Source organism: Rissa tridactyla, chromosome 5 (assembly GCF_028500815.1).
Source record: "Rissa tridactyla isolate bRisTri1 chromosome 5, bRisTri1.patW.cur.20221130, whole genome shotgun sequence".
NCBI lineage: Eukaryota > Metazoa > Chordata > Aves > Charadriiformes > Laridae > Rissa > Rissa tridactyla.
The window spans coordinates 35,515,856-35,658,800 of record NC_071470.1 but is presented as its reverse complement, the minus strand read 5'-3'; the positions used below and the strand labels follow the sequence as shown (position 1 = coordinate 35,658,800).

At 43.7% G+C, this 142,945-nt stretch overlaps 4 protein-coding genes and 1 long non-coding RNA gene across 7 annotated transcripts in view; 1 reads left to right on the top strand and 4 right to left on the bottom strand.

The window, feature by feature from the left end:
- Positions 1-12,786, bottom strand: part of SUCLG1 (succinate-CoA ligase GDP/ADP-forming subunit alpha) — a 16,816-nt gene extending 4,030 nt beyond the window's left edge. Inside the window, exons 1-5 of the mRNA XM_054203155.1 lie at positions 12,630-12,786; positions 3,809-3,912; positions 2,810-2,926; positions 2,072-2,284; positions 1,926-1,983 (exon numbers count right to left, since the gene is read on the bottom strand). Of these exons, the coding sequence (XP_054059130.1) occupies positions 1,926-1,983; positions 2,072-2,284; positions 2,810-2,926; positions 3,809-3,912; positions 12,630-12,681 (544 nt within the window). The 5' untranslated portion in view covers positions 12,682-12,786. The remainder of the gene's footprint in view (positions 1-1,925; positions 1,984-2,071; positions 2,285-2,809; positions 2,927-3,808; positions 3,913-12,629) is intronic.
- A 19,448-nt stretch (positions 12,787-32,234) lies between these two features.
- On the bottom strand, positions 32,235-49,417 carry RPIA (ribose 5-phosphate isomerase A). 3 transcript variants are annotated; one of them, XM_054202900.1, is made up of 9 exons: positions 49,145-49,417; positions 44,389-44,449; positions 42,476-42,531; positions 39,268-39,327; positions 38,641-38,705; positions 38,235-38,303; positions 37,560-37,701; positions 36,235-36,334; positions 32,235-34,122 (listed from the first exon to the last, which is right to left on the bottom strand). In XM_054202900.1, exons 1-9 carry the CDS (start codon positions 49,325-49,327, stop codon positions 34,025-34,027), a joined length of 834 nt encoding a protein of 277 aa, XP_054058875.1. In that variant the 5' UTR covers positions 49,328-49,417; the 3' UTR covers positions 32,235-34,024. The 3 variants fall into 3 exon arrangements, with proteins under 3 accessions (XP_054058875.1, XP_054058876.1, XP_054058877.1); XM_054202901.1 differs by lacking the exon at positions 49,145-49,417 and adding an exon at positions 45,021-45,821; XM_054202902.1 differs by lacking the exon at positions 49,145-49,417 and having other exon boundaries at positions 39,268-39,753; positions 44,389-44,455.
- A 4,481-nt stretch (positions 49,418-53,898) lies between these two features.
- On the bottom strand, positions 53,899-56,065 carry LOC128910229 (uncharacterized). Its single transcript, XR_008466654.1, has 2 exons — positions 55,893-56,065; positions 53,899-55,799 (listed from the first exon to the last, which is right to left on the bottom strand). It is a non-coding gene; the product is annotated as an uncharacterized LOC128910229 (long non-coding RNA).
- A 440-nt stretch (positions 56,066-56,505) lies between these two features.
- On the top strand, positions 56,506-102,070 carry EIF2AK3 (eukaryotic translation initiation factor 2 alpha kinase 3). The gene is made up of 17 exons (XM_054203259.1): positions 56,506-56,871; positions 63,423-63,552; positions 79,374-79,568; positions 81,546-81,676; positions 83,743-83,977; positions 84,244-84,406; positions 85,731-85,868; positions 86,381-86,503; positions 87,088-87,308; positions 87,656-87,768; positions 88,806-88,928; positions 90,177-90,326; positions 91,349-92,117; positions 96,516-96,683; positions 97,228-97,329; positions 99,670-99,732; positions 100,811-102,070. The coding sequence occupies exons 1-17, from the start codon at positions 56,594-56,596 to the stop codon at positions 100,985-100,987; spliced, it is 3,279 nt and encodes a 1,092-aa protein (XP_054059234.1). The 5' UTR covers positions 56,506-56,593; the 3' UTR covers positions 100,988-102,070.
- A 3,541-nt stretch (positions 102,071-105,611) lies between these two features.
- LOC128910399 (octopamine receptor-like) lies at positions 105,612-113,080 on the bottom strand. Its single transcript, XM_054203537.1, has 4 exons — positions 113,062-113,080; positions 112,646-112,934; positions 107,361-107,537; positions 105,612-106,287 (listed from the first exon to the last, which is right to left on the bottom strand). The coding sequence occupies exons 1-4, from the start codon at positions 113,078-113,080 to the stop codon at positions 105,612-105,614; spliced, it is 1,161 nt and encodes a 386-aa protein (XP_054059512.1).
- Positions 113,081-142,945: the final 29,865 nt, after the last annotated feature.

Sequence of the window (142,945 nt, the reverse complement as noted above, 5' to 3'; positions counted from 1 at the left end):
GGCCAGGGACACAAGAGATCCTCCAGAACACAAATATGCTGCACAAAGGCAAATTATCACTATTAAGGTATTTGTAGCTGCAGCTCACTGCTCTACAATACGCATTCAGCATTTACATTACAATATTACAAGAGACCACAACCCTAGTTTTAAATTCAGGATGGAAGGTAATACAGAGCCTAGATCAGGGGCAAAACATTTGCATGGGTTTTTTTGGTCATTTTTTCTAAGTCAAGATTTCTGTTAGTACTACAAGAGGGAAGGTTTCCAGGAAAAACAGACATCATCTTCCGTCTACTTCAAGCCATCTAACAAGGAATATAATAAGTATATTGAATGAACAGAGGAAAAAATACACCACTAGACTAACAACTTTAGTTTTATCAACTCTTTATACTGTTGGACAGCACAGGCATCTGCTGGCAAAGGTTTTTTGCTTGATATGTTTGCAAAGGACTTCCTGTTTACTATTAAGATCAGGTTGCCTCAGAGAAGCTATAGATAAAGGTCCAAAGACCATGGCTATTTTTATAGCTTGCATCCCAAAATGATCAAATGATTCTTGGACACCTCACGGTAATAGAAAGCTGGGGAGCATATCACCAAAGGTCACAGTGCTAGATGAAGCTGGGAGGATGGCAAAGTTACATTTTTATTCCCTGATCCTTGGATCACCACTGAAAATGTTTCCAGGAATGGTGGGGCAACTGGATTCAGGATTTAAAATATTCTTTTGCACTTGATGTGCCTTGCATTCGGATTCTAATATATTGTGACTACAAGACATTTCTTGTAGATACTCAGAAAATCTTAACAGAACTTTGATTCTGAAGGGAGCTCAGGGCAATGTCAGCTGACGTTATCTTTTACAGTCACAGAGTAATGTGTTGATGGTATCTGCAAAGGATATGATTGCAGTCATCTGATTTTTCAATTCCACGTTCATAGGTACTTCTGAAAGCCAGAGGTGTTAACACACCTTCCATCATTCACTAGGTACAGCTTATTCACAACTCGGAAGTGGTTAAGTAGTAAGAGTGTTTTTCATGTTAGAAAAACTGCACCAAGTCCATGTAGTTAACAGCACTGAACAGATCTTCCCTCTTCAGTAAAAACACTTTTCATAAAAAAAAAAAAAAAAAAAGTGTTACAAAGGGTACTGTGCTCAAGTTAAACTGGTTACCCCACTGACAGGTAACAGCAAATGTGCCGTCTACAACGTTTCTGAAGCTCTATTTAAGTACAAATGCATATTCTGGAAGAATTTTCTTTATAGCTCCCGAATGGCATTATTTTAAAAACAACCAAGTTGTAATTTCTATAGGTTAGAACAAAGAACCAATAGAAGTCAGGACACTAGACTTGCGTGCGATAGGGTGTCTAACCAATACATGATTATGAACAAGCCACTGCCTTTCTGAACTTAAATCTGCTGTCTGAGAGGTGTGTATATTTGTCACTTACACTCGCCATGGAATAGTTGTCTAAATTATCGTGTTTTAAACTTGCCTGTAATCTCTTCTCTCTGCTATAATACTGAGCTCACTATAGGTGTAGGATCCTAGTCCTCAGGAGTTGAGCTTTTGGAAGGAATAGCGTTGGAGAGCTTAGTGGTCTGAAATCCGAAGATAAATGCAGGTATCCTCAAAGGACAGTGTTAAGGAAACCAAGTCAATCACATTACCTAAGGAAACTTCTAATTATTTTGCCTCTACCAACAGTACTTAGTATGTGCTATGGTAGACTGACTGATTTTGGCCTTCAGGATTGATAATAGCAAAGTTCACTTACAAACTGAAGGACAGACAAGCTGTTTATACAGCATGTCAATTGCCTCCAGGGCAGGATGCGACTAGCCTCATTAATACAAACAGTAGAGTACCAAACTTTCGTTTTAGATGATGCATAAACATTCAGGAACTCACCAATTCTTCCCTTCTTGTGAATGTGACCAGGCATGATACCAATTTTACATTCTCCAGGCTAAGGAAAGAGTGGGAGAAGTCAGATGGAACATTCAAACCATCACTAAGACTGGTTCAGCCTTGGAGCAAATCCAGAAGTCACTTACATTGATGACTCCAGGGCAGTTCGGGCCCACTAGTCGAGTCTTATCCTGCCGAAGCAGTCTATGTTTAACCCGAACCATGTCCTGCTGGGGAATACCTTCAGTAATGCATACAACTAAGGGCATCTCTGCATCGATTGCTTCATTGATCGCAGCAGCAGCAAACGGAGGAGGTACATATATAACAGTGGCAGAAGCACCGGTTTGTTCTTTGGCCTATAATGGACACAGTAAAAAAGATATTGAGCATTTACTGGGGCCAAAGAGAACATTTGTCAACTAGTCGTTTAAAATATGTCCATTCACAGGCATAAACTAAGTAAATGGATATGTACTAATTTACTGTAATCAATGCAAGTGCTAAATTCATTGAAGATAGGACACATACAGCGCAACTAGGGAACTGAGAACTAACCACTGTCTGGAAAGGATCTACCCCTTGAACACCCATTATAAATACCCTTAGATAATAGTTTGCTAAAAATTCATCATACACACCAGAATCAATCACAAACTAGTTGCATGCATAAAGTAAGTGTATCCAGACTCTGTGAACTTCACAGTGGAAGCCAAACTCATGCTTGATCACACTGAACGCTTCCTCTTTTACAAGGCTTCTATTTCGCTCCTTGCACAGTGACATCCATGGCTCAAACGTTTGTCTCTCCAGTGTGAGCAATGAAATAGGGAGCCCTTCAGCAGCATTAAACTGTCTGCCCTCCAGTCATTGCTGCAAATTACCTCCTTCACAGAATTAAACACAGGCAGACCCAGATGAGTTTTTCCCCCTTTCCCTGGAGAAATTCCTCCAACTAGATTGGTGCCATAGTCCAATGCCTGCTGGCTGTGAAAGGTGCCCTATGAGAGAAAAAATAAGTTAAAAGGCATGTAATAGCCAATTGAATGAACCAAAAAAAAATTTGTTCTCTATAATTCTGAAGGCAATTTATGTCACGTAAATTTACAATGAGAAGGGAAATTTTCATTACATATATACAATTAGTTACTTTGAAGAGCACATCAACATATTTTAAGTGGATTCATCATATGCTATGCTTTTTATTTTAAATCAGAGCACTGTGGTTGCACACTAAAGTATATTTTGTTGTGTGTTGCTAATACACCTGCAGACATGGCAGCCACATTTTATTTTCCACATCAAATCTGGCAGATGACAAACACTATAATGAAATAGAAGACATTAGCATTCTCATCCATGACTAGCTGATAGTTTTAGCAAAAGCAGTCTTCTCTCCTTCCAAATGTGTAAAAGAGTGAATGTGAGAAAATTATTAAGTATCCTGAAATAAAAACAGAAATTTAATTCATAGGCATTGACATTCAAAGGCATTTGTGAAAGACGTACTTTAAAACGGTAAGGTTTTTGTATTTTTTTGCAATTTTCCCTTTACAAAGAAACCCTTTCAGTTGTATACAATAACAAGGCTTAAGACCAAAATCAACAAAAGAAATCAAGAGTAATATAATAGAGATAACTCAAACCCAAGTTTTAAGCTTATGTACAAATAGGAAAAAAAAAATATCTAGTCTACTGAATTTAAGGAAAAAAAAAAGTCTATTTGGACCAAAGAAAGTAAACTACAGTGCTGAAGGGACATTCCTGATCATGAAGTCCAGCAAAGCCAGTATATAATCCCTTTTTATAGGTTATTATGGTTTTTTTGGCCAACTAACTCTCTGAACTGAAAGGGTGATAGAAGGAACAGTTCATATACATACCTGTTTGCCTGTAAAACCCTGACAGATAACCTTTGTATTTTTGTTAACATACAGATTTTTCCTTGATGCTGAGTAGGAACAGTGTCGTACTCCATTCTGTTGCACTAGATAAAGAAAGAAGAGAGAGCAAGCCATTAATCCACTGCTTTGTTACACTCTAAGTCACAAAACGTTCTATCAAATAAGCATATACATAGAATCATAGGGTTGGAAGGGACCTCTGGAGATCATCTAGTCCAACCCCCCTGCCAGAGCAGGGTCACCTAGAGCAGGTTACACAGGAACGCGTCCAGGTGGGTTTTGAATGTCTCCAGAGTCGGAGACTCCACCACCTCTCTGGGCAGCCTGTTCCAGTGCTCTGCCACCCTCAAAGTAAAGAGGTTCCTCCTCCTGTTTAGGTGGAACTTCCTATGCTCAAGTTTGTGACCATTACCTCTTGTCCTGTTGCTGGGCACCACTGAAAAGAGCCTGGCCCCATCCTCCTGACAGCCACCCTTTTATAAGCGTTGATAAGGTCCCCCCTCAGCAGTCTTTTTTCCAGACTGAAGAGAACCAAATCCCTCAGCCTTTCTTCAAGAGAGAGATGTTCCAGTCCCCTAATCATCTTGGTAGCCCTTTGCTGCACCCTCTCCAGCAGTTCCCTGTCCCTCTTGAACCGGGGAGCCCAGGACTGGACACAGTAATATTAATACATATTAATGCTTACATCAAAACATTAATTGATCCAGTAGTTAATGTTTCAAAAGTAGCTCTGAAGGTTTTAAGTATTTAAGATTGTTTAATCTAAGATATTAAACACCCGTAGTTCACTCTACCTATCACTGCAATTACTGGGGTTTGCTAGGAATCAAGTTATGTATTTCTCATAGCGAGTACTTTAATGTCAGAACTCCAGTCACAACAAACAGCAAATCTTAACCACTATTTTCATTTGCAAATGAATACATCTCTGTCCTCTAAGAACTTTTGCAAAGCGACAAAGCCAAACAAAAATCCCAATATCCCAGAGGCTGTTACAACATAGGTACATCACACCTTCTGCGAACATTGCACATACTAGACACAGTAGCCATATTGTCCACACTAGACAATGAGAGATACTGAAGAGGTCAAGGGTCCCTCAGCCCAGGTGAAACCTAATGCCAAGACATACAGCAAGGGACCTTTTTCCAACAGATGCCCAGCTACGGGAGCTTAGACATCACTGCTTGAAATGCACTTGGGCTTGTAGGGAAATGTAGCTCTCCAGAAACTCCACTAGAACCATTTTCAATTTAGTTCTCACCACTCTGGTTCTGAAAAAGACAAAACAACACAGCTACAGAAAAACAGCACAGTGAATGTTGGTATAAAAAGAGACAAGGAGAATGACTGCATCTCTGCTGAAGGGAAAGGTACGTTGACATAAAATGATTAAAAAAAATAAAAAATGCACAGAACATTACCATGCAAGAAAGCTGGAGATGAGGAGGAAAAAGAGGTCTTTAGTAAAAGAAGGATGCAAGCATTGCCTATATTATTCATTGCTATACGCTTTTTCAAACACCATAGTTTTGAGGAGATCAGAACCAATTTAATCCCTGCAAGTGCTTTAGATAAAAAGCTTACTTTGTGCCTAGAATGAACATTGGAGGGTGCAATCCTAATACAGAAAATTACACCAGTATGTTACTATATATACCTCCTTAGCTCTTTTAAAGCTTTACCACATAAGATATGAGGAAGTAAAAAGTGAAGTTAAAATAAAATTAAAAGATTCTGTATCATTGTCCCTGGACTGTTCATGCCTGAACAAGGGAGGGATTTTTTTTTTCCCTATTTCTAGGAAGGAAGCAAAAGCTATTAAGTTGGAAAAAAGAAAAAGATATTCTTCAATATAAACTGCTAACGTACAGAATTTACTAAGATGCATTATTAACATCTTGTAATAACACAATTTCTATGTGGTAGAAAAAAAGCCCAGAAAATTTAAGATCCATGTATATATACATTTCTATCCCAGAGCTACACAGGACTCTTCCACAAGTATTTTTGCCAACTAAATTTTAATGATACACTGCTTTTATGCTTTATTTCTATTCAATAAAAGTGAGAAGAAAAATAAAACCATGCCAGAAGCAGCCTACAGACATCAGTGATATTGGTAAATCTAAAGTCCTTACTATGTTCTTTAAAAGTGCTGACAGGAACACAGGACTTTAAGCACCTCCTGCCATTCTCTAAGGAGCAGTGGCAACACCACCACAAAGTAAAATTCAGCTAGATTTTGAAGAGAAACGTAGACTAGCATGAAGCAAACTTGTAAGAAAAGTTGTAAAAGTGCATGTCAGCTTACTGACCTGCAGGGTTTTAACCTAAATCACATCTTTATCAACACGCACCATTACAGAACTTGTTACACTAAGGAGAAATACAAGGCAGTAATGGACAAAATACATCTGAAGCTAAGATTTAATGAACAGGGTTACAAGGCTGTCTGTGGAAGGATAGAGAAAGAATCTTGCTGTTCAGTGCCACAGCTACAGAAGACAGCACAATATGGTCTTTGCACCTGGCCAACAGCTTGGCCTTCCGAGGCAAGGCTGCAACACCCTGCAGGCTGCACCTGCGCTGCTGCAACACCACATCAGTCACACGCACAACTGGCAAACAGCAGCCTGTCTCCAGCAAAGGAGAGACAAAATAAGCAAAGAAACAGCTGGCCTGCTGGTTAGGAGAGTGAGGCATCGGCCTACCTGATCTCAGACATTTGGGCAATCCCTCACGGGCATGGGATACGACTGGGTGAAACCCAACCCTGAGAAAAGCAGAGGATGACCCTCCCTGTGAAGAAGCTGTTACAGGCATGACCTACCACTAGCGATGCCTTGTGGAGAATGCTCAGGGCTGTGACAAGTACAGGAGCGCAAGTTTTGAAAGCCCTCTGATGGGCCTGCAAGGGTAAAGAATAAACAGGCAACACTAAACTAATTCAAATCTAAGTTTTACACCTATTGTTTGTGCTACAACACTGACAAGTCCACCTGCAAAATAAGAGAGGGCTGCTTGGCAGGCACACAGTGCGCACTCAGTAATTTCAGTATTTTGGAAAAAAAAAAAAAAAAAAAAAGAGATAAATAGTCACTCCTTTCTCTATATCATGAAAGCAATTCTACAGTCCCAGTTCAGCTGTCTGTTCGATACCCATTTTCAGATATTTATCACCTTGCACAAAAACGTTTTTGAAAGCTTAAGTTTGTCAATTCTCTGTTTTGAGAAGATTATATAGATATATTTTTCAAGGATAAGAAGCTTTTGAGCATTTTCCAACCTATCAAGGTACCAAAAAAACAAGTTTTGGGCACTGGTAACTTAAGAGACAGCTTCAACTCCAAGCTTTGTACGGATTTACTCTTGAAAACTGCATGTGCTTCTTACATTACTGAAGAGCCCTGGTTCAGAGAAAATACGTCTGGTTCAAAAAAGCCTGGCTATAGGCTTGAGCCATTTGCTGTCTTCAGAGAGGCAGCTTAGCATGGGCACATGTCTAGGGAATGATAAGTTTTGGATGAAATAAATAAATAAATCGATCACCTTGCACTTTCTGGGCTGGATGTTTATGGGTTTTGGGGGGTTTTAAAACTGACACGATAGAGCTTCGTATTTCTCCCCATGGCTTTGTCTAAAGCAGAAAATTTTGCCCCCGCTTTCCAGCACATTAGAAGCAGCATGACATCGATCAAGATGAGGTTCTGCTATACGTGGCACAAACAGCAAGTCCCGGGTGCAAACAGCTGGCAATTTAAATAGATATTGATATAGATAGATTGAAATAGCTGATATAAGATGAGAAGGTAACAGGTGGAAAATCGAAATGGCACGCCTAAGTTCACAGCAGGTAAGAGTCAGAAATAGAATCGAAGTCTCAGTTTCCACCCAGGACCTTCACTCACTAGCTCACACTGCTTCACAACTTACAATGCCTGTTCAGCCAATTGCTTTTACTAGCACAAATCAGGGTGCCAGAGTGTAAATGCATGTTCCTTCAAGACGACAGGGAGGGGGGCGAGGGTAAGAAAAAAAAATTTGCTCTTCCCATTACCGGGATACAGCTGCGACCCAGTAAAAGCTGGACTCATTGGTGATGCTATTTTAATGCACATGGCTAAATTACAGGCCAAGTTACAAAGGTGCAGGCTTCAGATGAAGACCTAGAGCATAAGAACAAGCCTTACCAAATCCAAATCTTGCAAAAGCACAGCAGAAATGCTGTATTTTGCTAAATCAGAGTTCTAGCATAACATTACTGTTTCCAACAAAGGCCTGTAATAGACCCTTAGAAAAGAGTATTAAAAATAATAAGAAACCGGATAGTCTTTCCCAGGCAATCCCTTTCACTTCTGCCCCATCTCTGTTCTGTTTTGCATAGTTTGTGGTTTAAAAAAAGGTTATGCAAATAACAACATGCATTTATTTTGGCTTTCCAGTAGTTTAGCTTCTACATAGCTGAAAAGAGACGTACTGTGGCAAAAAGCTATTTTAGTCCATTGTACAAGACAATCAAGTAGCTATGAAAAGTAATCAAATACCAAAACCCTGCTGTCCCAGGACAGATTTGAAAAGAAAGATCTAAATTTTAGCAGAGGGGTATAAGCCTGTATGTAAAACAGCAGTAAAGAAATATTCATAGAAACTAAGGGACAGAATTACCTCCAACATAGATACTGCTGGTAGCTCCCGTAGGAAGAAGACCCCAGCCAAGCCCACAACTCACTGCAGTCCAAGTTCACAGGAAAATCCATCTACACTTACTTCTTAAAAGAAAACTTACAATTTGTAGCCTTGATCAGGGCTTTAAGCTCACTTGTGTATTACAACTAAAAAGCCTTTCTAGAAAAATACACTATTATTTATCATTAAGTCACATATTAAAAAGAAAACGGAATCCTTTGCATGGTATTTTAAAGCCCACATCAAATGTAAGTATTGTTTACACTGAGCTTTCAGGCAGTCAAAGAGCAGCAACACTCCCAGCACACTGGGACACACCAGGACACTCCCAAGCACAAATCTCATTTAAAATGATAAAACCCAAGCTACATTTGTCCAGCTTAATTGTGTTGTGTGAACCAGCCCAGCTGAGAGTACAGATACTATGGGCTAAATCTCTTCCTCACTCAAACTTTAGAAAGCTGAATACTTGTTATTTTCAGGACTTCTTGCAAGACTCCCTCCCTTGCTACGGACAAGAATTTAAGTCAGTATGCCACTGTCTTGCCCACATTTATCCTAGACAAAAAGAAAAGAAAGCTTGGAAGCTGAGGCAGCACTCAGGCTGCTCACAAAATGAGTACAATACAAGAACATGGTAAAACAGCAGAGATTCCTTTCTAGAAGAACACAAGCAGATATCTATATTGCCAGAAGACTGGTAAGTAATAAATTAAATTCTCCCTCTGAACAGCCAGAGAACATGGAAATGAAGGAAGATATTTCTTTTCCTTTCTATCATCTAAATAAGGAAAGAGGAAAGCCTTAGAAATCACACGGGCTCCAATACGAATGAGCAAATTGGAGGTCAGTACAAGGGGAAGAAGTGAGGTGCAAGAAAACATCAGGGAAGGACTGAGGTACAAAGAGGACTAGTCAAAATACTAAAAAGTTGGGTTTCTTCTTTCTCTCTCACACACACACTCTTACTTTCAATCAGTTACAGTATTTCATTTTGTTACTGAGAAATCCTTCCAATATTCTGTACATGTTGTTTAATTTGTATTTTTATGACCATCTCCCTTCTCTCTTCTCTGCCTACAAATGCATGGCCTGAAGAGAACAGGTCAGAAACAGTTCTGGACTGCTTCTTACATTACCGAAGAGTATAGACACTAAAAAAAGCGGCAAAGACTAGTATTGCAGCAAATTTCAGAGTTTACTGACTAGAAGCTTGATATTAACAAGAATATTCCACATGCAGTTTCCCATCACAGTCCTTTGTTAGGTTTTAGTCTTCATTATCAGGCCATATGTATATATTCACACTATTACATTTGGACAATTCTCTCCTCTTCCCAAACCCATCTACAAAATTCACCCTTAAAGGTATCAGTTGCATTAGAAGATAATCCTTATTGACAGAGAAGTTTTCATGCTATTGAAGGACTGCTCAAAATATCTTACTCCCAGTTTTAAGGAGGATTATGTGCTCAGAGACAGATTTGTAGGTATCGCTTCCCAGCCTCTTTTGTCTCACTCTTCCTTTGCTAAATTCCTGTTAATTATGGAAACCCCAATCTATGAACATGGACTTGAGGAATTAAATAAACTAATCAGCCTGTAAAGGACAGATGCAATGACTATGCTATACTTACCACATTAAAACAAAACTAGGACTAATGAGGAAGTGACATTCAGAAAATTTCAATCCTTTCAACACACCTCTTTCCTAATCAAAAATCCCCGCTCATTGCGACAGACATTACTGGCTACAGGGGGTCACGGGAGATGTGATGGCATTTGAAAGAAAAGCTTTCTCCTGAATTTATGAATCTGAAACAGAGTGAAGCATCTCAGTGAATCTGCAAGCCTGCGGGGAAACAAGCATGTTCTTCTCAGCACAAATCAACTTTCTTGGAAGGCAACAAACTGTTTTACCCCATGTATACTCCATTAAGAACATTGTTTGTGAGGTTTCCTCCCCCCACAGTGCTTACATAAAAACAACTAGCAAATTCTTCAGTTTGGATTGTTATTTCTGCAACAGTTCTTTGCCAGGGTTATTCACAGTATTTACTGTAATCCTCTAATCTAAGAGCTCTACAAAGCCTTATAACATGCCCCGCACATAAAATCCCTTACCCTGATTCGCAGTTAAGGTGCCTACAAAGACTTTCTTCAAAGTGTGGTAAAGGCCAGCACAGGTGGTTCTCAGTGTTCTCAGCCAACCTTTGAGCAAGCACTTACCATTCATTGACATATTTCATACTATGTTTTCACAGCTTCCTAACCGCACCTCACAGATACACACCTTGCATGTTACTTCAGCAATACACCAATAAATATAGATATTGCATCTCTTTTGCAACAGAACACACTAGCAACTTATGATTTTAAATCACCAAGAGAAGCAGATGTTAATTATTTCTTAGTGAAAATGTACGTACAAAGTCCAAATTTAAAGTTTCACCAGTCTCTTAACATTCTGTAAAGAGTATCTAACCAAACAAAGAAAGGTTGCCGATGAAGGACTACTTCATCTGCAGGAGGTTTTTTTGTTTGTTTGGGGTTTTTTTTTTTTGTGTTTTTTTTTTTTTTTTTACAAAGCCTTCATGGATTGTTGCAAACAGAACACTTCTTAAGCTTCTTAGACCACTTCTTCCCATCTACCCCCAAAAATCATTCTAGGCATTCTTCCCCAAATCTCTTACTGCTATCTGTAAAGAGAAGAACGCAAGGTTTTAACACATAAAACTGCATCCAAGAGTAGCTTTTCTGGGAGTATAAATTAAGCTAAATTCGAGGTGCTACATTCCCATCTGTTCCACTCCATCAGAACCAATTCTCATCAGACTCAGGGGAGCCAAATCAAAGAGCTGAACTGACAAAAATTAACAGTACAGTAAGAAAATACAGTTTTCTGCTTCTGCTCATGGAGGACAAGGAGTAGGAATGGATAATTGAGGGGGTGGTAGGTGTGCCACAGGAACAACTCAGACCAGCTTAAAATGTTGTGTCATCATGTCATGAGACCCTAACCTGCAAGTTACCACCTCACCAAGACAAAACACTTTGCGTGCAGTGAAAGAAGGTCGGTTTAAGTCTGTCCATTTATTTTTCAGCTGCAAGAGCTAAGATTAACGCACCGATTCCTTAGTCTAGATTCCAAGAAACAGGTCTTATGCCTAGGCATACCCATACTGATTTCAGTAGAGGATGTAGCATTAACCACACAAAAAAACATACTGAAAAGAAAAAAAAGGCACTTTATTTTTTATTGTGATCTTCAGAACAACACATATAAAAACTTTCAAGCTGAAGCATTAGTCTCAGACTGCTCATGTTCTCCATAATTAAAGGCTAATGTTCTTACTCTTGACAATAAAGAACAACTTTGCTAACTCGTGTTGAAATCACAGGACAATCTGGGGACCTCAAGAGGTCTCTAGTCCAAACCACCAGTAGAAGTGACTAAATCCAACTCCACCAGCTTCCTCAAGGCCTTGTCGAGTTTTTAGTATGTCTGGAAAGAACAGAGAGAACAACCTTTTTGGGTCCCCATACCTGCGGCTGACATCCCTCAATGCAAAAACTTTTCCTAACTTTTAAAAATAGCTTTCCTTGGAGCCACGTGTGCCCGCTGCCCTATACTACTGAGCACCCCCGAGAAGAGCCAGCCTCTGCCTTCCCTCCACCTAATGCTCTGGAAGAGCGACAGACGGCTCTGGGGAACAGCCCTCAGACCCCACCTCGGGCCGCCCTCACTGAGGATGAGGAGGCCCAACTCCGCCAACACACCGATGCCCGGGAAAGAGGGTTGTTGGCCGCCCCCCGGCGCCCACAGGCCTAGCGACGCCCCGGTGGACAGACAGGACGCTACCCTTCCGCCGGGTGACCTTGCCCCGCCGCAGGCCCGGCCCCTTCTTCCCCTCCCGCGGCGGGCGGAGGCTGCCGGGCCGCGCCGGGGGCTGCCCCACGCTCGCCCCCGCCTCAGGCCCCGCGGCCTAGCGCGGAGGGCCGCCGCGGGGGGAGCAGGCCGCGGCAGAGAGCGGTTGCCAGGCAGCGAGGAGGGCCCCGCGGCCCGGTGCGGCGGTGCAGGGGGCGGTTGTGCCGGCGGCTCGGTACTCACGGCGGAGGAAGCGGCCCAGGAGGCGGGCGGCGGCGCGGCTGCAGTGAGACATCGTCCCCTTCGGCAATGACACCGGCCCGGCGGATCGCGGCGGGCGGGCGGCCCTGCGCGGCGCCTGAGCACTGCTTTCCCCGGCGCGGCAGCGGGCAGCCCCGCGCGCGGATTGGCTCAGCACAGATGGCCCCCCCAGCGGCAGCAGCCAATCAAGGACTAGCTAGCGGGGCGGGGCCGGAAGTGGCCCCGCGGAGCATTGTGGGTGTGGTAGTCCGCGGAGGACTCGGGGGAAAGGCGGGGTGACAGGGCCGCGCTGACAGACCTGGTGCCACCGCCGCAGGACGGTGATAGCCAGCCCTCATCGCTCCTAACTTGAGCTAGATTCAGGCCAAAACCAGTTTTTGATGGGTGCGCGCTGGGAGTGCTCCTTAAAAGCCACCCTGGTAGGTGAATAGGTGGTCAGTGAAGGTGAGGAGAAGCATTTGCAAACAAGCCAAAGGGGGTTTGCAAATGGGGAGGCCTCAGCGCGTGCTGTGGCTGTGGGGGCATGCAGATGCCAAAAACAGTCACCTTTCTTCAGGGAAAGGTGGTATCTTCTAATTGAGCAACTGATCTATAAACCCACAAACAAGTTAATTGGTCAATCAAATATTACTTCTCTCTAAATACCTGCCCTTGTTTGTTAGTAATTTGCTTGAAGCACTGCAGAAGGAGAGCAAAACCCCTGTCCAGTGTGTGTGCCCGGCACACATTAAATAAACACTGCGAGACACAAGGACGAGACAAGGAGGACACAGGCGATGGTCCTGGGAAGAGCGACTCAGCTGTAAGGGTCAGTCCGATAAGCGGCAGTCCTGAGCGCCCACCTCTTTCTTGGGGCTACATGGTTTGAGAGCAAATAATTTTTAAAAACAGAGGAGAACTGACGATCCCCTTTCTTATTCACCAGAGGCAGTTTACTCATCTGGCTGATCCTGGGGCAGGAAAAAGAGCATATTTGAATAAATCAAACAACACAGTTCTGAAACAATAGTTTTTTATTTCCTCCCTACAGTGATTCTTAACAACAGCATTTTCTTTCTGCTAAACTTCAGGGGGCATTTGTTCCGGAAGAGAAAATGGTTAATGAAGCACAAGAAAGGCTCAGCTTCTATTTTTTGATGAGCGAGTTTAGGCAAACATTCACAAGAAAAGCATGCGTCAGGCACAGTGTTTATGGGAGAGGCATTTCCAGGGCAAACACAGGATATGTCTGTACTTGGGACTTGTTGGAAAGTTAGAAAAATCAGGGAAAGCTGTGAAGTCATCTCGTTTATTTAAAAAACGTGCAGTTCTTGCAGCCACAAGTGATCGGTGTCAGAAGAAACCACTGAACTCTACCACGAGGCTTCCCACAAAGGGGTTTGAAAGTGCTTTAACTTCTACACAGCGGAGTGAGACAAAGTATTCCTTTAGGACAAAAGTAAACATACAAAGTCATACTATGATTTCATCCTGGTAATTTAATTCACTTCATGACCATAAAAGTGAGGCCACAATAAATAAATGAAGCATCCAAATGTTCAGCATCCTGTGAGATACATGTGGTCCCCTTAGGAGGACATACACACTGATTTTATAAGGAACACACTCACTGCTAAAAGAGTTATACCAGGATCTATTTCCAAATCAATTTTTCCTTGACTTGAGGCTTTCACTAAGACTCTTCTGGGGTTAATAGAATTTGAGTTAGATGCCACTGTATTATCATTCTGTATACATTAAGATTTTGGTTTTAGCAGTTTCTCTACAAAACCCTATTTTCAGGAGGGGGAGAGGGAGAAGCTGATCTAGAAAATAACACACAAAAGAAATGAGTGAGACTGGATAGCAGAAAACCAAAGGGAACAATAAGAACCCCAGCTGTTTCTAAGTGATCCCCCTCGGCTTGGTTCATAGGTGGCAGCCACAGGCAGGATTATGCCTCTGCCAAGGGTCAGAGAAGAGTCCCAGTCCTGTCAACGGGGGGATCTGGAACTTTTGACCCCAGCTAAATCGTACAGTGGGTTATTCTTTCTCTCCTTTTTATGTTGAGCTATGCAGTATCAGAAGTCTCTCTGTTGGAGTTCAAATGCACTGAAAATAACTCAGGCATGAAGTCAACCAACATGACAAAATAAGGACAACTGTAATTTTTTAGTGTTTTTAATAGCATTGTGTAAGATGGGGGTTTGGTTTGTTGATGGGGTTTTTTTTCAAATCTCAGTAACAGAAATATCTCTTTAGTCATTTGCATTCAAAACCTGAATGCATATGGAGTCTTTTGAATCTTAATTAATGAGGCAAGTTATTAACACCCTAACGGTAAAAGTTTCAGGGTATAGAAACCAGCTGTACAATATATAATTGGCCAGGCATACATGGAATTGATCAGCAATAAGCCTATTTTCATTTGTTTTAGCACAGTGGTTTGGTTCTTGTCAGAGAACACTCTGTCCCACCAAGGTTAATTTAGTTGATTTAATCAACTGCCTAGAAAGAAACCATTCAGCCCAGGGAGGGACAATACAGCAATTAGCAATGTTCAGGTACTCATGACAGAGTCTGCCTTACAAAGTTCAAGGCAGAGCCAGTTCTAATGAGATAGCCAAAGGATTAAGAAAGATTTGGGGATTTAATCTAAGAACAATACTTTTCAACCACTGCAGAAAGCCCAAAGGTCAGATAAGGGGTGGAGTCTCTCCCTAATGCATTTTTAAATAAGCACCTTCGTTTTAAGAGCAACATAGGTCCAGGAGCTGAACCTTATGAAAATCACACAGCCAGGGACAAACTGAATTCTAGTGAAAACATTTTTCTTGCTTGCTTACTTGCAGTTGGGCTTTAATCCTGTTGGAAAGCGGATCTTCCTGATATTAAACATAGGACTTTCTGCTTAGTATCCCTCTGCGGAGGACTCGACCTTCAGCTAGTAAAAAGCCCGAAGGAACATGATGTTAATGTTTACCTACCCGGGAGTTCCAGCCACAGAAGAAGACAAAAACACCCTGTCTGCTAATATTTTCCCTTTTCTAGACCTTTAGATGAAGCAGAGGTGTGCTGCATGCACAAAATTCAACTTCTTTTGGTACTTCCTTAAAACTTTCTTGTCTTCTTTTAGATACTGGTGGGGCACTTGATGGACCCGGGTGTGGTGCTTGGCCAGCTCCACGCTTTCTCTAGGTCATCACTGAAATCACTCAATCTCTCCCAGCCTTGTTTTCTTCTCCGTAAGAGAAGTCATTGCTAACGCTTTGTTTACTTGCATCATCAGCCAAAAATGCGCAGTGCAGATAAATCACCAGCCCCTTAACTGTCTGGATTTACTACCACTAAGAGCAGCAAAAACACTTTAGACATCCAGGTTTTTTGGAGTGTCCTGTTTAAACCCCGGACCCCAGGTTTGATATTATACCGCAGAACAAAAACTGATTGTGCTCCAGGCACTGGCAAATAGAAACACCAAGGCATAGTTGTCACCTGCACGAACCCCCTGTGCCTCTCTTCTGCATGAGGCCTTGATGGATACAGCAGGTACCTGCCAGTCTCGGTCTTCTTCATCCACACAAGGAACTCACCCCGTAACTCACACAGTATCCTCTCTTCCATATGCACATTTCCAGGTATGAATCCATGTATCTCCACTTCTGGGTTTCATAGTGACCTTGGTCTTGCTGCAGATAACATAGGAGACACGTTTGAACTGCAGCTCAGTTCACTTCACTTGCATGTCAGCTGGCATCTAGTGCAGCGTGAGCCGCCCGACTCAAGCTTTGAGCAGCACTTTGTCCTTCTGCCTTTCCAGGAAAGCCTGGGTTTCCTGTAAGTCCTGTATCCCATTAGCCAGCCCTCCGCAGAGGTCTCAGATGCCCTAGGGCATGCCACATGGCACTAGACACCTGTATTTAGACACCTAATATTTGCCGTCTGAACAGTATGCAGCTAAGGCTGAAATTCAAGTCCAGATTCAACCACCTGAAGGTGCCTCATGGCAGGTGTATACGTGCCATCCCTGTTGTGCCAATGCAAACCGACTCAGAGCAGTCGGCGAAGATGAGAAAGCAGTTCACGTGATGTCTACAGGTGTCTGCTGCAAGGAGAAGGCTGAATTACTCTCTTGGTGCAATGACGTTGGATGTCCCCACTGGTTACAACAAGGGCTTAGAAACTCACCCCCGTGGAGGCAGCCCACAGTGGGTATGTCTGCAGGAGGTGTTGGAAGCTGGACCTGACTCCCACCCAAAAGTGTTTGGAACCCAGTGAAATGTGTTGCTAAAAAAGGGAGGCAGGGGCAGGCAGGTTAATTCGGTGGCTGGGGAAAGGTTCAGTTCCAAGCTTGTGAAATAATGGTACCTGCAGCCCACACGGAGCGGTCTGTTATAGCATGAGACTGAAAATATGGTTGCCTTGCTTGAAAAAAGGCCTTTAATGCTTTTTTCTACTCAGAGTCATGATAAATGACTTGGAGCCCTGTTACTGCTTTGCCAGAGAGTGACAATGTGAAATGATTGCAAGGGGGATCCCACTGCCAGCATGTATCAAAGGGTATTTGCTGTTCGCTATTGTATTTGCACAGCCACGGGTTAAATGCTGCCACCAGTCTCTTAGGGATTTGAGCCTTGCGTTTGACTGACAGCTTCAGTAGACGCTGTTTCCGTACCTGGCCCATCCATACATTCACGTCTCCATTAAACGTTATCATAAGAGAGCATTAGAAAGCAGGATGCCTTCTTTGGAGCGGTCCAGTAGTTCCTCCTGCCATCTTTTCCTGTAACATAGATTTGTGTGGGTGCTTGTGGGACTCCGTCGACTTCTTGATGCTTCCCGAAAAGGAAGCTCAAAACTGAAACAAGCTTCTTGCACCCCAAGGTCTTCAGCATTCACTACAGCACATCTTCCCGGGAATATGAAGTGCCTGGACTGGCAGCACTTACCTCTGAGGTGAAGAAAGTGCAGGTTGGGAACACCATGCTCCCGCAGACCTCTCCGTAACAGGACACCCACCCTGATCATGGCATAAAGACAGCAAACCTCAAAGTTTTCCAAATAGTGATTGGATATTAAATGGGAAATAAGAAGTGGCATTTGCTTTCTGTGTAGCCAGGATCAAAGGTCTGTTTGGGGCTCTGTTTAAGAGCATTTTGGTGCGAGCAAGAGACCTGCTCCATCGTTTCCCTCACAGCTGCTTACTGCCCTAGGACTGCAGCCCCTTACACCACAAGCTTTGTGGTGAACTTAACGCCAGGCAGAAATCTTTTGGGGTGATGGCAGGAGTCATGCGCTTGATCCATATAGTAAACTCAGACACATTAAAAAATGTACGGTTGTATTCATCCTAGCAGCTGTACAAACAACACAGTTGCTAGGGCCACAAAACGGACTTTGTGGGCAGATATTTAATGGCATAAAATACGCCCCAGACTTCCTACTCAGAATCAGAAACAAGTTTGTCTCCTGGTGCTGGCCAGAGCTAGAAGACATCCCTTTGACAAACACAGGTTCCAGCAGGAAGGGTTTAGCAGGAAGGCCACCCTTTGAGGGAAAGCCCGTATTTAGGAGATTGCTAAACCAGGGTTCAAGCTCTTCAGACAGTTTAGCCCTTGCTCACATCAGCGATGACTCCAGCGATGACTACACTTCTTGCACCAGCTGATGTTTGGTCACTGTCTCCCATCCCCTTGACAAAACAGCCCCGCAGCCTGAAATCCTTATGCATCTCATTAGCTGTGGCAGCAGCATCACGTCCTATGACTGGAAGTTAAGAATGTGCAAACAAATTGGTCCGTCCTCCCATCGATCGAGGGCAGGGCCCCAAGCATGAAGCCTGTATCCAGCCTCCATCAACTAAGGGTGCTGACCCTTCTAAAAACAGAGTCACCTGTGGTTTTCTGTACTTCAGTTTACAGGTTGCAAGCAAAAAATAGCCCCAGCATCTCAGCCCTGGGAGAGTCACCAAGAAGAGCTGGACCACTGGTCTCCTTTTCTTTGCAAAGAGCACAGAGAAAATCAGAGGTGAGGATTCCATCTGAAGGGATTAGCCACACTTGTGCTTTAACCCGCTTTATTTTTTCCCTGCAGCTTGTGATTTTGCAGTAACAGAGCTATGTCTGAGAGCCATCTGCTAAGGAATTAGTTACAAATGGGCTTATTGGGACTTCTGGTGTAACTACAGATAGCAAAGATAAAGACCAGTTGAGGGTTTACAGCAGGGAGGGAAAGGCGAGTGTTGGTGGTGTTGCCTCACTTGCTCCTTTTCCGTGCAATCCCCACACTGCTTTCAGCAAATAAATTTTATATTCTGTTCTCTGCTTCTGAAACATCATGCAAACTTTTGTGGTATTGCTATTAGTATAGTTATTTTAAATATTTTTCTTCACTATTAGTAGTACCAAATGAAAATAAATAAGCACACAAACACTACCCTCTTCTTCCCTAAGCAGTGCCATGGCTTGATATTTCTAAAGAGCCTGACATTTCTATGGTGCTTCACAAACAGGGGGTCACATTTCAGCTTGGCACCAATCAGGGTCACAACATCAACATCAGAAGCACTTTAGGGGGAAGTCCCCAAGGATGGACACCAAACCCATACCCGCAGCCCGCCAGCCCCAGACTGACCCTTTCAGGTCCATCAGGGCTTGGATTTCTCCAGGAAGGAAGATGCTGCTGGAAACCTGTGGTCATCTTCATCTAAATACCTTTTTCCCCCCTTTGCTGTGTGATCGGAAGCAAGTCTGGCTCTGTCATGTATCAGAGGCTTATCAGAGCGTGCTCATTTTATTCAGTAAATTTTGCCAGAAATGCTTCTGCAATTTTGGGTCTTAAAGAAAAGCTTGACATTTGATGGGCTTTGGTAGCAGTTCACTGGGCTGCAGCCAGAGCAGCCGTACACGTCCCACTGCCTTTCTCCCTCCTGGAGACAGGGCAGCCGAGCACAACTTTCCGGTTTATTAGAAGCACAGGTGTCAGACCCGGGGCTGCCCCGTGGTTCTGGGAAATGTTCACGTCTTGGAGACCTGCCTTTCCAGATGATCAGGCTGCCCTGCTGGTCACGAGGAATGGAGCAGATCTGAAGATGGGAGGGGTTCACAAAAGGAAAACAGCAGTTTGGGGCAAATTCTGCTTTCAGCAACTCTGCGTGGGGTTGTCCTGGTGTTGGAGCAGGATAACTCTCCTTCCCTGGAGGCCAAGCTGCTATTTAAGACTTCAGGATCATGGGGTGCAGCTCAGCATGAGCTGAGCTGAAAGCTGACGCAACCCTGATGTCTAAGGGCCAGAGCTGCAGAGGTTGAAACCGGCACCTCCCCTTTGACCTCAGCAGCCCTGAAACACTTTGGTTCTTCTGTCTCAGCATAATTAGGCATGGAGCAATTTGATGTATTTCTTTTTATCCCTGTGAGGTTTTAGAAAGCCGGACTTCTGAAAATCAGCATCAGAAAACAAGAGAGTGGTAAGGAGTGGGAACAACCTCCCTCTGCACACCCAAAAGCCACATCAAAGAAGCAGGTCTCAACCTAGTTAAATCTATCACAGCCTGTAACAGAACGGGTCTGGTCCTGTGTCCCCAGAGGCTGCAAGACACATGGAACAAGCTTCTTCACCGTGCAAAGCAGCAGATCCAGCTACTTCCATCTTCTCTTGTTGCTCCGTCATTTTCATCATCTGGTATTTCATGGGGAAATTGCTGGGACACCTTCAGTGTGACCACTTGGTGGGGCTGGGCTGTGTGGTCCTGGAGCAGGAACTGGTGGCTTTTATTACCCCAGCTGATAAACCTCTCCTGCTGCCAGTCTCATGGGGATATTCCCTACCTACCTTCCCTAGGGACGCACATATGAAAGCACAAAGCAAAGCTCAGTTGCAACTCTTATTTAATTCTGAATATAAGTTGAAGCCTTAAGAAATGCTGAGCTGACAAATTACATCTTTTCACTATCTTTTATTGGATGCCATCTGTTGAACTTTTTTGTACTAATGGAAAAAATTAATATAACTATGAATTGCGGTGGGAGTCTTTTAAAATACTAAAAGGAAACTATTTTGTACTAAAATTGCTTTTGTTTTCAGGCATTGTGGAATAGATGAAGAATAGAAGTTCTGTCCACCATTTTTCTGGAGGCTTAAGAACCCCGGAATAAAATACAAATACAGATTTATCCCATAGCAGGATTTGTTTTGCACCTAAAGAAAAACGTATTTTGCTCAAACTGGAAGTTTTTTGTGTGTCACCTTTGTCCTTGCAAAAAAATAACTGACAACATAAAAAGTACCCAGCTTCTTTGTAAAGTAGAGATTTTTCTTTGAGTTTTTTTTCCTTTGCTGAAATCTTGCTGACTTGGTAATGTCGCTGTGCAGGACCAAGTTAATGTTCCACTGAAATTCTTTGCTTCAGGATTAGTTCTTAAAATTGAATATCTAAAAAACGTAGACCAATGTCTAAACTACATACAGAGGGGCTAATCGCCGTTTCACATACTTGCAGTTAAATTTAGGGCACCAGCAGTGAAGTTACTCCAGTTGCAGCATTTGAGACCCTGTGGTCTCTGTGGGATCCCCCCCGGCTCTGTATCCTTAAAAGCTGCTGTCACATCTTCATCTATTATATCACACACACAAACACACACGCTCAGCTTTTGCTAAATATACCAATTCTTACATTTTTAACACTGTTTATTATGTGTTTTTCTGTTCATCCCTAAAGTTGCCTTGGCACTGGTGAAAACCCACAGAATTAATGACATTCAAATCTCTCTTTTAAAGCAATTCCTTCTATTCTTAGATTCTGGGAAACCTTTCAAACTCTGTTGCAGCAGAGAAAAGCCATAGATGGCTGACCATGCCTACTTCTCCGTGGGAAGTATGGTCACCACATGACTAAAATGATGAAAATTTTTTTTCCTGCAGCCCCATCGTAGAGGAAAAGTGCAGGTCATGAAGGCTTCTCCTTTTGGTGATAGGGTGGTCATGTATACATGGTTGTAGTGTATCTTTTTCTCTGTTCTGAAATAACCGCAAGTACCACTAGATGTCACGACTGCTTCGCTGTTTGACTTTTCTCCCAGCACTGTTGGACTGAAAGCCTTGGCTGGAAGGATCTTTACAGCTTTAGCTTAAGAGCAAAAGCAAGGACCATGCCACTAAGCAAAACCAGGTTTTTGTCCTCAGGAAGAGAAAGATGCTTCAGGATAAACCTTTCCTGAGCAAAGAATTCATACACCTCTGCAATCCTCCAGCCGGACCAGGCAGGCACAAAAAGACTCTGCAGCTGTTCAGCCTGAAGGAAACTATCAAACCTGCAGGGCCTCCCCGGCTCTGAAGCTACAGCAGAAAGTCAGGGAGGAGAAGAGGTTTGAAGAGGGACACAAAAAACTTGTGGCAGGAAAGAAAAGCAACTACAAGGATATTATTTTCTCCTCTGTTGTGATAATTTTGGTGTTGGAAGTAACTTTTCTATCTCTTTCTCTAGAGTAAACATGGCATTTTTGTTGTTGTGGTTATTGATGCTTGCTGGTCGCGGAACTCATGAACACCCGCCTCCTCCTACTGAAATAGTTAAGAAATAGCAAAAACATCAAGCAAACATAATTAGGCCAAACTCAGGCATTTTCTGTCAAGAGGAGCTAATTATAGTGCCAAACTGCTACAGAGTTTGGCTGTATCTCCGCCCTATTTTAGCAACTTGTGGCAGAGAAGCAAATAATTGCAATGCAAAGTAGCGAGCATGTGAAGGTCGGGAGAAGAATATTTTTCTCAGGATATCCTGATTTCTGTCTTCTCTGGTGTCATCCGTAGGAACCTGTTCATCCTCAGGACTTAGCACTAAGGTTACCACATTAGAAAAATACGCCTTTTTCAGACGGAGATTCAAACTAATTGTCTCCCACAGGCCTTCAGAGAATTTTTCCTCCTCCTCTAAAGATACTGTAGTCAGTGCACCAGCTTGTGTCATCATTATGCACATGAAAATAATAACAAAGCTGGAGATAATTAATTCATTTATTCACTCTGTTGTGACCAGTAATTGCTCCTGCAGATTCCTTTTTCACTCCGATGACAACATTTATCACAAACAAAACCAAAACTGAATTCCTGTGAAATTGCTATTAAAGCGTTCCCTGAAGGGGAAAAAAAAAAAGACTAAAAACAATTTAAAAAGTTAAAAGAAAAAAAAAAAGAAGACAAACGGGATCATCAGAACAGATCTCAAGCCCTCCAACATAAGAAGGACATGGACCTGTTGGAGCGGGTCCAGAGGAGGGACACCAAGATGATCAGAGGGCTGGAGCACCTCTCCTATGAAGACAAGCTGAGAGAGTTGGGGTTGTTCAGCCTGGAGAAGAGAAGGCTCCAGGGAGACTTTATAGCAGCTTTCCAGTACCTGAAAGGTGCCTACAAGAAAGCTGGAGAGGGACTTTTTACAAGGGCATGTAGGGATAGGACAAGGGATAATGGCTTCAAACTGGAAGAGGGTCGATTTAGATTAGATATCAGGAAGACATTTTTCTCTATGAGCAGTGGACATGTTTGGTGGGGGTGTTCTCGCTGTGCTGAATTTGTACAACATACACCAGCCCTGTACAGCTTCAACTTCCCGTCATTCCCACAGCATCACATCTGCATTCTTGACAAATGCCAACCGGAGCCTCGCATCCCTGCCCAGCACTGGTGCACATGTTCCTTCCAGCACCAACCAGCTGCTTTTTCTTGAGTTCATTTTAGACAACCTGTGGCTGAGGAGTGTTAATTCCCCTTGCTGTTTCCACACAGAGCAGGGAGACTATCCACTGGGATAACTTGCAGGCATCTTCTCGCAGCCCGGTGCTGGTGAATTTTCGTGCAAACCAGACGTGCAGAGCTGGCACCTGCACAGTGCCACACTGCCACCCATATAGACCTGCTATGAGCTTTCCATGTTGCTTCTCACACACCATCTGTCAGCATCCAGCCTAGTTTACACACCAGAATGGTCTTTCAGGCTTGACTCGTCTGGCTGCTCCTACTCTGCATCCAAGACAAGGATTAAACCAAGGAAAAAACCGGTTTAACTTCATCCCTAAAATGGACATGAAAGGGAAAAGTCCAGGAACTTTGTGTCCCACTACTTAAATTCTTCAGCTAAATTCATTCATTTCCTAAGCATCCTTTCCTAAAAGCTGAGTGCATTTAACAAGAAAAAGATTTAAAAGCCCCAAAAAATAAATGGCACTTTTACCTTCAATGAGCTTTGGATCAGACCTCCAGTGGGTAACAGAGGAAACCCAGTGGAGACTCTCCCACCCACAGCTCTCCCACCTCCCTGAGAGATGACCCACCATTGGAAGCACGCAGGCACAGAGTGTTTTTCCTGGGCAAGGATCATTTTTCGGTTCAGTGGAGTTTCTGCTTGGTTCCACCACTTCAGTGCAAACCGCAGAGGATTATTAGCTGTCTGCTCTCACACTCCACTGAAACACCCAGGGACATATACCGTCAAACAGAAATATTTGCAATATTGAAAACCACTGGGATTATTCACAGGTTTAGAATTAGACAAGCCCAAATCCTGAAGAATGCCACAGCAAAACACTGCTCGTCATACATCTGCAGGTGACAAAATATGATTTTGATTGGATATACTTGTGCAGTAATAAGAAAATCATACCTTCTGCGGTAATACACACAAAGACATTCAGAAGATAAGTTTTAAAGTGGCCAATTTCTTAGTTATTTACATCAACCTTATGACCAAACAAATTAGGGAAATATTGTATAAAGGTGAGCTAGGGTTCTAATCTGATCTCACTCATCATCTTAGAAGTCTTAATGAGTCAAAGAAAGATGACAAGTAAATTATAACATGTGAAAAGGCATGTGTAGCCATGGAAGAAACCTTGAACGCATCATCTGAGAGTGCAGGAGGGCAAAGACACCAAGGGTCCTAGCTGCAGGGACCAAGTCGTCTGCTCACTAGATATCCATCCAACACTTTTATTCCCTGGATATTATTGCTGGACCAATGCCCTTATATCCCCTTTGTCTCTAGTTCCCCATGTCCATCTCCTGTGCACTTGCCTGTTGCCTTTGAGGTCACCCTGGTGTCCCCTTCTTATCCACACTGGTCTTCCACACTGGCCTTCTGCCATGCTGGCTCTGCTTCCTCCATGTTGGGGTGGATTGCAGAGGAGAAGGTGGACCACAGAGGAGGAGGTGGACCATGGGTTAGGAGATGGATCATGGGGGAGGAGGTGGGCCATGTCTCTCCACTGATGGATGGTAACATGAACCCAGAGTGGCATGAAGGTGTCTGAACTGCCTCACCCATCTCAAAGCTTGGCCAGGTGGTTCCCATCCTGTTTGTCTACATCCACCTGATTTGCACAATTTGCCTGTCACGAGATTATTTGTTACAGCGGTTTTAGTCAAATTCCTCTTCTGCACTTTAAAGCAACACTTTTTTTGTCTGTCTGACTTCAGATGCACACTAAAACCAACTGAGGCCAATAGATCTACTCATGCTTACACACTTTGCTAAATGAGCATTTTTGTTAGGCTCAGTGACACTTTCCTTTGAGGTAATACCAAATCGCAGCTCACCCACGCCTGGTGCCAGCTGCCCTTCGTGTCCAGAGGGAAAAGAAACTCAGCCCATAATTTGTCCCAGCTGGGATATATAAAAAACAGCCAACCTTTTTTTTTCCTTCGTGTCCTCAATATATAACCCAGCTCTTCCTAAGTCAATCTAACAATTCCTAGAGGAAAACACTAATACTCATAGCTATAGATACCTCCTGCCTCCTGTCAACCTGGAGACGCATTGTGTGAGACCCAGGCAAGCTTCTCCCCTTCCTTGTACACCCCAAGCCGTGCCACTTGGACCAGCTCCTCCTCAGGACATGAAGAGATGGAGCTGTATCAGAGATGCCCTAGGTGACCATCTTCAAGACACGCAAGGTGTATTGTGTATTTTTCCTCCACTGTGTGGACTGACCTCTCCAAGCATTGCATATATTTGTCTGGAGAGTCCTTGCCCATTTCTAGAAAACCAGGATGGTTTCAAACCATCTGTTTATCAACAGGGGTGACAACTAGTATTGCCAGGTGAAAATTGAGAGCTCTCGACTCTTTCATCTTCTTGGAACTATATCGCAAAAAACGAACCCTATGGCCGGCCAGGTTTGGTCGCAACCCAGAAATGCTCTTTAGCAACCTGGCTGCTGGCATCTGAGTGCATTAAATCAGACCTTCACAGCTGGTGAAGGCAATGGCAGAACTGATACAGTGGCTAGTGCTGGATGCAGGGAGTGACCAGCTGCCTGGCAAGCACCGCCTCCCCAGCGCAGCCACATTCACCATCCATCTGACAGGGAAGTAAACAACGTAAATTTGAGTGCATTGCTCTCCGTCTTACTCTGCAAAAATCAGCTGTTGCATTTCTGCCATGCCGGCTGATTCCCAGAAAGCATCGCCCACTCCCACCCAGGTTTTGTGGGACCTTTTCAGCTCATGAAATTCCACCTCCTCCCTTGAGCACACCTCACTGTAGAATAAGCCCAGTAAATGTGTCGTGTCAGGGGTTTTTCTGTGAATCACCTAGGTTTTTAAAAACCACATCTCACTCAAAATTTCGAAGCATCTTCCTTCTCCATCTTTGTATCCATCTGCAGCTAACACTGATTTCTTGTTCGTTAGCTTCACCCGTCTAACTGGAGTTGTTCCTGCTGTGCGTGGAGGTGAGGAACTGTGGGTCATCACCCTCTGATCAGTATAAGCTTTTTACTAGATCACACTTTCCTAGCAAGTAAGCAACATCTTGGACTGACATGAAGTACTCTCTATGTTCTCTGGAGTAGATCTGAAAAAAATCTTTCTGCAACCTCCATTGAATATTCTGAATTTGGGAAAAAGTTTTTATCCATCCTTTTCCCTTTGACCCATCTCTACTAAAATTGCATTTTCTGTGTTAAGTAATGCAATACTCTGCTACAGCGTTATCAGGGTTCTCTGATGTTGAGAGATTGGGAGGCAGGAGGGGATGCGGATTGCGTTTATCTCCCAGGAGGTAACGGGTCCTGCCTAAAATGGATGGGTTGAATCCATTTGGCTCTTTCCATAGGGCTCCGCGTTTGCTCAAGCTAACTGCTCACGCAGCTTTTGAGCAGGAAGTTATGTGAGACAAATCCTATTACTGGTGCAGTAAAACTAGGAATAAGATGCTCCTGGTCCTGCTATAGCTGTCTGTTTGATCAGCAAAACGGCTGCAGAGATAGATCGATAGGTGGATAAATGTATTATAGCAGACAATATTTGTCCGTGCTTGGCCAGCCGTCTGGCTAAATAACAATATTGATCCTGTAAATAATGACATCCCTAAAATATCTAACTTACTCCTCAAGCAGTAAATACAGGCCTTGGGGCATGAATTTCTCCACTGAATGTTTCTTGGGAAACGCAGCCATCCACCGCAGAGTAACTGCATAATGTGCACTCTCTCTCTCTCACACTGGTTCTATCTTATGTATTTCTCTTAAATTAGTGAAATGAAAACTAGAAACGTATCAGGTTTCTTTTCCCTCTCATTTGCTGAATATTCAGTTTGGAGCTTCGAGTGTTATTTAATCCAGAAGTGTTCAAGTTTTCTAAGTGGTCATTGACCCAATGAAGCTTACTTGTTGCTTTATAACCAAAATGTTCCCAGTCTGGAACAAGAGCTCACATTATGCACTTAGTGACTGCACCACTTCTATGAGTGTAAGAGCTGTGTTAAAACACAGAATGCATATAGAAATGGCATTTGATCCCTCACGTGAACTGCTGCCTGCCTGGGAGCTTAAAAACTTGTCCATCTGACTTCCAGAAAAGAAAAGTCGTATCAGCAAAGACACGCAGTGCAGACCTCAAAACCCTGGCAGGAGTCAAAATGGGTCGCTTGAGCTCTCAAACAAGGATGGAATAAACTTCCTCATAAATGATAAACCACAACCACGGTCATACAGTGGATCGTATCCTGAAGCCACCTGACTATCTCAGTAGAGAGAAATGATAAATAGCTGTTTGCCCTCCAATTATACAAGATTTTTGTACGTTAGTTGCGAGCTGTTGGATTTGACTCCTCGCTGGTCTGGTCCAGCCCTCACTATATATAGTGAGGCTATATATATATACATATATAAAAGTAAGGAAGAGAATGATAATCTCCCCTTCAAAAAACAACTCACGTAAGGATTAAAGGAAGGCAAGACTGTCTTTTTTTCAGCAAGGGGCTAAGGTAGTGAGAAAAGCATGACAGTGTACCATCTAGATTTACAGCGGAGTTTTTCAATGTGATTTGTCATTGCCAAATCCATTACATTGGGATTAAATTGTACAGGTTATTAAATACTGATTACAAGAAGACGGTGCACCGTGGCAGGCAAATAACTTACAAGTTACTGACATTAAGGCTTTGAAAACGTTTTAAGGGAATTAATGTTTAATTAATGATTTTGATCTATAAGGCATTCCAGTAATAGCTTCAGTAAGAGATTACACAAACCTGTGAGACATTCGTTAAGTACAAAGGATATTTGATGCTAGCAGTTTTTTAAATTAACCCTGCATTGGAAGGCCACCACGAGGGATTTGGTGTACAATTAAAGGACCATTCCAGTTAGCAGGCCCTTCACCTTCTGTGATTTTTTTTGCATCATCAAATTTATGTGCACATATTTTTAACAATACAGCATGAGATGAATGTGATTTAGAATATTGCTAATTCAACACCCCAGGTTAACTTGGATATTAAACTGCAGGGAGATTTACGGATATGAAGTGGTTGGCTTAATAGTCACTTTTTTTCTTCCACTGAATTTCATCTTTCTGATATTGACTTCCAGAAACAGCATAAATCACCAGCAGCATTTAACTTTCCAACATGATTGATGATCTATGTTAGAAAACTTATCTTACACTAAGACATTCTTGTAAAATGTCTTCTCTTTTTTCATTAAAAAAAGTTTATGTGATTTCTTATAGTCAAAGCCAAGTCGCTGATCCTTCTCTGTTTTGCTCACTAAATTTACCTCAATGATCTGACATTATTTTCAGAAGGCTGTAAGTGTAATTAAGGGGGTTTAAAAGATGTTTGTGTCAGTAGCTGTAAAAATACAAACAGGGAAGTCTACTGAACTGGAAACAATAAATAGCTGGTATCAGTTTTCCTACAGATATGATGTTACAAAGACTCTTCTACAGGGAAATTTTCATTAGGGAATTTCATGGTAATTTATAGTGCCCTGTCAGGAGATAAATCCCACACGAGATTCAAGACATCTAAATAGCTGATCTGTCGAGTTCTGTAATTATATAGGTGCTTTTTAACAGTTCAAATCCTGATGAGATACAGGGATGACACAACTCTCATTAAAGTTGAAATTAATAAACTTTAGAAGTTCTAGTACAAAAAAAAATGGCAGTTTAGTCATCTTTAACTTCATCTTCAAGCTGAAATGCGTAATCTTTTTGATAACGTACTGAGGAAAATAAAATTGCGAAGAAGTTTTGGAGGCTTCACAAGGCTTGATAAATTTGAAAGACCACTTTGAAAATGAGGACTTCTTTCCTTTTCCTCCTGTTTTCCTGGTGCAGCTGGACCAAAGCCAATGTCACTATGCGATTTTTTGGTTAAAACCACCTGAATTAAAAGTTTGTCCAGACTTAACTAACTTTATCTGGAAAAGTAATGGGAAGGTTTTTCCCTGGTTACAAGATAGATCTGGCTTTATATCTAAAAGATATTAATACTTGTTACAGCTTACTAATATTCATTACAGCTAATTTTTCTCACTGGTTATAATGTGCTCATTTTCTCCCTATCACTGGTTATAATCGTTTAGTTTGGTCTATGCTGCCTGCTTAATTATTTTCTTTTTTTTTATGTCACATTTCTCAGAATAATTATTATGTCAGATCATAAATCCCATCCTACAGTGACAATAATAAAAACCTGATAGACAGTAATACTTGCTTTATAAGGTGGAACAAGGTGATTCAGTTTAACTAAACACTTAATTTCTTTCTACTTAGTTTAATTAATTCAGCTTAATTATTTAACCTATTAACCAAAGATTAATTAAATTGAATCTGAAGCACTCTCGTTATATTTATATTGCTTATTTTTTTCGGAATGGGACTAGCGTTTCATTACCTCACTTGCTCATTAATTTTAGTGCTGCTGTTGCTCTTTCTTGAAACGTTCCGTTTTCTCCAGGGCCGAGTTAATCCATAATTCAGCACTAATGGTAAATCAGTTGTGCGTTACCCGCGGCACACAGTCCACCAGGCGACGCCAGGGTTTGGGTGCAGGGTCTGGCCTGCATCATTTCACAGTGGTTCACAGCGGGGAACAGGACCTGCTGCGGGAACGCACCCTGAATAGCCACAACCATCCTGCCTTGGGCTTTAAAAGGACACCTCCTTCCACTCGCTGTTGGTATTTTATCTTTTTTCTGTAATGCCATCTTCTAAAAATATCTCCCTGCTGTTCTTCAGTGCTGCAAGGGAGCAGGGTGGGATGGAGGTGGCAGCCCCGTTTCTAAAGGCTTCTTAAGGCTCTTTTGAAGAGCACCTTGAAAAATGGAAGTCCAAAGCAAATGCCACAGTGCAAACCAGACAAGGTGTTAAAATCAAAGTCAACAAACTCAAGCCCAAGAGCTGTTGGGAGCCATCCACCAGTGTGGGCACAGCTGAACTGCCCCTATCCAGGAAAGTCGTGGGTGCCTGTAGTGCCTGCCCTTATCTGAAGGTCTACCATGGTGTATTGGGTTTGCGTAGCAAAGTTCTGGTAGCAGGGGCGATGGGAGGAGGGGATTACAGGGGTGGCTTCTGTGAGAAGCTGCTAGAAGCTTCCCCCATGTCCGATGCAGCCAATGCCAGCCAGCTCTAAGAGGGACCCGCTGCTGGCCAAGACTGAGCCCATCAGTGACAGTGGTGGCATCTCTTTAACAACCTATTTAAGAAGGGGAAAAAAACCCTGTGCAACAGCATATTGCAGCGGGAGAGGGGAGTGAGAATATGAGAGCAACAACTCCGCAGACACTGAGGTCAGTGAAGAAGGAGGGGGAGGAGGTGCTCCAGGAGCTGGAGCAGATTCCCCATGGTGAAGACCATGGTGAGGCAGACCATCTCCGTGCAGACCATGGAGGTCCACGGTGGAGCAGACATCCACCTGCAGCCTGTGGACAACCCCACACGAGAGCAGAAGACTGTGATCCCATGGGAAGCCCACACTGGAGCAGGCTCCTGGCAAGATCTGTGGAGCCATGGAGAGAGGAGCCCACGCTGGAGCAGGTTTTCTGGCAGGACTTGTGAGCCCACAGGGGACACACGCTGGAGCAGTCTGTTTCCGAAAGACTGCACACCGTGGAAGGGACCCATGCTGGAGCAGTTTGTGAAGAACTGCAGCCTGTGGGAAGGGACACACATTGGAGAAGTTCATGGAGAACTGTTTCCCATGGGAGAGCCCCCACTCTGGAGCAGGGGAAGAGTGTGAGGAGTCCTCCACCTGAGGATAAGGAGCGGCAGAGACAACATGTGATGAACTGACGGGAACCCCCATTCCCCATCCCCCTGTGACAGAGGAGGTAGAGAAATTGGGAGTGAAGTTGAGCCTGGGAGGAAGGGGCCGGGGGGGAGAAGGCATTTTAAGATTTGGGTTTATTTCTCGTTATCCTACTCTGATTTGATTGGTAATAAATTAAAGTTGTTTTTTTTCCCCCAAGTCGAGCCTGTTTTGCCCATGACGGTAATTGGTGAGTAATCTCCCTGTCCTTATCTCAACGCATGAGCCTTCCATTATATTTTCTCTTCCCCTGTCCTGCTGAGGAAGGGGAGTGATAGAGCAGCTTTGGTGGGCACCTGGCGTCCAGCCAGGGTCAACCCACCACATATGACATGCTCACCTATAAATCATTATCTCTCCAAAAAAACATACATAATGATAATGGTGATAGTCTGGAAAAGCAAGGACCAGGGACTAGAAATACCTCTGCTGCCTGTACACTTCATTTTCATCAAACATGCTCGTGGCCAGGCAGCTACACAGCAGTGTAGGCAGGCTGTGTTGTCGGTGACAGAGCAGAACCATGGTCCACCAAAGCCACGCCAGGAGGGGACAGACTCCTTGCACTAAATGTGCCCCACACATGCTGGCAGATGAAGATGTGGATGGTCACGACAGGTCAGGGAGCATGGCAACCTCTGAGGGAAAGGACCAGACCTTTCTTAAGAGACCCTTAACTCAAAAATCCATCTACTCACTCTGAAAATAGGAGCTGGGGGAGTATACACAAAGGAAATCTGCACAAAGCCTCCAGAACTGGTCAGATGCCAATTTTTTTCCAGAACTTCAGAGATTTTAATTCCATTTCTGTAGTAAACTCTGCACCCACAGCCCAAGACCCACTCAAAGTCCCACCCCAAGCAGGAACATCTATTGCAAAAGCACCCGCCAGTGCTACCTGCACCCCAAGCACCCGGAGATACTTAAAGAGTCAGACCCGCCACCTTCACGCTTAGATTTAACAAGCCCCTGCTAAGCACAAAGCTGAATGAGATCACGTCTGGTCCAGGGCCAGAAAGTAATGGTGCGGTAATGGTTTTATTGGCTTTTTGAGAAGGAGCTGTTTGATTTCAGAGAGAGAGGAGAGTCAACAGCAACACTCGCTCCTGCTAATCTCATTTCCAGAAGCATGCTGAGTGAGAAGGCGCTTGGGCACAAAGCTTTGCTGGATTGCTCTCTGTTTATCTAGGATTACATTAGGAGCCCAAGACGCATCTGAAAACAGCCCGTGGCAAGAGCGAGGGTTTTTGCAAAGGGTTCCTGCAGCATCAGGTTTGGGGGAAGAGATATTCCAGTGTTTCCAACAAGTTGTTGGCTGGATGGCAGCCAGTACAAAATGCTTCAAAACTAACAGAATAGATGTGCAGGAAGGGGAAGATTTAGAGACATAAAAATAGCTCCTTTTTGTTGAAAATTAAAAAAAAAAAAAAAAAAAAAAAGAGCTGTATTTAGATGCACAGGTTTTAGACATGCAAATTTAAGACAGTCTCAAGGCAAGTACTGCAGCTAACAAGCGTTGATTAAATAGTCTGGTTAATTTAAAATAATATAATGCATTTACCTTAAGCAAAAACAAATCAAATGCAGAAGGGGGAATTAGGGCCCTTGTAAGGGGAGAACTACAGCACAAGTTAGTCTGACAGTGATCTGCCCCATTGTCCATGAAATAGTTACTTTAAAAACCAAATTACCACCAAATCTGGTATAACAACTCTTTATTTCAGTGCCTACAACACAGAGAGGGCTTGCATTTTGAAACCAGAACCATGCAAAGCACCTATACACCAAGAACAAGAACTGAACAAGTGTCTCTCTCCTGCTACATGTGGAATATTTAGGCAGGAAGACTTAGTTTTCCTGTGCGTTCTGCTCTATCCTTCCACAAATCAACCAGCTGCGAGGGGTGATAATTAACCTTCATTCCAAATCAAATAATTTGCCACTGAACAGTATTCCACGCTGCCCGAAGCTGCTCAAATATGCTTCTGTAAACTTCAGCAAGGACCCAGTTCTGCTCTCGGTTTACAAGGACAAAGTCCCAAACATCTCCAGCTACAGGAACAGACTTTAATCAGAGGTACTGAATTAACGGAGAGCAGAATTTGGCTCAAAGGATGAGAATCTCCTCCATACAGAGTCCCAGAAAAGGCCCTTATTAATGTCCCAGACAGAGGGATGTAGAGACCACTCTAGGCTCAGAGAATTGCCATGTGCACAGAGGACAACTAGACATCCTGAACTATTAAAAACAGTGGTATAGAAAAATAAAAGGCATAAAATACTGAACCAAAAAGGTTCCAAATAAGGCATCAGCAGGTCCCGACTGGACGTGCTCCCGTTATGTGCTTCACCCTCCCAGCCAGGGTGGTTAGGAACAATGCATTAGGATTGTATTTCTGGCCTCAATCACTAAGCACTATGAGCAACCAGAAGGGTTCAAGTTCTCTTCAAAAAAAAAAAACAAAAAACAAACAAACAAAAAAAACCCACCCACAAATTAAAGAGTATTCTTTTTGGTAAGTATTTCTTATAAAATAAAATAAAAATGTTAAAGCAATTTGTTTAAATGGTTCTTTAAAAAAAGACAACATTCCTGTAAAGTAAAAATATATATATATAGAAATAGAATACAATTTTTTTGTTTGTTTTTAAAAAAAGACATTCAGTATCACATCAGCGGATTCTGATCAACTTCCCATCCGTCTTCTTTGATAACCGCTGCTCGTTAAGGCAAAACATCAGGTTGGCACCGTTATAACAGCTGAATCAAACCGGCCGAAGGTGAAACAGAGCAGGCAGCATGCTGGCATCAGCGAGGCTGCTTCTCCCGCACGCTGACCGAGCCGTCCTCCATGCCAAAGTACACCACCTCTGCCATGTCGATGAAGAGCCCTGTCTCCACCACACCTGGGGAACAAGAGTTCATGTGGCAGTTAATGCCAGAGTCACCCCATTGCTCAAACCCTCCGCTCTGACCATGTTTTTGTTCGTTAAGAGGCACTAGTGCCTCCATCAGAGGTTTGGAGAGAGGCATCCAACCTGGATGATGTTGCATCAGCTGCACAGGGAGCCTCCGGGAAGCCTTCTTCACGTGGTCACCCAAAGAGAAAGCTCTCTCCAGAGTGAGAAACAACTCTGAAAGATCCCCCGATGCTCACACTGCCCCAGCCACACCATTACGCTAACACAATCACAAGCATGGCATTTTCAGCCATGACCCACAGGAGCAAGAGGAAGCCACATGCAGCCACAGGCTTAGTCACTTTGCCTTCAAGCACACCTAAAAAGCCTATCCTGTTAGAGAACACCTCTATAACACTTGTTCAAACGTTAAGACACAGCAGATCTGATCCTACCTCTGCAATTTGTAGCCCGTTTGCAAATGTACTTTTGGTTGCATTAAATTATGGGGTGCTCCTAACTTCACAGCGATCACTGAGCCGGAGGCCAGAAAGGTAGAAAGAAATGAAGGACGAGGGCTACCACAAGCCAGAGCCCTACTGTCCCACTGTATTTAGGCTTTAACAGTGCTGCTTATCCACTTCTGGGTAGGGAAGATGCTTTTCTACCCATAGCAGGTCCATTTCTGAGCAGCAAACAGTGCTGAGACCATCTCCACACCAACACGATGGAACGGGTCCCATCATTTACCATTCATCTCTCAAACAAAAGAGATGCAAGGAAGAAGTCCTTGCAGAGAGGCTGTTTTGTTTGCAAACAGTGTGACCGGACGCTGTTTCTCTCTTGCACAGAAACAGCTCTAATGATACAGGGATTCGTACGGCCATAGGCAGCAACCACATTAGGATACAGAGCGCTGCACCAGGGACAGCCCAGAACAGCTGTGGTCACCGGTTCATTTAGAAGTGCTCCCGCTGAAGATCCAAACCTGCCACCTACTGCTGACTGTGAGCAAGTGACAGGTAATTATTCAGACAGCAAAGACACCAGGACAAGCCAAGGCAGAGGTAGCACCCTAGCAGTTTGCTCCTAGAGCAGGAAGAGAAACCTCAGAAGCAGCACTGAAGGAAGCAAAGCCACTGGAAAGAGGCAACTAGAAGTTACTGGCAGCTCTTCACCCAGCCTACACCCATGGCCTCTGCCTGCTCTTGTGTTTTAACTGTGATGCCAGGACAATAGATTGCTGCTTTGTTGGGACACTGAGGTTTGCGCAACAGGATCCCATCCTGTTCCTGCATGCTCTGACAATGCACGAACAGTCAGTGAAGGCAGTTGTGTTACGGACTTCAGGGGCAGGCAGGTATCTGGGACAAACTCAAAGATAAAAGATACAAAATATGTATTCAAAAGCCAACCAGATTCAAGAGCAGACTTTGACAAGGTAACCAGACAAGATATCTAGATGTGGCCAGCCTATCTGCTGCTTTCCTCAAGTCCAGCGAGTGCCACTGCCCCTGGGCAGACCTGGGTTGTCCAGAAGCAGCTCTGGCCTGGGCAGCAGGTCTCATGCAAAGCAGAAGCCCTTGCAGAGGGGCTGTTGTGTTTGCAAACAGTGAGACCAGCCACTGCTTCTCTCTTGCACAACAATAGCTGCAGCAACAGCGAGGATACGCTGTGCCCTCACAGCAAGGTGAGCCTGTAGGACCACACAATGGTAAAGGGATGCAGAGCTGTAAGGAGCTTCTGGAAAATACCGTAACTCAGTGCAAACCCTTGCTCCAGAGTCCACCAGTGCTTCCATTAAAAGCCTCTTTCTAACTAGGCACGAGGAGAGTAAGGAAGAGCACAGGACTGGCATGCCTAGTAGAAAACAGTCTCACAAGTCAACCTGGTATCACCCCACGTTTTCACCACCATACAGGAACGCCACTTGGGTACAGTTGTACTAATTCAGATGCTAACTGCCCCTACATTTGTTTCTACTTCAGAGACCTAAGAGAGGCACTAAGCACACACACACACTTCCTCTTATCCACAGGAGACCTCCCACAGTCAGGGTTATCTAGCAGGGGCCAAGCCTCAGACAGCTTTTGGATTTTTTTAAATCGCAGACATTACCTGGTATCATTTTTATAGCTGTGTTCACTTCACTCCATTCATGAACCTTGTCAAATTTCCAGTCCAGGATGAAGTTCCCATTGTCTGTCACCACGGGTCCCTGGGAAGCAAACACATTTGTCAGCACTGTGAGATCCTTGTCTACCAAGCACAGCCAGGGATTGTCACAGCCCTCACCCAGACCAGCCATCCCCACTGCAACGGTTTACAGAGTCATCATTCAAGTAAATCAGGGCAGTCTACAATAAGCCTGTAAGTAAAACCATCGCCCAAGGCAACTGCTTGTTCCTCGTTCTCCTGCGTACTGATAATCATGCAGAAGCTGGAAACAACAGTGTAACTTCATCACTGGAACAGGGGATCTGTTGTCTTAAAATGGCCATTACAGGCAATTCAAGCCAAAAGAAGCACCCCGTCCGCCCAAATAAGAGTGTGCTCCTGGATGCCATGGGGAGGTTTTGGAGTTGAAGAATATCTGGCCTTCAGCGTCCCAGATGTGCTCAGCACTCTCTCAAGCCCAACAAAAGGAGCAATTGGGTCCTTTCACAGCACAGAGACAGCTGGGGCTGAGGACTAGGTGTTTCAGTGGCACTAAGCAGGATGCGCAACCACATGTGCCAGCAGGGACCAGCATCTTTCGGGAAAACGGCTCATGCTGGAGCAGCACCAATGTGCATTCCCTGAGTGAGGCTGGTCTCAACTTTGCAGAGAATGACTGGTTTGCTCTTCTCACGCACCCAAATGCAGTCCCTAAAGCCTCTTGGGATTAGACACATTAAAAACAAGTATTCAGCCTTCGGGCATTAACTCCAACCATTACCGCAGAAGGTTCTCCTTCTCCCCTGTCAGACAACACGGGCTGGCAAAGCCCCACTGCCCAAGTCAGGATACGACAGTGGTAGTGGAGACAAAGTGTCTCCAGTTTTAATTCAGTCCAGCGCTGGCTCCCTGTGGCACAGAGAAGCCTGGAATGGAGCATGAGCTGCCCACCCGACTCGAGACCTCCTTTGAGAGCCCAGACTGCCCTCCGGCCCCCAAACGTCCCCACAGAGCAGCAGGTCAGACCCGGGCTGGCAATCCCTCCTTCTCCCTGCCCAGGGATGCTTGCTTTAGGAGACATAAACCAGAGAGGCTTTCCACGAGCAGCACCGACCCTGAAACACATAGTTCATTAACCAAAGTATAATTAGTGGGAATTACACAAGATACCACTCGTGGGAGTGAAAGCCCAGATTTAATTAGATGAAAGGCCAGACCTCAGGTCCTCTGTTTGCCCACATTGAAGTGGCTCCTCTGGGGAAGCAGGGCCGATCAGCGACACGTACCGCTTTGCTAACAGCCATCCGCAGCTCTGCAGCACCTCCGAAGTTTTTGGTCAGGGCTCTGGTGACAGGGACGTAAGCCATGGGGATGACTTCAATAGGAATTCCCTTCTTCCACTGCTCACCGAGGCTCTCCGATTTTTTCCTGAGGGCACAGTTTGAGGTGGGATTAGCATCAGATGTTGCATTGCTAACACCATTAACATAACACACTTATCACATTACCTCTTGCTAACCCCTCAGGCATAAGGCCCTGGAGGGCACAGCGGTCAGTTCACATGTGCACGCATGTAGGAAGAACCAGTTTAATGCACGATGCTCCATTCACTCCTAAGCCTTGTTTTGACACGTTTTGGACAAGCAGGACACGAGTTGTTTTTTTCCATAGCCCTGAGGCTGTATGTACAGAAGGGGAAATTTATTCTGCGCTGACAATCACTGAGCTCAAAGAGCAGGGCAGCCATTTCCCCAAAAGCTCTGCTGACTCCTAAGCAGGCCTGCTGAGTTGAAAATTAAGAAAAAAGCTAAACTGAATTGCTGAAGCACTGGGAGTCATGCTCATTTCCACCTATTCCTGCTCACTTCCCTGACCCACTGGAAGGGCAATGTGGGCCTAACACAGGACCATCCAAATCCTCCCACTGGACACAGAGGTATCATGAATAGTACTATTTTTACCTGTAATCAGCAATAACGATGAAGCATTTTGCATATCCTGCAACTATCTTTTCCTGCGTCAAGCAACCACTGCAAGGGGGAAAAAAATAACATAAATATCAGAAAACAGACTGCTCCTCAGGCCTGATGGTCTTAAAGTCCAGTCCCCTCCATCATATTCTTGCTGGTTTTGGTGCTGCCTTTGTCCTACATCAGGGCTCTTTCCCCTGTCCCATCCGTTGATCCTCCTTGTCCCTTGCACACACTCTCAGTCAGGAGCTATGTCCCACTGCAGGTATACACACAGCCCTGCACAGGATCCCATCAGCCTCTCCAGCCCACCCCAGAGACATCCACAGCCAGAAAAGGATGCTCAGAGGCCACTGCCACCAGCGTCGCACACAGAGAGATGGACAGCAAGGCTCACCCGCCACCTTTGATAAGGTTGAGATGAGAGTCCACTTCATCCGCTCCATCGATGGCAACGTCAAGCTGTAGGAAGAGGAGAAACTTGGTGTGGTAACTTCTCCCATGCAGCATCCAGGAGCTGCTCTTGGTGCAGCTTGGGAGGGTGTCAGGTCCCAAGCGGCCAGATGCCAGCCTGACCGGAGACGAGCATCTGATCAGCCACCCAAGGATACCAGCCCCTGCCAAACCACAGGCATGTGAGAGCAGGAGAAAGAAAAACCAAAACCAACTGCTGCTCTGCAAGACACATCACTTTAGCACACAAGCAGGGAGCTCCCAGGGAAAATTTCAGTGACACTTCAGCAACACAACATCCCTGCCTCAGGCCAGCAAGTCTCAGCCTGGAAGAGGTGCCAAACACCTGGAGGAAACACAACTCTGCAGGCTACTTGCCATCTAAAGGGACAAGCACCAAGACAAGAATAAGGCTTGGGGGAAAAAAAATAAACTAAGCTAATTCCCGCTCATGTTGTACAGCATGGCTGCCTAAACTCATCCTCAGGGGAGGATAAAGGAGCCTGATGCTTTATGAAGAACCAGGTTAAAGGAAGGTCAGGTGAGGTCTTACCTCTGCAGTCCCACTTACCTCTGGATGTCGGTCCAAGTCACTTAGTGTTAAGCCGTTCTGCAGGATCAGCTGACGGGCCTGTGCACCAAGAACACAGCAAACACCATTTACTGGTGGCAGGAAAGGAAGACAGACTCGTGGTGGCATTCCACTGGCTGCAGCAAGGATGGAATCTCCCTGGGAGAGCTCCACTGCCCCACTCTGAGCTGGCAGAGGCTGCAGCCAGCAGCAAGAGCACATGGCAAGGAGAAAATGGTGCCTCCAGACCAGATTGTTTTAACCAAAAGAAAACCCTGCTGCTGATTTGAGCTAAAATGCTCAGATGGTGCAACAGGACTCCTCGGTTCAGGTCTCTCCATACTAAATAGCCAAAAGCCCCATCAGCTTGGTGGGAATCACTTGTATCTAAGCGTTAGAGGAGATATGGGATTTTTGAGTCCTGTGTTGTTTCAGCTTGGACATCATTCTCCCTCGCACCCTTCCAGCCCCTCTGATTTCCTTCAGCTGAAAAACAGGAGCAAGAAAATGAAATATTTACACCATAGCAATGCGGGACTAACAATGAAGATATTTTTCATATTGGAAAGAAACAAACTAACAAAAAAAGAAAAGGCAAAAAAAGAAAAGCACAACTCATGGAGAAAGTGTGGGAAGCCTCCTGAAACAGCTGTTTGGTGGCTCCGATCTACTTTTACTGATGTGGCTGTGTATTTCCCTCTAGTGGCAATACAACACAGAACACCCAGAGTTACCCACCACTCGGTCTGTCAGTTTAAACAGGAGTTCAAACTTAGAGAACCATGAACTGGTTGAATTTTCTGGGTTACAAATCATTGTCTGAGTGAGACTCCCTCCTTGCACACACTCTGCTCGAGTCTGAAACCTCCTACCATGCTGTAGCTAGACCAACAAGCCCCAGTGCTATAGCCCAGATCAACTGATTCCCCTGAATTTTACCCACTAATGCTAACACAGTGCATAAGTCGCATGTATTGGCAACCCAGAAACATTAAAAAGAGTTAGCAAGTGGTACTCCTGGCAATGAGATATGATTTGAATCATTTATCGTGGCATTTCATAGCATGCAGTTTTAACACCCATGGGCTGTGGGCTCTTGATCTGTGCACTAAGATTGCCCTAAGGACTCACAAAATAAAAAGAATAAAAATCAGTGGGTTTACATTCATTACATGGTGTCCACATAAAGAGATTTCAGGGATCTGGGAACTGAAAGCATTGAAAAACACTGTGCTGCACATGCAGGCCAGATCCTGAACAGGCTTAGAGGCAGCAGCGTGGAAACGAGGTGTCTCTCTCGAGGCTCTCTGCTTGCAAGGCGATGGGAGCAGACCAACAGGAATCAAAAGCAGAGCTCCCACAACCGGGGGAAAAGTGGCAGTAACTGCGCGGCACTTGCCAAGAACGGTCTCACTCTGTGCTGTCAGTACACGTCCAGGTGAAAAGAAGGAACAACGCAAAAGCCAAGGGACAGATACTTACCCTGGCTCTAGCTTTACTGATGGTGATGGAATAACCCAACCTGACAAAAGGGAAGGGAGGAGAATAAAAGCCCACTGAAACCAACTCTTCCTTGCCAGTAATCTCAGGCAGCCATTTACACCTGTACGTAGTGAAAATAAGATGCTGGTTTGCTGACCTGGGAATGCTTCACTCGGAACTGGTTGAATTCTAAGAGACTGCAAAAGATACAAGGCAGCCTCATGTCTGGGGGATTTGGGCTCCTGCAGGTGTACGATCTATCTCTTCCCTTTAACAGCAACCTTTTTGTTTTACTGGTAAGAAACTGTGTAGTGTTACACAAACTATTCCAATATTTCAAGGCAGGACAGGCTCCAGCCCACCTTCACTATAACAGCTTTATCAATGTTTTCCGTAAGACCTAACAAGTCAACCCAGAGCACTTCTCCTAGGTTGAAATGGGACACGGTATCTCAGGATGAGGATCATTTTAGACAGATCCAAGACAGACTCTCACCACAGAAGTACTGATAGAGGTTAAAAAAAAAAAAAAAAAAGACAAAAAAGAAGAAGAAAAATCTAGTTTTTCCTTTTTGCCCTTTGCAGTAGTTTGTATTATATCTCAGATGGCCACTGGTTGTTTGCAACAGCTGGGAAAAGAGAGCTGTTGCATCACCCCATCACCCCACACTCACACTTTAAGAACATCTGCAGGGTAAGAGGATATTAAGTTTTCATAAGATTTCAGGATAATTCAGGTTGGTCTCTATCAACCTCCAGGTCAAAGCAGGGTAAGCTACCAGGTTGCTCAGGGTTTTACCCCATTCCGGTCTTAAAAACCCCAACGGACAGTTGCTGCACAGCCTGCCTCACTGCTTGGTTGTCCTCACGGTGAAAAAGTTGTGACAAAAGTACAATCCCGAGGTCTACAACAGGACTTTGAGGACACATGCCCAATTCCTAGACTGGAGCATTGCCACAGCCTCAAAAACCCCATGGGTGATCCCCATCATGTCACCTCTCCCTGCCCAAAGGGGACAAGGTGTCAGCTGCTCCTCTGCAGGACATTCCCACCTCAAGGAATAGAGGCGGAGAGAACAAAGCCAGTTGCCTGAAGGCATGGAAGCTGAGAAGCTTCCCCAGCAGCTCTGTGTTTCACCACCAAGCCACTTCTCCCTCTCCCTGCAAACCTCTCAGTGCTAGCTTGGTGTGAACCGATCCCTGCAAAAGCTGCACAGCAAAGGAAAGATTAAGCCAATTTCTATTCTGCAATTTCTTATAAAAGCCAGTTGGTGCATTTCAAGTTCCTCCTAAGCTTGCTATTATTGCTTGCAGCATGATTTTTACAGCTTAAGAGCTTGATACAGAATCAAAGGAGGCTAAAGTGTCTCCCAAGAGTTTTGCATTATGAGTCTGGTTCACCACTCTCAACAGCATTTTCTGTAAGTGGGATCCAGAGCAAGCCACACACCAACAGACATAACCAGCGTTACCACACTGGTTCAAAACACACCTCCTAGCACTATGGCATCCCTGCAGTTCATGTCAGGGTAACACAGCACCATCACCGCCAGCTTCATGAGGTCCATCTGCAGGCTGCATGTCGGCTGCTCTCACCAGTGCTTTCAGCTAACTCACACGGCAAGGAGACAGTCCAGAGAGCAGGGTGGTTGCCTCCCACAGCCAAAGGGAAGATGCCCTTCGTGAGTGTTTGGACTAGCAGAAAGCAAAGGAGTAAAGTGCTTACCTGAAAAGATGTAGGGATGCAGACAATTGTTAGGTTCTCCTCTTTAACCCGCTCAGCTGTAGGATAAAAAGCAGAAGCCTCGGTTTGTTCGTTGCAGTAGGGAAAAAACACATTAACTTTCACTTTAAGAAATCTCAGTTCAGAGCAGTCCCTTTGAATCACTGCAATTACTTGCTTGGCTTGCAAATAACTCAGTCACGCTCAAACGCAAACAGGTGCCACCCCGCATAGGCTACGGCTCAGTTTCTACGGTCAGAGAGGTTCGAACACCCACCCTGGCTCAGACCGAGACACCATGAGCCATTAACCTTTGTGTCTCCAGCAGCAGAAGAGCCTCGTCAGCAAATAGTCACCTGGGAAATTAGCCCCACTTCCCTCTCTCACTCCATTAGACAGGTTTTGCTTGTAAACAGAAAGCCTCGGCAGCTGTCTGAAAGGTTTTCTGGCTTGTTGCCTCGGGGACATCACATTCATTTATTATAGAACATTTAAATATATGGCAGGGAAAGGACTAATAAAATTCAGTATTCCATTAAATGGAAGGAAGTATTTCCTCCCACAGGTTAACCTCAAATGACTAAAATCTATTACTAAGATATCGTTATGGACAAAATGTTATTTTAGTAATTACAATACTTAAGCGTAAGCCAACAGCCTGAGAGTCAGTAACAGCTCTTGCACCAGAGCAAGCACACGGGCTACATGCTTCAAGGAAACCCACATCCCAGTGCAAATGTATTCAGTAGACATGAAAACTCGGACTTTGCAGCCTGGAACAGGCAATACACTTTAAGTAGTATACCTATTTATTTAGAGACTGATTCTGTCTTAGAGTCAGGAGTAGCTGCAATACCGAGCCAAGCCCAGAAAGCTGACCTGCAGGTCCCAAACCATCTCCCAGACAATTAAGTGTATTGCACACAGCATGGGGTGACGTGGGTGCCAAGAGGCAGGCACAGCACCATCTCTGATGTTCCTCTGGGAAGCGAAGCACTGCGCCATGCTCAGACTTCAGACCCGCTTGCCCATGGTGGGCCGGGGGACAGCTAGTCACAAGGGGACTTCCCAGCCACACAGAGCCACCCAGGTGGGACACACCGAACTCTGCTTCCGAACAAGAGTCCCCCTCTGGGTCGAGCAAGACCCCCATGAACGACAGGGCTGATGCTGCACTCCTGACCCGTCACACATAGCTGCTCTGTTTTGCATCCCAGGACAGCAAAGCAGGACGAGGCACAGCACGTCCACAAGCAGATCTGCCCTAGGGCTCACTGCAAGCCAATCTCTGCACCCTCTGTAAGGAGGCACGATGATAATTACCCTCACATTCACTTTGCAAAAATGCCTTTGCCTCACTTGAATGCTTGGCTGAAATTTTCTGAATCACACCTTGAGTAAACTTGCACCTGGGGCAAGCAGATAAACCTAGCTGTAGGGTATATGAAAAAGGGCAGCAGGATTTCACATTCCTCATTTTCATTACGCCTCAGCAGGACCCTCAATGTGAATAAAGTGGACGTGAGCGAGCAGCATCAGCCGCATACAAATGGGTTAACGGAAGCAAAGCAGCTGCGTGGCCCAAAGCCACAAAGCAAGTCAGGACTGGGCAGAGCTGGAACGCAACGGAGGGGTTTAGATCTGGTTTGTGGTGGGTGCCACTAAAGCACTTTTTCTGGCTGTACGGGGAGAACAGGTGGCAAATCATTACTTCCTCAGGACTCTCTGCAATAACTTCGGAGCACAAGACCCAGTTTTAACCTTCAGCTTCAAGGAGGACACAGCAGTCGGTGATCAGACCCAAGGCATTAGCTCTAAGTCAGCATCCAGAAGATTTAGCATGTTTTTCAAGTAGTTGGGGCAGCCGGACAAGGGTACTTTCTGCAGCGGGAGGAACACGAAGGGGAGCATCCTACCTAATCGATGCACCGCATGGACAATTGTAGAACCGCTTCCAATCCCAAGAACTTGATTGTTCTGCAAATTAAGAGAGACAGGAGATCTGTTACTGGGGCCTTGACACAAGGGCTGTCTGCTTTTCCTGGTAGATTCAACATTATAAACACATGCAAGAGGAACCTTGCCCAGAGATGCACTGCCAATACACAACGTCTCAGCTCGCTGCAGGCAAGGAAGGAAACACACTGTGCCAGCGAGGGCACGAGCACTGTCTGTGGCTAACGGATTTTAAGCAACTGGCCTTCTCATTAAAGGACATGGGCTTGCTAAATACCACCACGGTCTGAATCTCAGGGTGTTCAATGCACACTCACTGCTAGTTGCTGGCACACCGTGCACCCTCTCCTGCTGGAAAGCTGGGAGTTTCAGACAATACCACAGAGGAAGAAGCTGAAACAACCTCAAGATAACATCTCCCAAGGAAGCCGCACAGTAAAAGCATGGGTTTGCTGCCAACGGTATTGTTAGTAAACAGTACGGATGCACCAGCGGCCAAAGCAAAGAGCACAGCAGCAGTTCCTAGAATATAATAAAAACCACCCTCCAAAACAGAGCATACAACTGCCTATTACAGAGTCCAGCAACACACCTGAAAGACAGATGAGCCTGGCAGCGTATGCTGAAGAGGATCACACTTTAACCACAGCTCAGCCCTGGACTTCCTCTGATTATGGTCTGGTTTAAGAAGGATCTCTACCATCTCATCCATAACACAGATATGCCTCTAACAGGTGCTGCAGGCTGAGGGTGGATGGGTGCAATTGTGTTACCTCCGCAAGAGAATGCTCTGTGATGTAAGTCTCTGTTTATTATCAGAACAATCTCCCTCCCACCCACTGAGAGCTACCTGTAGCCTCTTGCACACTTCCAATTTTCAATGTACTTCCCCTTCTTTGGATGGGATCCAAAGTCTAAATTGACTTAAGGAGGCCCAATATCACCACAGAGACTCCAGATGAGAAAGACTTCAAGCCAGCCAGAGATGCAGGCACAGAGCTGTTGTGCATTATGTCTTGGACATTATACAGGTCTGGAGCTCTTTCTCCATGTGCAACAAATCCAGAGTTCAGCAGGTGTGGAAAAGCCACACCTGCAGCATTTCAACCAGCTAAAGTCTTACTGGCATGCAAGCTTGCGTTGGAGAGGTGGAGGTCAAGGCAGGTCACATTCCCCTAGGATTAATGATTTCCCTTGCTTAAAAAGCTTAAGAAAACCAAAAGTTTTCCAAAACCCAGCACAAAACCAGAGACTCGGCTTATATCCCAGCCCTCACTGATCACCGTGACCCTGCAAAACACACAGAAAGCAACAGATCGCAGCTGCACGCCTGCAACGTTGCCAGCAGAAACCCAATAGCTCCCGAGGTTTCCCAGTTTCTCCTGCCCAGCAGGCAGAGCCAAGCGTGGCCAGCCAAGGAAGGGGCAAGCAAAGCTGCACGGAGGCCGGCAGGACACAGGCAGTACCAGTGCTCCCAAGAGACTTGTTTTGACCTGGGAAGAGGCAGTTTCTTCTCTTTGCCCTCATTTCTATAGGGTGGGACAGCTTCTTGGAGCAGCTGGATGCCCTAAAGCGGTGGGGAAAGCCTCAGCATCAGCCACTCCACTGTAATGCGGTGGGAAGAGCTCGCAAGGATCCCAGCCCATCGCTGGCAACAAACCTGAAGGAATTTATCAGTGAGGAGGGGAGAAGCATCCTCCCTTAGGTGGTGGCAAGACCTTGGGCTAAGTGGTTTTCCCAGAAAGACAGTTTAAGCCAGCCTAAACTGGTGCTGTCACAACCCCCGCCTTACCGCAGCTCCCACCTCTCCCTCCTCAGCTCCCACCCCAGCCAGACAAGGGGCAAACCAGCCAAAAAACAGGGGCAGGGTGAATGTCAGCAAGAAGCAGAGCACAAGGTCGGTGTGCAAGGTCCTGCTCACAGCACCAAAGAGCAGCACCTCATGCAAAAAAATGACATTTCAGGTTGTTTACTAAAACCCCAGCAAACGAAACCAAAGCACTGAGCCACAGCACAGTTGAGGATCCACGTAGGGACTCCATGAGTGGAGTCAGCAGGGATCACAGCATTTTCGCAGGTAACCCAAGGGCCTAGAGATGCTGCCCTAGAATACAGATGCTGACAAGGCAACGCACATCGAGTGGGTATCAGCAGCACCACACTGGCTGGCCGGTCCAACATAATTTTCTAAGACTAGGATTTATACAGCCAAAGATCAGGAGATAAATACATTGCAAAGCCCAAAGTTTCCCCTTAATAATGCTCAGCTCTCTGGGGCAGCAGGACCTACGGCTCTCGCCTGTCTTTTCATTTCTAATGGAGACTCCATCAGGGCCAACAGAGAGGTGTTGTATAAACGCAAAGCCAGCCCTCCCCAAGCAGCTTACAGCTCTAAAGCCCCAAGCCCCGTGCCAGCCCCATTCCTCCGAGCGGTCACAGCACCACAGCCTGCAGCTTCTGAGGCTGGTCATCTCTGTGTCTACTCCGGTACTGGGGGGGTCTGCTCCTATAGCTGCCTGAGGACAAGCACTGTGGGTAAACACACCAATCTGTCTTTAATTAAAAAAAAGAAAAAAAAAGAGAGAGAGAGAAGAAAGTTCTTCTCTCCTAATCCCCCCACCCACAGGTTTTATATCTGCTACAGGCAGCACGAGGGGCTGCTGTGCTGGCACAGATAGGGATGGGTGTGAAGCAGGATGCCAAGCGAGGGCCCTGATCTAGTACCGGTACCAAACCCCCCGGTGCCACAGATTTATGGCACAGTTAAACGGGAGAGATTTGTCCAGCATAATTGAACCGTGAAGTCAGTGGTGTCTCCCACGCGTCCCTGCCGTGCAAGGAAGGAAGTCTGCAGCTTTGCTTTCAGAGATTACTTTGCTCCCTCTGTTAACAGCAATAGCTCTAACAGTCAAACACAAAGTTATCAGTTACAAACAGCAGCTGCACCCTGACAGTGCAAACTGAAGGGGAGACGGGTTTTATCTGACAGCTAAGATCATCTAACTCCATGGTGGTGACTCTACCCTGCTTCTCCATCATCGCTTCAAACCAGCTTGCACAGCAAGCATTGCAATATTACTCCGGACGCTGCCTATTTTACTTCTTCAGTATCGCTAGCTGGGCACTGAACTTTAATCAGCTGGGACACAGCCAGAAACATCGTCCTAAGTTCGCTTGACCATAAAACAACACAAAGGCCAGCTATTTCACTAGGAAAAGTCCAAAATTAAGAGTCACGTTTTAGCCCAAACCAAAGGCAGACCCAGCTCGCGATAACCCACAGCAGCCACCATGCCTTGGCTCCACGCTTTGCTACACAAAGTCCTTCCTCCAGCAACCCCTCAGTGTGCAACTTTAGGGCTTGCTTTGGGTAAGAAAGGCGGGTTTTATGCAACTGCCAGTCCATCCCCCACCCCACAGACAGCTTTTGAACACATTGGCCTGGCAGGGCGTAGGTCTCAGATGGCATGCAGTGTGCTCTCTGCAGGCAGGTACAGACTGCTCAGAGCAAGGAGAGGCTGTAAAACAAGTGAAACATTTACAGGACACCAGGGAAGCCACTGGCAAGTGAACCTCAAAATGCCAACCCAGTGGCGAGGAGCAGGAAGGAAAAGGGAATTTCCCCCCCACCAAGTTCTAACATCTACCTCTTTGGCAGTGACTCTATGCCCGTTTCATCACTGCTGTTGCAAAAGGACTTGTACAGCAAACATTGCGATAAACCACTGCGTGACTTTAACCGTTGATCTCCAAGTGTTCACAATCAGCCTGTGCCAAACCTCAAGCAGCTCCAGTCCTATTTAACCTTCAAGGGGTCGATGAAAGCCCCTTGCTGCAGTTCCCTCCCTGCAGCGGACAGGACATGGCCCCCTGGCTAGGGGCTGTTGCTCCTTTCTCGGGTGCTCGGGCACAGGGTACAACAGCAGAGCACCCTGGACTCAGAGAAAGAAGCAGGACTCGGCGTGAGCCTGAACTCCCACTACAGCCCACCTTGCAGGCAGGTGCATGGTGAAAGTTTGGAGGTGCAAGACGTTACCCCAAACTCAGGGTGTACCCTGCTGCGCCAAGCAAGGCACTGAGCTGCTGCCGGGAGGCGTGCGTTGAGCGCAGAGACAGGAGGGGAAGAGTAGCTTTCTCCCTTCTCCAGGCTAAAGCAGCACAGCCCAAAGCAAAGAAGGAAGAGGATCAGCAGGGCCCACCCGTGCGGCCCAAGGTCCCTCATTGCACCCCAGGACCATCCATGCTTTGTGGGGAGCAAGGGGTCCCTGCACCCCAGGCTTCCCCGTGCACTGGAGGGGCGCGGGCAACCCACAGACCCTCCGTCCACTGCGAGGCTCCGTGCCCCCCACGGCCACTCCGTGCATTGGGGGTCCCTGAGCCGCGGGGACACTCCATGCACCCCGGGGTCCGTCCCTGCACCCCGGGGCCGCTCCGTGCACTGGAGGGGTCCGTGCACCCCGGAGAGCCTCCATGCCCTGGGAAGCTCCGTGCACTTCATTGCCACTTTGTGCACTGGGGGCTCCCCGCACCCCGCGGCCACGCCGTGTACTGGGGGGGTCCCTGCACCCCGGAGCACCCCCGTGCACCGGGAGGCTCCGTGCAACCCACGGCCACTCCGTGCACTGGGAGGTTCCCTGCCTCTCGTGGCCGCTCCGCGCACCGGGGGTCTCCGTGCCGCCGGTACCCCGAACAAGGCAGGGCTCCGGGACGTCTCACCTGGACGTGCTTGTCCACCGCCGCGCAGGCGGCCAGCCTCTTGGCCTCCTCTGCCATGGTGCCGCCGAGCCGCCCGCGGGCGAAGGCGCGCCTCCCCGCCGCCGGCCCCGCTCTGACCCTCCCCGGCGGCCGGGCAGCCAGGGGCGTGCTGCGGAACGGGCCGGGCCGGCCGAGGAGCCGCATGCCGCCGCGGCCCGCCCCCGGGGGGCTCTCCCGCACGGGCTGGAGGCCTGGGCCGAGCCGGTTCCCTTCCTCCTCCTCCTCCTCCTCCTCCTTCTCCTCCTGCTCCGGGAGGCTGGGACTTGTAGTGCTGCCAGCCGCGAACTACAGCTCCCACAATGCACGACAAGGCTCGGGGTGTCCGCTCCGCCCGCCCGAGCCGCAATGCCGGAGGAACTTTTTTCATCGATGTATATACATGTATATATCGGGTTTTCCAGGGACAGAGGGGTTGAGGCTTTCCCGTACAGTGCAGAGGAATGGGCAGTGCTGGGGGAGGAGAGCGGGTGGCGGGGGGAGCCCCGCACGGCGCCAGGCAATGCAACAAGCTCAGGGCGTTACTTAACTCTACCCGGGCTTCCAGAGGTGCTAATGCAGAGCCTCTCTTGGACTTTTACTCAAAGTTTGTAGCATGATCTCGCTGGGAAGTTCTTCTGTATGGCAGGGGGTGAAGGACTGGCGAGCCATGGCCTGCCCCAGCTGGGAGCGTGTCGCAGGACTCACAAGGAGGAACATGGATGTGACAGAAAACACTGGTCCTCTGACCACGCCAGCACTTAGTCGTCCTCATCCCACCCTGCATGAAGGTCAGGATAAAACTCGATGGAGGTGTTTCTGTCAGGGAGCACACAGAGCCTCTTTTTTTGCCATATTTTTTTCTCCTCTATTCTGGGTTGGCATCTGCTGAAACCCTTTGTGAAGAATACCAAGAGAGGCAGACGAACCTCCAAGTACCTGTGCACCTGGGGGACACGTTAGGACCACGCAGAGGCATCTCAGTTTCTCTCCAGGTTGCAGTCCCACCAAGATGAATAAGCATTACAAGTATTTATCACTCACTATTCACTCCAAGGCCAGACCACAATGTGTAGAGAATAATACATATTTCATTATTATTATTTGCACAACAGAAGAGCTGCTGTTGGCTTTTTCTTTTTTTAAATTCTGTGCATGACCGACTTGTTCTGTTGCCAACCTCTGCGATTCTGATGTGATTTTTAAGGGCTAGAAACGTTTCCTTTTGTTTTCCCTGGGCCGGCACAGCAGTCTTTGAACAATGGGGTGGTATTTCAACAAAGACTCCATTATTGCTGCCCAGGCTTATCTCAGCGCGGTATGGCCTCACCTTTCTGTGCAGAGCAGGTGACTTGCTATTAAGAGCAGCGCGTGATTGCTGTACAGTCGTTCGGTGTTTTCTGATAGCTGGCAACGATCTTTCCTGCAAGTTACACATCTTAGAGTGTAAATGCGCCCATCCAGTGGGATATATACTTCAGAAAGAATCAGACCTAAGTACTGTGTTCTTCCACAATGCATTAATGGTAAAACTGAAGGAGCAGCTGACTGGGTTTGGGGTTTCTCCTTTCAGTATGCTGAATGTTTGACTGCTGCCTGAAACGAAAAACAGTCACGAGGGTCTTACACTGATTCAGGAAGCCCATCCTTACATGCGGGCATCTCTCAAATCCCACCAGAATGGGGAGTGTTAGCCCAGAAGTTAAGTGTGGGGCGATAAACCTGTTTGTACTCTAACAGCAACGGCTGATGGCTTTGGCTTGAAACACATTGTGCAGTGCACATGCCCGGAGGAAAGCAAACATTTCCACTTACAGATAATGGGTCTTTCTGTTGGCAATTTATCTGAATCTGCTGGTGAGTTACAGTTCCAGCAAATGCAGGAAAATCTCTCATTTACGGTGTGCTGAGCCTTGCCTATGCACAAAAAGAAGGCGTTGGACATTTTAGAAATGGATTTTCTTTCAAGATTCAGCAACAACCAGCACTGTTTGCAAACAGCTCAAAGTCCTTTTGTACAAGCCTGGTTTTGCCCCGTGTCAAAGCCTCTCTAGGAGCCAACTCTCATTCTCTCTGCTTCAGTAGGGAGGGAGGTGTTTGAATCTGCTTTGTTTGAACAGACATTTTGCTTGTCGAACAGGGTGGTAACTGCGAGGTGTTAACCCTAGCGAAATGCCACGCTGATGAAGAGAGTAGCTTGGACCATCAGGGTGGCAAAGGGTGGCTGCATGATTCTGGGTGCTGAATTCTGTGTCTGAGCCTGGAATTACATGTTAGGAAATTACACAGTAGCTGAGATAACAGCTTGCTGTTGACAAAATGGGAAGATCCCGCTCTTTACTCCCTTCACCCACCATCCACTCTCAACGTGGGTGCAGAGTTTATGTTGGCTCTGGCATTCCTCTGACCCTGTGCTGACTCACCTTGCCACACAGGCAGAAAGAACAGTTTCTTCTTGCCAGGTAAGTGAGGATGAACTGGGTCTGCCCAACTTAACATGTATCTCTGAAGGGGAGTTTTGTAACTGGCTTAAGCTGCTCTGGTCTAAGACAGCTGTGTCCCCAAAAAGGAGCATTCCCACCCTCCAGTCCATCACTTGCCAAGTTTTCCTGCTGCTTCCATGTGTTGGCAGAGAGCTGTTTTTTCTGAAAGGTAATGCAACCTACAAAATCAGTTTTTCTTGACCTTGCCGGAGGAAGGCAGCGAGATCAACCAGTTGGGACCACCTTCTGCAGCAGACATAGCCCAGCTTAAACCTGTTGCAAAAGTGCATGATAACCTGTGTGAAATCCTAGCAAAGGCATAGCAGTCTCTGGGCGTCAGACGTGTTTATTCGATTAACAGTATATCTCACTTCATAAGACATGAAAGAGATAAAAAACAACCAAATCTACGAAGGTAAAACTTCACAAACTCACTAGAGAAACCAAGTGGAAGATCGAGCATTTCTAACTCATCTTTCCAGATAAGCTCCCTTTCTGGTTGGCAGTGGGTCTCCAAGCCTGTCATGTCCCAGCAATTGCATTCTTGCTACCTTATTTTCTATCCTGCAAACTGCAGTTCAGTGACATTTCCTCTGAATAACACCAACTTCACCGCTTGTCTCCGGTTTGATCTGTTGGATGAAGAATTGCTTGGTTTTATTCTGCTTGTGAAAAGACATCAGCAGGGGCGCTGCTACACTAATTAAAATATATGCAGCTTTTTGACAGTCTGAATTTTCCTGAGGGAAAAGGCAGGCTATAAATTGTAATTTTGCAGGGGACTACGAATGGCCCTTGGTACAGGGCAGCCACGAGGTGGCATGCTGGGCTTTCGCTGCTGCACCTCGCTAGTCTGAGAGCAAGTTATTCAAGAAAATCCGGCAGATCTTTAGTGGAGTTACGTAAAACACCATTCCTATTAACATCCATCCCTCCTGCAAGAACAAGCTTTGATTTCCACATAAATGGCTGGTCAGATTTAAAGTTATTGTCATATGATTGAAATAGATCTCTTATGTCAGTCAGTCAAAACAGAATGGAGAATGTGAGTCATGCTTTGCAAAAAAGCAGGAAGTTTGTTTTTGTTGGCACAAATTTTTAATACAGAGAGAAAATTATATGGCTGTATTGCAGTGTTTTTCTAAGGAATTTGTGAATAACACTGCCCATGCCTCAGAGAAATGTTTCCAAAAGAGAAAATCAAGGACTTGTAGATTACAATTGTTAATTCCTTACGCCTCAGTGGTAAGGAATCTAGGAGGAGTCTAGAAGAAAACATGGACTCCCTTGAAAACTGTTAGAGCCCTCGTAAGATCAAAGGCTGCAATGGGAAGACTGCTGATCTGGGACAGGGAGGTGGGAGGAAGTACAAGAGAATGAGGTAATACTCATGGGTGTGATAGGGACACTTGCACAAGGCTGTTATTGTTTTGCCTTAAGCATAATAAACCTTCATGAACCAGCACAAAGGTAGAAGTGCAAGTCTATTTGTAAAGTATTCTGATATTCTGAAACTCGCTGGGGTCTGTGGTTACTGCGTATCTGTCTCTAAGCCCCTTGAATAACTAGTAGGAAAATAGATAAGTTACTATAGAGGGCACGACGCAGAACTAGTTTTTCTGCACAATCTATAAATATAATGGAGTTTAAAATTTAAATATATTAGTTACCCTTCAATGTGACTGTTCAAAACACCACTATGCAAGAAAGATTAATTTAAATGGGAGCAGGTGCAGGGGAGGGCTAGTGAGATGAACGGGGGAGCAGAGAGCCAAAAGTGTAAGGGAAGAATAAAAGCCCTTTGGCTTGGTTTGCATAGCAAAACAGAAGGAATTTAATTACTCTTTATAAACATATGAACGGGTAGACAGTGAAGAGAGAGGAGTTATCTAGATAAAATAATAGCACAAGACCATATGGGTACAATAATAAAATGTCATTTAAGTTACTAAAAATGGCATGAGCAGTTTGGCATGCGGCACAAGGTAAACTCTTTCGGACTTCGTTATAATGAAGTAAGTAAAAAAAAAAAATCTCTGGATTGCAGTTCAGTGGTTGTCTGGGGAGCAGTGTTCATGAGCTGACTTTGCATACATCTGGTGTTTTAAAAGAGCTGTATTTCCAACTCATCAGAAAGTACGAGTGCAAGCAGAAAGAAAAATTTAGGTAGAAGGACAATTTAGGACAATTACAAGCTCTTCAAAAAGAGTTCACTGAGCATTCAAAGAGACACAATTTCAAAATCAAGAGAGAAAGTACACTGACAATTTGTGTTTTATTAGTGGACTGGAGAGAGTGATTAAAAATGAAAAATAAATAGCCAAAAATGGGGAAAGCAGGAAATAAACACATGTTGGTATAAATGACCACATAAGTTATGAGAAGCAGATTAGTTATTGAAAGTGAAGCACATAAAAGGAAATCCATAGCTGGTGAGGCTAAATCCCAGAAAACCTTAGTACAGGCCCATTACTACATGGACATGATTAAAATGTCAATAATGAGGCAGATGTGTTCATTGAACATTTATGATCTATGTTTGTAAAGAAGCAGGAAGATACGCGGGTGGATTACTTAACAGTGATGTGATAAATATGAGTCCATTAGTAACCAATGAAGCTCTTGTCTTCTAGGGATAACTGTGGTCCAGTAGCTCTGAAACAGCTGTCTGCGGAGACCCCTTTTCTGTTGATGTTCATCTTTGGTAAACCTTGATATGCTAGGGAAATTCTGGAAAGCTAAAAGCATACCAGGTTGGTATCTGTCTTCAGAAAGGACAGTTGTATGATCTGTAGTAAATGTAGATGTAAGAACAGTTCCTGGCTAAATACCAAAATAAAACGGTATGTGACTCATTAAAAAATTAGTAATGCCAGTCAAAGGTCTAATAGAAATCTCATTTCATGCTTCAAGAAGACAACAAAAAATTAAATTTTCTCTGGAAGCTGTAATAAACTCTTTAAAGGATTTTTACTTAGAACTGCACAATATTTTAATGAAAAATAAAGGGTAATAAAGCATCAGTTAAGCATATATTAAACACTGGCCACATAGAATTATTTTTTCTAGAACTGATTATAACTCAATAATGTAACGGTATCCCTCCGGGATCATGTATACTGTACTACACATGTAAGCAATATTTTCATTAGTCATTTGGAAGTTAATACAAAATCACTCCTAATACAATTTGCAGATGACAACCGCATCAGCAGGGTGGTACCATCAGGATGACAAGGGCCGTTGTTCAAAACACAGTCTGGGTAAAGGGACTGACTGCCTCATAAGACAATCAAATGGAAAGCCACGCATCTCAGGTAAGCACATGTACACACCCACAGGGACCAGCTGGGTGAGACATGGGGGTTAGAGGCATTGCGCTGTGTGCTCACATACGGCCTACAGTCAGCCTTTGCCCCTCTGCAAAGGAGAGGCACACCTAGGGATATACTAGAGCTTTTTCTACCCGTGGATACAGATAAAGACAGCACCCGCATCTCCATATTCTAAAATGCAATGCTGAAAAAACTGGAAAAGGGGAGGGACAGAAAACTGTAATAAGGGCTAGAGGAAATGTCTTACGGTGAGAACAGAGGAGTTTGTAACTAATTTGGTTTGTAACAAAGAAGATAAAGGTGTGGCTTAATAAACTACATACCTATCTCTATAGGGATGAACACTGACACAAAAAAACCTCATGGTTGCAGCACTAGGCATGGCATGATCCATTGCAGGCCACAGGCATTCTGTTGGTGTGGGCAACAGCCAGCCTCGGTGATGGGAACTGCTCCCCAGGAGCAGGAGATAAGGCAAAGGACATAATGATTCATTAACTGCTAGAAAGGGGAAAAACGGTCCCCGAAGAATGCAGAGGTGTTACCTGCTTGATAAAGGAAACCAAAATCTGTGAATACATGGAGCAACCATGAGTTGAATTTACCACATATGGCTTCCAAGGCTGCCGTGATGCTTAGCTAAGACACTGAGGCAGCCATTCATGGGCCCGTTGGTCATCGTGCTGTGCCACATTACGTACCTACCCAGCTAACCTCGTCCACTGGCGCGTCCCTTAACCAGGGAATGATCTCCTGAGGGAAGCAGTCAATGCCACCGTGCCCTTTCCTGAAGGAGACGAGGCGTTTGGCTGGAGAAGGTGCCTAAAGCAACATAAACCACCGGCCTCAGGAGGGGAACGGCCGCTACGAGCACCTCAGCAGAGCCTGTACGTGTCGGTGTGAGTATAGACCTACCTACGCGCGCCCTCGCCCCGCCCGGCCGTTGCCTCACACCGCCCGGGGGAACATGGCGGTCCCCAGGGCCGGCGCGCGGCGCCCTCCGCCGTTCCCGCCCGACGCGTCCATTTCGCCCCGGAGGGGCCCGTTACCCGTCCCCTCACACCCGTCCCCGCGCGCCGGATGGTGCGCGCCGCTGTCCCCGCCCTGCCGGCACGGAGGAAGAGCCACGTCTCCAGCCCGGCCGAGGGCCGGCCGGGAAGGGGCGGTGCCGCGCCACTCGGCGCGCCAGTCAGCGGCACGTGTGGCGCGCCGGCTCCGCCAATCCCTGAGCGGGTCGGTGAATCATGCGCTTTCGATTGGTCGGAGCAGCGACGGAGGGAGGGGAAGAGAGCGGCATGACTCCAATTGGCCCCGCGGCTCTGTTGACAAACACCGCTTCTTCCCGCCCTCTCCGCTGGTCTCCCCCAATCAAGAGGCAGCGGCGGGTGGAGCGGCGTGGCGCCGGACCAATGGGCTGCTTCCCCGCCGCAGAGGGGCGGGCGGCGGTGCCGGGGGCGGTTGCGCGCGGAGTGCCGGTACGTGGCGGCGGGCGGGGTGGGGCGGGGCAGCGCGGGGAGGGCTGCGGCGCGCGGCGGGTGCCCATTCTGTGGCGGCGGCGTTGGCGGCAGCGTTCATGTCCTAACGGCCGGCGGCGGCGGGCGAGGCGGGGCCCCTCCATGCGGGGGCCGCGGTGCCGCAGCGCTCTGGCCGCCTTCACCTTGCTGTTGTTGCTGTTGGGGGTGGCGGCAGGCGGCCCGGAGCCGCCGCCGCCGCCGTTGGCGGGCGATGCCGCGGCTGTGGAGGCCGCTTTCGGGTTGGGGGCGTCCGCCGCTCCCGCCGCGCTGCCGGCCGGTCCCGCTGATGTGACGGTGGAGGACGATGAGGCCGGTGTGGCCCCCGCGGCGCCCGGCGAGCAGGAGCCTGAGGAGAGCGCAGAGGCCCGTACCGGCGGCAGGTGGGCGACGGGGTGGGGGGGTTTGTCGGTGACTGGGATGAGGGTTAGTGCCTGGGCCGGGGGAGGAGCCTGCCCCGGGGGGCGGGGGGGTCAATGCCTGAGGCTGCTGAGGGGTTGTCGGCCGTCTGGGCGGGGGGTCAGTTCGTGGAGGTGCTGGGGAGGGGTTTATCGCCCAGTTTGGGGTGCTTGGCGGGGGTCAGTGCCTCGGGGGAGAGGGGGGAGAGCGTCTATAGTCGGTGTCTGGGGGTGCTGGGGAAGTGGGGGGCTGTCTCCAGGTTGGGAATCAGCAGCTGGGGGTGCTGGGGAGGGGGGCGGTGGGCGGCAAAGGAGCTGCAGGGTCCCGGGGGTCGTGCGTGGGGAAGGGGGGGGTGCAGAGGCGGGCTCGGAGGGGTGCGCCGCGGGGAATAGCGCTGAGCAGGGTCAGTAGTTCGGGAAGAGTGGAGAAGGCAGGCGGGAGAGTTGGGCTGTGGGTTGTTTATAGAGGGAGCGGTGTGTTGGGAAGGGGGTGCGTGGAGAAACAAGGGTGCCGCAAGCTGGTGCGTGGGTTTGAGCTGTAGGGACGGGCAGGGAAGTATCTGAAGGTGGGAGGTGAGGCAAAGGGGTGGAAGAGACGAGTCCCGCCATGGCACTGGAATGGGCCCTGCAGTAGTGGACAGGCTGGGGCGAGGGGGGGACTGGCAGTAAGGAGAGGGTACTTCAGGACCTCACCATCGCTAAGGTACTTGCTCTTTTCTATGGTTGTTAGCAGGGAGAATGGGTGCCTTAATTCTTAGACAAATACGCTGCCGGATGTCATGCTAAGTGACATCTGGCCGGTCTACTTACCCTGATAATACCAAGTCTCGATCCCTTCCTTGACTTGTTACCGCAAGGCAGTGCTGTGCCTGCAGGAAGGAGACCCACAAGCGCTGCATCTGTAGTCTAAACTCTTCCCAACACCTGCAACTCACAGTTGTTCAGAGCGTTGTATGCCTTTCTGCCATCTTTTTCTTTTAAAGAAAATACGGTTCTCCTGTTTACTTAATTGTCTTGTTAAACACAGACCCTGGTGTATGCTTGAAGGGAAGCCAAACATGCAAGACAAATTGCTGAACAAGTTTCAGAATGTAACAAGAGGAAATAAAATCCTTAATAACTGCATGTGGCAAGAAGCTCTGGCAAAAGAAAGATTTTAATGAATGACTCAAGTGCAGAAATGTTACTGAGCTGTTTCCAGTCTGCTTCTGAATTGGCTGAGAAAGATGAGGTGATAAGCCACAGCCAGAGTTTAACGGAAGAAGAGCATGACTAAATGCCTGCTATATTTGAGAACCTGTTCTAGAAACGAAAAGCTGTAAGCTGTTTGTTAGTATAGCTGAGCATTCACTTAGAGTAAGAAACTGGCTGATAACTTGGGACGTTGTTTTCTTTGAGGAAAATCTATTGACTTTTTTGGTGATAATCATTCTTTTGTGTATCAGCTCATCAAAATCCTACCTAGTTTATTACAATTCTACTATATTCAATTTTTAGTAAGACCTTCATTTATTTAGCCCTGAAAATATTTAAAAAGGGATTTCAGTTTGACTAGTAGAGCTAAGTAAAATACACTAAAGATTGTTCAATTTAGTAATTTAAGACTGAGATGAAATGTCGCTGTTCTCTAATTGATCGATGTATAGGAATAGATTTGCTGTCATCAAATAAAAATAGCATGGTTGCCTGGCCACAGTATTTGCCTGCATTTCTTTATTTTTTTCATCTGTGAGAACTCTACTCACCTCAGCTAATTATTCTTCAGGAATCAAATATCTATGTAATATAGCAGGCCAGTATAATCTGAAAAAAAACCCCAAACAAACAACCACGACAAAACTAAAATCCAAAAAACAAACCCCAGCTGTTTTTGCTGTACGTGAATGAATATAATCATCTTGGGTTTGAGGATTTTTTAATTTCCTAGAAGAAAATGTATGGGTTAGTGAATTACTGTGCTCTTAACATCCAAACATGCAGGTTTTGAAATTGGAATAGCTGCTTAAGAGTTCAAGTTTGACAAACAGTCCTATTTGCAATGTCCCTACTGGCTTTTGAGGGTGGCCTTTTTATTAGAGTTGTGGGGTGTTTTTTTAAACTGAAACAGGAATAGTGATAAATGTTGTACCAAAGCAATGATAAATTCTGCCATGTTTTTCTAACAAAACCAGCTAATTTGAATACATTTTTTTTTTTTTGCACAGTGAAAGGGTGTAGATGAGCTAAATAAGTGTTCCTTCTCTATCCTGTTTACATCTTCCCTTGCAATCTTAGGCCTTTTCTTCTGTTTGTAGGTAAAGCAGATACCTTCACTTCTGTAAAGTAGAACAGAGCTGTGTTCAGGCCACCTGATCTCAAAATATGTGCTGTGTTCATGACGAAATATAAACAATGGTTTTAAGGCCCAGGTCTGGCCTTTTGTCAATGTATGTGGAAGTTTGTGATAGATATTTTGCATAGTTTCAAGGAGGAACATTATAACTGCATTTCAATAACAAGCTTATGTCTGTGAGCGAAAAAGGATAGGAAATGGTAAGAAAACATTTTCATTTAACCATAGAGGCTGTTTGTAGATGGTCGGCTTGGAGGAAGTATGTCCAGATGTGTTTTCATGTTGACAAAGTGCAAATAAAATCTGACTATATAGAGTTAGCTTAGTCTCTGTCAGCTGCTGTGATTACAGAAACCTTGGTATGTGCCATACTCTGCTGGCCCCATGGTTTAGTCTTTCTGCTAGCCATCTGTAAGGGCCCAGAAGGGATTTTCTTCTCCTTCATTACTTGGTTCATAATATGTTCTGGAGCATCAGCTGGAGGCAAGCTGATGTATGTAAGCATCTTCATCATTTTATTGATGTTCGTTTTTCAGGTTCCTGGTTGATGGGTCTTGGGATTTAAGTTACTGCCTAGTTTGGAGTGATTTCTGTATCTTTTTGTTCTGTATCAGGCTTGCGGAGACTACTGCAATTCTGGTTTTCTCTTGGTGTTTGAGGTTTTTTTTCCTTCTCTAGTATGTGTGTGATGTGATTCACTCACTAGTATACTCTGTGACTGGGTTGTATTAAGTGTTTTGTGTGGCATGGTGTGCATAATTGAGGTCTAGTTTGATAGTGTTCGTAGAAAACTTGTATGATGTTGGAAGTTGTCTCCTTTGGTCAAGGTAGTCCTTAAGCTTTACCCCAGTCAGGAGGTGGTGTTGATATAGCCAGTGATAAGATATTGTTTTGCAGAGAATCACAGAGTTTCTCAGGCTTAACCAAAAGAGAAGCTAACATGGGAATTCCTTTTTCTTGCAACTTGTTGTTTACGTGTCCCAAAGATGCATCCGGAGTGTCACTGTTTCAGTTCAGTGTAATGGAATTGCAGGTACAGTCCTAACCTCTTCAGCCAGCAAAGGCTTGCAAAGAGATGGCTAAAAGGATGGCTCTTTATTCTTGAATCATGGCCATATTCTACCGGTGTTTGTAAGAATTTGCTGTAAGAATTTGGCATAATATGCTACAATAAACTCACAACTGTGTGGTGACAAAAAGCAAGTTGCCTGCCTGTTTTTAAGCTCTGAAACAGTTTCTTGAAGTAGTTGCCCAAATTGCTTTTATCAGACTGTGTTAATCTAGTGCTTGATTAGATTACCTGAAAGATGGGAAGATCTCTTGGCACCACTTCATACTCTCAGTACGCAAAGCTGCAAGCAGTGGATTCTCTCATAGAAAGGGGGAAAACATGAAAAAAGGAGAATCTGATAGTGAGAAAGTATAACACTAGCATGGGTCTAGGGCATGTGTAGACAAATTACAGATTTTATACCAATTAGAGTTCAAGTGACAGGATTTTAACTTACTGGATTCAGTCAGAGATGGGGAGAACAGGTATTAAGATTTTAATTTATAGAAAAATAAAGTAAGTAACGAAGGTTTTTATACCAGAGTAAGGATTTTTAGCAGTTAGTTTCTGTCACATGGGATTATTGATGAAGAGCAAGATGAAAATGGGACCAGAAACATGACTATTTAGTTCAAAACAAATCAGTCATTAAAAAAACAGAGACAAAAGAATGTTTTTCTTGCACCTAGTTCTAATTCCAAAGGTAGCCGTGTGGAAGAGTTAGGTATAGCTGAGCCGGTCCTCTTCCCATGTCTTATTGAAGAGTTTGCTCAGTAGGTGGAGTTTGTGAAACAAAGTCCACTGTAGAGCTGGTGGCCAAGGGGACTCATAAAGAGTACCAGGAGAAGTTAGGTTTTTTCTGGTATGCAGAAACGGTTCGATAAACCAGTTTTTCAAAGTGTGTGCTATTGGTACAAAGATTTCATCTGAAGGCATGATTATTCTCCCAATCCCACCACCTTTCCTTATCAGCTAAACTTAAAACTTAAGTGCGGTTACACCACAATTTGGGTGGCTGGAGATCACAATGCAAGTACAGATTCCAAAACTGCTGTCTTGGGTGGTGGTGGTGAGGGTTAAATAATGAGATAACTCTCGGGGAAGGTTGAGGTTTGCATCTGGTGGGGGAAGATAGTAAGGAAAGGTAAGATAGAAAGGCATAAAACATTTGTTACTTGAGGGAGAAGTCAAGCAGGAAGAAATACACAAAAGGAAAATAACAGGAGTAGATGGGAAGGATTTCACAGTCTTGACTTCAGTGATAATGCCAAAACTCCCTCCATTCTATCTACACCACCTTTTTTATAACCTAGTTGCTAGCTGGATCAACATAAAATTTAAATAGACCCACTTGGAATAATATTTTTATGCAATACTGGAGGGCTTCAGATAAATTGTTTTACCATAAAGCAAACAGATTCTGTTACAAGTGTGTCCAAGGCCCTTAGTGTGTGCGCACTTGTTTATGGTGCTTGAGAATAGATAGTCTCCTGCAATCTGGTTTATCATTAACCCAGTCTAGGTTTCTGTACAGTTTGAATAATTGTATGTACTCAGCTTATAAAAACTCATGTGTTCTACTGTTCAAATATTTGCACAATTGGTGTTTTTCTAACAGTTTCTTAAACTAAGCTTTTGGAGGAATGGGATGCTTGGCTACCTTCAAAAGTGTAGGAGCTGCTATGTTATTTTTGGTAAAGGTTAAAGATGTATTTAATTTTATATTTGTTAACAATATAGTGCTATAGTACTGTATAAGGTCCTATAAAATGTGTGGCTTACTTTTATATGTAAAGCTGCAATGTTTTGCATGACCTTTGTTGTAGGTGAGGCAATAAGCTGCTATCCCTGAACATGTTTTTAAGATCATGACTTTTGTTTTTCCCTCTTTAAACGATAGCCCCCATTATTTCTTCTCTAAACTTCAGCTTACTGCTCTGGTAACTTTGGACAAGTAAATATATTTGGCTTCAGTTCTACACGGTAATTTAGTGTCCCTTATTGTTTAAAGTAATGATTCATATATATGTCTGTGTGTGCGTTGCCTCCCACCTGCCCTTTCACCCCACCCAAAAATAGTTAATCTATCCATCAGGTTTATTTGCACAGTTCCTTATTGTCATTGAAATCAATGTCTATAAAGGTCTTTCTGGGTCACTACATCCAGCCCCCCTCAGTGCAAGCAGTCTGTAAAGTGCTCAAGCTCTACTCACTCCTACAGCCTTTGAAGATTGGTGAGCCTGCTGCAAGCCAAAACTGGCAACACATCCCAGCTTTTTCAGGTCAGAGTGAAACAATCTTCAAGGGGAAAAAAGGCCCTTCAAAAATGCCTTGTCAGTGTGTTACCTCTGATGGGTTGTTTAGTGGTTTTGGTTTGGTTTGTTTGGTTTTTTTATTTTAATGCTTGAATTCTATCCCAATCAAAAGTGCTGATTCTAATTGTACTGCTGTGCAAGCAACAATATTTACTAAAATGGATGAGCTTCAGGTGCTGTAGAAATTGACAGCTAGCCTGCCATTGCCATGTATCCCCAGACAGACAGGCTACTTAAAGCCTAAGCTGCATGAGGCGGTTTGCTTGCTTTGTTATCTGCAGACGTTGGAGGTGGTTTCTGGTGTCCTGTGTAAACCTTAGGCAAGACTTGTTTTACTTGTTTTATTCTAAGACCTGACAAATCTCCAGGATTACAGTGTTTCATCCAGAGGTATTGAAAGCTTAGTTGCGTCTTAGTATTTCTTACGTACTGATGTGCGGGGTTAATAGTTTCAGTCTAGGCTGTTTTGAAAGGACCAATTGAAGATCAGTGTGGAAGGGACTGGGAAAAAATAGGGTCTATATTGTTTGTATAAATATCTCAAAGATCTCATTCAGTTGTGGTAACGCCTGCACGCGGGAGCAAAAAGTCAACTATCTTCCCCTGAAACTGAACTCTGAATGTCTTAGTAGCATGTACGTCTATGACATCCAGCAAGTGGCTTCAACTTTTCTACTTTCCCATGTTGGTTTAGGTAGGGCTACCAAGTTAAATTGCTGTTTTGCAGAATATATAGACTTAACTTTAAAGTTGGAGTTGCACTGTGTTAGGTATAGAAAACAGCTAATAGATAAACTCTGTACTGCTGTAGTTTTGACTGAATGCTTCCAACTTGCAGATCTCTAGTAATTATCAGCACTTTGGATGGACGAATTGCTGCACTGGATCCAGAAAACAGTGGGAGAAAACAGTGGGATCTGGATGTGGGATCGGGTTCTCTTGTGTCATCCAGCCTCAGTAAACCAGAGGTAAGGCTCAATCTCTTTCCTGACTAAATCTTTAAAAATAGAATTTTCTATAATAAAACAAATGCAACTTCCTCTGTAGTTGATAGATGTTAAATAATGCAGCAAACTTAATATGGATAAAGTTTGATAGCTGTTCTCAAACTTTTTTTGGAGTGCTTACATCATGTTGCCATTTCAAACTACAGTGTGTCAGCATTTTAGTCTTGCGATTGACATATGTGATAACTTTCAAACCAGATGATGTAACTGAGTTTGGGAATTGTATGCAATTGCTGATTCAAAACGAGTTTCTTGTAATTTGAAGCAAATGAAAGGATTATCTGCTTTGTATTACTACAGTATTTTTGGCAAGTACTGGCTTTTTTTTCCCCTTAAGAAAAGCAAAAGTCCTTATGACTTAATAAATGAACAAAGGGTTGCTTTTTAATTTTTTACGTATACACTAGATAAACGGACTGCCTATAAAATAGAATGTTTGCAATGAAATAGAGCAGGAAAGGTCACCATGAACTACTGAGTGGTAAAGGGTTGCATCACTTTTGCTGATAAACTGTAAGATGGAAATCTAAGGGGTTGAATTTCTTGTTTGGTGCTATTTCCACCATCAGTTTGAATAAACTCAGGCTAGAAATTAGAAGAAAGTTTTTTGCTGATTTCCACCCCCCACCCCCCCCGCCCCTGCACTGGAGAAGTAAGATCCGTGTGTCATTCTCTCCTAGAATGAGGAGGAATAAATATACCAAGTAAGACGTAGTTTGTGGTGATGACAAAGTGCACAGTCCTTCACTGTCATGGATGGTTGGATTCGATGACCAGTCCCATATTGCACTTTTGCATGATAAGCATCAGAGAATGAAAGTTGAATTCAGTGGTATTCAGACTGTATGAGCTTCTTGCATGTAGTTCTTTGTTGCTGTCTAGTTTATGTGACCTCTGTTTTGGTATAAAGAAGTCTAAGGCAAGATTTGGTCTGTTGCTGTGGTAGTGTTAATATGAGAGCTAGTAATAAGTGTCTTGGATTGCAAAGTAATGTGTATGTTAACTTGTGTTCCTTTGTTTCTGAGAGAGAATTTTATTTACGGATGCACCTTTTTCAGTCTTGTTCAGATGTATTTTTGTGTTTAAGAAAAAGCACTGTGGGAAAGAACTTCTAGAGCATAATTTAAAAGAATCGAAAACTGTAAAAAGAACTGTAAAGAGCTCTGTTAAGAGGAAGGTGCCAGTTGTAAACTGCGGTCCTTTACAAATGTTTTTAATACTTAAAATATTGCTCTGCTATCTGTTGTTGCTGTGAATAGTTTCTGATGACCACTGTGAATATAGAACAACTGGTTATAAAACACGCATTTGAAATATGTGCAAATATGAACTTCATTTTTCAGTACAAATTAAGACACAAGCCCAGGTTTTCAAAGATTTCAAGAATGCAAGCATTTAATACTGTAGAGGTGTTTTTGCAAATCTAGATTTTGTCGCTCAACTGATCTGTCCAGAGTTTTGATCTTTTCCAATGTGGTATGACTGTAGAAACTGAAGGTTGATGCTTAGACACCAAAAATTGTAGTTTGTCCATGCCATATTTAATTCTCTTCTGTGGCTACAAGTTAATAAGTTGTGGGAATCATAAAAATACAATTGTAAAGAGCGTTTGTTATGCATATAGGAAATTTCAGAGGGGCTTTCGAATTGTTGCATTTCTACAACTGCAGCCAAAAACACTGATGGATTTTGGCAGTTAAGATGCAGGGCCTGGAAGAGAACTAATTTTGGAAGTAAAACGTCTTTCTGGCCTTTTAGAAGCCGTTAAGTGTTATGAATATAGGCCTTTTTAGACTTACTGTCATGTAAACAGATGCTGTTAAGATAAGACAGAATTTAACAAGAAACAAAAGTGATGAATACCCCAAATAAACTATTTAAAGTTTAATCTGCTGTCGGTATCAGCTGAAAGACTTCATGCAGTGAATCTCACTACTTGAGTGAGTAATTGGCCTTATTAAAGTTGTTGTGACAATTCTGTTATGGGTCAAAATACTAAATTCACTAAAGTCTCAGTGTCTGTCATCTCCCCACTCTAAAGTATTTCCTTTCTGATTTGGGCATGTGGCATGTTTAAGGTTTACTCTCTCAAACTAACTATTAAGGCTTTTTCTTCCTCTTCCAACATTTTTGAGGTAAAAAAGGCCTCTGTGTCTGCAACCACAATATTATTATCTTAATCATAAATCTGTATGATTATGTAAGCTGTTAACCTACATCTTCTTGTAAGAAATGGCAGATGAGAAACTTTTTGCATTACACTTGCAGTGCTAAAGATTTGTGTTCTTTCAGGATGTGGAAAGTCTGTGCTGCTGTGTCTGAATTGTTTTGATGAGTTTTTCTTTTTTTAACTGTCTTGGGTGAGGGTGCAATGAGCTGTAGTTTCAGGTCCTGGTGTGAAAGCATCAATTTAATTTCCAAGTGGCTTTTAAGAAAAGACATTAGATCTTCAAACTTACAGTGTTTAATAGAATAGTAGTTACTTCCTTTGCCTAACTGTAAAATGTCAACTTGGCTGTCTGGAGCTCATGTGTTAATTAGGAAAGTGAGGTAGTAAAATTTCAAATGTTCCAGCAGCTCTGTCAAACACTTCAGATTTTGAAAGTGCTGCTTATGACACTGACAAGTGAGGTGTTCATCATTTGTCATGTGAACAGATCAATTAGACAGGAAAGGCTGCTGAATTGTGTGTCTGGATAACTAAAACAGTAAAATTCATTCCTTGGCTCTAAGCTCCAACATAAACAGTCATGGTCAGGGTGCCAAAGCTGAAAAGGTATTTCAGGTATCTGTGGTATCTGTGTTTCAGTCTTGTGCAAAAAAAATTTAAAAACTTTGTTTCCCTATCCATTGTGTTAAAATGAAGAGCCCTTTTCTATAAAAGCTGTAAGTTTACAAGTCCAAGATTTCTTGTTACTTGCACATAAATATTGCTTGCTGAAGTTCAGGGTAAAGTCATTGAATCTCAACTTTTCTGAAAGGGAGCTTACTTTTAAGGAAAACACTTTAATTTACTCTTTAAAATTTAGGTTTGTAATGAATACATCATCTGTAGTTAGACAGAAGAGAATACTTCTGGGAGAATCAGCCTGTTAAAATAACGATGCTTGATCATAGTGAAAACAGAGAAGTGCCTCCCCAGAAGTGGAAATAATTCATAGTACATCATTGCGAGACTGTTGTCGTTTACTAATGAGGGTGATACGTTCTCTTACCTACATAGCTTTATATGAAATTACTTAATGGGCTTCTGTCTCTTTCTTTTATGAGGAGAAATTAAAGTGTGATTATGCCCGTACATTAAAATGACTGGCCAATAGTGGGTAGCATGACTGATGGGACGGGGGAGGCTGGAGAAGAGATGGAGACATAAAGAAAGAGACATAAAGAAAGACTACTCTGGGCTGGATAAATGGTAGAGATACTCCTGTGAAAAAGCTGGTATCTGATGTTTGATGTGAAAAGGGGAAAATAAGTGGGATGCTTGATGGTGATGATGTGAGAGTAACAGCTGAAAAATACATTCACGACTGTGACATGATTTTTCTTTGCACTGTCAGGAACACTGCAGGGAGTCCAGCCTGACAGGGCAGCTCCAGTCATAGTAGTTTCAGTCCTCTGAACAGAAGCTGCACTGGGATGTACTCGATAAAAGTAGCTGCATTGGCTCATGATTTGGCTGTTACAGACTAATCCCTAAGTAAGCATCTTATTTCCTTATTTGAGAGATTGGAGATCATGAGACAAAACGAGTTTCAGTCCACAAGGCCGACATTTATGGTAGTCATAGTAAACATATCACCATATCCTGGAAAAATTAAATAATTGGGTTATGTCATGTCACAAGATCTGTCAACATCCTTATCCCTCTAAGGGCTCTCAGTATCTTTGAGTTGCATTGTGTATATATATAAAATTATTGACATTTTTATTGTGACACAATAAATTAAACTTTTCTACAAACTTAGACATCTGTGTGGTCTTTTTTGGACATAAAAGTGGCATGGTTTTGTGGAATAGCCCGGTGTTATATTTTTTTTTTTTTTCCCCAGAGAAATGTGGAGATGCAAGGAAGTTTTATACTGAAGTCAGCTGAAAACTAATTGCTTTGTAGGCAAAGTGAACCCATAGATATCTTTAGCAGATTGCTCCTTTTTTGCCCTTTGGAGAGGACAGACTGAAGCTTATAGCAGTGAGTTGGGAAAGGATTTTGAAATCTCCACAGCTCCACTAGTGACATGACTTAATGTACGGTATGAATGTGTCTATGTATCTTTTTTTACTTTTTTTCTTCCCTTTATCAGCATCATAAATAATTTCAAATTTTCAATGCTTTGATTCCCCAAAAGTTCTGCTGTGAAGTGTCCAAGCGTGTGGGAATCACTAAGGTACCGACTGCACTTCCTTGCACATTAGATAAGGCAATCTCTGTACCCAGTCAAACTAGAGAAGAGCCAAAAGGTGTCCTAGGTCACTTTGGGAATGTGGGGAGAAATTCAGCAACTGTCATCCTTTGGCCTCTTACACTTTGGTGCAGAAGAAGTTGCAAAACCCACACTGAATCGCATCGGGGCAAGACAAGAGGTCAAAATGCCTCTGAGGGGCTTGAATTGTGATGTCTGGATTCTTTTATGTGCCCTCCTGGAGGTTGGGGGAGGGTAAATAATTTAACTGTCTCTTTGAAAGAGAAATCTTGTGACATCAATTTTAGGAAGGTCACGCCCACCACTTAGGGCACGCCTGCATCAGCATTTTATTAGCCTGAATAAAAATGAGGAGTTTGTTTGGTCCATAGCTTGCTACTTTAGTTATTTTCAGTTAAGTCACTGCCTGTAAATATCATCCTACTAAATGCTAAGATATGTTTGTTTTGGGCATGGGTGAGGAATACTTAAGACTGTCAGAGTTGTTTGAGTATTTTCACTTAAAAGGTTATTATATAGCAGCTGTTGAATACAGTGCTGAGTATTATGAAATTCTGTTATCCTGTATAAATCTGTTCTGACACTGCTAACAGTCACTGGACAAAACAAAAGGAGGTTAGTTTCAAACTGCACAAACATTCTGAGACAATGGTTTTCTCTCTGTATTCTACTTAAAAATGAATGGCTCTGTCTAGCTCACTGGCATTAATCTTAACTTTTAATGTATTTGTGCATGTTAAAACATCTGTCATGGGACACATCAGCAACAGAAGCAATCTTTCCTGCGTAGCAGTTGGAAGAGTCTCTGTGCACCTACAGGCTGCTTGCAGGAGCAAATGCTGTGCAATGCGGTCAGACTTCCTTATACAGGGAAGAACAAGTTGGTTCTCTTAAGCCTTTGAGTGTGTGCAAAACTTTCTAAAGCAAAGTTTTACTCAAGGAAGTGAAGAATAAAATTTAAAACATTTCTATTAGTGCTGTAACATTACAGCTGGAAAGTTATTTATGTTGTGAACAGATGGAAAGCCCCCAGTTGCCATTCTGTTCAAGCAGGCCAGGTGTAAATCAATGGATTTGGTTTTGAGGTGACTAATCTGGGGAAAATCTGTTTCCTTGCAGGTAAGGTGGTATGATCTCAGTTTTCTGGAAGAGTATGCTAGGACAGTTCTTTGTGTCCTGTAGCTGATCCTTATTTTTGTGTGCTACTGAGACAGATGTAGGACCACCAGATACTCTGATAGCTGAGGTATCATTCCTATGGAGGAACGCTGGGGCGTCATCGAGTTCTCTATTGTATAGGTTTTCTATATCAGAAATGAAATTAAACTGTACTAAATGAAATAGAAGATGTGGGAATTGATAACAACAAATTTGTTGAAGGTTGGAGGGGATCTGTTTAAAACTGAGAATACTGTGTACTAAGAGATCCTGTGACAGGTTATCGTTTTAGTTCCTCTGCAGGGGAAGGAAATGTGATCCTGTGCTGCCTGCGGGTAGAGAGAGAGATGTAAGTGTCGTAAATGGTCCTGGAAAAGCTCATAATGAATAAGAAGTGAGTGTCCAGAATTGTACTTCAAAGGAAGATAAATTCTAATTGCAATTGAGGCAGAGAAGGTTTATTAGGGCTATCAAAGGGAGTGGAGCCTGTGTTTGCAAGAAGAGAATAGATGTGACTGCTTTTTAACTACATAGACGTATTACGATTCCTGATGGCACAAGTGGTTCTTTTCATTTCTCTTGCTGGAAACATGCACAGTATGATAGCCATAAAGAGGTGACAGGCTTGGGAAACTTGCTGGAGAAATCCGCAGATTTCTGAGTACAAATCTTGGCTGCTTTCTTGGTGAAACAAAAGCGTATAATTTAGAATTATAAATTATTATCGACTTCTGTAACGCCTTTGACACAGTCTCTCACAACATCCTCCTCTCTAAATTGGAGAGATATGGATTTGAAGGTTGGACTGTTTGGTGGGTGAAGAATTGGATGGAGGGCCCCATCCAGAGTGTAGCAGTCAACAGCTCAATGTCCAGATGGAGATTGATGACAAGTGGTGTCCCTCAGGGGTCCGTGTTGGGACCAGTACTGTTTAACATCTTCATCAATGACACAGACAGTGGGATCAAGCGTACCCTCAGCAAGTTTGTGGATGACACCAAACTGAGTGGTCCAGTTGACACACCTGAGGGACAGGATGCCATCCAGAGGGACCTGGACGGGCTTCAGAATTGGGCCAGTGTGAACCTCATGACATTAAACAAGGCCAAGTGCAAGGTCCTGCACCTGGGTCAGGGCAACCCCTGGTATCAATCCAGGCTGGGGGATGAAGGGATTGAGCGCAGCCCTGCTGAGAAGGACTTGGGGGTGCTGGTGGATGAAAAGCTGGACATAAACTGTCAATGTGTGCTCACAGTCCAGAAGGCCACCTGTATTCTCGGCTGCATCAAAAGACGAGTGGCCAGCAGGTGGAGGAAGGTGATTCTGCCCCTCTTCTCCTCTCTGGTGAGACCCCACCTGGAATACTGTATCCAGCTCTGGAGTCCTCAGCATAGGAAAGACATGGACCTCTTGGAGTGAGTCCAGAGGAGGGCCACGAAGACAATCGGAGGGCTGGAGCACTTCTATGAGGACAGGCTGAGAGAGTTGAGGTTGTTCATCCTGGAGAAGGCTCCAGGGAGATCTTATTGCAGCCTTTCAGTACTTAAAGGGACCTTATAAGAAAGATGGGGACAAACTTTTTAGCAGGGCTGTAGCGGCAGGACATGGGGTAACAGTTTTTAACTAAAAGAGGGAAGATTTAGACTAGATATAAGGAAGAAATATTTTACAATGAAGGTGATGAAACCCTGACACAGGTTGCCCAGAGAGATGGTAGATACCACATCCCTGGAAACATTCAAGCTCAGGTTGGATGGGACTCTGAGCAACCTGATATAGTCAAAGATGGCCCTGCTCATTGCAGGGGAGTTTGGACTAGATGACATTTAAAGGTCCCTTTCAACCCAAGCTATTCTATGATTCTCCTGAAAATAAACTTCTAATGATGTTCAGTCGACAAAAAAATCATTGGTAAAAAAACTAATTGTTTTAAAATATTTGGATAGCTAGAAGTTGTACTGGGAAATGCAATCAAACTTCTTAATGTCAACTGGTAAACCTGTCGAGATGAGGAATTGCTGACAGATGCCTCAGCTGAGTTAGTGGTTAGTATAATGCGGCATCATGATTTTTGTTGGGGTGACAAGTAGGGCTATTGCTTAGACAAGTGGTCTTATGTATTTATCGAAACTGCACATCTTCAAAGACAGTCATCTTAGTTCAATGTCTTGTTCAATTAAAAAAACAAAGACTTCCTATAACTGCATCGCGGTGGCTTTCTTGCTGACACTTGATATAGTTAGCACTGATGAAGCGCTGATAAAGTGTTGACATGTGTCCTCTAACTCGTACTGTAAGGATGTTTGGGGTGATGACAACATCCATTATGAGACACGTGGGAGGCTACAGAACAGAATCTTGTGTCTTGTATGATACTGGCACTCTCAACCCCAATCCTCACAGGTGATGCTGTGCCTTGAACAAAGCCAGGAAAGTTTCTCAGAGTTACTCTGGGCTAATGTTTATCACCAACTTTCATCTGTCACACTTACAGACATGGTCAAAATGCATTGCTGCAAATCTTGGAAAGGGAGTTTACCATCAGCTTGCTGTCTCTGTTGTTTAGTTATCGTTATAGTGGCTTGTAATTTAATTACATATGGTATACTGCACGTTTTGTATTGGCTGTTAAGCAGTTCTGGTGTTTACAGATACTAAAATGGATCAACTCTAGTCATGCCTAGACAAATACCTGTTTCAGCACAGGGAATGGAAAACTTAAATATTTGGAGCTCAGCTGCCTAAAACACAACAAAGTGATTTATTCTGCCCTAAAGCCTTTTTTGAACTTTCAGCCTGTATCTTTATCTGTAAAAGAAAGTGGCTGTTTCAAGCGCTAAGCATTTTAGACAGTTTAGCAAATCATTCCTTTTGCAGCACAGTCACTGACATCTCATTTCCGAATTTCTTCTGGACTTTGTCCTCTGCACACAGGTAACTATTAATCTTCCTGTCACAGTCACTGCATGTTTCGTGCTCTCTACTTTCTTCACATCCTTGAAAAAGACGACTGCATTTGCTGTGTTATGATCTTCTCCTGTACTGGGCTCTCCTTTTCCATAGGAGTTGCTCTGTGACTTAATTTTTCAAGACACATGGAGTCTGTGTCCTTACCTTAAAAAACACCTTGTCCAGGCAAGTCCAAGAGAAGAGCATACAAGGTCTGACAGAGATCAGCTTAAATCCTGGATCCCTGAAGTGACATGGGCTTCTGCTATTGCTCATTCTCTTTGTCTCTGAAGAGAAGCATCGTGCTTCTCTTAGCTCCCAGGTGTTGCTACAGCAGCCCAGGTAGTCTGCAAGAGAGCTTTGGCAGGGTAGAGTTACAACATCATCTTAAAACATCCCAATACTGGAACAGTACCAACTTTGACACCGTGGCTAATGAGCTTCTCTATGGGGCTTGTTTCTGTAGAGGCAAGGTTTTGGGTAATTTTCATTTTCTTCACTAATGTTCTCCCTTATGTGCTATTAGTTTTAAGGAGCTCAGTGATGGGCTCAGTAGCAGGAGCTACGGTTTGTCTCAGAAAAGACTGCTTTTAAGTTCCAGAAGACTGTTGCAGTCTTTCCTTATTAATAAAACTTGCCATGTTAAGGAGGGGGATGGAATAATGTCAAAATAAAGTCTTTCTTAAAGCACCATGTAGTTTTTTTTATTATTAAGGAGAACAGTTTTTAAAAGTCTGTTACCATGGCAGCAAAGCAGGCTGGCATGTCTATAGTCAAAACCCCAAGTCTTGTTTGACTGTGATTAAAGTAACGGTGTTATTTTAGTTTGCTAGTCTTCAGAAGAAGGGTCTGTTTGATTGCACAGCAAACAGTACTGGGGACCTGAGCTCTTTTGAAGCCAGGGCAGTCTAGTTAACGCACTGCGGTTCCTCCATTTCCCTGCATGGCTGCTCAAGGGAGGGCAGAGGATGGAGTAGGACTAATTATTTTAATGGCAAACTCAAGATGAACAAGATGCTGTGCCCCTGGCGCTGGAAAGGAGAATATAATTCTCAAGCTGCTGTGCTGCTGTCATGTGTTGCTTTTTGCACTGTTTGTGTAAAAGACAGTTTTGTCAGGGCCCTGGTAGCTTAAACCTGATCAGATTTTAAGATTTGAAGTGTAGAATCACAGCAGAGATACCAAATGTAGCCATTTAATAAAGTTGTTGGAAGGTCGTTGTAGGTGTTGCTTTGAGGAGAGAGAAAAAAAGTTTTCAAACGAGTTCTCTAGTATTCATCCAGGCACAGGATTACAGCATCACTTCATGTGCTCAAAATACAGGGCTGTGAAAGTTATGCTTATGACTTGTCTTCTCTAGCCAGTGAAAAATGAAATAGAAACTACCAGCTTGTGGATTATGAGGGGTGGTGGAAGGAAAAGAAAGACCATAATAAATGTAAACTTCTGTCATAAGGATCTTACCGTGGGTGGGAGCAGGGGACTACGTTCTGTTTCTTGGCAGATCCCATGAACTGTTGCTGGGTGAGCTGCACAACCTGATGGCAAAAATCATCTTGAGGTTTGAGAAACATCTACACTCACTGTTGCTGTGCAGAGCTGGTGTATCCTTCCAGTGTGTCACACCCCAGCTGAGATGAAACCTATTTCCATGGCTTCTCTGACCTGCTGCTCTGGCACGGGCTGGCTCTTACCTCTTCAGAGCAGGAAGGTCACATAATCCTGGCTCCATAAACTGCTCCATAACATACTATGATTCATCAGGTGTCCATGTGCAGCCTTTCTCACGGTCCTGGTCTTGAAGATGGTCTGGGCACGTATGCTGGTTAACAGAAGGAGGAGGTAGTCAGGAACAGGTATGCACTTTGTAAACAAGTGTAACGCTGAGATCAGAAGTAATGGCATTCACAAGAAGGAAAGTGTTTCTAGACAAAACAACTACCTGTCTGTTGGTGTTTCCTGTTTCAGCTTCCTCATTGCCCTTGAACCCATTTCAGAAGGTCGTTTTGCTGATGTAAATCATGGACTCCCCTTTGCAGTCAATTTTCTTCTTCCTTGGCTGGGTAAACAGCCCTGTATGCTCTGCAGAATACTTTGCTCTTTTACCAGTGCTTTAGGCAGTGGAATAGCTTAACTTGACAGCTTTTGTTTTTCAAAAGATTGTACTAGTGCCTGGGTCTTTGTTCTCTCCTTAAGGAAGCAGTGATGTTGTGGGCCTTGCAGAAAGTTTGAAGAAAAATACTTCCTTAGACTTTAGCTGGCCCCTTCATCCCAGTATGCTCCTGTTTGATGAGGGTCTGCCTGTTAGTAATAGGATGCTGTCATCCTTTTTAGTACCCTGTGCTTCAGGATTTCTGCAGGTAGCTGAAGGGAAAACAGGTGAATCAAGATCCTGAAATCCAAGGTGAAGAGGAGAAATAACCTCTTATATTAGAAAGAAATCATAAACCAGTGTGTCTGCAGATACCTCCCTGCGTGTGTATCAAAAAAGGGCAGATGATGAATCAGTTCCAGACCAACCTGAACGAGGGGCTTCTCAAGACCATGCCCAGTGTGTGTACATATATAATCTCACCTGAAAAAAATCTGTAAACATTTATAGTAGGGATACCTGTATTACTGTATGCATACACGTTTCTTCAAGAAATGCGAAACATAAAATGATTGCTTTCTCTTTCCCAGATTTGTTGTGCAGACTTTTGTTTCTACCCTTTAGAATGAAGCTGCTGTACGTGGCTTTTAACGTGTTGTCTAGATTAATTCTAAAGGGGCTTAAAAGACATAGTTCTCACTGAGAAGTAGCTTTCTTAAGAACATGCCTGATGTTGGCTTTGATCCTGTTTGTTAAAGTGACGCTATTGTAGAGATAATCACAGAGGGGGGGAAAAAATTGGTACCCTTATCATTTAAGATCATATAGGTTAGTCTTGGTTAATTAGTAACTGGAAAGAAGCTCTCTTAGTTTATCGTAAGAGTAAGGTTTGAAAACCACAAGCTGAAGTGTTAGAAAAACATAAAGACTTAACACTTCCTATTCTAAGGAAAATATTTTACTTGTGCTTAGTTATTTCCTTGGAGTCACTGGAGGGTACAGCCCATCTGAAAACGATAATATTGACTGTTTTGGCACCAGACTTGTCTCAGATGTGCCTGCACGTGAGCAGGCTTGATTTTTGCTTCATATGATAAAGAGTGTTAGGCATGGGAAATGAATGTCACACTGTTAAACAGCTTGTGGAAGCTTTAGTACTTCAGTTTGTTTTGATCTCTGTTTACACTTTTTTTCTTTTTTTCTTTCTTTTTTTTTTCTTTTTTTCCTGCTATAAATCAGCAGCTTTCTTCCTCTACCAATCAACCTACCACGGAACCTCGCGTGCGGTGCCCTCCTTTCCAGTAAAGAGTCTAGACAGCAAATTCCCTGGTAGCGTATGCCATTTCGGATCGTTATGCCTTTTTGCTTTTTTGTGAAGGCTTTTTAGAAACTGCATTACCTCACCCGTCGGCCTGGAGATTGAGCAGCCAGCGCCGCTGATAGGGCTGCGGCACCCCGCGCCGAGCCAATGGAGAACTTCAGCTTCAAACTCTTAATGAGCAAAAGAGCAGCGTCTCATTTAGGGCTCGATAGTTAATGTGGGGGGGAGTTGTTTTAAGTGTTACTTCTGAAAGACAAGCCACTTAACAATTATGTGCCATATTGCTGACCAGTGAAGCTGAACAAATAGCTATTTACATTGACAGATCAGAGGAATGTGTAAGTGCATCGTGGTAACCTACATTTTCTGTGCCAAGAGATTTGCAGCTGACTGCCTGGGTGACTCACTCCTTGGATTAGGAGATGAGGTAATGCTTCAGAGATACAGGGTGATGTCATTCCTTTACCTGAGCTGCATGCCGATGCTAGTTGCTAGTACTTTCAAGGAAAGTCCCTTTGCTGCTTCTGATGTACTAGAGAATGAGCTGCATAACTTGGATAGGAGTCGTTATTATTAATGTTCTCTGGTTAAGCTGCTCTTTTAAAAGATGTCAGCACAAGTGGCCACAAATGCCTTTTGTTATGTGTGTATGTGGGCACCTGCAAGTATGCGCATTTGCATACATGCCCCATTCTTCAAATAAAGCTATTTTAGTAAAAGAAGATCTTTGTGGTAATCGGGTGCAGTCCCTTGTCAGCACCATGTCATGTAATCCCGTTTATAGATACATTCATCTTAAAATAAGGTGATTTTTCTTTTTCCTCTGTTCTGTTTCTGTTGTGAAATGCCACGTTTGTGATGGTTAGTAACTGAAATGTGTAGTTTGCACTTACTCATGGTCAGTTTAACCCCATCTGCTCATACTCTGGCATTATCCTTCAGTGCAATAAGCTCTTTCGGCTGCCTGCATTCCTTTTCCTGATGTGTTCGCTGACAGCAGTTGTGTCGTTCCGCAGCCTTTCTTTCCCAATGTCACTCAGGACGTGCTGTTCACGTAGGTGCCCTCACAGTTGGGAGCACTGACAGGTGATCAGCAGAGATGACCGAAACGGTCTCGTCTGTCCTCCCCAGCTTATGGGGACCGAGGTTTTAACAGATGAGCAGGCAGTGACCCACTGTCAGGGAATTTTGGAAGGCATACAAGCCGTGACCTGATTTGACCCATATCTTGGGAGCATACAAGTGCGTGTTGCTGAGTGAGCTTCATGAGTGTTGGGATTTTGGGTGTGTGGTTCCCAGAAATGGCCAGCGTTTCCTTGCTCAGCAGTGATTTCTGGGCGATTCCTGGGCAGTTTGCACCACTGCCTCCCCTCTTCACCACCTGATGGGATGGTCTGCAGCCCTTCGAGCATCTGAAAGGCTGAACTTGCAAGTGGCTGTCTTGCTGCCACTGGCACACATCTAGTTTAACAACGCTATATGAATTTAGCTGACTTATGGCCAGTAGAATTTCTTCAGGATCTGACTTTAAGGTCAGTTGATGGCTGGGTTTGCCAGGCTTCGGCTGTGTGCTGAAACACTGGTACAGGAGCTGGTTTGGCTTTTGTACATTTGGAAAGCTGCGTATAAAAAGAGCCTTTGCTGTTCGTTCTTATTTATATATGGAATATCTCATATTGCATGGGCCTCCAAACTACTTGCAGGTATCTGGACCATCTGCAGGAAGAAACCTTACAGAAGATTTACTAATGCAAAGTAACAGCTGCACAGGCTAAAAGTTGTCATCAAAATTATTATGCATTTCTGAAAGAATACATTACAAAAACATTTTATGATATTAATCTTCTGTGTTGAATATTTTAACAAGATACTCCAACATGTTACAGATGCAACTTTGGCACTGTCATCTTTTGTCTTTAAAAAGGTGTTTTCCAAAATCTGCATGCTTTTGTTTCTCAAGATCACAAGGCTGTTCTTGAATATGAACGCCTACGTAAACCTTATTTGTTTCGTTTATTTTTCCACTGATCGGATGATTTCTACAGATGACCCCTCCCCACACAAATTTTTGCTTTTTTGCTGGTTTATTTCTGTAAGTGTATCTATAGAGCCGTGTGTGTGTATTTTTCCTCCCCAATGGTAGGCCATAATAAACATTCCTTGTGCATCACAGATTTCATGCACTGTCTCTTCCAGGATGTTTGGCCTTTATTGCCATAAGGTAAATATCTGGGAGGGGAAGAACATACCTTATTTTGGTTTGTAAAGAACTTCACAGCTACTCTCAGGGGTTTACTGTTATCATCTCTTCAATTACAAATTGTGCTCCTGAGAGGAGTTTTTATTTTAATTCTCAGTTATCATGAGGCTTTTCAAAGCCAGAAAGCATTGGTGTTGGATTCTTTAGGGATCTTAAATACAGTCACCAGCATTGTTGGGTAACTCGCCTAAATTTTCTCTTTGAATGAGGTGTGTCAAACAGTGTAAGAAGAGGTATTAGTCATGACATGCACTCATTTCCAAGATCTGTCTTTCCTTCCCTGTTTAGGTGATTCCCAACTTTGCTTAATGCTGTTTGCTCGTCTGTGACCTAGTTAGAGGAATAAAAAGTCTCATGTTAGAGAGAATTTTAATCATGCTAAAGATGTGGTTTCAGATCCTCACAGTGGTTCCAGAAATAATAACCAGAAACCTTCTGGATCTTTTGTATGGCTTCATAATACACATCTGTGCCTTGGAGGCTGATCAGGAATGTTTTGTTTGAAGTGACTAATACATATATGCCACAAGTAGTCTTTAAATCCTAACATGTAAGGTATCTGAATTTCTTGTAATTATGTTGTAGGATACTGCCCAAATGGACAGAGGTTCTGAAAAAGCATTAAAATCTTCCATGTTAATCCATATCCTCAAAAGCTAAGATTATGTGGATTACAATTTCTCACTGTTTGTGATGGGCACAGCCACTGTGGCTCCACAGTATTAGTTATGGTCTATCGTGCTGATAATGAGTTTCTTAATAAGTCCCTTAGTACTCATTGACAATGACTCATACTTCCGAACTAGGATCTCCTTGAAAATCTCAGTGTAATGGATGAAATGCCATATCCTAGTGAAGATTATTTTTTTTTTGACGTGTGTTTAAGAAAGTCAGGCAAGTTTTAAAGGAACAATGTACTTCAACATAAGAGATTCGGGGAGGAGAAGTTAGGTTTAACTGTCTGGAAAGGCAAAGATGAAATGTGAGCTCTGACCTCAATGGTAATTGCTCTTTCTGCTTTACACAGTAGTCATTAATCGTAAGCGAGCTCACATACAGCCTGAGCTTTCTTTTAAAACTGAATTCAGTTATCTGATCTAGAGAGAATGATACCATGTTTAGCAGTAAACTAGCTCTGGAAAAAAAACATCAGTGAAGTAGAACTTTACCTACAAAGCCACCGTCTTGAAACTATCACAAATAATCTTGCACTTTACCCAGTGACTGTCTCTTCAGGAATGCTTCTCCCCATATCATATTTTCTACAGTTTGGATGAATATTAATCTGTCAACTGATTGAGCTTTAAATTGTTTTGCTTAAAGTGGAAGAAGTGTCAGAAGCTGAACTATTTTTTAACTAAGAATAGTGAAACACAAATTTGATTTGAATGCCTGAAAGTTTTCTGTCTTCAGTATGACTTTGAAAAACAAGACTCTGGGATATGAAACCATAAAATAGGACACGGGACTATTATGCGCTGTACTTGCTTATTCAGCATTTCTGTTCCCATTTGTGATCTGTGTGTTTTGATAAAATTGTGGTTAAATGGTTGCTAACCTTCAATTCAATTATTTTAGGTATTTGGAAATAAGATGATAATCCCTTCCTTGGATGGGGACCTTTTCCAGTGGGATCGGGATCGAGAGAGCATGGAAGCAGTTCCTTTCACAGTTGAATCTCTTCTCGAGTCATCCTACAAATTTGGCGAGGATGTTGTCCTCGTTGGGGGAAAATCTTTAACAACCTATGGGCTGAGCTCATACTCAGGGAAGGTAAGATCCTGAAAAGTTGCCTTGTATATGTGTGTTCCTAGCACTGTCTTGCAAATAGGTTGCTCCTGAATTTTAAAATGCAGTACAGCTCAAGTATACAACTGCACGGCACGAAAGAGGACAATCTGAGCTTCTTGGGCAACAAATGCAGGGGGCTGGAGTGCGGCCAATGGCTGGTGCAGTTAGATGGTATGGCTGAGCCCCTCACTGCAGTCTCCTGCCTGTGAGCTCCTGCTGTATCCCCTGTGAGATAGGTGTGAAAGCCAGCACCCTTTGCTAAGCTGATTCAACTTGCTAACCCAACGGAAAACTGTTCACTTTTTGTTGGATTAGTTTTGTGCTGGGTGAGCTGTAGCCAGCTCAGCAAGGGGTGGGGGAGTGTCAGAGCCAGCACAAGGGAAGGGACGGGGGTTTGTGACGAAAGGTGAGGGAGGGGGAAAAAGAGGGATGACCTCTTTCTACCGAGTTGTGAGAGGAGTTCAGCTTTATCACAGACCTCTGCTTGAAGTAGACTTTGCTGTTCAGCTTACTGCATATGAAAGAAGGCTTTAGGCGACACACTTTTTTCACAACTAATTTCAGATTTTCCACAACTAATGAGGGATAGCTTGTTTAAAACGAGGAAAGCATTCAACATACGCAAAAGTTTTAAGACTTGCAGCTGTCGTCAGTGAGTTTACTATCTCTTAGAAGAAGTTCTCCTTATGTTTTAAAGTCATATGCAAAAGTTAAGTTGAAAACTACTAGCTATCTGACTAATTCAGAAGGTATTTTTCTTCTGAAATCCATTGGTTAAAAGTTGTATATTTTGAAAAATCACAGAAGGAAAATGGCTAGAAAAAACACAGGAATTAATTGCATTATTCAGAGTCCTAGAATTGACATCCCCCTCACCTTCTTTAACGTCAGATGTCATTAAATGCTCGTACATACTTTCTGTAGTGAAGAACAGATATTTGCTAAATCAGAAACGTTGGTGCATTTTAAAACAAGTTAAAAAATAGATTCAGTTTAAAAATTTTAAACTTCCAATGTTTGTTTTCCACAAAATCCATTTTTTCATTTTGACCATACAATTTGATGTAGAACACTTCTATGGCATGGTGTAGAGTGATCACCAGTGATAAAGAGCATAGACCCAAAACAAGAGTTCATGAAATCATTTTGATTTCCTCATTGATAGCAGAGGGCACTGTGCACCAACAGACTGCTCCTCCCCCGGTGTTCAGGAAGTGGAAATTTCAGTTTCTGCTTTGATTTCTGACTTATGCTCACAGTAGCAAAGATGCCTTATACAGGAAATTGTGCCTGGCTCTTCATCATTACGAGTTTGAGCAGTCTGCTGTCTTTGGCAGTATGATGTCAATTCAGGCTTCCTGAAATTGTGTTCAGTTCCCTTTTCAAAATACAGTTGCCCATATAATCCAAATTCTGATTGAGACTGAAGCTGTTGCAAAGTCTCTGTGACCGTGAGAGTTAAATAAGGTCTTCTTTCCCCTTTAATAGATGACAAGGCAAATGGGGAAGGCTCTGAGCTATTTTATGTAAGTCAATAATGCTTCATTTGAAGCTAATAGGCTTATGCTGAGACAAATATGTCATGAAAGCACAATTATGCTGTGGGTCTTGCAGGAATGTTCTTTTGATGTCCATAGAAATAGTGGGAAAAGAGAGAGCTCACATTTCTTTCTCTTAAAAGTAGAAATACGTGCAAAATACAGTCAAAAGGTAGTCAAAACAGCCCAAATTGTAGACTTACTACAATCTTTTGAAAATTCTATTTCTGAAAAGCCCTTATCTTTTTAAACCAGGCTTTTCAACATCCTTCAAGTAGAGCATCTAAAATCAAGGAGCTCCAAACCATCTGCAATCCAAAAATGTGTTGCAGAGATTTTTAGCTTTGAATATTGCTGTTCATTACATTTGAAGTTCTTCAGAACTTCGAAGCATGTGTGACTCCCTTGCTTTGTCCCTTAGGTGAAGTACATCTGCTCAGCCATGGGCTGTCGTCGGTGGGATGACGATGAAACAGAACAGGAAGAGACGCTCCTATTACACCGGACACAAAAAACAGTCCGTGCTGTTGGACCACGCAGTGGCAATGAAAAGTAAGTGTAAAAATTGTTCAGAAACAATCCAATAGAGATAAGTTCTTAATATGTAATGCTTTAAGGATCTGACCTTCTTTTTACGCTCGTTAGGCTAAGGATTGCAAGAGGGAGTTTAGATTGTTAACCAGAGGAATGCACCAGACTGTTGGCTAGGATCTAACCCCTTTGCTCTTCACTGCATTTGAAAAATGTCTTGAACTTCAGTCTTATATATGATTAGACAGAAAATATGTGGACATATCTATTCCCTCTAAATCAAATGAAAATTACTCTTCTTGTCCTTGCATACCTCAAAAGAGTTTGTCACTGCTCTGCTGCACAAGGCAAGTGTCATTAATGTTTGTTCCAGCTGTTGATTTTTGTACAAAAGGAGGCAGTTTGAGAGTCTTATGACCTACTGATGCACTTTTAAGTTCTTTACCTACTCATGGTAACTGTCACTGTTCTTTTTTTAACCTTGATGTCTTAGCTTTCGTTTTAAGTTGATTTTAAAGTGTTTCCAGTCTTATTTTTTAAAAGTCCCATTCTTAAATCTGCTTACTTGGTTTCATAACGAGGTGGTCTGGTTTTTACTGGTTCAGCGTGTGACTTTCGTAATGCTGTCATGTTGAAGTTTTAATACATCAAGATTTCTATAAAAATACTGATATGCATTCCACAAACAAAACAAAACAAAAAAACAACAAACAAACAAACCAAAAACCACTTCACAAAGTGAAGGTTTAAAAGGCTGGTTGCCATACACAGATACAGTAACTGCCCAACGTTTTAGTGGAGAACTAGTCATTCCCTGTTCCCCGGCTCCCTCTTCTGTTTGCAGCAGGATTTGACGGGTTGTGCATCTGTAGTGTATAACAGATAACTTAACTAGGACTCAAATAGATTAGCAGATCAGAAGTCTTAAAAGAGAAATCTTGGATTCCATGGTTCTTGGAGACTGATATTGACAGGGAAAAGTATTTCATAAGAACACTTTTTTTGCCTTTGTATATCTCTTTCAAAAACGTAGCATGACATCTTGTGCACGTAAATCCTCCTGTCTTTGTAGTCAGAGGTGCTTTGCTGGTGGCACAGTATTGCTGCTGTGGAGTTTATAAGATAGCTCTGTATTTTTAATCCAGAGAAAGAAAACCTTTTGATAAATAAACTGAATGTATAAAATACACCAAACTTTTACCATACGGGTGTAAATCCTTTAAGGAGGCAGTTTTAGCTCCTGGTTGATGCCAGACTGGTCATAAGAAACTTTGGGTACCCAAACATGCTGTTCAAGAAATATCTCCCTCTTCCTTGCTGTCCAAGATACAAAGTTGCCACCTTTCCCCTCTGTATCTTTTCTACACTATTGGGCTGTATCACTGAAATAAGAAAAGAATTATTATTTTTCTTTCTGAAAATAATTTTCAGTTTCTGCCCTAATTTGTTGGTTTACAAAAATTAAAAAGCTTTTGGCTGTGCAAGACAGGTCTGTGTTCCTTATACAGTCGTCGTCTTCAGTGTTAACCTATGGGACGTGAACAGTCCTGGTTTCACGAAATACCTGACAAAGAGATCCTTTGAAAGGTTGTGTGTGGGATTAGAACAAAAAAACCAGCATTGTCTTTCCCCCAGTTTGAAAAGCCTTATGTTTCAAATTAAATCCTCTTTATTAATGGAGAGAAATACGTCTCATGTAGAATGCCGCTTCCTAAATGCGTTGTACTCATTGCTTTCATCAGCTATGGAACACTTTCATTCCTAAAGAGACTGAGCTGTACTACCTGATGGTTGTACTTGTCCTCTCCATATGCTAAACCTCCTTTAATGCCATTGGCCCTACTTCACCAGCTGTTTTCTCAACTCACCCGGCATGTTGGACAAGATTTCTCACCTTGTTTGGTTTGTATTCTGGATTAGTACTCCCCCTCCTGGTATAGTTGTGTTCATTGGACAATCTGAGAGTTTACTGTGAAAATATAGGCCAAATATAGATAATTCAGTTTAAGAATCATCTGGATGGAGGATTTGGGACTTCCTTGGAATATATACGTTGTTTCTACAAAGTTTTGCTCTTTTTCTTTAAGGTGGAATTTCAGTGTTGGTCACTTTGAGCTGCGCTATGTCCCAGATATCGAAACTAGAGCAGGATATATTGAGAGCAATTTTAAATCAAATATGAACAAAGAAGAAACAAAAATTATTTCAGATGTGGATGAGCAGGAAGCTATGATGAAAGATACAGTGATAAAGGTCTCAGTAGCTGACTGGAAGGTGATGGCTTTTAACAAACGAGGAGGACATCTGGAGTGGGAATACCAGGTAGGGGAAAAGACAGAATATTAAATGTTACAAAAGTTGAAGTTTTGCAACATCACAGATGATGTCTTTCATCTTGGGTTTCAGGTGCTGTCTTTCTAAAGAAGCACACATCTGCTTGTAACTTTTTTAACTCAAGTTCTGACTTTGAGCTGCTACATCTGTTACAAAAACTAAAACAAGGAATTTAAGCACGTTGTTTAGCATTATTCTTACATAATATCGAGTTAATACGATGCTAATTTTCCAGTTACCTCTCTCTCCTTTAGTTTTGCACTCCAATTGCTTCTGCATGGCTGGTTAAGGATGGCAAAGTAATTCCAATCAGTCTGTTTGATGACACAAGTTACACTGCGAACAATGAAGTATTGGAAGATGAAGAAGATCTTGTGGAAGCTGCCAGGGGGGCCACAGAATCCAGCGTCTATTTGGGTGAGACAGCAACTGCAGCATTTTCTGTAGTAAATGCTATTCTTTTCTCAGTTGAGGTTGTAGTAAAGCAGATCTTTATGTACTGGTAGATTACAATTAAGAGGAGCTATAACATGTCCAGTCTGATATTCTGCATAATGAAGGCTGTTAAATTTAACCCACATTGCTTAAAAAGCCCCCAAATTAAAGCTTCACTAACACATTTCTGCCAGAAAGGCACCCTGACTTAATTTAAAGACTTTCGAAAGGTAGAGATGTGTTCTGATGTCTTCCTAGCCTGCTCTGGTAATCTGTGCTATTGCCATTCAAAGTCAGAGTTCTGTGTACCCATCTTAGAAATTCTGACAATTAGAGAAGGTACAGTATACCTTTGGCTATGGTAGAATTAATATCTGTGACTGTTTAGCCTAGACGGTGATAGTTAAAAGGTTGGGTTTTTTCTTTTTTCTTTTTTTCCTTTTTCAAAACCAAAACATTTCAAAACCGTAAATCTTTTCCATTTTGATTCCCAAATGTTCGCTGCTTTGTAGCTTCAGTACATTGGAGATGATCAAAAGTCTTGAAATTTTTAAAGATCGGTTTATAGCTAACAAGGCAGTCTTATTGCTCAGTAAGCAATAAGCACTATCTCCCTCCATCCCTCTAATTTGTCACGTTAATTTTTTCCTGTACACTGATTACAGTACCTTACCATGAAGAAATTTCAGTTAAGATTTCATGTGACAAAGTTTTCATCCAGCTGTCAGAATTCATTTGATGTGGTTTATGTCAATTTGAAATAGAGTGGCCCCATGTCCTTCTTCCTCTCAGCTGTCTTTCTGTCTCTGGGAGGTAAACATGCTTTGGTTTTCAAAGACTTTGTTTGTCTTAGCCTTTTTCTATAAGTCTTTACACCTTGTAGCTTTCCTGTTAGTGGTTACACAGACAAAGAATAACACTAGGAAGAAGCCAGATTGTTCCAGCTTTCCTGGTAATGGCTGTTGAGGAATAATCTGTACCAGCATTAACAAGGGTAGGATGTCTAAAAGAAGTCTTACCTATGCAAAGCCCAAGCTGCTTTATAGCTCTTCAAAATTGCTGGCATTTTTCTGTAGCACCAGCTTTGCAACAGTGAAAATGACATGTCCTGATCTCTTGCTTTCTAGAACAGAGGAAACATACTACTTGAATTCGTCCAGTCTAGCAATCCGAGTCAGTATCCCAGATTCTCAGAACATAAAGAAATATTTTCGAAAATGTTTTTAACCATATACTTTGACTGGGCAATTTTATTCTGGGGGTGAAGAGAACTCAAGACTAATAAGCTCTCTGGTTTATTACTTAGGTATGTACAGGGGCCAGCTGTATCTTCAGTCATCAGTCAGAATTTCTGAGAAATTCCCAACCAACCCAAAGGCTCTGGAATCCAGGAATGATAAGGCAATTATTCCTCTTCCCAAAATCAAATGGAAACCTTTAATCCGTAAGTAACAACTTAGAGTTTCATTTACTGTCTTAGCTCTGAAAAGACAGGACAGCTTTCTGATTTCCCGTATGTTTCAAACTAGTCTAATGTTTCTAGCTGTAAACCAGTTCAGGAACTATCTCTGTGCTTTATTAATTGTTTTGGGTTTTTTCTAATTTGATGTTTAATGTCTGCTTTCTTTTACTATGGATTTGACAGGGTCTTTTTTAGTAATGAAATGTTTGGTCTTCTAAATCAAGTTTTTCAACAGAAAAACAAAGACGTTTTTTGCAGTGATGTGATTATGAGTGAATTGACTTGTCTCAAACTAGTATTTTGGCAAGGGGGAGAGGTGCTAAGTAAATGTTACCTTAAAATACCCTTCTTAATGTTTCATTGCATTAATTTTGGTTCTCATGGTGTGGTCCAAGAGACATTCTCTAAAAGTATGCAATTGGGGTTCTCATTAATACAAGAACAGAATTTTTGTAGCAATTCAGCTCAGAAAATTGTGTCTTTTCTATGCTTAGATTCTCCTTCCAGGACTCCAGTGTTGGTGGGGTCTGATGAGTTCGATAAGTGTCTCAGCAATGACAAGTATTCTCATGAAGAGTACAGTAACGGAGCACTTTCGGTTCTGCAGTATCCATATGGTAGGTGGAAGTTCCAAATTTTGAAGTGTTTCGAATAGCTGGGTTTACCCATTTATTATCTGTGAAATACAGTAAATGGCCATTTCTTTGATCTTAAATATGGGTATTTTTTTAACATTTAATGAACTAGGAAATTATTGCCCAAACTAGGATTTCCAAATGGTGGTGTATGTACAATTAGTGCCACACAAAACACTTTGGAGTGACAGAAATTCCTACTGCAGAGATATTGTATGTACTGCCAGTGCTACTGATAGTTGGTCTGAGTGGAAAAAGCTTCTGAATTATTTTTTTCAGAATTTGCTAACGGTGCTAGAGACTCAGCCTGGCAGTATAAAGTTTTTCATACAGAAAATATTCTGGTTTAAAGCTATCAGTGGTCAGGCCTTCTGAAGTGGTAAACTTTGGGAGACCTAGTTGCCATGGAGTCCTGTATCCTTGATTAACTGAACTTACTATACGCCACTTAAAATCATGGGGCATGCAAACAAAAATACCTTGTGTCTATTGAGGAAACCTGTTAATGAGAAGACAAAATTGTTTTGTAGTTACCCATGTGCCCTCTTTTTGTCTTTTATACGCAGATAATGGTTATTACTTACCCTACTACAAGAGAGAAAGAAATAAACGTAGCACTCAGATTACTGTTAGATTTTTTGATGAGACAAATTATAAGAATGTTCGCAAAAAAGATCCTGTTCTTCTTCTTCACTGGTGGAAAGAGATTGTTGGCACCATTATATTTTGCATCGTGGCCACAACTTTTATCGTTCGCAAACTTTTCCATCCCCATCCTTACAGCAGAGTAAGTATTTTTTCTGAATCATAAAAACAGAAGGTACTATTCTAGCCTTTTCTTTTGGTTTTGAGTCTGCAGTGAGTGGTTATAAGAAGTTAATAACTAATGGGATAATGAAATCAAAAGCCTAAATTTATTGTTTAATCTATCTGTGAAGGCTGTCAGCTGCCATGTACAATTTGCTTAACTGCTTTAGCAAGCAGATTAGAATGCTTCAGCCATATCTGAAGTCTTTGGAGATATTTACACTGAAATTATTTAATGCCATATCTCGGGGTACAAACTGGTCTCAAGTATTTAAGGAGTTGAATGTGTGTGTTTGTTTTTGTTCGTGTTTTGGTAACCCTGGTTAGCTGCGGAAGGAATCTGAAACACAGTGTCAGACTGATAGTAAATATGAGCCCGCTTGTGGAGATGTTAAAGACAGCGGCTGGAGTGATGCCAAGAACTCTGGATACGTGTCAAGGTGAGCTCAGTTCAACACAACACATACAAGGTTTTTAGTCAGTGTGACAACTAACGCTATCTGGAGGAAAGAGTAGGTGTTGCTTGTTCTTACCTACCCCAGTCCCAGTCCTCTGACTTTGCAGGAGAATGGGCAACTGACACAAAGAACCCTGTCACCCCATTACCAATGCAAGATTGCAGTTTTGATTAGTCTAAGCAATCCCAGAGAGTCTACAGGATACCTGTGATCAGGAATGTTGCTCTCGTATTTGCTGCTGATACGTGAAATGGAAGCTTGATTCTTGAAGGTCTGAATTAGTGTTTATTCCCTCTGTTTCTGTGTTTATGGATTAAAGCAGAGAAAGGCAATTGCAGATGGAAGTACGTGATGTTTTATATACTCTGCAGAATAAGTAGGCTATATTTGGAATGAACCTTTGTTGCTGTTCCGAAGGATTGGTTCAGACAGAAGGGTGTACAGGGGCATGTCATGATACTCTGGAGAAAACGTGACCATTTCCTTTACACTTGTAACTCACTGAAAGCAAGAACTGGAGCATTTAAAAGAAAGATAGTGAGACTTAAGAACAGTGATGTTTCAGAAGGGATGCTTAGAAGGACTAGTTGCAGAAATGGTTATTTGGGGTGAGGTTAAAGGCAAATTATGATTTAGAAAATACTTAGCTGTCACAACCTAGTTTGGGTATAGAAACTTAGGCTACATACTCGTGATGATCCAGTAAGCATGCAACCTGATATTCTGGAAAACTTTACTTTGTCATGTGCATGCATAATGGATCTTGCTGGGTTGTCATAGACACTGAATAAATGCATAATCAGCAACTGTCCATTTCATAACTAGGTAACCATCTGATTGTCTCAGTGGGTGAGCAGGGAAAAAAGGTCAGAAATGCTTCGTCATTCAGCACACTTTATCTGTACAGAAATGTTTCACTCTTAGTCATAAATTATTTCATTTTTTTATCTGTACTAATGCATTTTTCTCCTCTGTCTTCCTTCCATTCTTCTGTCCCTTCCTCACACTTCTTTTCCCAGGTATCTGACAGATTTTGAACCAATTCAGTGTCTGGGTCGTGGAGGTTTTGGAGTAGTTTTTGAAGCCAGAAATAAAGTGGATGACTGCAACTATGCTATCAAAAGGATCCGTTTACCTAACAGGTAATGAATGAATTTGTTGAGATACAGAAGTAGTAATGAATGAATGGTGGGATCCCATCCTACACTGAACCATCTGTTCCTGAACTGATTTCCCAGATATTGCATTAGGATGAATGACATACTTTTAAATGGGGGGGGATGACTTAGTTTTGGCATCAAGAGTTGGCATGTGTAATCACAGCAGAAGGGTGACCTGCTTGGCTAAAATACTTGCATAGCAGAACCCTTGTGAGGATGCTGCGGCTACATGGGAACGCCTTTGATTTCCTTGATGAATAGAGCCTTTGATAACAGGACCGGTTATTTGTAGTGCTGTTAATTTGCTTCTCTCCTTCCTCTCCTTACCTTCCCTACTCCACCTTCTCTTTCTTTTCTCTCTTGCTCACCAGCTTTTCTGACTCCATTTGTCCATTTGTTTAATTTTCTGGTCCCACAACCCCTACCTTTTCTTTCAGTCATAGGTGGTCAAGCCATGCTGCTGAATTACCCTACACAGAGCTTGCAGCAGTTCCTTTTAGTGGGAGATGGGAGACACTGCTTCTGGAAATCTCAAGTTAGAACAGCAACAGGCAGGCCAGTAGAGGGAGGGGGTAAAGCTATGAAATCTAGAATTACTATTTTTTTTTAATATGTTAAATAAGTGTGACTATCTAAGATTAAAGGTTTTGTTCAGAAGGTAGCCTAAATTCTTTTCTGAGCATATTCGAACCCATTAAATAAAACCATCTGACTTCATTTGATCTAGTTACGGTCTTACGAAGAGAGATTATTTACTTCAGTAAGATAGCAGTCTACCTGCATTCCTGTCCATAGAACTGGGATAATCTTTATGCGATCTCTTTATGTTGTGCCAATTAAAAAATAAATACTAAGGTATTACTGTCTGTCTTCTTTTGTGTCAGTGTCTTCTACATCCCTGTAGAATATTGCTGTTTAGTGGTCTCTTTTCTATCCTTGTAAATAATTCAGAACAAGATAAACCTTTTCTTCTCAGTTTTGGTGCCTGTAATTATTTAAAAAGGGATGACTAAATACTTAGCCATCATGAGCACATACTGCTCCTCCACACTTCTAACCTAAGGAGTTACTCTGAGGAATTTTAGACATATCTGTCTTTTGGTGTGCAGAGCAATACTACTGGCCTGGTTTATACTGGGCTAGCTTTGATTAAATTCCTTTGCAGAAATTTCTGTACTGTGCTGTTCCTTTATGTGATCATGTCTCTGTTGTTCTCACCCCAAATCGTAGGGAGCTGGCTCGTGAAAAGGTGATGCGGGAAGTCAAGGCGTTAGCTAAACTTGAACATCCAGGTATTGTTCGGTATTTCAATGCATGGCTGGAAGCTCCACCTGAGAGATGGCAGGAAAAGATGGATGAACAGTGGTTAAAAGATGAAAGGTAACTTGTGGGGTTTTTTTAACAATTGAATTTGAGATTGTACATTGACAGAACTGGAGAACTGGTAGATGACCCAGGAAGATGGAGAGACTATGTAGGAAAGAGATGGTTATTAATTTAGCCTGTCAACTTTTCAATTGAACAAGGTACCAATATATCACGCTTGTGCATAGTATCTCTCAATTTTGGGGTCCTCTGTTGTGTTAAGGTCCTTTCAGCTTAGGAAGCGTCTTGTAGTTCTTAATTTAACTTCTGTAATTGAATCTTTGGGTGGTTGGAAGGTTGGAGCATTGCTGCTGTGATTCGATTTTAAACTTGGGCATCTCTGTCCTCTTTGTTCTTTCCACTGCTTTCCTCGTCTTTGTTGTCTTGGTTTAGATGGATCTCATTCAGTACTCCGATGCTTCAGTGAATTTATTTCAGCAGAAATATATGAGGGATAATCAGAGTGACGATTTATAAAGCTTGGTAGAAGTAGGTTAAAAATGGATAATTAGATAAAGGAGTAAGAGGATGTTAAGAGAAAGGAAAAAGTGGGTGTATGTAGCATTTAAAGAATGAAGCCTAATGCAAGACTATTTAGTGGTCTCATAATAACATCTTAACATGCTTAACAATTTTTAGAATATAGTGACCTTTATATTTCAGGCATAAAATTAATGTTTCACAGCTGTAATTCTTCCAAGGCACTTTAAATAGTCATTGCAATGCATGTTCTAAAGGATTGATTTTTTTTTCAAGCTGAAGATGAGCCTGATTGCACATTGGGAATCCAGGAAGTAAAGCTTGCTAAATTTTCCTTTATCAACACTCTTGTTGTCTTGATGAGAAAACATTATCCTTGCTAAGAAAAACAAATGCTAAAGACTGGTTATTAGTGATTCCCGCACTTGGGTAGTCATTTACAGTTATGGTATGACACCATTCTCAGAGGTAGCAGTTGTTAAAACCTGGGCTTCTGAAAATGCATTTCTGGTGAAATGAAGTTCTGTAGTATTGATATCCCAATTTTGTTCTTCTAGCACTGATTGGCCTCTCAGTTCTCCCAGTCCGATGGACATCCCATCATTTAAGATCAGAACAGAGCCATTTTCTACAAAGGAGCACATTGAAGTTATTGCCACCTCATCGGAGAGGGTGATGTCTGTGGGAATACCCTGTGGTCAGTCCGATTCATCCGGAAGCCAGTTTTCTCCTCTGGAATTTTCTGCTACGGACAACAGGGACTTACACCAGTCAGAAGATCCACTATTAAACCTCCAGGACAGTGTCCTTACAGGCTGTGATGTAGAAGACAGTACTATCAACAATAACGAGCTAGGACACTCCTTGGAAATTTGTTCTTCAGCTGTTCCTGTTGTACACCTGAGGGAAGGGACCTCCTCTTCTATTGTGTTTGAGGATTCTGGTTGTGGAAATGCTTCTAGTAAGGAAGATAAAGTTGATGTTTCCCATGATGAGAGTCTTTCTGAGGATAAGGCAAGAAGTCCAAAGGAATCTGATAACAAGAAATCTGCTTCAGGAAGTCTCCTCTCTGTTTCTCCACCAAGGCCAACAAGTTTAAGCCTGGACCTTTCTAAAAATATTGCAGAAAAAGTCAAGCCCACCTCTCCAAAGGTGTATCTTTACATCCAGATGCAGCTCTGCCGGAAAGAGAACCTTAAAGACTGGATGAACAGAAGATGCATGATAGAGGAGAGGGAAAGGACAGAGTGTCTGCAGATATTTCTGCAGATAGCTGAAGCGGTTGACTTTCTGCATAGCAAAGGGTTAATGCACAGGGATCTCAAGGTTTGTATTCATAGGTTCCTGTAGGAACTGTTTTGGGGTTGGTTTTTTTTTTTATTTGTTTATTGGCATGATCATCACTGAATGCCTGAACTTTCCAAATTCTGGTTGTAACTGGTTATCTCACTGGGTGTGTCCTATAGGCAAACATTTTCTGGTTTAGTACTGTGAGATTATCTTTGGAACTATCATATCTTGAATTATCGGTGCCCAAACTATCATACAGAAGTCTCTCTCTGAAATTCCTGAAACACATAGACTGACTCAAATGGCATCACAGTGTAACTGCCCCTCCACTTCATTACAAACTTGAGCATCAGCAATTCCAAATTTGGCTGCTCCTAATACAGCAGTGTCAAGCTGTTTATCTCAGTGGCAAGTTCTGCTTTAAACAGATCATGAGTGTGTGGATACAGGTAAAATTTTTTTTGGGGGGGGAGTAATACTGCATTGGAGGCAAATCCTGCTGAAATAGTTGACTCTTATCAGTGACCTCAGCATACGTGTTGCAAAAACGGAGTTAGTGTCTGTACAATAATCTGGAGCTGCAGATCTCCAGGAAATAAACATAAATCATTCATTATTGCAATTAAAGTCTTTCTCACAGCAAGACTTCATGTACCTGGCACAGATCACCTGCATTTGTTTTATGGCATTTTTAATTTAGATTCTTTATACAGGGTTGTTCATTGTTGTGCCGTGTGACAAAAAAAGCTATTTTGGATCCTGTTCTACTGTTTCAAGTGAAGCGGATAATTGGCAGTGTTAGGTTTACAGTTGGACTTCATGATCTTATAGATCTTTTCCAACCTAAATGGTTCTATGATTCTAATTCTGGTATTTTCCTTCTTCTTTCTATAGCAATAGTGCCTAAGAGCAGCAGTGTCGCTCCTGATTAGAGAAAGTAAAAATTAAGTATTGCTGCTCTAGGATTGAAATGTAAACTGCCCCGGATTTAAATTCAGAGTCAGTGCTGACTATCATAATGCAGCTTTCTTAAGGATTCATGATCTTGTTAATGTCTGATAACATCCAGCCAGTTAATACCAGGAAAGGCGTTTTTTACCTCTGGCATTTAATGTAACTGAAGTCACGAGTAACTTTTTTGTACCTCTTCTTTCATTTTGCTTCTGAACTTGCCTTAGTGCCTAATCTTCCTGGAACTTTTAGCACTGGAAGTGTCAGTATGTGTTACCAAATACCAGAATGTAATTAAAGAGCCCAGCTGAAGTTAGTCTTACTGTTATAAGCTCTGAGAAATGGATTGCTTTTGCCAAATGGTGGAGAGGCAGTTCCTGTTTTTCTTTGCTTACTTGAGGAGGCATTAGTACCTACCTCAATGGAGTAAATACTGAAATGATTATAACCACTGTTGTAGCATCTCAGGTGGTAATCATTTGGTATCAGTAGAAACAAAAGAAAAAAATACCATCTCAGGTGTGACAGCAAAAGGGGATTCAAATAAGGATATGTCAAAGTTAGGAAAAACTCCATCCAAGTATTTTCTTTCCCCATCAGCATTAAGCAATTACCTTGACTCAGTTATCTGAAAAATCCTTAGTGCTTGAGAAACTGATCAGAAAAGTAATTAAATCCCTATATTAATGTGTTGCTAGACTTGTTAGTATTATTAAGAAATGTTATTAATTATCAGTTGTGACTCTCTGAAGTCTACTGAAATCACTGTTCACTAAAGCTTATGTAGATCTTCACTGAAAGCTGTATTAGTCTTAATCAGCAGTTGTGGAGTGTTTTGTTGGAACATCTTAAAAGTTCACTATTGGCAGCAATTTGAAGAAGAGATTTTATTTTGTTTACTTGGTATAAGCCTTGGAAAAGCTCTCCCTGAATGAACAACTTCCTGCTTCAGAAAACTTCCCATGTGTGTATAGGTGTTATTCTTGGATCCTGGAAGTTTATTTGTCTGTTATACATTAATTTGGTCAAAAAAACAGCCAGTGTATTTTTTTTTCTATAGTTTTCAGAAGCTCCTAGGAACATCTCTCACCTCATTTTGTAATTTATCCAAGAGATTGATCATGCAACCCTAAGTTTGTGCCAGCACTAATAAGCAAATAACCTGCAAAGCTGTTTTGTCTTTGCTAGAGGCAGAGCTAGCTGATAGCAGAGGCTAGTTCTTGCTCCCAATGGCACCAACAAAAACTCATTGACCTATGTGAGAGTAGATTCGTATGCATGCATATTAAAAGATTCAAGAAGATCTTTTAAATACTTAAATTAACAGTGCACATTGAGATGCATTAATTAGGCTCCAATTAATCAGAGATACCATAATGACAAGATGGCAAGAGTTTAGGTAGGCAAGCAGATAGGTCACAGTCCAAATTCTTTTGAAGAAAAGGAGGTACAGAAACAGAAGTCTGTCTGTCAAGTGCATTTACTGTTATTCCCAGGATAAGCCGTCTGTCATGCTTGACAGCTCAAAAGAAATTGAGTTTTATAGAACTGCAAGAACAGACTTAGATACATTTTGTTAGAATTAATTGAATTAAACAGTAGTCTTCCAGATGTGTGAGTAGCTTATTCCTATCTGTGGAAAAAAAAATTCTTACTCTGAAGAATCTGGAGAAAAATTTCTTTGTGCAACTGGCAAGATAACCAAACTAGAGGGTGGTTGTATTCTTCTGATTTAAATCAAAATTGCGTGCATCTGCCTTAGTCTTCCTTTTTCCAAATATGGTTTTGATGGCTTATTTTTGCTGACAGTCTTGCAATAGCAGAGACTCAACTCTCCTTAATTTGTAGAAATTATATGCCAGCCCACTCACTGACAGTCTGTTTTCATCCAGGGAAGTACACGAAACAAAGCTTTCTGTTAAGAAGAGTTTTGCTTCGTGAAGCAAGACAGATCTTGTTGACTTCTCATGTGTTTGTAGGAGGAGGATAATGGAGATGAAGGCAATGGGATACCAAAAATCCCTAATGGAGGTGTTTGTGCCTTGAGCATTAAAAAACCTGATACAAAGATTTTTGACAAATATGGGTGTGCTGTATAAATGCTCCAGAGAGCCTGGAGACGCTATGGGTTTACAGGATAGTAGCTTTTGTGCACTAAATGCTCTGTGACTCCAAAGGACATGACATTTATTACAGGAAAATATAGCAGGAGATAAGACCTGGCTCAGAAGGTAGTTTTAGAGGCAGGATGTGGGCACAGTGGAACTAGCAAGTTACATCTAACTGTTTCTGTAGTGCTTATCTCAGAGCTGTCGGTTGCTTAAAAAAAAATAAATCCAAGAAGCTTTTCTTCTGTGTTGTTTCTCTTGCACGGAGTGGGTTTGTCTTTAACTGAGGAAGTCATATGGACTTTGAAATAGATCAGCTTTGTAGTCCTTTAATCTTGTGGAAAAATATTGCTCTGTATCTCTCTGCTGCCTTCTGTTCCAGGGTTTATGTCAACAAAGCACGGACCATGTTCTCCCAGCTTTGAAGGTCCAGGAGCTCTGAGAGGAGCTTGCCCAGCACCACCTGCCTCTTTACCACACCTCGGCCCTTTCCCTGTACATAATCCTGATGCTTCTTCCCCCCAAAATATGTGTGTCTGTATTTGTAACCAAGGTGGAGCAGTCACGTTTCAAAGAAATAATTCATTTAGCATGTGCTATTCTATCAGCCACAACGCAAGTCTCTTGAGAAACCATCTGAGATAATGTACCATTAGCAAGGGGGCATCTCAGTTCCAGTGTCCTTTATCAGTTGGTTAAGCCACAGATGGTGGTACCTGGCAAACAAGCTAAAGGAGAGTGAAGCCAGATCATCACTGTTGCTGCTTTGTGAATTGCAAAGTTCTTGAGCTTCTGTCAAAAATAATATTTTTTTATTATTATTATTCTGTTTTGCAAACAGCTGTTCCCACAGTTAAACTGCACAGTACCAACTGAAAAGCAGACCTTGTTCCCAGACTTCCAGTGTATCTGTAATTTAACATTAAGATGACGTGCTACGTGCTGGTTAATAATATTGTGAACAAGCTTAACGCTTGGAGATTAGATTAAAAAAGACTAAGAGTCAGAACTCCAGCATGTGGTGTGAATTTGCCATGTGATGGAGAGCTGGATAACTCATCTGTGCTGTTCCCCACAGCTGTTGACTTTTGTGTATGTCACTCAGCAGACCTATGTAGTGTTAATAAACCTCTACTGGAAGACAAGAAATGAGCAGTCTGAGTTTCAGGAAGGGAGACTATTTAATGCAGGAGTAATTCCTTTTTCCTGAACAGCTAAGATTTGTAGTTGGTTTTGCTAACGTGATGTTTAATGAACATTTTTGGCATTGACAGCATGCCTTATCAGAATTAGAGCGAAGTGTTGTATCTACTGAAGCACAGAGACTTGTTTATTACTTACATACTTTTTTCTTTTTACCTGCCTGTTTTCTTAGCCTTCCAATATATTTTTCACAATGGATGACATAGTAAAGGTTGGGGATTTTGGACTGGTAACTGCTATGGACCAAGATGAGGAGGAGGAATCGGTACTTACCCCAATGCCAGCTTATGCCAGGCACACAGGACAAGTAGGGACCAAACTCTACATGAGTCCAGAACAGGTTTGTGCTCTCTGCTCTAAAGCTGTTATCTGTCAGTGCCTGGAAGACACCTGAATTCAAAGATCAGGCACTCTTTCTAGTAAATTCTTGCAATCAAGTTACTTAAATTCTTTCTCATTGAAATAGAGTTTTAAGCTAAATTGAATTCCAAAATTGGTATTTTAATATACCTGTATTTATTAGAGAAAAAAAGTGGCTAATGATTCATACTTGGATGCATTCGTTGATCTTGTATTTAATGTAGTAGAAAGATAATTGCATAATATTCAAGTTAATTGAGCAAAGACACGCTATTGTATCTGAGTTTTAAGTAAGTTGAAACATTTTACATTACAGTTGGGTCTGCAAAGCGGAGCTGATGAATCGGGACCTTGCTCACACATGCTTATTTGATGAAGTTTGCCAATGTGCCTGTCCTGTAGTTTTCAGCTCTGCACAGGGCTAATCACTTCCATATATTGACTTGAAAGGGGGTTGTTTACGTTACACAAAATTACATACAGTGAGTAGCTTGAATGACCTAACCCTATTTTTGAATTTTCAGATCTGTGGAAACACCTATTCGCACAAAGTGGATATCTTTTCTTTGGGACTGATTCTCTTTGAGCTGCTTTACCCTTTCAGCACACAGATGGAGAGGGTCAGGGTATGTATGGTATTGGATTATCCTCAGTTTGATCATTTGTTTAAAATAGCTATTCGCTTGGTGAAACACTTGCAAGAGGTTCTTCTCAGTTTTGAAAAAGCCTTGCAATTAGGAGCACAACTTCTTTATCAGCCTTGTACAGACCCCTGAATCACTGAAAATAAATTGCAGTCTTCCTAATGTGTGCAGTTGAATTGAGGCCTTCATTTCTTCACAAAGCTCCTCTGTTGTCAAGCCAAGTAAGAGAAACTATTGAATTAGGATATCCAAGAACTCAAGCAACAAATATAGCTTGTGACTTAAAGCCTGCCAGCTTCTTCTTCATTCAAGAATTGGAACCATGGTGTGCATTTTTGTTATTTCTTCCTTCGTTTGCATCTGCAGTGCTTTTTCACCCAAAGCACTTGTAAAAAATTGCTGTTCTATACTCCTATAGTAAGTCTTAGCTGTGAGTCTCACACAGTTCCAAGTACAATCTTCCCAATCTTCCCAGTAATTGATGACTTCCATTGCATCAGCTGTGAATTTGGGAGGTTTGATGGCGTGTAATAACTCTTCCTTGCTGTTAAAATGCATGTGAGTTCCATGTTGCTCAGGAACAAGTTCATAGAGAACGGGCTACAGCCAGAAAGGCTTTTCCTCTTGTATATGGTGATCAGTGACCTATGCAGGAAAGAAAGAGTCATTATAACCTGTATTTATCATTTATATGTGCTTGGGCTGTTTAAATTCTCATGTGAAAATGGATTGTTTTTAGCAGAGATGTAAGAAGCAGCTTGAACCACACCATGAATGCAGCCTGACTGAACGCTTGACTTAGGGTGGTGTTGCATTTTCTTGCTTAAAATGCTCTGGCTTTCCATGGTACAAGAGAGTGCAGTCTAGAGGAGGAATGATAGTGCTTAACTCGAACCCCTTGTGCTGGAACCAGTTTCAGTTTCTCTAGGTAAAATCAGTTTTACTGAGACACATACCTGATAAAGAGCCATCCTGGATTCTCAAGATCTCCTGTAGCAATGAGTGCAAGCTTTGCCCTTCCAGTTTCTGTCCGGAGTATAGAAGCAAAGCAAGTAATCAGGGTGAATCCTAAATTGCATCTAACTCTGATGTTTTACTTTGTAAGAGGGTAAAAAGAGTGCCCTAACTTCCCATTATTTTCAGTTGTTGTTCCACTCTGATAAAATCAAAAAGAACCCCCCACCCCTTTATTGTCAAGTTCTGGAGTTTAGCTACTTTAGTAGTTTTTTCCACGTTGTTGCACTAAAGTTTTCCTTGGCATCAGCCAAGCATTAGCACTCCTCCTCGTTGAAGCAAGACGTGCTCTGACTGACCAGGTAGCCCAGCAAATTCTAGGAATCTGTAACAAAGGGCTGGAAAAATCCCCAGAGGAGGAGCGTGAGACCTGCCTCTGTCTCAAGCTGTTAGCAGTTAGTCTACAGCAATGTATTTACAAATTAGATGTTTGAAGATAGATCACTAAATGCAGACTGAATTGGTAAAGAAAGGGAACAATTATTTGAAGCATTTTATTGTCATAAAACTCAGTTCTCTTGAACGGGAGTTTGACTATTGCCCATCACTATTAACTGGTTTATACTTTCAGTGAAGTAATAATGAATTGAATTTTGTTTTAACTTTAAAATTCTTATATTTTGTGCTCAAACTTATGCAAAAGGAGGTCCATCCTAAAAGAAATAAAGTGCTAAATATTGCCCTTCTGTGCTAAAAACATGCTAAAGTGGGTCCTGGGTTGCTGGAAATTACAGAACTTAAATTCATAAGGGAGCCTCCTGCAAATAATTGTGTGCCTGAACATGGGAAAATTACTGTCACTAGATGGAGCCAACGTGTTTGTTACGGAAGAAACACTGAGGGAGACCAACTAGCTTGAAAGGACACAGAAATACACAGCATGAATTGCTTTCGAAACTGCTGATAAATCTGCTCATTAGTCCATAAACATTAAATAAAGGCTAGGGCTTATGTTGTTAAGACAGAGCCTGTCATTTCTTGTGTCTTAATACTGGTGTAGGTGATCTTGGGGATTATGGGTGGTGCACAGATATGTTGAGCCAGAGTGAGAAAATACAAGTTTATGTGTCTGGCTAATTTAAAACTGCAAAGATCAGAATTCTTGTAACATGATTCCTAGGGAAGCAGCAACTTGCCTATTTAAGTGTCTTGTGATTCTAAACCACTAAAGCAAGACTTAAATCAAGCTTTTTTCCATCAGGCTTCTTTGTTTGCATAGTTTGCATATTTTTGGAGAATTAACAGAGTAATACTATTGAAGAATGGTATTTTGGAAAAGTTACATTTTTTTTCTTAACATTTTTGCAGACTTTAAGTGATGTTAGAAATTTGAAGTTTCCACCGTTGTTCACTCAGAAATATGCACAAGAGGTAAGTATATCTCTTGCTATTAATTATAGCTTTTTCTTTAGTAATTGTAGCTTTTTTTCTTTCCAATTGCCTTGCAAGTGAAAATGGAAAAAAAAAAAAAGCTTTCGTGTTAAGACACATTTCTCTATCCGTGTACTTTTTTACTACATTTCAAAACTATAGCATTACAGTAACATGGATGCTGATGGTTTTGTCACGCAGTTTACCTCTAGTAACTAAACAATATAATCTGTCTTCCCTTTGTCACTTGGTATCATTCATTTCACATGAATCCTGACATCATTTCTTGCAACAAATCCATATTCACAAAGAGAAGGTGCAGAGTTCTAGACAGCTAAAGTGGGGACTGTAGGTAGTACCGTGGCTGTGTGGGATCTCGCGGCAGGAGCTGGATCTCTCAAGTGGGAAGCCATATGAGAAAATTGTGCTGTGTCCTTATTAGTCAGCTCTTTAAAGTGATTTGATTGCAGATAACGAGGAGGTGATGTACAAAAGCTTTCCAATAAAAAGCTGAGATGCTTTCATGTTTTCATGGTAGCTTCAGACCAGCAGCTAATGAGACTAGGCTTTCTTGCTTTACAGCTGCAGGCAGCCTGGGGGAATGTGATGTGCTGTGGTTAGCTGGAGAAGGAAGCTGTAATTCTGATTAAATTTGAGACAAATATTTAAACTACCTGTATATTTAAAGGAAAACCTCTAATTCACTGTGAAAAATTATTGCCTGGCCTAAACATGAAGCTAAAAATTACTCATAAATTATATGTCATATGTTTTTAAATTCTTTTGATTGCAAATTAATATAAAGATTTTATAGCTCTATTGAGTCTTGGGTCAGATTTGATTTGCCAAATTGATTGTAATCCTTGACAGTAAAGACAGTTTAATGGATGCGGAGTGATACATTTTGAAATGTTTAATGCACTTGTAACTACTGTGCCAAAGCACTAATACCCAAATTACTCAGAAAGCAACTGGGGACATTTTCCACTTGCTCATACAGCCACAATTGAACTCAGCGCGTTAAAGAAGGAAGAATTTATGAATTGGTTCATGTAGCACATGTCATGTTTTCTTTTAGTACACCATGGTGAAGGACATGCTCTCTCCAAGTCCCACTGAAAGACCAGAGGCTGCAGCAATCATAGAAAATCCTGTATTTGAAGACTTGGAACTCCCACCAAAGCCAGTGCTTAGGCAGAGGTCACGGACAATGAGTTTATCAGGAAATAAGCATTCAAGACAACCAAGCAAATAATTATCCTCAGGATCACTTCTTCCACTCGGCAGGTTTTACAGGGATTGTTCAGCAGAAGGATCCTATGATGCAGAATGTCTATCTTGGAAGTAGTTTACTTAAACTTTTTTTGCCATGTTTAATGTATAAGACGTGTTGGACAGATTTTCATTTACTTCGACAGCCAACGAAAGCCAGTAACCGCACTTCTCACATTCCATTTTTCTTACCTTAACTCTCCTAGGCGGATGGGTCCAGCTACTGTGCTTACCAATGTTGTGCTCCATTATCGGTTTTTTGGGTTTGTTGGGGTTTTTTTTGAAGCTTGTAAACGTCAGCTTGCTGGGTAAGTGAGAGATCTGTAACATGTAAATAGAATTAAAATACTGTATTTTTATAGAGCAAATTACAGTCTCTAAGCCTAGTGAGTATCTATCTGGATCGCTTGCTCTTTGGTGAAATGAAGATGATTTTGAAATGAACTATGACTCCATTTTTGTCCCTGGTGTGTAAACGGGGAATATGCACTATTTTTAAAGCAAAAAAGTACCACGGTTGTACATACTGTCACTCTGCATAGCCAGTCATTAGAGGAAATCATTTCATACTTCTGCACTATAGTAGATCTTAGAGAATGCATTTTATACAGATAAACATGTAGAGAAGGAAAGGAGCTTTTTGCCATTAAAAAAGGGGGTTTTATAGGCAGTGGTTGGAAGAGCCATAGTAAAAATTACGTACGAAAATATTGTGATTCTGAAAACTTAAACCTAATGAGGTCATACGTGTCGTATGTAATCTTGTAGATTTGTACTTTTTAAAAAATCAAGTGGTAGGCATTTGTGTAATCTGCTAATTTAACTGCCTAATGCCATGCTTTTATTTCTTATTGTAAATATGTTAATTTTTATTTATAAAATACAGAATCAATCCATTTGGGTTGGTGGTGTACAGAATGCACTTGCTATAATTGTCGAGTGCGTTAATTATTGTGACTTCTTTCAAGTCTAAATGATTTAATAAACTTTTTTTTTTATTTATAAAAGAAAAATAGTAGTTGCTTCTGTTCAGAACCTGCATCAGTGCGTGCTGCAGATGGCAGCCACGTGCAGCTGGAACAGGAGGACGGCCAACTGCGTTTCTGTAACTTGCTTTGCTTTCCTGCCTCATGCTTGCCACAGCGCACCTGATGACGCAAAGACGCATGTGCTGCTTGGAAGTGAGGTGCTCTCTGAAGAAGGAAGGGAACTCTTCTAAACTGAGCGGATCATGGAGGCAATCTCTCAACTGTTAAGAGAGAGGGAAGTCTTGAAGGGATAATTCTTACACTGTTAGAACTGGTTTTGCATAAATGCATTTTCCTCTTTTACAGGCTTAAATTTTTGAAGTTGTAGGCTCTGAAATCAGTTTCTTGAAAAGGTGCTGGATTCAGATCCTTCTGGGGATCACTGTGCTGTGGTGTGATACTACAACTAGCAATGAAATCAGCTGACACTCCAAAGACTTATGATAAAGCAAAAGTGGATTACAAAGATTGTCGCCTGTGTGCTCTTGGATAACTCTCTGAGATACTGGCTTGTCCAGTTGAAGCCAGAATGCTGCAGTGAATATTTGGTCAGAAACAGAACTATCGAGTTTAGCTGGGTTAAAACAGAAGACAGTTAAGTGTGTCCTCTTCCCTGTTAGCATCAGTTAAATGGCTGCGTTTGAAGCCTCTGCAGCTTCCCTGCCAGTTCAGTGATTACAGATGGAGCACAGGAAATGAAGGATAAGGTATTTTTAACTTGCTTTATATCTGTGCTGGTTGTAAGTAGCTGCCTATTCCAAGAGCCCTGCAGCGTTTCAGTACCAAAAATGGCATATGTGTTCACACTATGTGTGTCTGTGTGTTCTGGGATGCTACACTTGTCCTCAAAGGCATGTACAAAAGCCTACCCTGCGTGGTGCAAGCCCAGCCTCAGAAGCAGCTGGCCGTGCTCAGCTCTTAACTGCCTGTGTCAGTGAGTCTTTGCTGCTCTTAGCACTGGATGCTGGAGTGTGTTGTCCCTGTCTTGCTGCTTTTTTACTCCATGGTTTGACTAAGAAAGTCTTTTCCCTAGCCAGAGAGGTTTTCCTCTGAACTCGGGTCTTGCCTGCAAGCACTCTTTTCCCTGCTTTTGGCAGCTTCACTTGCCCTGCCTCACCCATGGGGGAAGGAGACACTTTTCTCTGCTATGAAATATCCACCTGAGCTTCAACACCCCCATCAGCTGCAGGACTACTTTACCAGCGCTTCGGAACTGGGCTACCCAGAGGGATGCAGCTCCACGCTTTTCTTCTTTAAGCCAGGTTTTAATTATACTACACTTCCCTGTTCCGTCCCTGTCCTACTGCTGGATGATGTTCTTCAGTCAACACAGACCAAATGGTCAACCATGACTGAAAGACCAAAGGCCTTTGGTCTAATATGCATTTGCTCTATCCCTGCATCCTGGAAGGGAAAGCAACGAAGGCAAGCTTTTCTCAGCTCTGTACAGATGACAGCAGCAGCTTTTTCTACCTTGTCTGTGAGATCCCGGTCTTTACATGACAGCCCTGGTGGCAGGAATATCTATGGGCTCACAAACAAGTTTATTTGCCTTCTTTCAGTTTTTCAACATCTGGAAAGCAGCTATCAGACTGTCTCAGGTCTTCCTGTGGCCATGGAAATTGGTGTGTACCTTCCTGCAGTTGTTTTTTGTAGAGGGACACCTGAACATGGAGGCGAGGACAGCTGCCAGCTTACAGCCCTGCAAAAGGCAGCTTTGGTCTTGGGCTCTGCTGCACTGTGCGGCTCTGCGGTCCTAGCCTGTTCTTGCAGAGGATGTTGCCTACTCCTCGGCTGCCTCCCCCATATAGCTCTTGGGGCTGAAACACAGTTCCTTGTCCTGTTTTGTCAAAATGAGCTGGGTGGCAGAAGCAAGAATCCTGCCCTGTCCACCTTTGTGCCCTCTGGACCTAGATGTTTCCCTCAGAATAAGGGCAGGATTGTGTAGTTATTCTCCTTACCACTTCCATGTTGTTATTGGAGTCGCAGGAGCTGGGAGACCCAACCCACTCCGTGAAGTCATTTGACAGGAGTACCAGCATTGCAACCCCCAGTCAGGGCCGTTTCTTCTGCCAGGATTTTAAAGAGAGGGAAATTCTGACCCTTGTACAAGTGTCTTCAGCAGCTGAGCTGCTCCAGGCGGTAGCTACTTGCTTTTTGCTGCATCTCTGAGGACATTCCTCCTCTGCCCCTATGAGCTGGAAGAACAGGGCTCAGGACTTTTACTGACCCCTCTGGATGCCTCAGTCGAGTAGTTTTAGCATTAAATGTTAGCCTGGCTATCTTTCTCCTGTGTTTGCTCTGCTTCCCAGGCCGCAGAAGCCTTGCCTGTCCCAAGTAGGTGGTTGAGCACTCAGAAAAAGCTATTTTAGAAACCATCCTTGCCATGTTTCATGTCCATAGAAGATCAGTCTAAGAGTAGGCTCCGAGTGCAGTGGTTCTCCCGTGCAAACCTGTGTGAGACCCCACCAGAACCATGCTGGGGGAAGCGATGGCTGTTGTCTGAGCAGTCACCAGTCCTCCCATGAGCCTGCTACAGAAAAGCTGTGATCCTGGGGACTCAGCTCCTGCTTTTACTCACTGTTAAGATGCTGCAGAGTCGTTTGGGAGCAGTCCTGCCTTTTCGGGATAATCCTTCAGTGAGGATGGGTTACCCCTCCTCCAGGGAGCCAGTGCTCTTGGATGCTGTTTGAAGTCCAGACTAGCACTTGGGAGTAGTAAAAATAATCATTCCCATTTATCATCATTTTTTTTATGGCTGTGTGGTCCAGCAGTACTCTATAGCTACACTCATGGCATCAAGGCATAGACATCACAGTGAAAAACACTCAAGTAGTAATTCCTCTTCACATCCCCTCTTTGGCTGGTCTCGGTCACCTGTTAGTCCGCTTTGAACCCCCTGGGCACTCGGTGTGCTGTTACAGCAAGTCTTTCTCATCTCCTGGGGTCTGCCACATAGGATATTCCTTTCCAGAATTAATAAGGAAATTCACAGATAATTCACAGGAAGCTACTGAAAGCTTTGAACCTCTTGATATTTCAGAAGGAAGTGAGTTGAACCCTGAGCAACAGCCCAGACTGCAGAGTGGTGCCTCTGTAAAGAACTGACCTCTGCTCTTTGACCACATCTAACTCCCACACGCAGACTGACACCTGGAGTTATTAAAACTGCTCAAATTTGTAACATAAGCTGCAAGATGGGAGCTACATTGGCTTGCTAAGAAAGAAATACCATCCCACCTTATGTTGTAGATCACCAGGATGTACACAAAGACAAGTTCACGTTATCATACTGATTTTTTTCCCCAGCATGAAGATTGAATTTGTCTTAGGAAATGCTCATTAAAAAACTAATTACCCAGGAAGGAATCAGCTCCATTAGTTGTAACAAATTACCCCAAAATATAAAAGTTCCTTGTTAATAAAACCGTAGAAGATGAAGAAAAGGATCTTTGTCATATACCCCTAGCTGTAATATCCCAGGCCCTCATTGCCCTATTTTCCTATGCATTATTTTTCCATGAGGATGTGCTCTGGCACTTTCCGTACCACCACCTCCAGCAACATTCTGAGTCCCTATTACTTGGGTTTGCCCTTCGGGGCACCATTGGGCACTGGCACTGGAATACTATATTCTAGGTCTGGAGCAGTCTTGGAAAATGTGGCTATGGAAACCATGTCTTCTCCAATGTCCACCTGAGACCTGTGCCTGCAAATGAGCAGCTTCTTCAGGGCCCGTTGGAAGTCCCGGTTCAGGAAAGCATAGAGCATTGGGTTGATGGTGGAGTTGCAATACCCTAACCAGGTGATGATCTTGAAGGTGTCAACCAAGACCGTGCTGGTGGAGTCGGTGCCTCTGGCAGCGAGCCAGACATTCAGGACAAAGTACGGCAGCCAGCACAGCACAAAGACTGAAATGATAATGCTAATGGTCCGCGTGGCCTTGTTCTCCAGCTGCAGATGGTTCTGCCGCTTGCTGTTGGGGTGGTAGTGAATCTCCAGAGTCTGAGACATGATACGAGTGGCCTTGAGCCGTGAAGCTCGGTAGATGAAGAAATACATGCTGCACATGACCATGAAGGGGACGAAAAATGCCAGAGCAGAAGCCACGATGGCAAAAATCCAGTTGGTGACAAAGATGCATTCTCTGCCTGCATCAAAGTCCACCCCGGGGATCTCGTTCCAGCCTTGCATGACAGGAAGGAAGGAAATGAGGGAGGAGTATACCCAGACCATGCAGGTCATCACGATGCATCTGTGAAAGGAAAGAGACAGGGAGGGACGAGAGGGTCTGAGTTATTTTCAGTTGAGAACACCCAGTACGATTCGATCCCCATGGTAACCCGTGTGGGATATCACCGCTCAGCAGTCCCACAGGGCTTGGAGAAGTGACCGAGCAGGGAAAAGGCTGGGGTACAACAAGTCCATACATGAATATCTCTAACGACTGGGTAATTGGGTCTGTGGCTTATACAGAATTGGTGTGAGTGTGAGGGGTGCTTAGAGCTGACAGAAAAAAGAGGAGGAAAGGTTTCACGGGGGATTTTTACTAATACTTATACAAACAGCATCTAGATTTTTCTATTTGGTTTCAGCTTTAATACCTGGCCATTATCCTCAGGAGCAATAGAAGTGCAGCTGGTGGACACTAGATCTGCAGTACCACTGCAGCGCTTGCTCTGCGACAGCCGCCTCCTCATTTCGGCGGCTGCCCGCGCTCTACAAGTTGTACACAGCAAGAGCTGCAGTGGGGAAAACATCCCCAAAAGACCCTGAACCCCCCTTGTAAAGCACCCCGCAGCTGCAGCCTCCTCTCTGCCCATCCTCAGGCAGCTTTCCCCACCCTGCAGTCCTCATTTCAATGTTTCCCATGAAACCTTGACAGGAGCTTAGAACCTTCACCTGTTTTCTCCCTATTTCCCCCATGAAAATCATGAGTTTAAGAGGAGGAAGACTACTGCTACATGCATTCTTCTGGGTGTCGTTTCCCCTAGTCCTTGGGGAAATTCCCATGAAATGCCTGCAAAGGGCAGAAGTTGTAGGTATGAGTCAGCCCACACCACTGGTTTCTACCCCATTTTGCAGCCTGTCCTTAGCTCCAAAAGTGCTTTCCCAGGAGCACCATCAAACCAGCTCCGCTGCATTCTCCTTTTCTCCTGCTCCACATTAAAATTTTTCTGCAAAGTTTTAAATGGTGCGAAGATCCCTTTGCTGCATCGCTCTGCTTTGGGGCAGCAGCTGTCAATGGCTCATTTGGTCCCTAGTCAATAGAGGCCATGGGCAAGTAAAAATTTGGAGGGACCCAATGTGAGGAGCAACTCCACTCACCTGCCACGGGACATCCTTCTTGAATAGTGGTACGGGGTCACGACGGAGCAGTATCTGTCCAGGCTAATGAAGCACAACGTGACGATGGACGCAGTGCAGAACATGACGTCAAAGGAGATCCAGACTTTGCAGAACAGCTTCCCAAACAACCACATCCCTGTCACCTCGTAAATGATACTGACAGAGAAAACGGGTGGACACCAAAGTGAGAAGGACTGATTTCAGGCATGCATTCCAGCCTCCACTGAGGTACTGCCGTATCTTAACATGGAGGTACTAAAGGCGGGCGTGCAGCCTAGGGAGGCTCAGTTAGACAGCAGAGATTCATTCTCAAAGTTCCACCCAAGGCAATAACCCACAGGTGGAGTGTGGCTGAAGGAGACCAAACCTACGCTCCTTGCCTGCACTCTGTTATATGTGGGTGCCTTGAGAGAGGTGCTTTGCCCTCCCCCCCCGCCCTCAGAGCTCCACAAATTTACATCTGCACAGCCTCATTTATCACCGCTTTTTCCGGTGCCCGACTTCCATGAAATTCCTATTCCAGTGCAGCACAGACTTTTATGAATTCTCTCCAGTTCCCCGGGCATGGAAGATTCTCCCTCCTCCGAGAAACTCACTTCTCATCTGGTCTCATGCTTCAAAACTAGAGGATTTCAAGTCTTGGTTTAGAAAGGAAAAATCCTAGGAGGAAACCTATGCGGTTTGTACGTTACGTAGCTCACAAATGCCTAGCGAGGTAAACACACCCACAAAAAGCAGACATTATGCCAAAATTATTTCTAACAACGTCAAGAGGGACCTGTAAGAAGTGAGCAGCGAAGGAAGGAACATATGGCAGCTGTAGGAAGGCTGATGCCTGCTTCCATAGCATTCAATTAGATGCCATTCGCTTCCCCTTTCTTTCACCGGCTTTCTGCCGCTCCTGGGGGTGCTGCTGAAATAGTCATTGTGTGTGAATTCGATGTGAAAGGCTGAGTAACTACCTAGTCCTGCAAAGCTTTAATTATCCTGTAACTTCACAGCTTGCTGGTCAAATACAGTGAAAGTAGGGCTGCTGCTGCGCTGCAGTGCACTCAGGTGGGCGATGCCGTCGGGCGAGGGCAGAAAGAGTCAACTCGATGTCAGAGGAGTTAGAAACCAACCCCTGCTCTGCACCTAATTGGCAACAACTCATTAAAAAGACTTTTGGAAGGTTCTTTTAGAGAACAACTAATGTAGTTGGGTACAGCGCTGGCTGAAGGAGCCCCAGCCCTCGGCAGCTTTGTGTTATGCAGGGTGCTACGGAAGAATTCAAGCAAATGTTAATCTACAGCAGAACCCACCCCTACACCGCGGTGGCCGCCGCATGGGTAGCATAGAGGCTCCCACTGCGCACACACGGAAAGGTTTCGTGTCTCTTTTCTACATGGGGAAATGAGACATATAGAAGTTGAAGCATGCGGCCGGTAACAGGCTTGGGAGCCTTGGTGCCACTCCTCAGAAGTCCTCCTCATCTCCAGAGATGCTGCAAAGCCTTTGGTGCTCACACCAGGGCCTTCCAGAAGTAGACCATGCTGCTGTCATGAACATCTCTGCACACAGACCCCAGCTAAGCAGGTACCTGGCTCTCATCTGCACACATCTGGTGAGATACGCCTGATGTGGCAGATGTTCTCACAGCAGAGGGTAGTGGATACTTGCTCCCCTCTTCTCTGATGTAAAAAGTCCCTGCAGCCCAGAAATGATGCTGCTTAAAAAGGAATAATCAAAGCCCAAAGAAACGCACAGTTTGAGCAGAAGTGAAGTCACCTCCCTGTTTCACTTATACTTGCAAAAGAAACGAGTAGCTGGAAATATTCAGCCTGGAAATGGCTGAGCTGGCTGGAGTACCCAGATGACAAGCTAAGCAAAGCTGAATCACTCCTGCAAGCAAGACAAACCAGGAACAAAACAGAAGTCTTACAAAATTAAGGCACCAGGTGACAACCTTGTTTTTCCTTTCTGTCACAAAACCTTTTTCCTGAGCCAAACTGTCTCCTAAGGTGATTTCTTTTCCTTCCCATTGGCATGTGCTAACATGCCCACCAAGGAGCAAAGTGCAATTCAAAAGAGCAATATAGATATGAAACTGAGACGGTGGGAAAGATGTGGACCAACAGCACCCCATCAGCAGGGCCGAACAACACCTGATGGAGCCAGCAGTGTCCATTCCTCACCATGTGGCCCACCGAGAGCTGGCAAGACTTCATACCAGGCGGCACCAGGGCATTCAGGAGGAGCACAAAGCATTAATCATGCTCTGCTCTTTGCTCCCCTTCATAATTTTTTTTTTTTTGTTAAATAAGACATCGCTCTCCTAGGTGGGCTATTTTCTCTCTGGCTGCATAGCGAAGCCATTAGTTTTCCCCACCTTGTAATGCCCTCTACCATCCTTTGATAGGACAAGGGGTAATGGTTTTAAACCGAAAGAGAGTAGATTCAGACTAGATAGAAGGAAGAAATTTTGTACAAAGAAGGTGGTAAAACCCTGGCACGGGTTGCCCAGAGAGATGGTAGATGCTCCATCCCTGGAAACTTTCAAAGTCAGGCTGGATGGGGCTCCGAGAAACCTGATCTAGTTGAGGATGTCCCTGCTCATTGCAGGGGGGTTGGACTCGATGACCTTTAAGGGTACCTTCCACCAAAAACTCTTCTATGATTCTCTCGTCTTTCCCCTCCCCTCATATTCTTCACAGCTGTGGTCCCCTCCTCATCCCTGTTGTGCCCTTCTTCTCCTTTCTTGTAGGGTGTGAGAAACCACAGACAGATTTCCCAATGAAACATACTTTCAGCTGTTGCTTCTTATTCCTTCCATGCTTTCCTGGGAGCCTAGGAGTAGGAATTGTCCGATTTCCTTCCTCTTTGCACTCCTGAGTAAAACCTAGTGCCAAATTCCCTCCTTCTCCTTGACAAGGAAGAGGTCTTACTGCAGTTATGGGGGTGCAATCAGTCTTACAGGGGGAAATTACAACTGCTGAGACACCTACCTGCCTTTGCTCTTTGCTACCTCTCCCTCCCATCACCCAGATTGCAAATACCACATCAGCAGGTGGTAGGCAGAAGAAATGAGGATGATGGGTAACTGGAAACGCCCAAACTCCATTGAGAAGAAAAAGAAATCAAGGACAGAGATTTCCAAGCATGAGCTGAACGTGGAAATACCAGAGGAGTCATCAGATGGACAACAGGCAACTTCGGAGAGGAAGCAGTTCCAGCAATTATCAGCTGGAACTCGCTCCAAAGCAGGAGTTGTTCAGCTTTTGTCTTCTTTGAGCAAAGAGGGTGCTGCCATTCCTGGGAAAGATGGGGGTAATGGAGAAGGTGATCTTCTGTAGGGATGGCTGGAGTGGGTGGAAGAGCAGGTGATGCTGTGCAGTCCCAGAGAGGAGCCCTTCAGACACCTGGGCTGGACTGGGATGAAAAGCCCTCATTTCTGGTCTTAACAAGAACATGGAAAAAGAGAGGAAAGATAGCCCAGGGAAACAGGAGGCAGCAGAAAAATTGTTGCTTTAGCTAATCTTTGGTGTCTGACACACTGTTTTTCCCTTTCTAGGATGCTGAAATGGCCTGCCGCATTTTATTGCGGTGACCTCGTCCATGCAGTGGGAAACATCACATCTTCTCTTGGGAAAAAAATAGCATGTGCTACTGTCGACAGGAGCACATGGGTCGTTTCTGCATCCCCTCGGGGCAGGGCGCGGGGAATCATGTCATTTTGCAGGCAGCCCCAGCTCAGGCCCTGCAGACTCCACCGTTCCCAGTTGCAGCCGAGCTCCAGCCCAGTTTAGCCTGGTAGCTGGAAATGGGGAAGGAAGTGGACAGACAGACTGCTGGAGCCATGTCCGCCAGGTCCTCACCCACACACACGCTGGGAGCTGCTGGCGATCCTCAAGGAACAAGATCAGCCAACTTGGAGACCCCTGTCTGGCAAAAAGCCACTTCTACAACACCATCTTTCTCCAGCGTAGAGTAAACCCCCCACTATCAGCAACACAAATCTCCTGGTTAAGTCACTACCCTCATTCCCACCGACTTTAATAGGGCAGGAGAGGTTAGATCATCGTCAACTAAGCTGCAATCCAAGTCCCTCGGGCAGATATTTGTAGCACCAGGTGGAGAGGAGAGACAGGTGAACACAGATGGATGATTTCAGAACCTGAACTTAAAACTTCACCAAGCTTAGAATTGAAGTTTGCAGTAATCGTTTTTAAAAGGCATCATTAACTGGTGGGGTTTTTTTGTTTTGTTTTTTTCACCTGACGCTATATAATTCTCACTCAGTTTGTAATTGCTTGTTGGGAAAATACCATTCGGTGACAAATTCGAAAGCGTAGGCAGCCCCGTGAGATTTAAGGCACAAAACGTGAAAAGAGTTCAGCTTCTTCACATTGCTCCAAGAACACTAAAAAAGGTTCAGGCCCTAGCTTTACACCAACCTACGGCCATTTTCCAGCACAAGACAGCCAGATTCTACAAGTAAACTGATTTATGGATTTGTTTTACTATGTTTTAGCCAGGTAGTGAAGTCCTATAAATATAAACCTCAAGCAGGGAGAACTGCCCTCTGAAGTGCCTCTTTCTCCATTAAATAGAGGGGGAGCCTTTTTTTTTAAAAAAAAAAAAAAAAAAAAGAATTAATTTCTTTACACTAGTAAGGGACTTCATCACTTTTCCCTCCCACTACCAGAAAATAAAAGTTAAGGTTAAAGAAGTGTAAAATCAAAAGCACAGAATTTAACTCCACTGATTTCAACAGTCATTCTTGACTAAGGAAAATAAGCTAAAAATATACTCTGTGATTTGCTCCACCTCGGATCAACACAGTCATTACAGTTAACGCTGACAGTCCCCATCTCACATTCCCCAAACACTCAGAGCACGAAAAATCATTTAGCATCAGTGCTGACCCCACGGGCAAGGCAGAGCCAGTCGTGGAAGAGGGGACTCATCATGCTGGAGTCATCATAAAAGCTGGATATCTAGCTCAGACCAGCAGCCAGAGTCCCTCTGTAGCCAACAGGAATAATATACCCTTGGGGAGTCTCTCGCCATTCATTATAATGGGAGCCATTATAAAGGGTAGGGAAACTGAGGCACAGAGGCTCATACAATCAGTGGCTCACAGTTGTGCTCTTTGGAGAGCCCAGCCCCAAGCACAGCACGTGAACTTCCAGCCAGCCCTGCTGGAACAGCGGCCACTGAGCTGGGAGAAATGAGGTTGAACACACACACCACCCTCTCATCTTACCTTTAAAAGCACTTCTTACCTAAAGGGCATGACCAGGCAAGCTACGAGGAAATCTGCCGTGGCTAAGGACATGATAAACATATAGGTGACGGTGCGCAGCCTCTTCTCCACCACGGGGCAGATGAAGACTACCGTATTTCCCAGGAGTGTGATCAGGTCAATGAGGGTCAGTATCAGCCCAATGACCACCTCCTGGAGGCCAATCTCTGCCCAGTTGCCACCTCCTTTCACAAAGGAGGAGGCAGCAGAGGAGAAATTAGAGAGCCAAGATTCATTTTTGCCCATCAGCATCTTCCCACTGTTAAAATCTGAAAGAGAGGAAAGGGTGAAAAAAAAAAATAAACAAGGGCTTTAATGCACGTGACTTGTAGGTCTATGAAAGGAAGTACAGGAACAATGTTTATACTTCATTTACTTCAAGAAAAATCCACACACCCTGCTGTGTCTGTGCCATCACTGTCCCATGGTTATCAGTCCGTTAGAAGTGTCTGAAATCCTGAGGGTGACGATAAATATGCAGCACTGGCTGAAGTCCTTCATGGCAATTAAAAGCCCTCCTGTGAACAAAGACGCACCATCAGGTGGAGCGTGATGCAACAACAAAACAAAATAATAATAATTAAAAAAAAAAAAGGCAAAGCACTGAGAGAAGAGGGAGGACAACCAAGAAACCGAAATTCAAAATCAAAGCAGCTCTGCTAAATCCCACGGAACAGCATGCCATGTCCACAAAATATGGGCTTGGAACTAGATGATCTTTAAGGTCCCTTCCAACCCAAACCATTCTATGATTCTATATTTCAATTGTCACCTTTGCCACCCACAGACCAGGCGAGGCTGCTTGCCCAGGCTGGCTGCTTTCGTAACCCCACTATTCAGTACATGCTCTGCCCTGGCTCGTCCTGCTACTTTTTTAGGCTCTGAAGTTGAGCGCTTTACTACCACGGAGGGCAGCTCCATCCTACGGTCTGAGTGGCCGTGCAGAGCTGCCAGCGTCCACACAGGGAGCTTCATGCAAGTAACTGAGACATCTCAGGTGCAGCAGTGACCTCAGACTCGTGTCCCCTTCTGTGCCCAGCTGGGAGAGGACGCTCCCAACTCCATAATGAGGGACATTTAAGTCGAGGACATTCACATGCTTGTGTCCACAGCTCCATTCCCAGACATTGATCAAGTGGTGTCACAGGTACCTGGGAAGGTGGGACCCATGTGCTGCAAAAATTCCGGCAGTTCAGGATTCGCTGGTGTGGCTAATGGGAACACAAAGGCAAAACTTGTAGGGAAAAGAAAATTATACAAATATTTCCAGACATCAAATTGTTAACATTTAAACGCCACTGCTTCTCCTGCGACTGGGCTCTGCTTCCACAGTACCCTCATGTCAATCCGACATCCCCAGGGCATCACTACTAAATGCAACGTGAGAATGGGTCAGGATAAATGTCCATGTAGTCCAACATGCCTTATCTCACAGTGGCCAGGCTTTGCCTTAGGAGGATTATAAGAACAAGGCAGCATGTATCAAAATTTACCCAATCTCTGGTTTTCCTTCCAGCACCTTATGATCCAGAATTACCTCTAAAGATGGTTTCAAGGACTTCTAAGTCATGAAGTTGTTCTGCTTTCCCTTTGGCTCATGCAAACTTTTAACAGCCGTGACCTCCTATAGCAACAACTTCCACAGCTCAGCTATACACCGTGCAAAGAAACACCTCTTTTTGCTTGTTTTGAGCCTGTCACCAGCTAGTTTCACTTGGTGCCCTTCCTTGTATTGGAAGAGACATCATGCAAGCAATCCCCATCCACTCTCTCAATGCCACTGGTGGGCTCTTTAATCTCTGTCACATCTCCCAGCCACCTCATCATCTCTTGGTCAGGCTGAGGAGCCTTCGCCAGCTTGCTCGTTCCTCATACAGAAGCGATTGCCATCCCCTCGCCATCCCTCCTGCTCTTCCGAGCCTCTGAGATGGACCAAAACTGCAAACAATCTCCACGAGGTAAATGCACTGTGGATTTGCATCAGGCCATAATGATGTTCTGCGTTTTGTCCTGCTTTCCTTTCATAACAAACCCTAACGTGGTTTGCTGCTTTTGATTGGCACTTAGCACCGAGCTGACCTTTCCACAGAACTGCCTATCGCTATCCAAAGATCTCGTTCCTGAGCCGTAACGGTCAGCTCAGAGCCCGCTGCTTCACATAGGAAAACAGGGTGAAATGAGGAAATTAGGTTCTCTCCATCTTCCCCAAACTCCATCACTTCACAGCTCAATTTCTTCTTCTGTTTTAATGCTCGCTGAGCCTCATAAAAGCTTATCTGCAGTTCTTTAAGTCAGGCCTTATCCTTCATGCCTTGATTAAACTTTGCTTCACCTGCAAATATCATCCCTTCACGATTCACAATTTTTCCAGTTAGAGATTTATTGAACCCCACGTATCCCAGCCCCTCTCCCTGTAAAGAGCATTGCTGACCTCTCTTCCACACAGCAATTCACCATCCACTCCCCCCCTGCATTTTACCTTTTGGACGAGTATTTATTCACACCAGGAACTTCCTTCTTAACTCAGGACTATGAAGTTTCCTTAAAGGCCCCCGCCATGAGGGACCATATGAAAAGCCTTTCCGAAATCCAAGCAGTCTACACCAACTAGATGCTTCCCATCCACACACTTGCTGACTTCTTCCAAGAGCTCCCATGTGATTGTGAGGCTGGCTGCCTTTTGTGAAAGCAACACCGACTTTTTCCTTGGAGGTAGTCATGTATTACACGCACCCACTCATCTTTCAGAAGTCTCAGCTCCCTCCTCTGGCTTCTATTTACTTGTTGGATTTAGTGGTTTCCTTTCTTTCAAGTCAAAAAAATTAAAAATAAAAAATAAAAATCAAGAAATAGCTAAAACTGTCTAGGAAAAAATTAAGAAGGAAAGCTCCTCCTCTGCCTCTCCTCAGCAGGGCTGGGACTTGCTGACTGAGCCTGGAAGCTCTCGTGCTCCAGCGCTGAGAACAAACAGGTTTGTTGAACATTAAGTTCTGTGGCAGACGCCTGAGCAGGTGCTGCTAAAGTCTACAGGGTGTCTTAAGTACACCGGTCTTAAAGGAAATGTTCCTTGGACAGCATTTCACATCCTGATAACACCCCATAAAAAGAAACGAAATAAAAAATCCTGCCTCTAGCTCTCACGTCATTGACAGGAAAGAGGAGAATCTGCACCATTCTCTCTAACAACCCCACTGAGGATGTCGTCAAACTGGATGAGCTCCTGCGGAACAGTTTGATTTTAATGCAACCATACTTCCCAGCAGAAAAATCGTCCATCCCATTCTCCTCCCTGCATGGTCCGCACAGACGGCACAGTGACTGCTGTGCTGGCAAAACCACCAGGTGACAACACATGGCCGCACAGCTGGACAGGTTACAGAACCTGCCACCTCTGTTATGTCTCCCGCCTCCATCTCCCAGGTCATCTGCTCATCCGCCACCTCCCACACCTGCTGGGAGACCCTGGTGTCTTCACACCCCCGGGGACACTGTGGGTCTAGAAACAGTCCTCTGATTGCCACCCCAAGTTGACCCCTAACCAATTTAAGCACATCAACACCACCCAGACAGCCCTACGTTCTCCCAGAAGAGGGTGCACCGTTAACATAGACTCCCAAAACATAAATAGCAAAAATCAGGTTTAATGAAAAATCAATGGTTTAGAAAATCAATGTAAAATTTTAAGGTTTAAAAAAATCAGGCCTTAAGGTTTAAAAAAATCAATGTCAATTTTTTGGTCTATGGCCTTGAATAATGGTAGATGAGAATGCTGTATTCATTGCCTGGGGTTTTTAGATGTAACACTGAAATGAGGAGGCTCAGAAGTCACATCTGCCTTCTCTTACGAACAATGACTGTGCTCACACGGTTGTTAAGTATGTATCAGTGTCAGCACAACTCTAATTAAAGCAGATCATTACTTACACGATGTTGCTCTGGTACTGATCTGCGAACACACACTGCGCTCAAACTTTAAGCAGAAGCAGGACACAGCTATTAGAGCTCATCTTTGCAAGCTCTTCATGCTACTTGAGTACCACCTTAGCCACCAGCCTGGGTTAAAAGGTCTTTTCAAGTGAAAAACTAACAGCACATTGCTTAATGGCAGGATCCATTGAGGAGCATGACACAGCGATGCACAGAGGAGACAAATGTGTCCACAGCCATGAAACATTAGAGAGACTCTCTTGCATTGTACTATTTTTTGGTCAACACAAGGACAGACTGTGGGGCTGGCGGTGAGGCTCTACTCGTTTGAGCTCCACAATTTCTCCAACAAGAAATATTCAGCAAAAAGAAGGGATGGTGGATGCTTGAAACTTCAGGTTTGGATTCCAGGTGCAAACAACAGGGTCCTGCTGCTTCTGGCTCCTTTTCAAGGATCCCCAGGCAGAGACTCCCTGGAAGGTCATCCACAGCCTCTGCCGCAGCCAAGCACCCAAGCTTGGAGTCTCTCATCCCTTTTGCCTCTGACTGGGCAGCCAGCAACTTATCTCTTGCTGGGAAGTGCTACTCCTCAAGAAAGCAAGGGATGATACAATCTTAACATCTCTGCGGAAATCTCTGGGATAAAGCAGGGTGTGCCATCCTTCCCAGGGATGCACTTCCACAACTTAAATATTGGAGCTTTTAAATCCTCCCATGAGCAGCAGCAGCTCATGTGGTTACGCTGCTGACACGGCACAGTGGCTTTCTTTAACATCAGTCTCTCAGCCTTTCCTGTAAGGAACCCTCTTAAATCCGTGGGGTAAATGCCCAGTTGTACCATGATGTGGGATCATCCCAGGTTTCCTGGGGATTTCAGATGCCTTAGGGGTTTGCATTGTTCTCATTTGCACATTTTTTCTTCCCTTCAAAAACCGATGGGCTAGATTCTGCCCCCAGTCTGCCTGAGGGAAGCAACTCCATCATTCAAACAGTTTTCCTTTAATATACTGAAAGTTTGACCTAATTTATTCAGCAGACAAATCCCAAGTAAAAGGTTAATTTCATCACTAAACGGTATCTTTTTGTGGCAGGGGAGGAAAAAAAAAAAAGCTCTGCAATCTCAAGGCTGACTGCACTTTAAAATCTTAGAAGGATAATGAAAATTGGAAATATATTTGCTTCCAGACTCTGCTCCTCTGCCAAACCAAGTACAAATCAGCGTATGGCAGCATGCAACTCCACCTGCCCCAGGACCTCAAAACATATTTCCCTCCTCCCTTTGCCGTGAGATGAGGCTGCAGTAATTTGCGGAACAGTGCATTGCTCTGCAAGGCTGGCATGTGGTGGTAAAGAAGGAACATCCCTGGGGATGCTTCCACTTGTAAAACACACATTCAAGGAGGCCACGCAGCGAGCGAGCCTTTGCACTGACTTTCCTTTCCTCTCTCTCTTCCTCCATCCAACTCTCCCATTTGAGGGGCAGTATTTCTCAGGGCACGAATGGTTTCTTTCCACCCCTACATCAGCGCAGAACAACTCCTACAACCCCTCCGACAGCTAGCCAGCCCCGGGTCTGAAAACCAAGCAAAACACATGATCCTTACCTTCAAAACTGGTGGTGGAACGCAGCCAGCCGGCTCGAAGCAGCTCAGCAGTACAGCTGAGCCGGGTGTGCGGTGCTTTTCCCCGCAGCAGGGTACGAGGGATTCATGCCAGCTCACCAGATCCCATCCCACGGAACTGCTCCCAGCCTGGCTGGGCACAGCTGGTAGTTTCTGCCCCAGTGCAGGACGTCGAGCCCGCACCTGTGAGACAGCACAGTGGTTTGCCCTTTGAGATCTCCCCCCCCCAGAAGAAGTGCACGCTCTGCCACAGCAAAAGCAAGTCTATTGCAACCACCTCTCCGAGGAGCGAGGAGAGACTGAAGCACGATCGCAGCGGTAAAACTCAAAACAAAGTTAAACCCGAGCCGCAAACGCAGGGGTGCCCACCAGCATTAGGGGAATGACTGAGCCAGGGTGCCAAACCCCAGTCCTTGGCGGGGGCGGGGGTGGGGGGGGTGGCAAGCCCACCAAACCCTGGGCTGCAAAAACTCCAACCCCTAGGGTGCCAAAATCCCACCCACCGGGGGTCAAAAACCCCAACGCTCGGGGGGGCAAAACCCCTACAATGCTGGAGGGCAAATCCCTCCCTGAACCAGCCCGGAGCAGGGGGAGACTGCCCGGGGAGGGGCTGGGGGTGTCCTGCCCGGGAAGGGGGTCTGTCTTGGAGGGGAGGAAGGAGGAGGCGGGTGTGTGTGGGGGGGTGTGTGTGTGTGTGTGTGTCTGCCCGGGGAGGAGGCGGTGTTTGGGCGGTGTCCTTCGGGAGAGGGGGTTACAGGACCTACCTGGGGGGAGCCTGTTGGACGACGGGGTCCCACCCGGAGGGAGGAGCGGGGGCAGCCCTGCCCGGGGAGGGGATTGCAGGACCTGCCCGGGGCGGGGGATGCCGGCGGCGGCACTTACCGGCAGCTGGGCGCCGCTGCAGCCCGCCTCCCGCGGGGGCCGGCAGCCGGGGGAGCCGCCCCGCTCCTCCGCCCCCCTCCGCTCCTCCGCCCGGCTCTGCCCCGCTCCTCTGCCCCTCTCGGCGCCGGGGGGCTTTTCACCCCTCCGGGGGCCGTGGCTCCCCGTGGAAACGGTGCATTTTGCTGCGTTTAAACCTACCACGCAGCAGCTGCACGGGCACGGCAACGGCACAAACGGATAATTTTTTTTTTTGTTTTTTTGTTTTTTTGAAAAAAAGAGGCGTGTAATCGGAGTGGCGTCCCTGTTGCTAAAAGCAAAGGGGCGCTTTGTTCATAAACTAAACCAAAATGCTAAAAAATCCCAGACTTTAAGAGGAATCTGTTAGCACTAGCGCTGCTGAGATGTTCCTTGCCCAGCCCCTCTTTGCCTTGCCGGGAAGGCTGCGAGGGGCTCGGTGCCATGTGATGGTGGGCCCTGGGTTTTGGAGCAGAGCTGGCCAGGTGGGAAACTGGGCACTGGGTTGTTCGGGCATGTCCCTGGGGGAAACCTGGCTAACTTGACTCCTTGGAAAGGAGAGGTCCTCCTCCCAGCTGCAGGTCTGGGCTTGAAGGACTGACTGGCACCTCTTGGACTCCTCAGGCAGCTGACTAGGCTCAACAGTCTGGCAGAAAATGAACTCAGCAAGAAAAGGTATAAAAATTGGGTTCTTTGGGTGCTTGGGTGAGTGTCATACACAAAGCTGGGAATGTGTTAACCTCATCCGTAGCTCCTGTTCTAAAACAACCACTCAGATCACACCCAAATACATCAGCTCTTCACCCTTGCTTGTTGTCACCGGAAACTCCCTTTCCTTTCTCACTTGTTTTCCGAAGACAATTACTAAGATTTTCGACTGTGACATCACCCATCACCAAAAATGCCCTGGTAGAATTTTGTCAATGAGTCTGGAGAAGAGACCTCTTGAGTAGGCTTGGTGGAAAATTAAGACACCCAGATTTACTGTCCTCTCCCTGGAATAGCTCAGCTCTTGGCTGGCCATTGGACTTTCAGGTTTCAAACTTGCGTTTGACATTAACAATCAAACTGTGACAGATAAGCATGTTTGGAATGTTTTGTGTCATATTTATTGGTTCAGAAATAGCAGATTACCCTTTGAAAATAATAAAATCTACTTTATTTGATGCTTTTCCACTCCAGGAATGAAAAGGAAGGAAGGCAGGAAGGCAGGCAGGCAGGCAGGCAGGCAGGAAGGAAGGAAGGAAGGAAGGAAGGAAGGACACAATCATCTCTGTATTTTTCACACAATCTCATCTCTGTATTTTTCTTTAATAAGTATAAAATATTTTTTATGAAGGTGGAGAAATAAGTAATGCATGGATCAGAGTATTTTGTGAATCTAGATTGATTTCATTACGTTAGTCAACATAAACTTCTGTGTTTCTGAAGAAGTCAGTTTTGCCAACTTGGGTGTAAAGTACTTTAACATTGTTGTGTTTAAAGTTATAATTTACATTTCATTTTTTAAAAAAGGCTTTTATAAAACTTGAAATTTGAGCAAAATATTTTATTTCTGATCAAAAATAACAAATTTCAAACCTAAAGAAAGCTTTTTTGTACCATTCACCAGTCCTCTTTGCAAAATGAGCTCTTGAAGCCACTTTCTGACCTCTTTCCTCACGCTTAGTGCCACTGAGCCAAATGAGAGCCCCTGACCAGGGAAGATAAGCAAAGGGGAATATGTTATGATAAAAATATTTATGGATTGAGGGTTTTATTAAAAAGCTTGTACCAAACTCTATTGTTTCTCCAGTTCTGACAAGCAAACATCAACAAATAGGATGAAATTATATATATAAAATATATATCAATTATATATTATATTATTTTTATATTTTTTATCTTTTATATATATATATAAAAATACAAAAACAAGAAAAAACTTTAATTTTAAATAATGGTTAATTTATCTTTTTCTCTTTTTATTGTCAGAACATTCCTAAAGCACGCTTTTTCATGGAATCACAGAATCATAGAATAATTTGGGTTAGAAGGGACCCTTAAAGGTCATCTAGTCCAACCCCCCTGCAATGAGCAGGGACATCCTCAACTGGATCAGGTTGCTCAGAGTCCTGTCCAACCTGGCCTTGAATGTTTTCAGGAATGGGACATCTACCAGCTCTCTGGGAAACCTGTGCCAGGGTTTTACCACCCTCATCATAAAAAATTTCTTCCTTATATCTAGTCTAAATCTTCCCTCTTTTAGTTTAAAACCATTACCCTTTATCCTACTGCTACAGGCCCTGCTAAAACATCTGTCTCCATCTTCTTTATATGCCCCCTTAAAAAGTATTGACGGCCCATGACAAGGTCTCCCCAGAGCCTTCTCTTCTCCAGGCTGAACAACCCCAGCTCTCTCAGCCTGTCCTCGTAGAAGAGGTGCTCCAGCCCTCTGATCGTCTTTGTGGCCCTCCTCTGGACCCACTGCAACAGGTCCATGTCTTTCCTGTGCTGAGGACTCCAAAGCAGGACACAGTATTCCAGGTGGGGTCTCACCAGAGAGGAGTAGAGGGGCAGAATCACCTTTCTCAACCTGCTGGCTGCTCTTCTTTTGATGCAGCCTGGAATACAGTTGGCCTTCCGGGCACATTGACAGCTCACTTCCAGCTTTTCATCCACCAGTGCCCCCAAGTCCTTCTCAGCAGGGCTGCTCTCAATCCCTTCATCCCTCAGCCTGGATTGATACCCGGGGTTGCACCAACCCATGTCCAGGTCCTTGTACTTGACCTTGTCGAACCCTCCTTTTTCTCCACCTCTGTTGCCCTTGAACTCATAGTTCAAAAGCCCCGAAGGAAGTCGCCTCTGTGCCTAAATCAGAGTTAATCGGTCATTATCGGTACCACGGGCCGGAGGTGGCCGCGTGGCAGCAGCTGCCGCTGTCCATGGTACCGGCGGGGCGCGCTGCCCTTCCCGGCGCGGGGGGACTCTGCCTCGCTCAGCCAACACGACCTTCCTCGCTGTGGCTTTCTTTACCTCTGTGTAATCTAGGAAGGCTGTCAGACTCGAATAACAGAGTTTTTACGGAGTAGAGAATAATAATAAAAGCCGGTAGTTCTTCAAGTGTAATGGCACCGATCCCAACAACCTGACAAAAAAAGATAGATAACACAGCAAGATGGTGCAGCAAGTGTTTTGGAAAAAGTGCTGCAAATGCAGTGTCAACCGCTCATATTAATGTCGTCTGTCATCAATATGATCTGTCAGCATGTCACAAACTGTCAAAAAACATCGCGATATTTAATACTTATTGGAATTTCTAGGATATTGTCAGGCATGATTTTCCAGGATATTGTCTCATGGGTTGCTGGGGTTTTGTTTTTACATTATATGCAATGCTACCTGGAAAGGGAGGAGTGAGAAAATATTGAATTTAATTGAATTTCTGATCTTGGCTACAAGAAGTGTAATAGGAAATGGGCATTCCAGCATCTTTTGCATATCAAAAGCAGGTTGATCTCTGAAAATCTGAAGAGAAGTAGAGCTGTATTCACGCAGACACCGAGGTACAGCCAAAGGTAGAATGCAACAAATCTCCTTAAATTGGCAAATAAGAGGGTATGGGGTGTGGAATACTCAGGAATGCTTTGAGGCTTCATTTACCTTTGGTACCCACTTGGAAAACATTGTTTAAATCCCTGGGAAGGGGGGAAGGATCTTGGATGAATGCATCATGTTGCCAAGTGGAAAGATATAGGGAAACACTTTCCTCGGTGGGTTTTAGACATCAGGTCTTCGGCAGTGGGGATACTGCAATGATATATGATAACCCCATTGCACAAATATATCTGCCAAATGCACAGAGAATTGCAAATATAAAAAGGCCTGTAAATCACATGGATTGGGTAAATAGGCACATAGGAGTGGCAGTTTTGTTTTTGCGTCTTCTCTTTCTTTGTCTTTTTAAGGGGACCCTGTCACGATGGTACTGCCCCTTGTTCAGCACCTTCCTCAGGGCAGCTGCATGAAAGGTAGAAGGAAGAAATGAGCATTTGTTTTCCTGTCTGTCTTGATTTAGCCAGGTGTGAAACTGCTCAAACAGTTGTCTCTACCGTTAAATAACTCTTTAATAACTCTGCTGAGTGACAGGGTTTCTGAACAGAAGCCACCAAAGTCACTTGCTAACCACTGCTTTTCTAGCAGCACTATGGATCAGAGGCAGCTGCCTCCGAGATGTGATTTCTGTCAGGTTGCATTGGCATGCTATGCTTGATTTCTGTATAAATGGTGTTAGTCATCAGCTCAAGCAATGAAGTTCCTTTGACACATGATACCTGCTGAGCTCCCTGACTGTGCTTTTTTAATATCTTCTGTGCTGTTGTGTCTGAGACATTTCTTGTACTTGATGAATTCTATCTGACAATTTCCCTTTCAATTTTCCCTTATCAGACCCCATATATTTATATTTTCTCTTTCAGGTGGGTTTTGTAATCCTTCTACCTTGATATATTCTCTCCTAAAATGAACACCAAGGGATTACTCCTATTGCCTGCTGCAGGCATTCAGCTCAGCTGTTCTATGCTGCTTCCACTTGCCCCTCTGACCCCAAAAGTGGTCTCATTTTTCTCCAATGGCTGTGTAGGGGATATACACTCCTAATTTTTCCTCTCTCAATTGTATCTAATTTATATTCTGGAAGTAAATAGTACGGATACTCCCACTGGCCTTCCGCGTTTGGCTTCTAGTAATGTTTCTGTTGATACACTTCTAACCCTGCAAACACCTCCACGTCTTTGTGCATCCCCTAGCTGAAGTGTAGCCTGTGTCATTCTGTTGCAAAATCAGGGTCCTCCTGCTTTTCAAGGAAACTAGAAATCCCCAAAACATTCATAGTCAAATCCATGGGAATTACTGGAGCCTGGGATAGAGTTTATCAGGCACTTATTTTCACATCACTCATTAATTCAAGGCAGGAAGATGGATATATAGTTATCGAATTATAGGAAGAATAAAATAAAAACAATCCTTAAAATTTAAACTATCTCAAGACAGTAAGTGTTTTTAAGCATCAGTAGGTTTTTATGGAAGTGCTCACTGGTTTTGGTCTTGTGGGCAATTTTGGGTTATTGGATCAATCCCCCTTGGAGAGGAAGAAGAGCAACTGTAATTTAAAAACTTCAGAACTCAAACTCGAAAATGCAGTAGAAGTCTCTCATCCAAGCGCTGATCCAACCCAGTCCTTGGTGTTGAGGATGCAAATGTAACCGCTGACAAAGACCAGGATTTGACAGCTGCAAGAGATCAGGGCAAGGAGGAGGGCTATTTTGCAGGGGAACTCCTGAGGTATAGTCTGTGTGACCCATGTTGAGAGGACAGTGTATCCTTGGTAGCTGCTTGTTCATGAAAATGAGTTTCGAAATCCTTATTCTGTTGTTCTACATGAGTTTCTCATTGGTACAAACAAGCAAAGTGCAGTTGCCAGAAGGACCTGTGGTCACTCTCCCCATACCTCTGCTTACAACCCCTCAACTGCAGGGCCGTAGGTACTGAACCAAGTTAATTAACGTATGGAATTATGCATCCAAATTCTGTTCTGTTATGGATTCTCCCTTGAGCTAGAGAATAGTTTGAGGGTTGTAAGCTGTAAAAGCATGTTCAGAAACAGAAATGGCATAGCACTGCCCATGACTTGTAATGGGTACTGTTCCTGAACACTCTTTAGTGTTCGAATTGTTCCTTGTGGCTTTATTTCAGCCACACTCAGGCGTTACTCCACGCAGCAGTGAGCAGCTCCAGCTGAATCTTCATCACACCTTGAGGAGACCTTGGGCTTTTTATCCCATAGAGGGATAATAGATCTGATGCTGCCAGATCACAATCCTTTCACACTGACTGATAATCCAACAGCCATAGTTATGCCTGAGAGATCCTATAATTCAAATAGAGGTATCTAAGGCTGGCAGGAAAATATCTCTGGGTTTACATGAAAGCAAGCATGATTTTTACAGTAGGACCAGCTGTTAAATATCAGGAGACTTTCTGGGAACTTTGGTTAGCTTGCATTGAAGTGTGCGTGTATCTGCTATATATTCTAATGAAATTGCTTGCTCACATCTCTGAAGTGGCTTGTTTATCTCTTTGTAGCTGCTGGGCAGATGCCTTCTATTTGTGTGGGAGATTTCTCCAGAAATTTGATGGTACTTCTAAGCAAAATGTTTTTGCCTGTAAAAGGGCATGTCCCAGTTATCAGATGGTCAGGTTGTCAACATGGGCACACTCCTTTTTCCCTTGTTTACACCACTGCACTTTCACCTGAAGATCACTGTGTTTTGCAAACAAAAGCCCATTGTCAAGAAGGAGCCTTGGTATTTTTACCCTTATGTTAATGAGGAATAAACCGAAACCCAGTGAGTAAGACCGACATTCCCCGAAGCACTCTCTAATTATGGGCACCTCCACTCCTAAGCGTCCAGATTGGGATACTTTGGTTGGGTTTGCAGTGGGGTTGTGTAACTAAGTCTTGTGTGTGCTTTGGGTTCTCAAAGACCTTCAGAAAATTCAAGCCCAAGAGGTATGAAGCTATTCAAACTGAGTCACCAGAAATGAGTGGACATTTTTGTAAGCCTCTGTTGCTTGCCAAAAACTGCATAATGACTCAACGTCATGGTCTAAAACAAAAACTATGAGTTCTGTGTGTTAACTATTAGGTGTTTCTGATGTTAGAGAGGGAGAAAAATATAAATTTAGTCAGAAATTACACTGAGTAAGCACTAGAGATCTGTTACAGAGACCATCTAGGGGAGTTGCAAAGGCATTAGTTGACCTTGGAAGAAAAGACCAAAAGTGGACACAGTGATACACAAAACAGTGTCCTGAGAGGGAGGAGAGCACTGAGTGCTCACAGACAAAACCACCAGTGGAAAAAAGACAGTATATCCTACACACCGTATCAGGATGTAGTATCTATTTGAATAGCTTTGGTATTCTCACTTCTTTCCAACAGTTCTGTTTCATGTGTCTATTATGTTTTTCTAATAACAGTGCTGAAATTATTTTATAACTCATTGGGAAAAAAAAAAGTCACCTGAGAAACTTAACATTGAAACCACTTGTCAGGCTGGAAAAAGTTGCCAAAGAAAAATTTCTTTTCCATTTTTATTGTTTTTCTGACAAGCTGGACAGGGGCTGTTTTCTCTTGTGCTGCAAAATCTAATTATATACATACATAAAAAAATAGACGGCACTAACCATTTGTCTCGCATGACTCACCACTGTCTTTCCAAATGTCATAAATGCTGGCAAGCAACCTACAACCACGAAACACATTAGTGTCTCACAAGGCTGCTTGGCTTGATTACAGGCTGGCAAGGATTAGGCTGAGTAATTGGGAGAAGATGGGAGGAAGATTTCACTGGGCATCTGGGATTATTGTGTGCTGCAAACATTGCAGAAGAAAAACCACCAAGAGATAACCTAGTGCCTTCAACAGCAAGCCCCATCGCAGGGTGTTAAGGTTTGTACAACCCAGAAGACATAAAGAAACAGAGCATTGTCCAGGTGGAAAAGGAGACACCTACATTTGGCAACACCTAAAGACAACAATGTCTTGAACACAACCATTCCCTGGGAATGGCTTTCTTCTCATGCACCCTGTTACTGCAGCAGCCACAGAAACCAAAGCCCAGACCTGCTTCTACTGAGTCTCTGCTATCATAACTTTAACTTCTTGCCCTGGATAGACCCTGGGAAGCGTGCTGAATGGGACAAGCTACACTTGTATCACAAACACAACCTGAGCACTTCTCTGGGGTTGCCCTGCCTTAATCAGGCTGTCCGGTTCTAACCCAGGAGGTCAAATTTAGCCTTGCATATAAAATAAAGGGCTGTGAAACTATAACTTGGGCCTTCTGTTTTAAAACAAAAAGCGGACCCCTCTCTGGATTACATCTTCATGGCCATCTCCTGTGCAGGGGTGAGGCTGATGCCTGAAAGCCCTGCTCTGGACTAGGTAGTAGGGAAGAGGGTTTCTAGTACACCATGGTGAGACCCCAGACATTCTCACCAGGGTGCACCTTCTCACATGGCTGCAGACATTGCTGCACAGTAAATGCATTTTACTTCCTCACAGACCTCACTGGAAGACTGGGGTCTCACTGGGTGGTACAGCACAGCTGATTCTCTGCCCTGGGACTACACGTCGGGGCAGACCAGAGCCAAAGAGAAGTGCATTGGGCTGAATAGAAGATGGGGCCAAAAGAGTAAGTCTCAGTCTCAGAGCACCAGACACAGTGAATCTGCTATAGACAGCTTTAACAAACAAACAAATAAATAAAAAGTCAACGTTACATCTGAAATGCAGGAGAATTTTGAAGAAACGCATCCCTTCGGAGCAAGGTGGGCAGCGTATTTCTGGAACACAGTGTTTCTTAAATGCTCTTCCCCAGCACTCATGGCACTGATTTGCTGGCACAGGTACTGGTGCCAGAACCCTATCTGTTCCAACAAAAGCCATTCTCATTTCAATTTTACAGCCCCATTTGAAAATGCATCCCCTCGCTGTTTAATTTCCCATCCTCAGAGCACAGCGCTCGGTCTCATTCACATGCACAGCATTTCCCCGTGTGGTTCGAGCCAAGGCTGGCTGCTGAGCTGTGAAATGTGTGTGCTTCCACCCCACCGACTCCTTCCGACGTGCCCAGAGCAAAGACTTTATCTCACTGGGTGATGTCAGGATGGTGATGCCTGATTTTTGGAGAAGATTCGGAATAGAAAATTACAAATCAGGAAGAAATACTCAGGTAGACAGGGAATTTGCGGAAAGTAAAAGAACTAGGCATGACGGATTTTGGCATGTGACTGTTTAAATCTCAGGCCATCCTATGCTGCATTGAGACATTGTGCTGTCTTCTACAAACTGCTGCATTAAGTTTTTGCCATTGGGCAACTATAGCTGTGATTTATTTTTAGCTTTAATTGAGTATCTCCTTTCAAATCTTATCACTGCCCACCCAGATCAAGTGGAATGGACATAAATACAAACGTAATGTAGACTACCTTATGCTGAAGAGCACAGCAACAGCAAATTGATAATTTTTTTTTTTATTTCCCCAGGCATTTCATCTCGAATCCAGGAGAGACTTGTTTACTGATGTGATTCACAGCTGAAGAATAAAATGTTTTCTGGCAATGTTGATACTTCACATTTTAATATAGATTTTTACTTGAAGATCTCAAAATATTTACAAACCTTAAAGCCTGATCTATACGGCAAATAACCTTTTTTTTTCTCAATAAGAACACGATTTTTCCCCCACAGTACCTCTCAATATAATCACAATTACAGTTACAAAATACTTTAGAGCTGCTTTCTATACCGGCAATTCCCTTGCCAGTATAGAAAAAACTTTTACTGACTTCAGTAACATGGTGATGGTAAATCCATAGAGCATTCACATATAAAAAACATACCACCACGTGTCTTTTTAAGCTTAATTAATGCTGTAATATGCCTTGCAGCTCCATGGGTGGAAAGTTGAACAGAGCAGTCAAAGCCTTGCTGTTCCACCGGAAAGTGTAGGATAATTGGCCACGGTTGTGCTCAGAATACACGCCCGATATGAATATCTGGGGAAGTGTTTGTAGAAGTGAGGATGTGTTTAAACTAGCAGGATGAGAAACATGATGCTTTGCTATGATGGGAAATCAAACTCTGGCAGTGGTATTTTGCTCCGAAGGTAAGAAAGCCCTGGGGAGATTAAAGGAGCATGTGTTGGAAATTAGGTGTTGTACTCCAAGGAGCTTTTTTTTTAATACAATGTGTGAATTTTACTCGGTCATAAAACCCGGATGGCAAGAGAAGGGCTAGGATATAAATGCAAGGCCAGTGACGGAAGGTAAAAAATGAAACTGTTTGGGAGCCAGTAAGCATCATTGCACATGTCGGTCAGTATGTTGTTAAGGGTGTGTGTGCAGCGCGACAGCAGCTCCTGGCACCTCTGCTGGGGATGCCCAGCCGTGCCCTCTGCCGCTAAGCAACTGACTCTGCTGGGTCTCAGAAGGAGCAGGAGAGAGGGGAATGTCATTTTATAGGTTATGATATAAAATCAAAGAATCATAGAATAATTTAGGTTGGAAAAGACCCTTAAGATTGTCGAGTCCAACCGTTAACCTAACACTGCAAAATCCACCAGTAAACCATGTCCCTAAGCACAATGTCTACACGTCTTTTAAATACCTCCGGAGATGGTTATTCAACCACTTCCCTGGGCAGCCTGTTCCGATGTTTGACAACACTTTCAGTGAAGAAATTTTTCTTAATATCCAATCTAAACCTCCCCTGGTGCAACTTGAGGCCATCTCCTCTCATCCTGTCTCTTGTTACTTGGGAGAAGAGACCGACCCCCACCTTGCTACAACCTCCATTCAGGTAGTTTTAGAGTAAGAGGCTGAATAGACATCAGACATCTCATCTGCTAAGAAGACGAACTACTATGAGCTGGAAAACATGGGCTCTTTAGGAACAGGACAAAAATCCATCTTGTCAAAACTCTGTCCTTTCCAGGAACAAATATAAAGAAAGTGAGGAAGGGAATGAAAAACTTGCAGCATCATTGGTGGGGACAATAGAAATTGTGGTGGGATATCGCCCTGCCAGGGGACCAGCAGATGTCTATATTGGCTCCTTGCTTTCTTGTATTCACTTTCTTTTTTCTTTCTCCCTTTTTTTCCGGCTCGGTAATTCTCTCCTAGGTGTTCGCATAAAGCAGTGTACCAGGTGCTGTCTCTGTGTAGATCTATAACACACGTTACTTTATCTAGCCAGTAACTAACCCAATAACAAAGCCCAGAAAAGTATTTCTGTTGACACTGTGTCAGACTGAGTCATAATGACTCCCAAAGACCTCCTTTCACAATAATAATCTGTCTGCTTTCCACTGCCTGATGTGGAATACTAAAACATAGATTTACCTACTTTTTGGTTATTTCTTTTTCAATGGGTGGCTTCAGCTTTGGCAATCTGATCTTAATAGAGTTTGGAAATCCTTAATTCTGATGAACACCTTTGTTGTCTCAATGAGAGAACATCCACTTTTCTTCCATTTCCATTTTATGTGTTTTTGGTGTTTGAGCTTCTATCACTGATATATTGCAGACCAAGTATATGAATATATGATATATATATATGCGTGTGTGTCTGCTGAGAAAACTCTGCACTTAATAACATAGGTGGGCTGTGTTATATTTTTTAATCAAAGGCTTGCTTTCAGGGGAAATTCAGATATATTGGGATTATAGAGCCAAAGTTACAATTTCTATAATAAATGGAGAAATATTCCTCTTCTGCTTTCTTCCATGAATTTTACTTTTCCGTGAATTTCCATGAATTTACTCCAGAGTGCTGGAGTAAAAGTCTGTATGATTTAGTGTCTGTATTGACTCTGTGGTTGCGCTACACTCAAATCCCATTTTCTGCACGCAACAGAAACCTTCCCATCTTCTTGTCCACAAAGGCACATTGCTGGCTCATGTTCAACTTGATGGCCAGCAAGACCTCCGGATCATTTTCTGCTGACCTGCTTTCCAGCACGATGGGGAATTTGCTTAGTCTTCTCTCAAAATCAAAAGAAAAACAATCACTTTATGGAGAAATAAAGGTTGACAACACCAACAATGCATGCTGTCCTCTGATTTCCTGTCCACACGGTCTGCTGAGGTGGGACATATGTGTAGATAGGCAGGGATGTGTGGTAGTATTGAGACACGGATTCAAATCAGAAATCTGTGGTACCTCTGTCACTGGTGGGGTGTGGGTTCATGCGGAGTGGAAGTTTATTTCTTCTTATTTTTCCAGATGTTCTTCCAAGTGACCTTTTGAGATCAGGGGCTAACTCAGGAGCCCAAGTATATGGCAAAATGTCTGAGGAGCAAGAGAAGCTTTCTTGGTCCCTCTGTTCAGCCAGGAGGGCTGGCTGTCTGGGAAGGTGCAGGAGGACAACCCCGTGCAAGGGCTGAAGGAAACCTTCCCATCCCTCCATCCAGCAGGAGAGCAGTTCGCCCAACACTGCTGGCAGAGCATGACCAGGAGCCTTTGGGCACTCTGACATGAACGAGCTGGAATTGGCTGCATTTTGCAGAAACTTATGGTTAATAATTAGTGCTCATCCATCAAAACCACAGCTGAAGCAGAGTCTTTTGGCTCTGAAGGCTGAATCGCACACTATACCAGGAATAAAATGAAGAAAATAAACTCAGCTGAAGCCATCACCGCAGACAGTGAAGACTTCACAAGACGAATAACCAGTGATAGAATGCTGACAGCTTCAGCTCTGATGCTCTAAGTGATCAACAGGTCGCCAAAGCATCACAAGGAGGATCTGAACACTTCTCATGTCAGAGGTTGAATTTAAATAATTTCAAATTCACTGTTACATTAATGCTGAGTGATAAGTACCTCCGTCTGCATCTTGGGGATGAGTCTACAGTGGAAAAGTTGGCAACGGGTGACTTGTGTTTCTGATGTGCTAAAATCGGACCCAACACGAGGCAGAGCTCCGGCTTTTTAGCTCTAAGTGACTGTGGGGCAGGGTCTCTGCCCGTCATCTCTGGGGCACCTGCCCAAAGGCGGCCATCCCTGTGGTCTGGTCTCTGCTGGGTGGCCACCAAATGTCTGAGGTTTGTGCGGAAAACCCAGCAGAGTCAAGTCCCCAGATCCTGCATTTCCCAAAGCTTCATCCCAGGGAACAGGTCCCTTTGATGGGTCATCAGATCTTAGGCTGTCAGACATTTTTTCTAGATTATTGCAGACTATTAAGCGGGATATGAAGGTGATTTTTCTGATAATTGGATTTTTTTTCTTTTTTTTTTTTTACAGCTCATGTTGCACAGAGCATTAATGGAGAGTACAGTATGCTGTTCCTTTTTTAATGAAAACACAAGATGTCCTCAAAGGCTGCTCTAATTAGAACAATTCAAGCACTTCCCAGTGAGGTGACTACTCCATTAAAAAGAAGAAAAATATTACAGAAATATAGACACCACACCTCCCCCCAACCTCCCCCCCCCCCCCGGAAAAAAATAGAATATAGAAAAAAACATTGGGGAACAGAGAACAAAACAGAGTTTCCAGCAAAATAAAAAACCGCTGCAATAGGCCAGGGACCTCCCCACTGCCCAGCTGAGACCTGGCTGTCCTGCCCGCTGCCCTTCTGGCTGTTTGACAGGTCTTGGTTTTACATTGTGTTGTGTTAAAGCCTTTATTTTTGGCAGAACAAAGTCCTGTTTTTCTGTCTAGTGCTTGTTATAATGGCCTCAAGGGACCTTTAAATGTTCATTTACTTTACCAGAGTTCAGAAATACTCAGTTCAAAGCCAATTAAGTTTTTAATTAAACAAGCATTAGGAGGAGAATCTTGCATATGAAATTTCCTCCCCCTTTTTTTTTTTTTAAGAGACACAGCAATCAGTAAAGTTTGGCAACCCCTGCATTACAACAAGCTAAAGCCCAAGAACATTTTTAACCTTTGCTTGTGAATTGCATGACTCACAAAATTGAAGATCTCGGAACAGAGCGCTGCAACTCTGCTTCTTTTTTCCCAATGTGTTGATTTATGTGTTGACCATATTCCCCAGGTTCCTCTGATAGAAAGGCTGTCATTTAAAAAATAAGCAGCATTTCATCTGTGGGCACCCTGCCTCTGTGGATTGCAAAGCCAATATATGCAATTCTGCAGCCAGGCTGTTATGGCAAGAGCGCGTTCAGTAATTGATCTGCGTCAGCATCCCTCGCCACTTGAATGATAATACATGTTTTAAACAGATTGGTCTTAAAAACTAGAATGAGCCTGGCAAAAAATAACTGAAGAGATCAAAAAAAAAAAAAGAAGGATACGGTAAAAGAAAGTGTTATAGAGTCTCCTCTGTGCAATGTCTTGAGAGAGCATTTAGGCATTTGGTGCCCAGAAGAGGTGGCTGATGATGTTGATTTAAAAAAAGACTTCAGCCTACTGATTGCTTTGTGCTTACCCAAAACCAACAAAATCACATACCAGTGGGACAGCAGGTTACAGAAAACATTTCCGTTAGAAGGATGAGTTTGAAACCCAGTCTTTCGTGCTTGATAGCGGGGAAAGGGAAATATTTCTGAATCTTCATAAACTTGATTGTATGTAGGCTGCCAGTGCATCTAGTTAGAAAATGAAAAATCCCACTAAAATGTAAAAATCTTTTGAGTTTGGTTGAAAAATAAGTCATGTACAGTGAAAACCAACCAGCTCTAAAGTGAAGTCAGGAGTATTTTATAAGGATAAATTAATCTCAGGTGAGAGTGCGTTTCTGGAAGACCAAGTCTATACAAAAGCAATACAGGGAAAGTCCAGTGCTTGTATCTTTTCAAAGAAAAAAAAATATCCATCTTTGAAGATTTTCTAAACTTCTTAGGTGGAGGTACCTAGCAGCACCTCTTCACTGGCTTGTGGTGTAACATAAAATAATGAAAATATGTTACTGCAGCGATGTCAAAGTTCATTGCAGAGGCAGAAGTGAGTCATTAGAGGTAGAGAATTAGCAGCAGAGGCAATGCTCACCCAAAACATGGTGCCAAGGTACCCAGGAGTGTCTGCGAACTTCCATCCGTGCAAACTAGTAAACGTATTGATTGGCTTTGAGTATAAGATTAAACAAGCAGCAATTCTCCGTGTATAATTTATAGGTCACTGGAGACAATGTCCCACTTGGCTGTTCCTTCTGAAGTGGCATCCTTCTCCTGTGGTCCACTCTCATCCCTATCAAGGATAAATGTGGTGTAAAAAAACTGTGGCTGGACCCAATCAATACTTTTCATTTCAAACTTTGACACATGAAAAATAGCCTGTTTTGTCTTACAGCTCGGATTTTAAAATTACCCTTCCAGTTCTGTGTTTCAGAAAAAAAAGCCCGTTTGCTTTTTAAAGATTTAGTTATTGTTATTCATATATATATTGTTATTCACCATTCTTTATCCCTTTAAGTAGGGCCTGTTGGTACCTTTTTCAAGTTGGCAAAAGCACCGGGAAATGGGAAATCCAATGAATTTTTGTTTCTAAACTGACAGAACTGTCACAAATGACAGAATCACAGAATGAGAGGAGTTGGAAGGGACCTTCAGAGATCACCTAGTCCAACCCCCCTGCCAAAGCAAGTTCACCTACAGCAGGTAGGACAGGCATGTGCCCAGGCGGGTTTTGAATATCTCCAGAGAAGTAGAAAATTTGGATAATACTCTAAATTTGAATTATAGATGGACTTAGACCATCCCTGAAAAGGAATCAGGATCCTTTTTCTTTGTCAGACAAACAACACCCTAAAGAGTCTTCCCACAAAAAACACAGGGACACACGGACTTCCAGCACTGGCTAGACGCAACGAAAGCCATAATTTGGACTTGTGTACTAAATCCCTTTATGGCCTAGCCATTGACCTCTAAGTCACTGGGACACTCTGGGAAGCAACCCACATTTAGAAAACACATTTTCACATTGAAATGAATAAATAAATAGAAGTTTTATTTTCCTTTTTTGCCTGCAGGAATCCTTTAGCAAATGCATCAGACAGTGCCTGCCAACCGTGGTCAGCTGGGATGTCATCTGGGGATGAACAAATACGTGGGAGGAATCTGCCGGAGTCTGCAGGGCTCCTGTAGGCACTCGGATATCTGTGCACAAAAACAACACATATCTCCACAGCAGGACTGACCTACAGCTTTCTAAGCCCCCACAGAGGAGTACCCGCTCCTCCACGGCACGTATAGTCTGCCCGTGGCATACATTGCAGTGCCGTATCTAGCACATGCTATTGTCAGCCTCACACGCAATGGCCAACGCACTTACTGCAGCTTCGAAATACCTGGATAAAAACGAGCCATGAGTCTGAGCAGGGATGCATTAAGGATTTAAAACTACTTGCAGCGCTCTTGCCTGTCCTAAAGATGTTCTTCAGATACCTGACATAGGCCAAATGCCCCAGTGAAATCTACGGCCATACTGGTTTTCAAACTGTGCCCTATGAGACTCCAAAAGGTGATCTGCTGCTGCTTTGCTAAATTGTATCACCGCTACAGTATGATCATTTGAATTCAAAATCCCACAGCAGTGAAACACACCTGTGTCGATAGTCATCAGTGGTCCACACTTGGGAGCAAGTTTTTCTGCAGTAAAAAGAAGAATCGGAAGGTCAGAAAAAGACTGAGGATAATATTGTCTGAGCTGCTCTGAAGTTCCTAGCTCAGTGTTAGACCAAACCAATTCTCTTGTTATCCGTTGCCGCGTGGCATCCTCATGAAACAACCCGAAACCCCAGGATTTTAATATTTTATTCGCAACATGAAAAGTTGAGGCTTCATCTTGCCCTTGGCACAATAAATAAACTGACTGAAGCAAGTGCCTACTCTCCTTTATAATTGCAAAATGCCTGCTGACCTCTAATAGGCTTCAGCAGCATACACGTGCTGCATTTCTGGCTACAGAATGGGAGAGAAAATGTAGATTTCATGAGTTGCCAGTGGAGATTTATATTCAGCTGGTTAATATCTCTGAGCTTTCTTCGTAAGAAAAGTGATTTTAGTTGTCACTGCTTGTTGCGCTGTGTGGCCAAGCCTGGCAATGCAATTAGTGCTAACCTGGAGGTGACGGGCGTGCAGGGACCACCACGATGCTTCTGGCATTAATGGATACCACCACTTACCATTCGTGATCTGGCAGTTAAATACGCTTCCTTCCCATGCTGCGTCAGACATCTAACCATCCGTTTTCAGATCTCTGTAATCTTTGCTGCCAGAATAACTAAATTATGATGGCATGAGATGCAGGCCAGAAGAGATGAATGTTTATCGTTGTTGCATATCACACTAAATGTCTATAGAGCATCACAAGATGAGCAAAAGTTGGTCAACAGCAAGTGGTACTGTTATGGAGAAAGGTGTGCAGCCAGAAAATATCCAGGTATGGCATTAAAAGCTTGAATTGAACTCCCGAAGTTGATAATTACTGGAGCTTGCCTGGGTGCTTCACAAGACTTGTATTATTGATAAAAGACTTGTATTAATGAACGGTTCGTGACAGATAAATGGCAGATGGTAACCGGGTGCAGGAAGTACGGTATGATGCACAAGAGACTGATTAAGAGGAGCTGTAACTTGGACACTTTGTATGCCGGGCATCTGGAGTGTGGGGTGCACATGCTATATTTCCTGTAAATACGGTATTGTGCCTATAATTGGTTTGAGACACACACGTACATATACACATACATACACACAAATGTATATACATAGTGCAAAATAAAAAATGGTTGAGACCAAATCCTGGGCACAAGGCTGAGCAGCCAGAACTGGCTTTCATCCACACTAATTAAGGCTAATCCTCTGCAGCAGATTTGCCTTGGAGAGCCATGGAGTAAGCTACCAATTCACTTACGTGGATGACAGTGGTCCAGTGCTTCAGCTGATTTCCCTGGCCTTCTCATTTAGGAGCGTAGATGTGCCTTCAGGATTCCTTTTAAACCCATTCTCCGTGGTTTGTTTAAATATGGAAACAATAAAAAAAAAAAAAACAACAGTTTTCAATACCAGTCCCCAGATATGACTATTAATTATTCATACTGATCAAGGTTTTGAGTGATCAAGGGACAGATAAGTGGGTTCCTGCTATCTCCAAGGGGAAAAAAACAGACAGTGCTTGAATAGGAAAAAATCCATTACAGGATGTGCAGTAACTGTGGAAAACCTGAATTCAGGAGCAGCTTTATGAGGGGATGACTCAGACATTGGTCATCCCCAGAAGAGTGGTCAAAACAGTCGGGAATACAGTGACAGGAAGGCACCCGCATTGCAGAGCTGAGGTGACTCACAGGGAGAGCTTGATCTCCAGGCTCTGAGATTTCTGTCCTGTCATGCAAGCCCCAGGAGCATCCCCAGTGCATGCAGTTCTTCCTTCCCCAGCAGCTGCAGGCCTGGCAGTCTGGGGTTCACACTCAGAAACCTTCCCCCTCCTTCCCAGAGATGAAATGTGGGGGGAAAAGAGGGTCTCCTTCAATTCATTCAGAATGAAAAACTATTTTGGCCACAAAGCCATTTAAAAATTCAGATTGGCTTCACCGAACACCACGTGCTAGCATAGCTAGCATGTAGGGACAGCTGACTCTACCCTGGGAAAGGTGGGTGATTGGATTAGGTCAAAAACAAATGGAAAAAGATCATTATCATTTTCCAGAAGATGGACTATTGTCTTCTCTCAAGTTCTTCTGCTTTCCTGCCCTATTCCTTAAAAGCTAGAAACGTGTCAGTGAACAGAGAAGGCCTGATTCCAGTTCAAAGACTATTCAGAAACTTCTTTTAACCTATAGCAATTTGCTCCCCAAACCACAAAACACCCCATCCTCAGACTCACCTGACACCCCATGACCTGACCCCAACCAGGATGGGCTGATCTCCATGACCCACAGGCACTCCCGGCTGCCTGGCAATCTCCAAGTTGTTCTCCATCCCAAAGATCTACACCACCACCCTCTTCTAAGCCCTCCAGCCCTTTCTTAGTCAACAGAGGAACTCCATATGGTCTTCCTATAGTCTCTTGCTCCTTCATGTCTCACCTCCAGAGAGGACTGGAATTAGATAACTTCCAAGGATTGCGTAAATGCTGCTTTGATGTTTTTCCTGCAAACACAATATTGGGTTGAGAAAGACTTGTATGTAAAGCCAAAGTGTCAGAGCTGGCATTTCTCAGGCTGGCTGCACAGCTCCATTTGGAATAAAAACCATTTATTTTGTATTAGACAAACAGGAAACTGATGCAAGGAACACGACTGCTGAATATCTATCATTCCTTGTATGTGCACTGGCTGGGTTTCAAGGCAGCACTGTACAGGCATAAACATGCTGATGTAACTGAGCTTCATCACCAACATCTGACTCAGGCACACGTACCACCATAGCAAGTCCTCCATCATCCTCCCTCACATCAAAAGGTCCTTGAAATGTCAGGGTCCCTGGGGCAGGCAGCACGCTCGCTGCTCCGGTGACCCCACAAGGACCTTCATCCCCTGCAATGAGCCCCTCAGCCTCCTGCAAGCTCAAAGTCTCGCTCTTCTGTAAGATGTCCAAGCCTCTATATGCAGCCCTCAGCTATTGACATCTGCCCCAGCCCCTACGTGCTGCACAGACTCAGAGGGCATCTTATTCCCCATCAGCTGCTGCTCAACTATTTTTCCTTTGTTTCACCAATTCTTCATTTCTTTGCTAGACTTGAAGCAGTTTCTTCCACTCCTCAAAGCTGTACTTCTCCAACAGCCTCAGTGGGTTGTTTGTGGGTTTGAGGGCTCTGGTTTGAGCCAGCACCCCCATTTTTAAGGGCTCTGCTATTAACCCGTCTTTTATGCCCCATCACACCTGGTACCCAGCACCCGTCTGTGCAGCATGATCATGTAAACAAGCCTAACTCAGCAGTGGCGTCTTGCAAAGCTCGTGTAAGGCACCGTTAGCATAAAACCTGCAGGGTGGCATTAGTAGCAGTACTATTGGTTTTACTGGTTTTATTGCAGGGAGCTGCAACTGCTGCAGGCATCAGGGCAGGGAAAAACAAGAGCTTTCAGCCATGGTACTGCAAGCAAAAAGCCACAGCAGGGGAGGTCCTCTCACAAGTTTTTTTTCAAGTGCTTTAAAGTTGGAGCCTCTTGAAATAAGTGGAAATCTTTCCAGGGAATTCAATAGCCTTTAGATGCGGTTTTCAGGGTATGTGAGCCCACCTGTCCCCGCAAGAAGGCACAAGGGTGAGAAATGCAATCTGATTCTGGGAGACCCTTTGTCACGTGTGGTGCAACGCACCTGATCCGGCCCTCCAGGTAGATTAGTTTTTCGCTAGAAGGTGTCACAGATGAATTGAAGAGGGTGTAGGTAATGATACACAGTAGGAAATCTCAGCCCGTATCTTTTCTCCTACATGACACACAAGACAGCTTGATTGAAATAAAACACTTAAGTGCTTGTTTTCACTTTTCGTATTTATTTATGTCTTTTATATGCACATTCCTTGGCTAAATAGAGTGAAATCTCATACTGTGAACTGAGACTGAAAGCACGAGCAGTTGGCATAACCAGGCTGGAAGACTCTCATGTGTTGAGTCGAGCAGGAGCTTTCTGATGTGACCGCTTGCCTTGTTGACCTATTTAATTAATTGGCTCGTTATCAGCAACTCAGCCAGGAGCCATGTATCATCTGTGGGAATATTTTCCTCAGATATGTGGCCTATAGAGAAACAAAATCTATTTCTTTTTCCTATTGCTTTGGCATCTCATTTTACTGGTGAGTAACACATACAGCTGTAAGTCTCCAGCTGGGCATGGAAGGATGAGAACTGAATTTGCAAATATTAAAGCACGTTCCAATTTGACAATGTTAAAAAAAAAAAAAGGAAATGTTTCATAAAGGCTTAGTTCAATGTAAGATTGGCTCCTCCTCAGGAGGACAGGCCTCACTGGATGGCACCACCGTTCACCAGGACCGTGACAATGCTTAGGTCTTATAAAGGCCATATGATCCCAGCGTACCTGAGCGCTAGGCATGATGTGCAAGGTAAACGGAAGGCTCAGGCCCCCCAAAAGACAATTTTCTCAAAGTCCAATGACTGAGCAGCTAAAGAGGGAAGTAAAACATTGGGGTCAGCCCAGCCCTTGGTTGAAACATTTTGTTTTGATCTCACCAAAGGAGAACTGAAAAATATGGACAAAATTAAAACGTTAGTACTACAGAATATGTCGTTTCCAATTTAAAAAAAAAAAAAGCAACAGTGGAAAATTCCAACAGCTTTACCAGCACAGCTTATATCCGATGGAAGCAAATCCAGCAAGCAACATCCAAGCTGACCACGAAGCATGCAGAAGTGCCAATGTCAAGCCCAACACCAGGGATGAGTGTTTTCTTCCAAAAGAGGGAGAACTGAGGTAAAGCATTTGGTACCTGCTTGAACCGAGCACAGGCCAAGCAGTTTCAGGTAGAGGACTTGCCATCATCATGTAGTCATTTATAACTGTAGACTCATTTTTATCTTGTGACAACCTTGGAGAGACCTGTACACCATAAATGCAATCATTACATCCAGTAATAAGTTCTCTTTCATTTTCTGCCGGATGATTCATGTCGTTTTTAATCAAACCAAAGAACCTCTCTTCATTTAAGCAAACTCAAATAAAGGAAGTGAAGACTACTTAAGTGCTTATGAATTTCTATGAAGGTAGTGTCCCACATTCAAGCCCAGCAGGTGTGATCCTAAACACTAACAGAACCTGAGCTGCCACAAAAAACAACATGGAAACAGGCATGAGGCCAATTTAGGCTGGTTGGAAAGCAAAAGGCTTGATTTTAGGAAAATTGGGAGGAGTGGCAGACAGTTGTTTTTGTTCTCCACTGCCAAGCCATCAGTTACTTCACAATAAGCCTTTCTTGCTTCTCCTCTCTCTTTCTCTCCATCTGTTTTGAACTCCATCATTAGCCCAAGAAAGTTTCATTAAAAATATACAACTCCCAAGGCTTTGTTTAATCATCATCCCTTGACAAAAATCATAGTTTGGTGAAATATGGCAATTGACAAGTGCTTTCCTTTTGCTTATAATTTCTGCTCAGGTTGGTGGCTGAGACATGGGCAGGACCTACCAGAGGAGAGCTGGCTGCAGCCCACGGTGGTTTTGCATCTTTAACTCTTGCCACTTCAGCCCCCTCTGAAGAAGGGCACTTCCCACCCTCTCCATGACCGCTACATTATAAAACATTACAAGAAGAACCTGTTCCAACAAAGCTCTTAAACACACACTAGCTTTAAGCACGTGGTTAGTTATCTTGTGATTAAAAGATCAGAGATGCTCCACTGGTGGAGACTTCTTCAGGGAAGCACTTCTCCGTGGTGATCCATGGGTACTCTGCTTTTCCACCCATTGAAGCCGTGTCACTATAGATGTGCTTAAAGTTGTTTTGCTCTAACTATAATTGCCAAACATGGTAGTGGGACTATTTACGAGTCTTAATGTTAAGCACACGCTGAATGATTTATTGCATAATTGTGGGTTGGGTGGTGGCCACGGGAAGAATTTTCATCAAAACGGGAAGAAAAGTTGATTTCTCGGTGATGGGGCTGAGGATCAGCTTTTGAAGGCTCTCGCAGCCTTCCAGGAAACAGTGGCTTTCAGTGAGCAATGTTGTTTGCAAAGCAAACAGTATAAGTGTCAGAGCACTGTTACTGCAGGTGGTTTTCTTTTACAAATTTCACATTATACCAATAGGATCCCAAATACCAATGTTTTGACTCTGGTGAGCTAAATTCAGCTTCTGTTTGTACAAACACTTCTGAAATTTTATACCCTTTCTGTCACAAACCACTAGTTATTCCTAACCATGCTCTTCCAAGGAAGTTGTCGCACTGGGATTTCTGCCTGTTCCCATGCAAGCTGCAGACAGCATCAAACACCTTTGAGGGTTCAGTCACTCCATGGTAGAAGTAGATGTTCTGTAGGGGAGGACCAGCACGGCCACAGACATTTTAGGCTGTCTTTCAGCATTGTGCAATTCATTAAGCTATTCAACAAGGAGATTGTACACCTCTAATGTCCAATGAGATAATTTTGCGACAAGATCTAGAGAGCCTCTAAGTAGAGAAATAGTCATTACTGGATTAACCTCTGATCATTTTGAAAGAATTCTCCCATAAAGGATGCACCAAGTAAGTTCAGCATTCAGTCTGTTCTTACATGCTGAGAAACGTAAAAAACAAAATTAAAGATGGAAAAAGCTACTTGAAAATTCACAGTGATGATATGGGATGAATCCAGAGCATCCTTTTCCCTGAACAGATATGCCATCCCCACCCCACCCCTTTAGGAACATATCCTAAGGAAGACATTTATTTAGCAATATAGTGGGATGAGGTAGAGTGTGGGATCCTGATGTCACACCCGCACACACAGTTGCTAAATGACTGAACCTGCATAGCCAAGGGTGCTCGGACCACACGTTGCACCTCCAAAATGGGAATTTCCCCCTCCACCCAGGAGATGGCACTAAGGCGTTCACACAAAAAGCATCACTTCAACCTTACCAGAAACCTATTTTCCCTGAAGTTGTGTGTTGGGGAGAAAAATCTGCAAAATTTGCCTTCATTTGGTTGTGCATCTTTTGATGGGACCAACTGAGCGTCCTAAGAGGGAACATGTTTCTGACTGCTCTGTGGATGCTATCACTTGGATTTCAAATGGATTACCCTTCTCGTGGCTCCAGTGCATTTCCCACCAGAAAACTGGTAGATCAGAGCAGCCTCCATCCAGGGATGTTCCTCCATTTCAGACACAGGGCACCACCAAATGCTTTGGAGAAATATGCCTAGGATCAACTATAGCAATAACGAGGCAACGTGGTCCTGGAAAACACCTCCTAATCTCCACCAGCCACAGTCTGACTCATGTCCAGCTTGTTTCTCTGTGATGGCTTTTTTTTTTTTTCCCCTTGGACTTCATGGCTAATGTAAAACCTGGTGTTCTCCATACAAATGTTGCAACCCTTTTTGAATCCTGTTGAGCTCACAGCTGGTGTTATCTGGTGCCGTGACCCCAGGCTGTGCAGAAAAAGGAATGAAAATGGATAGTGTTGAGGTAATGCCAGTATTAGCTAGAGCTTCTCACCTCTTTTTGACCCCAGTGCTCTTCGATTTTATGCCTGTGTCACTCACATGAAGAGCCTCCATCGGCCAGGTAGTGAGAGCATCACTGGGGGCACTGGGGAGGCAGGGAAGCTGTCTCTGTGGCTGCTCCCTTCTGTCATCTGGATATATTTGCATGCATCCTGA

Excerpts from the sequence above, each read along its gene's own strand:
- RPIA (XM_054202900.1), bottom strand. The coding sequence starts at position 49,327 with ATGCGGCTCCTCGGCCGGCCCGGCCCGTTCCGCAGCACGCCCCTGGCT. Across the intron at positions 37,702-38,234 it reads ATCGTTATTGCTGATTACAG|GAAAAAATCGGAGAGCCTCG; the intron begins GTAAAAATAGTA and ends CTGTGCCCTCAG. Across the intron at positions 36,335-37,559 it reads GGATGGCTGTTAGCAAAGCG|GGACCCGTGGTGACAGACAA; the intron begins GTACGTGTCGCT and ends TTTGCTTCCCAG.
- EIF2AK3 (XM_054203259.1), top strand. The coding sequence starts at position 56,594 with ATGCGGGGGCCGCGGTGCCGCAGCGCTCTGGCCGCCTTCACCTTGCTG. Across the intron at positions 85,869-86,380 it reads CAAATGGAAACCTTTAATCC|ATTCTCCTTCCAGGACTCCA; the intron begins GTAAGTAACAAC and ends TTCTATGCTTAG. Across the intron at positions 99,733-100,810 it reads CTCAGAAATATGCACAAGAG|TACACCATGGTGAAGGACAT; the intron begins GTAAGTATATCT and ends GTTTTCTTTTAG.
- LOC128910399 (XM_054203537.1), bottom strand. Across the intron at positions 107,538-112,645 it reads TGCCTGGTCATGCCCTTTAG|TATCATTTACGAGGTGACAG; the intron begins GTAAGAAGTGCT and ends TTTCTCTGTCAG. Across the intron at positions 106,288-107,360 it reads AGAAGGATGTCCCGTGGCAG|ATGCATCGTGATGACCTGCA; the intron begins GTGAGTGGAGTT and ends TTCCTTTCACAG.